The 131,505-nt window shown below is 43.5% G+C and overlaps 3 protein-coding genes across 3 annotated transcripts; 1 reads left to right on the plus strand and 2 right to left on the minus strand.

Annotated features, from left to right (window-relative positions):
• The first annotated feature begins 15,337 nt into the window (after positions 1 to 15,337).
• On the plus strand, positions 15,338 to 85,672 carry LOC311105657 (glycerophosphodiester phosphodiesterase domain-containing protein 5-like). The gene is made up of 17 exons (XM_084147872.1): positions 15,338 to 15,449; positions 50,778 to 50,952; positions 62,401 to 62,504; positions 66,425 to 66,518; positions 66,761 to 66,820; positions 68,300 to 68,398; positions 68,753 to 68,846; positions 73,938 to 74,083; positions 75,061 to 75,143; positions 76,969 to 77,119; positions 77,688 to 77,909; positions 78,305 to 78,462; positions 78,563 to 78,710; positions 79,498 to 79,580; positions 83,092 to 83,204; positions 83,538 to 83,762; positions 84,037 to 85,672. The coding sequence occupies exons 2-16, from the start codon at positions 50,836 to 50,838 to the stop codon at positions 83,549 to 83,551; spliced, it is 1,686 nt and encodes a 561-aa protein (XP_084003998.1). The 5' UTR covers positions 15,338 to 15,449; positions 50,778 to 50,835; the 3' UTR covers positions 83,552 to 83,762; positions 84,037 to 85,672.
• Positions 85,673 to 86,220: 548 nt separating this feature from the next.
• On the minus strand, positions 86,221 to 94,111 carry LOC311105658 (heat shock 70 kDa protein 13-like). Its single transcript, XM_084147873.1, has 5 exons — positions 93,800 to 94,111; positions 93,171 to 93,511; positions 92,784 to 92,997; positions 88,877 to 89,044; positions 86,221 to 88,601 (listed from the first exon to the last, which is right to left on the minus strand). The coding sequence occupies exons 1-5, from the start codon at positions 93,822 to 93,824 to the stop codon at positions 88,012 to 88,014; spliced, it is 1,338 nt and encodes a 445-aa protein (XP_084003999.1). The 5' UTR covers positions 93,825 to 94,111; the 3' UTR covers positions 86,221 to 88,011.
• Positions 94,112 to 94,406: 295 nt separating this feature from the next.
• LOC311105434 (SAM domain-containing protein SAMSN-1-like) lies at positions 94,407 to 102,260 on the minus strand. Its single transcript, XM_084147584.1, has 7 exons — positions 102,108 to 102,260; positions 101,152 to 101,361; positions 97,704 to 97,821; positions 97,268 to 97,419; positions 96,938 to 97,150; positions 96,287 to 96,434; positions 94,407 to 95,519 (listed from the first exon to the last, which is right to left on the minus strand). Exons 1-7 carry the CDS (start codon positions 102,162 to 102,164, stop codon positions 95,368 to 95,370), a joined length of 1,050 nt encoding a protein of 349 aa, XP_084003710.1. The 5' UTR covers positions 102,165 to 102,260; the 3' UTR covers positions 94,407 to 95,367.
• Between the last annotated feature and the right edge of the window lie 29,245 nt (positions 102,261 to 131,505).

Raw genomic sequence — 131,505 nt, forward strand, 5'->3', positions numbered from 1 at the left:
ACTCTCACAATGAACAATCACTCACAAAGGACAAGGGGGCAGAGGGAACACTTATACACAGACTAATGAGGGAATGAGTACCAGGTGTGTGTGATTGACAAGACAAGACAAATGGAGTGATGATAAATGGAGCGGTAGTGGCTAGTAAGCCGGTGACGATGAACGCCGAAACCTGCCCGAGCAAGGAGGAGGGGCAGCCTCGGCTGAATTCGTGACAGCATAGTGACTTCTAGAAGCTCCTTCCATGTGGATTACTGGCTCACATCTGGGTCTTGGGGACCAGTAACTGCAGTGACACCGCAGAAGGTGGGCTTCCGGAGTTCAGACGTGTCCTCTTCAGGATGAGCGTTTGGCTTAGCTGGCCACTCGTCTGGACTTTGAAGGAGAAACGGTGGTCCTTGGCTGTAAGTTCTTGAATCTCGGCCACCTGGGTGCCTACAAAAACTTTGAAGCGGCAGGATTCCGACTGCAGCCCACATCAGCACACTTTTGGAATCTGTCCACAGGGTGGTCTGGTCGATCTTCAAGGTAAGCTCTTTCTCTAGCAGCTTGGCAGGCTGGGCTCCAGTGACGGCTGCACAGAGCTCCAGTCTTGGCATGGAATGTAGTCGCTTAGGAGCAACTCTGGACCTGGCAATCAAGAATGACAGGTAGGTCTTGTTGTGACTATCTTCTGTCCTCATGTACGCGACAGACCCGTAGGCCTTCTCTGACGCGTCGCAGACACATGGACCTCTCTGGTGACACTCGAATGGTAGATATCTGCAGGTACGTAGCACCTAGGTAGGGTGATGCGTGGCAGGATCTGTAGCTCTCCTTCCCAATTGTTCCAAGCCTGGAGAAGATCTTGAGGGAGAAGAGGGTCATCCCAGTCCCAATGTTTATCCCAGAGGCGCTGGACCAACACTTTGGCTCGGGTGGTGTACGGCAGAATGAACCCAAGGGGGTCGAACTGGCTGGCGAGAACCTAGTACACATTCCGCATGGTCGGCACTCCGTAGTCCCCGGCTCGATGCTTGTACCCCAAGGTGTCTGACTGACAGTGCCAGCTGAGGCCTAGGTTAGACTCAGGTGAATCTTCTTTCTCTTGGGCAAACCAAAGCTCAAGGTTGTCTGATCTGGCCTCCTTTGGTAGGTGATTGATGATGCTTGGCATGTTGCTGGCCCACTGGCGTAGCTCGAACCTGCCAGATGCCATGACCTCTCGTAGCTTGTCCACTAGCGGTCTGTCTTCTGCTGGTGTTGGCACGATCTGGAAGGAGGTTGTCAACGTAGAAGCACTTCTCTACGGAGAACCAAATATCTTCGCCAGGCTCGCTGTTTTCTGTGACATGCCTCTGGAGGGAAAAGATTGCACAGCATGGGCTGCATGTGGTGCCAAAGGGAAGCACCTGCCACTCAAATACATCAGGGGGCTCTTCTCTCTTCATGTCGCGCCACACAAACCGGAGGAGGGGCCTATCTTCAGGCAGGTGGACCTGATGAAACATCCCCTTGAGGAACCGCAACAGTACTCCCAAGAGTGACGCACCCAAGGTAGGTCATGGCAGCAGGGACTCATTCAGGTTGAGAACCTGGAACTGGTAGGAGCAGTTGAATACGATGTGATTCTTGCCGTTGTGGCTTACCATGTAGGCTGCAGCTCCCTCTGGATCTTTTGCAAGCCGTCTCTCCGTGCTTCTAAGGCATTACCGCTTCCTTAGGGGCTTGGAAGCAGGGTGTGTCTCTCTTGCGCAGTAGCGGGGTGGCGTAGCGAAACACTACGTCTACCTCTATGCGTGCGTTCTTGGTCTCGAGCAGGTCGACGGCTTCCTGGTCCTGCCTCGACCTGGTCACCTCTTTCTCATTCCGGAACGGTAAGGTGTCAACCTGCCAGAGCTTCTCAACGTTCCTGAACAACTCGGAAGTTGGGGGGAGGATGGACGTCACTAAACACTGCTGTGACAGGAGGTGTTGCTCCACCAACCTTGCCGGACCCTGAAGCGTCCATCCAAGTCTGGTCCGGACGGCTGCTGGCCCGCCCGGAGGACCCAACCTCACTGGTTTGATGGGGGTGATCAAATGAGGATGATCTGCACCAATGAGGACTAGAGGCTTGGCGTTGATGAACGGCTGTAGGGGGAGACCAACCAAGTGCTTGTACCTCTTCTGAAGGCTGGTCACTGGATAGGAATGGTCTGCTAGTCCAAGACGAGTCGCGGTGAAGGCCCCTTTGATCTGGAAACTGGTCTTGGGTTGCGAGGCAGGAGAGATGCGGAAGGTCACTGATGCACCACGGAGGGTCTGGATGTCCTGGCGAATGGTTCTGAGGGCTAGTTCTTCTGGGGTCCCCTGTAACCCAAGCTTCTGTGCAGCATCTGGAAGGAGCATGGTATGCTCGGACCTGTCGTCCAGAATAGTGTAGGTGTCTAGGGTACGATCTCCATGGTGTAGGAGCACCCTGATCACCTTCAGTAGGACGCGATTACAGTCGCTGGTCTGTCTAGGTAAAGCACCTCTGTTGCTGTGCTTACCAGGCAGCTCTCCTTTTTGGTGCCTCTTTGGGGATTCTGGCATTGACTTCGTGAAGGACTTGTAGATGCGTTCCCTTGCAGAGACCGCAGAGCTTCTTGAGGGTGCCCTGGGACGCCTGATGGTCCCTTCCACAACGCCAGCCAGCACTTCTTGTTGGTCTTGATCCACTCTGTTACTTGCTCCTTGGTGAGTGGCTGAGCACTGGTTGAGATAGTGCTCAGGGTTGTTGCAATAAGGACAGTATGGCTTTACCTTGCCTTTCTTCTTGCCGGCAGCCAAACTGTTGAATGCTGAGGCAGTGGCCACTCTCCGGGTTATCTTTAGCTCCGTGAAGGATGGATGTTGCATGTTTCCTATGGCGCCCTTCTGACTTCTGCCCAAGTCTGTCCTTATGCCCTTTGCTTGATGACTGGCCATCATAGTCTTGACACCAGGACTCGTACTGTAACCACTCTGAAAACTCAAGTAAGGTGTATGTGGTACCTGGCTGATGACACATGCAACGGCAGAAGTCTGACCTCATCTCAGGTGGTAGCTTGCTGAGTAGGCATGCCACATGAGACCCACACATAAGCTCTATGTCGCCATCTGGACCCAGTGTCCGGAGCATGCCCACTAAGGACTGGACCTGTAGTGCGAACTTCTCGAAGGCAGCTGTATCTCCACGGTGTACATCAGGAGAGTCCATGACACTAGCTATCTTCTTCAGGGTGACATGGTCTGGCTGTCCAAACTTCTCGTTCAGGGCTGCCATGGTGTCTGAGTAAGGCGTGGGGGAGTTGAGGTATTAATCTGCCACTAGGCAGCCTTCTTCTAGCTTTAAGTGATCCACTAGGATCTGATACTTGAAGAGCTTGTTCCCGTCAGCTGGCAGGAGGTTCCATAGGCGAGCAAACTCATTTTTTCAGAACCACACACAAATTCTTGGTTAACACAATTGTCAGGCCATACACTGTGCTGTGCTGTGCCATTACTGCTCTGTGAATCAGCGTCATTAAACAACCTGAACTGGAATCATACCGGTCTGTCATGTGTGCCCTTACAAGCACCTGGTAGAGAACACATAGTGCTAAGTAAATCCTAACCCTACAGAATATACAGTCCACCAAGTCTTCAACTACAATTACCTTTAGGCCTACGTCTTGTAGATATGTAGAGCGCAGTGTAATTAAAGAATTAGCAAATGCATCACAATCATCCAATTCACAAATCGTGAATAGTCTACCATGAATAACACATCTATAAACTTTTTGGAGGTATTTTGATGGCATGTCAATATATTTTGATACTGTGGTTGATAGTATGTGTAACCATTGACCAACAACAATACATTTGAAAAGCAACTATTGCATTTTTCTGTCAAGTTGAAGTAACTAAACTTCCATCGCTAAGAATCATTCATTTTTATTTTGTTCCAACATCCAGCTCTTGTTCCAAACTCTTGAACTTTACATATTAAACTTGATTTGTCTTAATTATGGTTTGATTCACTTTTGCTCCTCTTCAGGTCTGTGTCTGTGCTGGGCTGGCAGAATAGGCTAATGACTGCCTTGGGGTGGAACAAAGACTGTATTAAAGGTAATCTAGGGAAGGATTTGTAATATTTGGCTATTGGATTAGCATGCCCTCTGGTGGTCTAAAGAGGTTAACATTTTCCCAAACGGAAACAAAGTTTGCTCTTCACAGTGCAAGTGCTATATTTGAGGGAGACTCAAGTTTTGCTGATTTTTAATTGAGGTCACATTTTGGCACTTTAAAATAATTGTAATAATCTTGTTGCGACTTTAATATAACCCTGAGGTTAGCTCTGATTGGACTCCTATTCTTATTATCTGTCTTCTAAATATAGACTATTTATACTCATTCATCTGTTTCTTTTCCTATTTAGATAAGCATACGAATTAAAGACAGGTGTCAAAATGAACCTGTAAATATTCACAATGGAACTAATCCCATGCCATTCTATATACAGTGGGGAAAAAAAGTATTTAGTCAGCCACCAATTGTGAAAGTTCTCCCACTTAAAAATATGAGAGAGGCCTGTAATTTTCATCATAGGTACACGTCAACTATGACAGACAAATTGAGAAAAAAAAATCCAGAAAATCACATTGTAGGATTTTTTATGAATTTATTTGCAAATGATGGTGGAAAATAAGTATTTGGTCACCTACAAACAAGCAAGATTTCTGGCTCTCACAGACCTGTAACTTCTTCTTTAAGAGGCTCATCTGTCCTCCACTCGTTACCTGTATTAATGGCACCTGTTTGAACTTGTTATCAGTATAAAAGACACCTGTCCACAACCTCAAACAGTCACACTCCAAACTCCACTATGGCCAAGACCAAAGAGCTGTCAAAGGACACCAGAAACAAAATTGTAGACCTGCACCAGGCTGGGAAGACTGAATCTGTAATAGGTAAGCAGCTTGGTTTGAAGAAATCAACAGTGGGAGCAATTATTAGGAAATGGAAGACATACAAGACCACTGATAATCTCCCTCGATCTGGGGCTCCACGCAACATCTTACCCCGTGGGGTCAAAATGATCACAAGAACGGTGAGCAAAAATCCCAGAACCACACGTGGGGACCTAGTGAATGACCTACAGAGAGCTGGGACCAAAGTAACAAAGCCTACCATCAGTAACACACTACGCCGCCAGGGACTCAAATCCTGCAGTGCCAGACGTGTCCCCCTTCTTAAGCCAGTACATGTCCAGGCCCGTCTGAAGTTTGCTAGAGTGCATTTGGATGATCCAGAAGAGGATTGGGAGAATGTCATATGGTCAGATGAAACCAAAATATAACTTTTTGGTCAAAAGTCAAAGAATGCTGAGTTGCATCCAAAGAACACCATACCTACTGTGAAGCATGGGGGTGGAAACATCATGCTTTGGGGCTGTTTTTCTGCAAAGGGACCAGGACGACTGATCCATGTAAAGGAAAGAATGAATGGGGCCATGTATCGTGAGATTTTGAGTGAAAACCTCCTTCCATCAGCAAGGGCATTGAAGATGAAACGTGGCTGGGTCTTTCAGCATGACAATGATCCCAAACACACCGCCCGGGCAACGAAGGAGTGGCTTCGTAAGAAGCATTTCAAGGTCCTGGAGTGGCCTAGCCAGTCTCCAGATCTCAACCCCATAGAAAATCTTTGGAGGGAGTTGAAAGTCCGTGTTGCCCAGCGACAGCCCCAAAACATCACTGCTCTAGAGGAGATCTGCATGGAGGAATGGGCCAAAAAAACAGCAACAGTGTGTGAAAACCTTGTGAAGACTTACAGAAATCGTTTGACCTGTGTCATTGCCAACAAAGGGTATATAACAAAGTATTGAGAAACTTTTGTTATTGACCAAATACTTATTTTCCACCATCATTTGCAAATAAATTCATAAAAAATCCTACAATGTGATTTTCTGGATTTTTTTTTCTAATTTTGTCTGTCATAGTTGACGTGTACCTATGATGAAAATTACAGGCCTCTCTCATCTTTTTAAGTGGGAGAACTTGCACAATTGGTGGCTGACTAAATACTTTTTTTCCCCACTGTATAGCCACCGGATGGGGATCAAAACAAATAAATGCCTTGTCTGAACTAAAGTTGGAAGTTTTGCACCGTTTTACAGCCCTCTAACCAATTGTACTATTATGTGTGTTTTTCCGCGTTATTTGTAATTTATTTTGTACATAATGTTTATGCCATCGTCTCTTATAACCAAAGAGAGCTTCTGGATATCAGGACAGCGATTACTCACCTCGCGTTGGACGAACACTTTTTTTTCAACGAGGCGTTCGCGAAGGATATTCTACAGACTCCAGACAAGGCCCAGATCCCCGTCATTCGCGTGAGGAAGAGACGGAGATACCGTGGACGTAGGTCGGGGTGCCTTGTAAAGATCCGACGGCGAACGAGTAAACTGCCTCTCCCATCAATCCTATTAGCCAACGTTCAAGCTTTGGATAATAAAATGGACGATTTAAGATTACGGTTATCCTACCAACGGGACATTAAAAACTGTAATATCTTATGTTTCACGGAGTCGTGGCTGAATGACAACAATGACAACATTCAGCTAGCAGGCTATACGCTACATCGGCAGGACAGAACGGCAGACTCGGGTAAGACGAGGGGTGGCGGTCTCTGTATTTTTGTAAACAACAGCTGGTGCACAAAATCAAATACTAAGGAAGTCTCAAGGTTTTGCTCGCCTGAGGTAGAGTATCTTATGATAAGCTGTAGACCACACTATTTACCAAGAGAGTTTTCATCTATACTTTTCATAGCTGTCTATTTACCACCACAAACCAATGCTGGCATTAAGATTGCACTGAATGAGTTGTACAAGGCCATTAATCAACAGGAAAACGCTCATCCAGATGCAGCGCTCCTAGTAGCAGGGGACTTTAATGCAGGGAAACTTAAATCCGTTCTACCTCATTTCTACCAGCATGTTAAATGTGCAACCAGAGGGGAAAAAACTCTAGACCACCTTTACTCCACACACAGAGACGCATACAAAGCTCTCCCTCGCCCTCCATTTGGCAAATCTGACCATAACTCTATCCTCCTGATTCCTGCTTATAAGCAAAAACTGAAGCAGGAAGCACCAGTGACTCGGCTAATAAAAAAGTGGTCAGATGTCGCAGATGCTAAGCTACAGGACTGTTTTGCTAGCACAGACTGGAACATGTTCAGGGATTCTTCAGACAGCATTGAGGAGTACACCACATCAGTCACTGGCTTCATCAATAAGTGCATCGATGATGTCGTCCCCACAGTGACCGTACGTACATACCCCAACCAGAAGCCATGGATTACAGGAAACATCCGCACTGAGCTAAAGGGTAGAGCTGCCGCTTTCAAGGAACGGGACTCTAACCCGGACGCTTATAAGAAATCCCGCTATGACCTCCGACGAACCATCAAACAGGCAAAGAGTCAATACAGGTCTAAGATTGAATCATACTACACTGGCTCTGACGCTCGTCGGATGTGGCAGGGCTTGAAAACTATTACAGACTACAAAGGGAAGCACAGCCGCGAGCTGCCCAGTGACACAAGCCTACCAGACGAGCTAAACCACTTCTATGCTCGCTTCGAGGCAAGCAACACTGAAGCATGCATGAGAGCACCAGCTGTTCCGGACGACTATGTGATCACGCTCTCCGTAGCCGATGTGAGTAAGACTTTTAAGCAGGTCAACATTCACAAGGCCGCAGGGCCAGACGGATTACCAGGACGTGTACTCCGAGCATGTGCTGACCAACTGGCAAGTGTCTTCACTGACATTTTCAACATGTCCCTGACTGAGTCTGTAATACCAACATGTTTCAAGCGGACCACCATAGTCCCCGTGCCCAAGAACTCTAAGATAACCTGCCTAAATGACTACCGACCCGTGGCACTGACGTCTGTAGCCATGAAGTGCTTTGAAAGACTGGTCATGGCTCACATCAACAGCATAATCCCAGAAACCCTAGACCCACTCCAATTTGCATACCGCCCCAACAGATCCACAGATGATGCAATCTCTATCGCACTCCACACTGCCCTTTCCCACCTGGACAAGAGGAACACCTACGTGAGAATGCTATTCATTGACTACAGCTCAGCATTCAACACCATAGTGCCCTCAAAGCTCATCACTAAGCTAAGGATCCTGGGACTAAACACCTCCCTCTGCAACTGGATCCTGGACTTCCTGACGGGCCGCCCCCAGGTGGTAAGGGTAGGTAACAACACATCTGCCACACTGATCCTCAACACGGGGGCCCCTCAGGGGTGCGTGCTCAGTCCCCTCCTGTACTCTCTGTTCACCCATGACTGCATGGCCAGGCACGACTCCAACACCATCATTAAGTTTGCCGACGACACAACAGTGGTAGGCCTGATCACCGACAACGATGAGACAGCCTATAGGGAGGAGGTCAGAGATCTGGCCGTGTGGTGCCAGGACAACAACCTCTCCCTCAACGTGACCAAGACAAAGGAGATGATTGTGGACTACAGGAAAAAAAAGAGGACTGAGCACGCCCCCATTCTCATCGACGGGGCTGTAGTGGAACAAGTTGAGAGCTTCAAGTTCCTTGGTGTCCACATCACCAACGAACTATCATGGTCCAAACACACCAAGACAGTCGTGAAGAGGGCACGACAAAGCCTATTCCCCCTCAGGAGACTAAAAAGATTTGGCATGGGTCCTCAGATCCTCAAAAAATTCTACAGCTGCACCATCGAGAGCATCCTGACTGGTTGCATCACCGCCTGGTATGGCAACTGCTTGGCCTCTGACCGCAAGGCACTACAGAGGGTAGTGCGTACGGCCCAGTACATCACTGGGGCAAAGCTCCCTGCCATCCAGGACCTCTATACCAGGCGGTGTCAGAGGAAGGCCCTCAAAATTGTCAAAGACTCCAGTCACCCTAGTCATAGACTGTTCTCTCTGCTACCGCACGGCAAGCGGTACCGGAGTGCCAAGTCTAGGTCCAAAAGACTTCTCAACAGCTTCTACCCCCAAGCCATAAGACTCCTGAACAGCTAATCATGGCTACCCGGACTATTTGCACTGCCCCCCCACCCCATCCTTTTTACGCTGCTGCTACTCTGTTAAGTATTTATGCATAGTCACTTTAACTCTACCCACATGTACATATTACCTCAACTAGCCGGTGCCCCCGCACATTGACTATGCAACGGTACCCCCCTGTATATATAGCCTCCCTACTGTCACTTTATTCTATTGTATATATAGCCTCCCTACTGTCACTTTATTTTTTACTTCTGCTCTTTTTTTTCTCAACACTTTTTTGTTGTTGTTTTATTCTTACTTTTTTTGTTTAAAATAAATGCACTGTTGGTTAAGGGCTGTAAGTAAGCATTTCACTGTAATGTCTGCACCTGTTGTATTCGGCGCATGTGACCAATAAAATTTGATTTGATTTGATTTGAGATTGAGACAAGACTTTGTAATAAGTCTCTGCAATTTTATTCCAATTGGAGGAGGTCAGTCAAGGAACCTCGGATCTTCTCCTCTAATGCATTTTGAGAAAGAGCGCAGGAGAGAGTATGCGAGGAATCAAGGAAAGACGATTGAAAAAGAGCCCAGTTCTCCATCACCTGAGCGGTCGCAAGCTGTTACATCATAATTTGACCCTAGCTTCACACACCGTCACCTGTACAAAGACCCCAGTCTGTGACCTCCCCAGTGCCTCCCTCACCCAGCCACCCTCCCTGCTGCTTGGCCTTTTGGAGGAGGGACGTACAGAATCATCAAACCAGCTGGAGCCTCTGACTAATGCCTGCCTAGGGAGAGCAGGGGGTCTGCTACTCTGCTGCAGCTCCCTCACACATCAAATGTCACAGGAAGTAGTCCGAACACCATGCTGCCTCCCCTCCCCTGTGCCGCTGCAAGCTCCCAGCCAGGAAGTGGAGCCCTGTGTGTCCGCGTGTGTGTGTGTTTGAAATGTAGATGGATGATCCACTCGCTGTCATGCATAATTTCATGTGAGGAGATTAATTGGATTTAAATTATTCATTTTCCATTACTTCCATATGTGGGTTGTTCACTCTCCTGCTAATTGAGAATTACCAAGTATAAATGAACCAGATGGATGCATAAAGGATCTACACTACTACAGTACTAACATGATGTTCAATCATTTTGGGCGCCATCCATTAATCACACTTCTAAATGTCTTGACAACAATCACTGTGCAGTTCTCATTCAAGGTTCTCCCTCTGTCAAATTGAATTGACGTCAGAATGATAGCAATGGAAGCATTTGCTGTTTTCTTAGTGATACATATAAATAGATATACAGTGGGGAGAACAAGTATTTGATACACTGCCGATTTTGCAGGTTTTCCTACTTACAAAGCATGTAGAGGTCTGTAATTTTTATCATATGTACACTTCAACTGTGAGAGACGGAAAATCACATTGTATGATTTTTAAGTAATTAATTTGCATTTTATTGCATGACATAAGTATTTGATACATCAGAAAAGCAGAACTTAATATTTGGTACAGAAACCTTTGTTTGCAATTACAGAGATCATACTTTCCTGTAGGTCTTGACCAGGTTTGCACACACTGCAGCAGGGATTTTGGCCCGCTCCTCCATACAGACCTTCTCCAGATCCATCAGGTTTCGAGGCTGTCAATGGGCAATACGGACTTTCAGCTCCCTCCAAAGATTTTCTATTGGGTTCAGGTCTGGAGACTGGCTAGGCCACTCCAGGACCTTGAGATGCTTCTTACGGAAAAACTCCTTAGTTGCCCTGGCTGTGTGTTTCGGGTTGTTGTCATGCTGGAAGACCCAGCCACGACCCATCTTCAATGCTCTTACTGAGGGAAGGAGGTTGTTGGCCAAGATCTCGCGATACATGGCCCCATCCATCCTCCCCTCAATACGGTGCAGTCGTCCTGTCCCCTTTGCAGAAAAGCATCCCCAAAGAATGATGTTTCCACCTCCATGCTTCACGGTTGGGATGGTGTTCTTGGGATTGTACTCATCCTTCTTCTTCCTCCAAACACGGCGAGTGGAGTTTAGACCAAGAAGCTCTATTTTTGTCTCATCAGACCACATGACCTTCTCCCATTCCTCCTCTGGATCAACCAGATGGTCATTGGCAAACTTCAGACGGGCCTGGACATGCGCTGGCTTGAGCAGGGGGACCTTGCGTGCGCTGCAGGATTTTAATCGATGACGGCGTAGTGTGTTACTAATGGTTTTCTTTGAGACTGTGGTCCCAACTCTCTTCAGGTCATTGACCAGGTCCTGCCGTGTAGTTCTGGGCTGATCCCTCACCTTCCTCATGATCATTGATGCCCCACGAGGTGAGATCTTGCATGGAGCCCCAGACCGAGGGTGATTGACCGTCATCTTGAACTTCTTCCATTTTCTAATAATTGCACCAACAGTTGTTGCCTTCTCACCAAGCTGCTTGCCTATTGTCCTGTAGCCCATCCCAGCCTTGTGCAGGTCTACAATTTTATCCCTGATGTCCTTACACAGCTCTCTGGTCTTGGCCATTGTGGAGAGGTTGGAGTCTGTTTGATTGAGTGTGTGGACAGGTGTATTTTATACAGTTAACGAGTTCAAACAGGTGCAATTAATACAGTTAATGAGTGGAGAGCAGGAGGGCTTCTTAAAGAAAAACTAACAGGTCTGTGAGAGACGGAATTCTTAGTGGTTGGTAGGTGATCAAATACTTATGTCATGCAATAAAATACAAATTAATTACTTAAAAATCATACAATGTGATTTTCTGGATTTTTGTTTTAGATTCCGTCTCTCACAGTTGAAGTGTACCTATGATAAAAATTACAGACCTTTACATGCTTTGTAAGTAGGAAAACCTGCAAAATCGGCAGTGTATCAAATACTTGTTCTCCCCACTGTACCTTTTCTGGCCACAATTCCTCTTCAGCTTGAGATAGGGATGCACTGTCATGCCAAACACAGATTCAACTACTTGATAGAAAGAAAGTTATACCTATAACTAGTGCCTAGAGTTTTTCCTGATCAGGTCACATGGTCAGGAAAAAACTTCAGCCATTAATTATGATAGAAAATAAAACACTATGAACATATAGAAAACATATACTATGAAATGTAGAGTTCATTTTATTCTGTACTTTTGAGGGCATTCTAATGTTGCTATTCTTTGTGTGGGAAATATGGATGTGTGCAATTGCATTAATGAACTTGGGCAGAGATTAAATGGTTTGAAATTAACAGCTGAGCCCCAACCAGAACAAAAGCTGCTGTTTATCATAGCCCGGTTCTGTTAACTACAGTCAGTTCCGTTTGGGTGAGTGAGAATCAATGACACAAGCCTTTTTTTTACCCTCATTATGCAAACAAAACAACATAATATTGTCCTGAGAGTTGCATCATCTACATTTAAAAAATGTAAAACATTAGCACTTTATATTACCACAATAGGAATAAATACTCATGGCTGTAGTAACAGATTCAGATTCTGATTGTGACAGCAGTGGGGTTCCTGTTCCTCTACTTGGTGGTGGTGACTGTCCACCAACAGTCTGACACTCAACAACATGGTGTTCTTTCTGCAGTGATTTATGAAGTAAAATGATGAGGCATTACAAGCGTCTTCGTCAGCAGTGTGTTGGCTAAAGACCATTTCATTTCAAGATGAATTATTCATTTAAACTATTAGTCATATAAATCTACCCTAATTCTCACTAATCATGGAACTGTATGGCAATGGTCCAGTTGTCATGAACCGTGCACCGGGCTCCAGGTTTAACCTGCTACGTGTGGTCTGAGTTCCACAATGATTCAAATAGGCTACATATCCCAAATTATTGCACAATGTTAGCCTAATATGATCCACTAATGCTAGCAACCCTCAGGAATACTTTACAAGGACGTGACAGAGGAAAGAAAGATAAACAGAATGGAATGGAATGATGCTAAAATAAATGTATGTGGGTATTAGTGACTGTGGCTCCAGATAGTGGCTAATATTTAACATGATACAAATTGTAAAATAAAACGGAGAAAAGGCATATAAGCAAAACATTGTAAAGCAAAACATTGTAAAGTGCATACAGTGAGGGAAAAAACATGGCCCCGTCCATCGTCCCTTTGATGCGGTGAAGTTGTCCTGTCCCCTTAGCAGAAAAACACCCCCAAAGCATAATGTTTCCACCTCCATGTTTGACGGTGGGGATGGTGTTCTTGGGGTCATAGGCAGCATTCCTCCTCCTCCAAACACGGCGAGTTGAGTTGATGCCAAAGAGCTCGATTTTGGTCTCATCTGAACACAACACTTTCACCCAGTTCTCCTCTGAATCATTCAGATGTTCATTGGCAAACTTCAGACGGGCATGTATATGTGCTTTCTTGAGCAGGGGGACCTTGCGGGCGCTGCAGGATTTCAGTCCTTCACGGCGTAGTGTGTTACCAATTGTTTTCTTGGTGACTAGGGTCCCAGCTGCCTTGAGATCATTGACAAGATCCTCCTGTGTAGTTCTGGGCTGATTCCTCACCGTTCTCATGATCATTGCAACTCCACGAGGTGAGATCTTGCATGGAGCCCCAGGCCGAGGGAGATTGACAGTTCTTTTGTGTTTCTTCCATTTGTGAATAATCGCACCAACTGTTGTCACCTTCTCACCAAGCTGCTTGCCGATGGTCTTGTAGCCCATTCCAGCCTTGTGTAGGTCTACAATCTTGTCCCTGACATCCTTGGAGAGCTCTTTGGTCTTGGCCATGGTGGAGAGTTTGGAATCTGATTGATTGATTGCTTCTGTGGACAGGTGTCTTTTATACAGGTAACAAGCTGAGATTAGGAGCACTCCCTTTAAGAGTGTGCTCCTAATCTCAGCTCGTTACCTGTATAAAAGACACCTTTGAGACAGAAATCTTTCTGATTGAGAGGGGGTCAAATACTTATTTCCCTCATTAAAATGCAAATCAATTTATAACATTTTTGACATGCGTTTTTCTGGATTTTTTTGTTGTTATTCTGTCTCTCACTGTTCAAATAAACCTACCATGAAATGATGGACTGATCATTTCTTTGTCAGTGGGCAAACGTACAAAATCAGCAGGGGATCAAATACTTTTTTCCCTCACTGTACATCAACTCGGCAGGTTCAGCCCTACAGAAGCCTATAGCTTGGGTGTCCAAATTTGATCCACGCAAATTATGAGGGCACACAATTAAAATGTGGAATAAAGACACAGTTATTAAATATTATATTCTATTTCACTGTGCAAAACGGCCACGATACATGTCATGTTGATATGATTTTCAGTTTGCTTACATATGGCTGGTTTCACATTAATCTCCAGGGATCATAAGGAAAAATAATCTAAAACAATTGCTATGTGTATTTACAATCCCCTTCTCCAAACGGATTACTCATTTACCTAGCTCTTATCAATTTATAAATTACAGTGCATGGAGAATGCTGTTATTTCTATAAGCAAAAAGAAAGTCAATGTTTTTTCCACTTGGAACCGGTAGATTCGCTCCACCTTATTCATGATTTCCTGGGTGTAAAGGTGGTGGAATTATATGAGGGAATTAAGTCAAGGTCGGAATACAAGTACAGTATCTGTAGTGTAGACACCTCCACCACACCTTCATTTATTCGAGCTCCACCTCAAACGAATAGTGGGTTAATAGAATGCTGAAGTTCAAGGTCAGAGTACACATAGAGAGAAAAGCACATAAAAGGGAATTGCTTACCATTTACATGCGCTTAACTCGGGTCGGAATCGGGGCCATCAATGTGTTTACCCTTTTTCTTTATTAGATGGCTATTGAGTCAGTGATGATTTTGGCAGTGCCCCATCAGAGCCACTATATATAGCATTTTACTATGTGTATGTTGTGGGTTATGGAGCTATATTTGATTAGTTTGACATGATCATAACCTCATCCTTTGTTTGTTTTTTAGCCTTTTGAGGCTTCCTATAATGGGAGACGTCGCGTGCCGGACGATGGGTGACGCTCTTTCGCTTTAGTAAATACCCAGTCCACAAGAGGGCAGGCGATAAAAGCTACAACTCCGCCCACTGGTAGTCATTCGATTGATTTGCTCTCCCGGTGTTCATAGTCAAGGCTTGCTTTAACCTAAGAAGACTCTAACCCAGGAATATTTACTGAGAAAGCGAAGTTAAACTGATACACACTACAATGTAGCATAAACCCACGAGGTGGAATTTAATTGAATAACTCTGGGTCGAATGTTTTTACCGTTGTTGTGACAGGACACATTTCCTTTTGTCCTCGGTAGTATTTGACAACCTTTGGTGGCCAACCACCTCAACACATTTGACACAGACAGTAGCCCATTTGTCGCGTGGTGTGAGGGCAGTTGGTCGGAGGACTTCGTAAAATATTCCTACAACTTCACTTGGGAGAAAAAGCCTGAAATAACTGATAAAGGTAAGTGTTGTCATATCCAAGCGGCAGGTAGCGTTTGAAGGACTAACCTATTCGAATATCTGAGCAGTTGATGTAAGTGGGTGCCATGTCATGGTATGAAACACTTCTCTGTGAAGTAGTTTTTGTTGAAAATGAACAAAACACGGGGGTTATTTACCTTTTGTGACAAAATAACCTACCTATTCGTCCATTCACTCAGGAGAAATTGTTGCCTTTTTATTTCTGTAAATATAGTAACTTCAGAAGATCACATGCATGGCACGCTTATCATGAAATATTAATTTACACCTTTAATTAACCCAATAGGCTACAAAGGACACGCCCGTGTATGGCGACACATAGCATATGTCTGGAAAACCTATTGGGTTAATTAAAGGTGTATTGGAAGAAAATCTGACTATTTAGTTAAGGATGTATTATTTATCTTTTTATAGGCTACACACCACCTCAGACAACCAGCCTATACAGGCATTTTCATCTGTCCATTTTACAGACAAATGAATCTGGCATCAATGGCAGCAACTTTCACTATTCTTGAACATGCAGGTTTCACTTCCAGATGTATGAAGCAGCAATAAAACATAGTCAAAAGGGGGCTGTTATCCTAATGCACACACATCTCTGAATTGTGGTATGTATGGCAGCAGCGTCCCGCCCATTAGGGTATTAGGGGCAGCGCCCCACTTGTAATTGCAAAAAAAAAAACGTTATTTAAATATATATTATATCATTCATGGATTCTGTTTTAAATGCTCAAAAAAGTGCGGTAAATGTGTAAATTTTCCTGTAAAAAAATATATTTTGTTCAAAACAAGCTGTTCGGTTACTTACGACGCTGCCCCTCAGTGATTGCCAGCAGCAGCTCCGCCTCCACGGGCGCATAGGCCGTGCGAACATTGCTTGGATTGTTTTACCAGCTATTTGCTATGAGGGGGAACTGCTAGCATACATTATAAAAGCACGAAGTAAATAGACCGTCCTGTGGCGCTCAGTCAGAATTTCTGTCTTTGCTCTAGTCTCCCTCCCAATATGTCTCTCGCGCCATATGGCTTACTTCCGTACGTGAGACTAGATCTGCTCTATCAGGTACAGATGGCGCTAAAGTAAAAAGCTAATTGTAATTAACTTGTAAATAAATAATCATAACAGTTATGGGAGCCTGAGAACTGATAAACCAGACAGCTACATCCAACTAACTAGAACACTAGCTAGAATCTTCTCATGGCGGATCTGGTAGGACAAAAAAGCATGACTGTGGCTTATTGTTTCCCCCCCCATGTTGTTTATCAGGTGCTAATGTAGCTAGGTGACAGGGCGACATGTTGTGTGGACTACAACAGTATAAAACTGGGTGTATCACAAAGCATGATCAAATTAATTAGGCAGCTACAGTAGTTTTGAGAAACATAGATCAAGTTTTTTTTTATTAAAAAAAGAACAATGTTTTAGTGTAATTAACCAGTGATCTACCTTTGATAAGCAGCTAGTTAGTTGGTAGCTTGCTATCTCCCATGCCAATTTCAAGTCTTTCAAAACGAATATCTGGCTAACTCGGAAATATGAAGTTATTTCAGTTAACTGGCTAGTGCATCATGCTTTGTGACATTGTTAGCTATTGCATTTGCATGCTTGTTGCGTTCTACCTGGTGCACTAGTTCGCTGGCTGCTCATTCTAAATAGTATAATCTAATCTGTTCCAAACAGTGGCAGAATGTGTAGCAGTGAGCATTTGGTTTTTGAAATGCAAAAGTGAAATGGGTGTATTTATGATGTTGTTCAAATGCACAGATTGCTTTATGTGTGTTCTCAAAGAAACTACAGGTAGTTCAAAAACTACCATCATATTTCTGTCATGCTGCTTTGTTGACAACTCCAACCACCTCGGGCCCCAGGTATTCAGCCAATCAGCGGCCGCCACTGATGTATGGAGAATTTCAAAATGCATAAAAACAAACTGTGGAGTAATTTTTAATGGATAACTTCGCATTATTGCAGCATTCTGGCTAGGACAGACATAGGATAATTGACTAGAACATTCCATGGACTAAATTCCATGGAATGCACTTGTGTCCTCAACAGTTATTCTTATTAGGTGTTCCATGTACACACACTCACCAGGCACACTGATAGGGGTGCCCACAGCCCACTCCTTGACTGGAGTTTGAGTCACAGTTTGAGTTTCACAGTAATTGATTCTGAAGAAGAGAGTATCAGTCTTACTGTTATCCTATGTGTATTTGTAAATGGCTCATAATACAGATATTAAGATTAATTTAAATGTTACATGATGGGCTCTAATATCTGGAACCTTTTCTCAGACTTTTTTTGTTTGTTCTGTATTTCAAGCATGAGCAGTGTCCATTGCACTGCTGCGGTTCTCAACATTTCTCTTTATCTAAGAATATCATGCAGCCCATCTTGCTTGCATAATTGCTCTTGGGGGCATAAACTGCCGGAGAAATGTTCATCCCATAAATGGTGCCATCGTCTTTTTTTATAGCCAGTGTGTGTTCCTTGAGAAAGACAACAATCAAGATCTGCTGTTGGTCTTACATCTATAATAAGAGCTTCTATCACTAAGGCAACAACTGCATGTTTCGCTCAGTTTAGCAGGCGAGATGAGATGGCAGTGTGGTATTATCCTAATTAACATGTGGGAGCGGAAGATGGTGAGAGCCTATTATTACAGCCTGTCCCGTGGGAGTTAAGCTCTCCACCACCACCCACCCTCTCTCTGACCCCCTACCTCCAGAAAAGACACACCCTCTCTCTGACCCCCCCACCCCCATGTATCCTGGTGTGATGAGTAGGCCTAATGTAAGAACGGAGTCACCTCTTGCCAAACCACACCCCTTTAGCACTATCATGGGAGGACAAGAACGTGATTTGGGGGGGGTCTGTTCCACTGCTAGACTGGGGATTTGGAACACAATATTTAGCCTAATCGAAAATAGACTGGAATTTCAGTACATTTTGCTGTGATGTTTTACATACATTTTGAACCTTTCTAATCGTATAGTATCCACAGATTGTGAGCTAAAGATGAAAACCTTTCCCACAAGTATTATTATATTATTTATTGACTATGGCTTTTCAAATCACCCAACACAGCTATTTGTAAGGTTAATTTTAAGTGAATATATATTTTTACCATTCCTGAACCTGTGACCAGAAACACGCTACATAGGGGCAACACCAGAATAAATGATCGAGTGATTCTGTCTCTTTGCAGCAAAATCTACGGAGCTGAGATTGTTGTATGATATACAGTGAGGGAAAAAAGTATTTGATCCCCTGCTGATTTTGTACGTTTGCCCACTGACAAAGAAATAATCAGTCTATAATTTTAATGGTAGGTTTATTTGAACAGTGAAACAGAATAACAACAAAAAAATCCAGAAAAACGCATGTCAAAAATGTTATAAATTGATTTGCATTTTAATGAGGGAAATAAGTATTTGACCCCCTCTCAATCAGAAAAATGTCTGGCTCCCAGGTGTCTTTTATACAGGTAACGAGCTGATATTAGGAGCACACTCTTAAAGGGAGTGCTCCTAATCTCAGCTTGTTACCTGTATAAAAGACACCTGTCCACAGAAGCAATCAATCAATCAGATTCCAAACTCTCCACCATGGCCAAGACCAAAGAGCTCTCCAAGGATGTCAGGGACAAGATTGTAGACCTACACAAGGCTGGAATGGGCTACAAGACCGTCGCCAAGCAGCTTGGTGAGAAGGTGACAACAGTTGGTGCGATTATTTGCAAATCCTGCAGCGCATGCAAGGTCCCCCTGCTCAAGCCAGCGCATGTCCAGGCCCGTCTGAAGTTTGCCAATGACCATCTGGATGATCCAGAGGAGGAATGACAGAAGGTCATGTGGTCTGATGAGACAAAAATAGAGCTTTTTGGTCTAAACTCCACTCGCCGTGTTTGGAGGAAGAAGAAGGATGAGTACAACCCCAATAACACCATCCCAACCGTGAAGCATGGAGGTGGAAACATAATTCTTTGGGGATGCTTTTCTGCAAAGGGGACAGGACGACTGCACCGTATTGAGGGGAGGATGGATGGGGCCATGTATCGCGAGATCTTGGCCAACAACCTCCTTCCCTCAGTAAGAGCATTGAAGATGGGTCGTTTGCATGGTGCCCCAGACCGAGGGTGATTGACCATCATCTTGAACTTCTTCCATTTTCTAATAATTGCGCCAACAGTTGTTGCCTTCTCACCAAGCTGCTTGCCTATTGTCCTGTAGCCCATCCCAGCCTTGTGCAGGTCTACAATTTTATCCCTGATGTCCTTACACAGCTCTCTGGTCTTAGCCATTGTGGAGAGGTTGGAGTCTGTTTGATTGAGTGTGTGGACAGGTGTCTTTTATACAGGTAACAAGTTCAAACAGGTGCAGTTAATACAGGTAATGAGTGGAGAACAGGAGGGCTTCTTAAAGAAAAACTAACAGGTCTGTGAGAGCCGGAATTCTTACTGGTTGGTAGGTGATCAAATACTTATGTCATGCAATAAAATGCAAATGAATTACTTAAAAATCATACAATGTGATTTTCTGGATTTTTGTTTTAGATTCCGTCTCTCACAGTTGAAGTGTACCTATGATAAAAATTACAGACCTCTACATGCTTTGTAAGTAGGAAAACCTGCAAAATCGGCAGTGTATCAAATACTTGTTCTCCCCACGGTATATATATCATTCTGTTGGTGGCAAGAATTTTGTATTATAATTAAATTGAATAACTCGAAGTGTTGAATCAAGTGTTTTTTTGTACCAGTTCATAAACCATGTGCCATGGAATCAGTACATCGAAAATCTCTTATTTTGCAACCTGTATGTCGCAGCTGTCAACATTTTTGTCCTCAAATGAAACTGGTATATTTGTCTATTTATGCCAATTTGTATCAAGCATCTTAGATGTAAAATTGCACAACTAAGATGTCCTTGGCAAAAATGTCAGATTTCTTGAGTTATCTTTGAGGAAAGTTTATACTGGCTACGGCATCTCAAAATGGACAAACAGTACTATTGCTGCTTTTTTTCTCGTTTTTTCAAGCGAAGGTCTTTTTAAGGGAGTATGCGAGCACACTCGTTCGGTTCGCCTAGCTGAGTTCAGCTGGGCGCCAGCAGAACTGAAGCATGCTGATGCCTTTACCTTATTAGATCGGTAAGGATTTACACCGCTAATTGCCAGCAAATAAAGCTTCTTTGAACATCAGTGGCATTGGCATTAGGGCAGGGAATTGCCAGGGACGATACGATATTATCACAATATGATATGTATTGCTATTCTCTCGATTTCTATATGTATAGCAATTCGATACTTATTTTTATTGCGTTTCGATGTTCCAAACATTTTGCTCACCTGTCTGTTGCAGAAGGACGAGAGAGCCATGAGAAACTAATTTTGATCAGTCATGGAAATAAAAGTGCTGAAAACAAATTGGGTCCCTATTTATAAAGAAGATCTAGAACAAGCTGTGAAGGAAAAATCCTGGAGTTTTGGTGCAGGTACAGCCAACTAGCGCAAAAATAATATTGCGATATTGTCAATACGATATATTGTCAAAAATAATATGCAGACATTTATCTGTATAGATTTTTTCCCCCATCACTAATTGACATGTTTACTTAGTCTTCCATAGCAACACAAAGCCCAACAATTATGTCATATTTCCACCCCCACGGTGAAAGGGAACACTAGTTTAACAGAATAACAAGGATAATTGTTTTTATTTCACCCTGTGAAGTAGGAGTGTGGTAAAATTCAGAGCCAACAGTGTTCCTTCTCTTTGCAGTTGCAAATGTTTATCCTGTAAAACAAGGATGAAATGAACCTTCCTATTATTTGAAGAGTCAGTAGTGCCCCAGCTCTCTCTTTATGAGACCAAGGGAAAGGGGAAGAGAGATTGCCAAGGAGAAGGACTGCATAACAGACTGGGCTTGTCTGTCTGTCTGTCCCTGACACTGTCTACCTCAACTCTGTGAGGAGAAAGTCACCTGGCACAGATCAGTCACCTGATAGAGGACATAGCTCTGTGTGATGCCAACAACAGACAGATGGCTACCGTACAGACCAACCATCTATCGCCCATGCATACAGATGGCACCTGCCTGGATACTGCCTGCGTCTAAGTTCAGTACAGTAAAACACGGGCTTTACTGTAGAGCATGCAATGAGTTAATGAGAACCGTAGAACACCAATGGCGACTGGCGTTCGTTCACACAACTCAACAATAGTTCCCCCTGTGTATGCATGCCACAGAGGCCTTTGTCAGCAGTTTCCTTTCCAGGCCACAGTATCAGCACCTATGATTAGGAGCGAGCACCAGAATTACTTTCCCTGGCTTACCTCGACCTGCCGGACAGACAAACAGACAGACTGGGAGGGAGAGCTGAGCCATTGTTTTAATACTGAACAGGCAGCACCAGCAGGAGACCGGGGGAACGTTGTGTGAGGCAGATGGGACAAGGTTTGAGGAAGCGCCCCAGGTGGAGGGGTATGCAATATGAGACCGGCCGGTCAAAGCACTGTTTGTTCAGACGGAGGGCCTGATTCTGTTGCTCCTTCATCTGAGAAGCTGCTTCAGCCAACGAACTAGAGGCAGTTAAAACTGAAATATTTTTCTAGGGGTTATTGTTCATGTGGAGGTATAACCATGCCACTGAGCTGCATCTCTCTACAGTCTTTGACAGAGGTTCTCTGCTGGGATAATCAAGGGCCTTTTTGTTGTAAAAGAGCAGGAATCCATGTGATTTGTTAGGTAAGAATCCCCAGCTGTGTGGGAAAGGTCAAAACGAGAGGGGAATCGCCCCGTTGGGAAGAGCGTATCGAGAATTGTAAAGAGTTCTTACCGAACAGTAGGCCTACTGCGTCTGTCCTGGAGCAGCTGGGCAAATTGTTGCAATTACACATTATGAATGCTATATATTCACAGTTTTAGCAAACGGACCATAGCATCATTAATTATCTCTCTCCATTCCACGATCTAGTATGTCCTGAGTATCCAAAGATAGTATAATTTCGAATGTAATTTCATACATAAAACTTCATGGTCCATAACAAGTCTTTTTAAAAAGACAATTACGTGGCTGAGTGTTGAGAGTACAGTGAGGGGGAAAAAAGTATTTGATCCCCTGCTGATTTTGTACGTTTGCCCACTGACAAGGACATGATCAGTCTACAATTTTAATGGTAGGTTTATTTGAACAGTGAGAGACAGAATAACAACAACAAAAAAAATCCAGAAAAACACATGTCAAAAATGTTATAAATTGATTTGCATTTTAATGAGGGAAATAAGTATTTGACCCCTCTGCAAAACATGACTTAGTACTTGGTGGCAAAACCCTTGTTGGCAATCAGAGGTCAGATGTTTCTTGTAGTTGGCCACCAGGTTTGCACACATCTGTCCTCTGTAGCTCAGCTGGTAGAGCACGGCGCTTGTAACGCCAAGGTAGTGGGTTCGATCCCGGGACCACCCATACACCCAAAAAATTTATGCACGCATGACTGTAAGTCGCTTTGGATAAAAGCGTTTGCTAAATGGCATATTATTATTATTATTATTATTATTATTATTATTATTATTATTATTATTATTACATCTCAGGAGGGATTTTGTTCCACTCCTCTTTGCAGATCTTCTCCAAGTCATAAAGGTTTTGAGGCTGACGTTTGGTAACTTGAACCTTCAGCTCCCTCCACAGATTTTCTATGGGATTAAGGTCTGGAGACTGGCTAGGCCACTCCAGGACCTTAATGTGCTTCTTCTTGAGCCACTCCTTTGTTGCCTTGGCCGTGTGTTTTGGGTCATTGTCATGCTGGAATAACCATCCACGACCCATTTTCAATGCCCTGGCTGAGGGAAGGAGGTTCTCACCCAAGATTTGACGGTACATGGCCCCGTCCATCGTCCCTTTGATGTGGTGAAGTTGTCCTGTCCCCTTAGCAGAAAAACACCCCCAAAGCATAATGTTTCCACCTCCATGTTTGACGGTGGGGATGGTGTTCTTGGGGTCATAGGCAGCATTCCTCCTCCTCCAAACACGGCGAGTTGAGTTGATGCCAAAGAGCTCGATTTTGGTCTCATCTGACCACAACACTTTCACCCAGTTCTCCTCTGAATCATTCAGATGTTCATTGGCAAACTTCAGACGGGCATGTATATGTGCTTTCTTGAGCAGGGGGCCCTTGCGGGCGCTGCAGGATTTCAGTCCTTCACGGCGTAGTGTGTTACCAATTGTTTTCTTGGTGACTATGGTCCCAGCTGCCTTGAGATCATTGACAAGATCCTCCCGTGTAGTTCTGGGCTGATTCCTCACCGTTCTCATGATCATTGCAACTCTACGAGGTGAGATCTTGCATGGAGCTCCAAGCCGAGGGAGATTGACAGTTCTTTTGTGTTTCTTCCATTTGCGAATAATCGCACCAACTGTTGTCACCTTCTCACCAAGCTGCTTGGCGATGGTCTTGTAGCCCATTCCAGCCTTGTGTAGGTCTACAATCTTGTCCCTGACATCCTTGGAGAGCTCTTTGGTCTTGGCCATGGTGGAGAGTTTGGAATCTGATTGATTGATTGCTTCTGTGGACAGGTGTCTTTTATACAGGTAACAAGCTGAGATTAGGAGCACTCCCTTTAAGAGTGTGCTCCTAATCTCAGCTCGTTACCTGTATAAAAGACACCTCGGAGCCAGAAATCTTTCTGATTGAGAGTGGGTCAAATACTTATTTCCCTCATTAAAATGCAAATCAATTTATAACATTTTTGACATGCGTTTTTCAGGATTTTGTTGTTGTTATTCTGTCTCTCACTGTTCAAATTAACCTACCAATAAAATTATAGACTGATCATTTCTTTGTCAGTGGGCAAACGTACAAAATCAGCAGGGGATCAAATACTTTTTTCCCTCACTGTATTATTAAAAGTCTCCTGTAGTGCACTGTTGTAGCTTTAGCCATGCAGCCTAATCCTCCTCTGTATCTAAAATAGTTCTAAAAACCAACCACAGGGAACATCCTCTCACACAAACTGCTGCTACTGTAGACATACGTTTTCAAATACTTTCATAGCTTCTTGAGACTGCAAAAATAGTAAAGAAGACAGGCCTTCTTGATTTGAAGCTCCGGTGGAGAGGAGAGATCCCCAGATGGCCTAAACCTGCTGTCAGTTTTGGTATAGTAGAGAAGCAGCCAAAAGGCAGGTGCTAGCCAGCACATCTGCCCACAGGCCAGCAGTGATAAAGTCGCTCTCACTACACTGGTAGTTAATAGGAATACGACTTTTAGATCGCGAAAACGTCTATCATACATGTCAGATTTCAATACTGGCTGATGTCATAACTCGGGTGGATGTCTTCACTTGATTGAGTCATTGATCATATTTTTGCGATATTCCTACCTCGAGAAATGTGTAATTTAACGGCGGGTCTAGCACATTTTTCCTATTTGTCTGCCTCTTTAGTCCAGGGTGCATTGCATGGTGCCGTTGCCAGATATATTATAGAAAGGAGATAGGAATCCAATGAATGAAGGAATGTATAACGCCCCACCCAGCAGACTGACCAATCGCATTCACGTTATGAAGCTGCGTCACGCAATCCCTTCTAGATGTCGAGAAACATATTTTCCTCAAGTACGTAATGTCACATTTTTACATTTTAGTCATTTTAGCAGACGCTCTTATCCAGAGCGACTTACAGTTAGTGAATAATAATTATTTATTTTTTTATACTGGCCCCCCGTGGGAATCGAACCCACAACTCTATCAACTGAGCTACATCCCTGCCGGCCATTCCCTCCCCTACCCTGGACGACGCTGGGCCAATTGTGCGCCGCCCATGAGTCTCCCGGTCGCGGCCGGCTGCGACAGAGCCTGGATTCGAACCAGGATCTCTAGTGGCACAGTTTGCACTGCGATGCAGTGCCTTAGACCACTGCGCCACTCAGGGTCACGATTCCAAAGCTATACGATAGTACAGATAGCCAGTTAATTATCACACATCTCGGAAAATATTTGTAGTGTTGTACTTCTTGTTGATGAAATTCATGCTGTTGGGTTTTTGAGCTAGCGCCCAATAGACTCTCATTCACTCCTTGAACGAGAGCGCTCCTTGTCCCAGAATCACCCAGAATGCACCACGTGGCCCACTGACGTAGCATGGGCAACGTTTCCCATCTCCTCAAAAGTATATCTGCCGTTGCGAATGTTAGACCAGTCTGTGAGGAGCATCGATCTACAGGTTGAACTTGGGGAGATTGTAGACTCCTAAATTCATAGTGCAGTTTGTTTAGCCGATTTTACAGCTAGCTAGCTACATTCCATGCTGATATTGTTTTTGGTATTATTGTGTGTAGCTACGTTTGCTAGCTAGCTAGCCAGCCAGCCCATAGAGAGAGCATTGCATTGTGGATTTTGTAGTCGACTTGAGCTGCAACAGACTTCCAGTGATTTTTCCATGTTGCTACCAACATTATAACGCCAAAATGAAACATTTGTTCACCAAAAATATTGTTCTCACATATTAGTGTTATTTAACGCTGTAAATTTAAAGGAGTTAGTGGTTTTGGGTGTTCCAGCCGTTATGGACTGAGCTCTTGGGAATGAAAACTATTCCTCTCTACTGTAACAATCACGATACAGTAACTTGAGGAAAAGTTATTGGGTGAACGTGAAGGAGTTGGGCTACTCAACCCTTGCTTACAGTATGTGTTGCCTCATGGAATAATGGATGTGCTGCACTTTACTCTTGACAGTTAAATTGTTGCGTGGATGACTTGGCAACTGTACTAATCTGGCCTGGCCTCCACATTGCCACTTTTGGTTAATGGCAACCAACCCCTGCTGTTGTCTTTGATTATCACCCCACTCATCAGCCAAACATTACACAGTGGTCCCTAGCACCATCCTGTTGTTTACCGCTGCTCTCCTCCACGGTGTCTGTCTCTGTGGTAGCCTTAATCACAGGCTTTCACCTCTGAGGGAGACGAGTCGTCTGCAAACATACATTGTACCCACACGATAAGAGAGGCTGCTGGGAGGGACATGCTCACTGTTACTGAGACTGCATGACTCACTGAAACGCACCACCACCTGACAGGCTGAGAGCAAGCTATTGCTGGTTGATGCCAGTCTGATTTAATTGGCTGTTTGATCAAGGAGAACTAAACTGTTTGAAACCAAGCAGTGTGTGATTATGCAAAAGTATTTGTTTTGTGTATCCAAGCAATATCTCCTTTGCATGTTTTTTTCCCCACCTGATCTCCACTCTAGTGCGTTGTTTCGAATGTTTATCTTAATATGTAATCCTTTCAAATCTGTAGAAGATATGGAAGATAATTCCGGATTACAGCATATCCCCCTTGCCTGCCTGTGTATGTCAGCAGCAATAGAAATGAGGACACCTGTTGTAACTGATGCTTTGGTCCCCCAGCAGGTGATGCCTCCCTCTATCTCCCCATGGAGAAGGCTATATTTACCTAATCTACACTGCTCAAAAAAATAAAGGGAACACTTAAACAACACATCCTAGATCTGAATGAATGAAATAATCTTATTAAATACTTTTTTCTTTACATAGTTGAATGTGCTGACAACAAAATCACACAAAAATTATCAATGGAAATCAAATTTATCAACCCATGGAGGTCTGGATTTGGAGTCACCCTCAAAATTAAAGTGGAAAACCACACTACAGGCTGATCCAACTTTGATGTAATGTCCTCAAAACAAGTCAAAATGAGGCTCAGTAGTGTGTGTGGCCTCCACGTGCCTGTATGACCTCCCTACAACGCCTGGGCATGCTCCTGGTGAGGTGGCGGATGGTCTCCTGAGGGATCTCCTCCCAGACCTGGACTAAAGCATCCGCCAACTCCTGGACAGTCTGGTGCAATGTAGCGTTGGTGGATGGAGCGAGACATGATGTCCCAGATGTGCTCAGTTGGATTCAGGTCTGGGGAACGGGCGGGCCAGTCCATAGCATCAATGCCTTCCTCTTGCAGGAACTGCTGACACACTCCAGCCACATGAGGTCTAGCATTGTCTTGCATTAGGAGGAACCCAGGGCCAACCGCACCAGCATATGGTCTCACAAGGGGTCTGAGGATCTCATCTCAATACCTAATGGCAGTCAGGCTACCTCTGGCGAGCACATGGAGGGCTGTGCGGCCCCCCAAAGAAATGCCACCCCACACCATGACTGACCCACCGCCAAACCGGTCATGCTGGAGGATGTTGCAGGCAGCAGAACGTTCTCCACGGCGTCTCCAGACTCTGTCACATGTGCTCAGTGTGAACCTGCTTTCATCTGTGAAGAGCACAGAGCGCCAGTGGCGAATTTGCCAATCTTGGTGTTCTCTGGCAAATGCCAAACGTCCTGCACGGTGTTGGGCTGTAAGCACAACCCCCACCTGTGGACGTCGGGCCCTCATACCACCCTCATGGAGTCTGTTTCTGACCGTTTGAGCAGACACATGCACATTTGTGGCCTGCTGGAGGTCATTTTGCAGGGCTCTGGCAGTGCTCCTCCTGCTCCTCCTTGCACAAAGGCGGAGGTAGCGGTCCTGCTGCTGGGTTGTTGCCCTCCTACGGCCTCCTCCACGTCTCCTGATGTACTGGCCTGTCTCCTGGTAGCGCCTCCATGCTCTGGACACTACGCTGACAGACACAGCAAACCTTCTTGCCACAGCTCGCATTGATGTGCCATCCTGGATGAGCTGCACTACCTGAGCCACTTGTGTGGGTTGTAGACTCCGTCTCATGCTACCACTAGAGTGAAAGCACCGCCAGCATTCAAAAGTGACCAAAACATCAGCCAGGAAGCATAGGAACTGAGAAGTGGTCTGTGGTCACCACCTGCAGAACCACTTCTTTATTGGGGGTGTCTTGCTAATTGCCTATAATTTCCACCTGTTGTCTATTCCATTTGCACAACAGCATGTGAAATGTATTGTCAATCAGTGTTGCTTCCTAAGTGGACAGTTTGATTTCACAGAAGTGTGATTGACTTGGAGTTACATTGTGTTGTTTAAGTGTTCCCTTTATTTTTTTGAGCAGTGTATTATCATCTGATCTGAGCTCGATCAATCACCTTCTCCTGGGGCTCGGATTCCAGATGCACCCTGGATGCAGTATAACCCAGTATTACCAACCGGCTGACTCAGCTCTTTTCCCCCTGCCTGCGTCCTGCCTGCGACGGATGACACCTCTCCTCGGCCCATGAGACAGGGCCTGAGCCCTTACTATGAGATTGATCCTTTTCTCTGATGGAAAAATGGGAGGAGGATCTCTTTATGGCATCTACTGTACCCCTCCTGTCCTGTCCTGTCCTGACAGACTTCTGGTGCTCCTTCACGATCCCAATGCTGACCTGTCCTGGCAGACTTCCGGTGCTCCATCATGATCCCAATGAGCTGTTCCTTTATTTATTCATTGTATTAATGTTAATTGAAATGAATGACCCAGTGGCACACCACCTATCATTCTCAGTAATACCAAAACGTTATTAGACGTCCATTAGATGTTAGATTACCAGTGACTCATTTTTCAGAATGATGTCTCAGCCTTGCCTTTCATGCTGTACAGCATCTTTGATAATTTGGAGCTGGGGAAATTCAGTGCGTGCAAATTTTGGATCTGTTAATGAGGCAAACCGCAGTGACTGTAAATCTTAAGAAATGAAGATGTTTCATCATTGCTTGCTTCAGTGTTATTATGGCCAAGGGAAAAACGTTGCTGCTAGGTATCATCATGATAGTGTTTGCCACATATTAGAATATACACTCGCACACAGATGTCAGCAGTTTAGAAAGTCTACTTGCAATATTAGGCTTTACTGCAGAGGGATTTTGCTTCAGGTTACTGTGATGTTTCCGGTGCCTTCTGGCAATATGAAGACAATGCCTTTTGGAGATTGTCTTTCTGTGATGCCTCACTTGCTGTTACAGTTGTGGAATGATACGTTAGTGAAACCATCTCGCAGTCTGTCTTCTGACTCTCTTCCTCACCGGATGCCTGCCTATGACGGTGACACTTGAAAACAAATTGTGCATTTTATAGTCCATTTGTGGAATTCAAATGCATTCAGACATGTTCATCTACAGTTGGCCTATTCCCTTGTTTAGTTTTTAGCTGAAAAAACATCAGTTGGGATTATTTTACTTTGAATATCTTTTAATTTGCAGGATTTTGCTTATATAATATCTGTCTAGACCATTACGAAATGGAGACTAACATGCCCTAGTTTTGGAGATGTTCTCCTAAAGTATCCTATAACTAATAACCCATTCTATCTTCAGTAAGTACAGTGCTCAAAGTCTCATGTTCCCAATTTTATCAGAGATATCTGGAAACTTGTTGGACCTACACTGCAACTTTTCAGTGGTGAACAATATTGGGTAACTGAGTGTCAAAACAACTCATGTTCTACTGTAATTACCCACCACCTCTCTGTGAACTTTGCTTTCACATGTTTGTATTGAATGTAGTGTGTGTGTGTCTCACCAAAAGGTAAACAGATCAACGGGTCTATAGTTTCATCATGTCACCCTTCAGTATGACAAGATAAGATTGGCCTATTCCATCAGGTGCCCTTGTTATGCTTGGGCGGTATCTAGATTGTCATACCTTCATGCCAACCTTGTGCCATACCGGGATATTCAGTAATACCGGCATTGAACACAAGGGGAGCTGTTTTCAAATCCCACTGATACTCTAATCCGAAGGTTAGCGATGCTAACAAGTACATGTATAATCCCATAGAGAATGCTGACTAAATGTTTCTGACCTAAACTATACAAGTAACTCAAATGCTACTCACAGTTTGCTGTACGCACAAAACAAATATTAGCCAGCAAGGCTCTTGATCCAGGAGGGGATTCTCTGCTGTTACCAAGCAAATGCTTGATTTTGGAAGAAGCTAACCACTTAGCTAGATAGCTAACTAGCTACTAAATTAGCAAACCAAATGCACAACCTCAGAGCATTTAGCACATTTTAGACACTTAATAGTTCTAAGATATCTAGCTGGAAAACATTTAGTTGTGAGTTCTATACTGTAATTAGATCACCTGGCGCATGCTGCACAACAGTGAGTGACTCACTGACAAGTGATTGGGGACTACCGTATGCTTCATAATAATGTGACAGATGAAATTAACGCAATGTTCTTAATCTCCTAATGTATTGCACAAGTTGACTGCAGGTGGTTACTTAAAAATTAGCTACAAGTATTACAAAACTTCAAAGAAATAGTTTCAGCGGTATTGAAAAACCATCCTGTGGCTTTTTCCAAATACCCCGGTATACAGTATATACGGTATACCGCCCAAGCCTAGCCCTTGTGTTCAACTTTTGAGAACTTGCCTGCTGAAGTCTTCCTAGAAAGGTGTTTCATTAGCACTGCAGTCGGTGCAAAATCTTCACTTCGCTCAATCCTCTGGTTTGTTTTCTTTTACCCACAAAGTCAACCCCTCCCTCGGCAGAGCTTAGAAAAATGTTCCCTGGCTCCTCTGTGCTTGTGTGGATAGGGACTATGGGGAGCAGTGGTGGTGAATAGTTTGCTGTGAGGTAGGGGCGTAAATCTTTTGGTAGTAGCTAGCTAGCCCTGGTCTCACAGGCCCTGGCATAGAGGCATTATTTCTCCTGGTGTCTCCCTGGTAGCTAGATGGCTATCCCTTGTCTCAACGGGCAGACTGGGATGCTTTATGTCCCTAGACTCCAATCCTTCTTCTTACAGTTTGAGTTTATGTATGATTCATCTGCTGCTGGCATATTGAAGGCAGCAGCCTGTTCGCCACAAGGAGAAACTACTAACTGTATTAGGCTTGTCATTCATTCTTTACAGTGCACACAGCTCTTCAAGCTCTTATTGCTCTGTCCTGTCTACAGGGCATGCACAGTGAGTGAAATGACTTGGTACTACTAGATATCTATGACTATCTTGCTCAACATCACAGGTGGAATAGACAATGCCATGTTGGTTCACCTAATGATAGCTGTGAGCACATGATTATGAATCAATAAAAACGTCTGGTCGAGTGCCTGTTGAAATGTGCAGAATGTACGTGTTGACTAATCCGTTAGGACATATTATGCAACTTTTTTTTTATGGGCCTCTCCAACAGAGGCCAAAATGTTCTGGCAGCCGGGTTTCTTAACAAGCTGGTGTGTTGTGGGGTATAGAAATCCGAGAGTCAAGATACCTTGAACTGCCATGCCACCGGTCTTGTGTGCTTACATAAGATCTCTATTCATCCAGGTGATTGTGTGTTTGAAGGACAACAACTGTGCCATGAGTCAACCACTTCAAGGATAGCAAGCAAAAAAGAGACACATCACCTCAATTCTTCATATTGAATAAGATGTTCACCCCAATAGATCCACAGACGATGCAATCGCCATCGCACTGCCCTATCCCATCTGAACAAGAGGAATGCTGTTTATTGACTATAGCTCCGCATTCAACACCATAGTACCCTCCAAGCTCATCATTAAGCTCGGGCCCTGGGTCTGAACCCCGCCCTGTGCAACTGGGTCCTGGAGTTCCTGATGGGCCGCCCCCAGATGGTGAAGGTAGGAAACCACACCTCCACTTCGCTGATCCTCAACACAGGGGTGTGCTCAGCCCCCTCCTGTACTCCCTGTTCACCCATGACTGCGTGGCCACGCACGCCTCCAACTCAATCATCAAACTTGCAGACGACACAACAGTAGTAGGCCTGATTACCAACAATGACGTGACAGCCTACAGGGATGAGGTGAGGGCCCTGGGAGTGTGGTGCCAGGAAAATAATCTCTCATTCAACGTCAACAAAACAAAGGAGCTGATTGTGGACTTCAGGAAACAGCAGAGGGCGCATGCCCTAATCAACATCGACGGGACCGCAGTGGAGAAGGTGGAAAGCTTCAAGTTCCTCGGTGTACACATCACTGACGATCTGAAATGGTCCACCCAAACAGACAGCGTGGTGAAGAAGGTGCAACAGCGCCTCTTCAACCTCAGGAGGCTGAAGAAATTTGGCTTGGCACCTAAAACCCTCACAAACTTTTACAGATGCACAATTGAGAGCATCCTGTCGAGCTGTATCACCGCCTGGTACGGCAACTGCACCGCCTGCAACCGCAGGGCTCTCCAGAGGGTGGTGCGGTCTGCCGAACGCATCACCGGGGGCAAAATACCTGCCCTCTAGGACACCTACAGCACCCGATGTCACAGGAATTCCAAAAAGATTATGAAGGACAATAACCACCTGAGCCACTGCCTGTTAACCCCGCTATCATCCAGAAGGCGAGGTCAGTACGGGTGCATCAAAGCTGGGACCGAGAGACTGAAAAACAGCTTCTATCTCAAGGCCATCAGACTGTTAAATAGCCATTTATATGGCGGCTTCCACCCGGTTACGTAACCCTGCACCTTAGAGGCTGCTGTCCTAAAGTGCCTTGCAAAAGTATTCATCCCCCTTGGAGTTTTTCCTATTTTGTTGCATTACAACCTGTAATGTAAATTGATTTTTATTTGGATTTCATGTAATGGACATACACAAAATAGTCAAAATTGGTGAAGTGAAATGAAAAAAAATAGTTGTTTCAAAAAATTATATATAAAAAAAAACAAATACGGAAAAGTGGTGCGTGCATATGTATGCACCCCCTTTGCTATGAAGCCCCTAAATAAGATCTGGTGCAACCAATTACCTTCAGAAGTCACATAATTAGTTAGATTGCACACAGGTGGACTTTATTTAAGTGTCACATGATCTGTCACATGATCTCAGTATATATACACCTGTTCTGAAAGGCCCCAGAGCAAGCGAGCGGCACCATGAAGACCAAGGAGCTCTCCAAACAGGTCTGGGACAAAGTTGTGGAGAAGTACAGATCAGGGTTGGGTTATAAAAAAAATATCTGAAACTTTGAACATCCCACGGAGCACCATTTAAATCCATTATTTAAAAAATGGAAAGAATATGGCACCACAACAAACCTGCCAAGAGAGGGACGCCCACCAAAACTCACGGACCAGGCATGGAGGACGTTAATCAGAGAGGCAACAAAGAGACCAACACTAACCCTGAAGGAGCTGCAAAGCTCCACAGCGGAGATTGGCGTATCTGTCCATAGGACCACTTTAAGCCGTACACTCCACAGAGCTGGGCTTTACGGAAGAGTGGCCATAAAAAACCATTTCTTAAAGAAAAAAAGAAGCAAACACGTTTGGTGTTTGCCAGAAGCCATGTGGGAGACTCTCCAAACATACGGAAGAACGTACTCTGGTCAGATGAGACTAAAATTGAGCTTTTTGACCATCAAGGAAAACGCTATGTCTGGCGCAAACCCAACACCTCATCACCCCGAGAACACCATCCCCACAGTGAAGCATGGTGGTGGCAGCATCATGCTGTGGGGATGTTTTTCATCGGCAGGGACTGGGAAACTGGTCAGAATTGAAGGAATGATGGATGGCGCTAAATACAGGGAAATTCTTGAGGGAAACCTGTTTGTCTTCCAGAGACAATGACCCTAAGCATACTTCTAAAGCAACACTAGTGGTTTAAGGGGAAACATTTTAAATGTCTTGGAATGGCCTAGTCAAAGCCCAGACCTCAATCCAATTGAGAATCTGTGGTATGACTTAAAGATTGCTGTACACCAGCGGAACCCATCCAACTTGAAGGAGCTGGAGCACTTTTGCCTTGAAAAATCCCAGTGGCTAGATGTGCCAAGCTTATAGAGACATAACCCAAGAGACTTGCATCTGTAATTGCTGCAAAAGGTGGCCCTACAAAATATTGACTGTGGGGTGGGGGGGTGAATAGTTATGCACGGTCAAGATTCCTGTTTTTTTGTGTTATTTCTTGTTTGTTTCACCAAAAATATTTTGCATCTTCAAAGTGGGAGGCATGTTGTGTAAATCAAATGATATAACCCCCCCCCAAAATCAATTTTAATTCCAGGTTGTAAGGCAACAAAATAGGAAAAATGACAAGGGGGGTGTGAATAGATACAAAAAGGGTTTGGGGTCACTTAGAAATGTCCTTGTTTTCGAAAGAAAATAAATGTTTCTGTCCATTAAAATAACATCAAATTTATCAGAAATACAGTGTAGACATTGTTAATGTTGTAAATGGCTATTGTAGCTGGAAACGGCTGATATATATATTTTTTTATAATGGAATATCTACATAGGCGTACAGAGGCCCATTATCAGCAACCATCAGTCCTGTGTTCCAATGGCACGTTGTGTTTGCTAATCCAAGTTTTATTATTTTAAAAGGCTAATTGATCATTAGAAAACCCTTATGCAATTATGTTAGCACAGCTGAAAACTGTTGTACTGATTTTAAAGAAGCAATAAAACTGGCCTTCTTGAGACTAGTTGAGTATCTGGAGCATCAGCAATTGTGGGTTCGATTACAGGCTCAAAATGGCCAGAAACAAATAACTTTCTTCTGAAATTCGTCAGTCTATTCTTGTTCTGAGAAATGAAGGCTATTCCATGCGAGAAATTGCCAAGAAACTGAAGATCTCGTACAACGCTGTGTAGTACTCCCTTCACAGAACAGCGCAAACTAGCTGTAACCAGAATAGAAAGAGGAGTGGGAGGCCCCGGTGCACAACTGAGCAAGATGACAAATACATGAGTGTCTAGTTTGAGAAACAGACGCCTCACAGGTCCTCAACTGGCAGCTTCATTAAATAGTACCCGCAAAACACCAGTCTCAACGTCAACAGTGCCTGGGTGACTCCGGGATGCTGACCTTCTAGGCAGAGTTGCAAAGAAAAAGCCATATCTCAGACTGACCAATAAAAATAAAAGATTAAGATGGGCAAAAGAACACACACTGGACAGAGGAAGATTGGGAAAAAGTGTTATGGACAGACAAATCGAAGTTTGAGGTGTTCGGATCACAAAGAAGAACATTTGTGAGACGCAGACCAAATGAAAAGATGCTGGAGGAGTGCTTGATGCCATCTGTCAAGCATGGTGGAGGCAATGTGATAGTCTGGGGTTGCTTTGGTGGTGGTAAAGTGGGACATTTGTACAGAGTAAAAGGGATCTTGAAGAAGGAAGGCTATCACTCCATTTTGCAACGCCATGCCATACCATGTGGACGGCGTTTGATTGGAGCCAATTTCCTCCTACAACAGGACAATGACCCAAAGCACAGCTCCAAACTATGAAGAAATATTTAGGGAAGAAGCAGTCAGCTGGTATTCTGTCTATAATGGCCAGCACAGTCACCGGATCTCAACCCTATTGAGCTGTTGTGGGAGCAGCTTGACCGTATGGTACGTAAGAAGTGCCCATCAAGCCAATCCAACTTGTGGGAGGTGCTTCAGGAAGCATGGGGTGACATCTCTTCAGATTACCTCAACAAATTGACAACTAGGATGCCAAAGGTTTGCAAGGCTGTCATTGCTGCAAATGGAGGATTCTTTGACGAAAGCAAAGTTTGAAGGACACAATTATTATTTCAATTAAAAATCATTATTTCTAACCTTGTCAATGACTACATTTCCTATACATTTTGTTATATATTTCCTATTCAAACTAATTTCATGTATGTTTTCATGGAAAACAAGGACATTTCTAAGTGACCCCAAACTTTTGAACGGGTGGGTGTGTGTGTGTGTGTGTGTGTATTTTCACACTGAGGTTGGAATAGTACTGTGAAAAGTCTGCCTGACATTTCAGCCTGTTTTGGTGCTCTGGAGTTTTGGCCTTCCATGGTGACATCAACGTTCAGTAAATTAGATAATAGACCAATAAGGGTTCCAAACAATAATAGCACATTTTCAGTTTTCCGCTCCCCACTCCCAGACATTGCTAGCAAAATTCTTGCTTGAGAAATTGCTCTTTACTAGCAAGGTATTTTTTGTTTCTTTTTGACCATTTTAATTGAAAACTATCACAGTGAGTTAATTGTTACCCAGAAATGATTTGATGTTGAGATAAAAACGTCTGCATTGGACCTTTTCAAGGGGATCCTCATCCAGCACCACCTGATTAGGAATGACGGGGAGCGACGGTAGGAATGACGGGGAGCGATGGTAGGCACTTTTGGAAAATATACATTAGGCTGAGCACTGCTTTTGCATCCCTGAATGGCTTTTGTCTTTTGCCACTGGGGTGATGTATGCCTATGTTTAATGGTTTGCAGAGCACCGTTGTACATCTCCATAAAACACTGGCTCTTTGAGATGCATGAGGCGTAACACCTCTAAAGGTTGAGCTCCCTGGCCCAGCGCACTGCATGCATGCTCATCTCAGAACACATCTGACAGGTGATGGCCTTTCTGCTGCCCCAGTGGGTTCTGGGAAGTCAGCTTGCTGGGAAGGAACTGGTCGCTTCCTGTCAGCTGTCATGAAATGGCCTTTAGTCTGCAGGAATAGAGCACAGTTACTCCGAGGGGTCAGGCTCACGGAGCTGGCTGCTGGGAAAGGACTCCAGAGGAGTGAAGTTTAAGCAGCTTTAACAGCTTAGTGCTGTGTTGTGACTGCATGTTATATTAGAATCCGAACCTACCTACCTACCGCAGGCCAGGGTCAATGGAAACTATGGAGCTGATGAACTTGATGACTCAACTGCGGAGTGCGGACTACTTCCCCCTTGTGTGTGGTGGTGATGGTCAGGCCTTTTTTCAACCTGGATGCACCGTGTAATGAATGTACTGCTAGTGTTAATACTGTTTTGTGGGTTTTCAGGCCTCATATCAAGGGTACCTGTGGTCTTGGTGCCTCATCAATACCCCCCCCCCCCCCTTTCTGAGTGAGTAGCTGGCTAATTAGCGTCACCCCGATGGCCCTAACAAGAGACAATCAATGTCTCAGATTGATCATTCACAGGCAGGCTCATCTGTTTCCAAGGCTAGCAGCCTGCCCCAATTAAAGCTCAGAGAGCCAGGGCATGCACATCAGTTTTATCCCTACTTAACAGTATCGCATGCTCAGCAGTAGCTAGCAGCAACTCCCCAGGTCTCACTGCACTAAACTACTGTACAACATACCTGGGTTCAAAAATATAAACGCAACATGCTTCAATTTCAAAGATTTTACTGAGTTATAGTTCATATAAGGAATCTGTCAATTAAAATAAATTCATTAGGCCCTAATCTATGGATTTCACATGACTGGGAATACAGATATGCATCTGTTGGTCACATTCCTTTAAAAAAAAAGTAGGGGCGTGGATCAGAAAACCAGTCAGTATCTGGTGTGACCACAATTTGCCTCATGCAGCGCGACATACTGTATCTCCTTCGCATAGAGTTGATCAGGATGTTGATTGTGGAATGTTGTCCCACTCCTCTTCAATGGCTGTGCAAAGTTGCTGGATATTGGCGGGAACTGGAACACGCTGTCATACACATCGATCCAGAGCATCCCAAACATGCTCAATGGGTGACGTCTGAGTATGTAGGCCGTTGAATAACTGGGATTTTCAGCTTCCAGGAATTGTGTACAGATCCTTGCGACATTGGGCCGTGCATTATCATGCTGAAACATGAGGTGATGGCAGCGGATGAATAGCATGACAATGGACCTCCAGGATCTCGTCACGGTATCTCTGTGCATTCAAATTGCCATCGATAAAATGCAATTGTGTTTGTTGTCCGTAGCTTATGCCTGTCCATTCCATAACCCCACCGCCACTCTGTTCACAATGTTGACATCAGCAAACCGCTCGCCCACATGACGCCATAAACGCTGTCTCCCATCTGCCCGGTACAGTTGAAACCGGGATTCATCCGTGAAGAGCACACTTCTCCAGCATGCCAGTGGCCATCGACGGTGAGTATTTGCCCACTGAAGTCGGTTACGACGCCGAACTGCAGTCATGTCAAGACTCTGGTGAGGACGACGAGCATGCAGATGAGCTTCACTGAGACGGTTCCTGACAGTTTGCGCAGAAATTCTTCGGTTGTGCAAACCCACAGTTTCATCAGCTGTCCGGGTGGCTGGTCTCCGAGGATCCCGCAGGTGAGCAAGCCGCATGTGGAGGTCCTGGGCTGGCGTGGTTACATGTGGTCTGCGGTTGTGAGGCCGGTTGGACGTACTGCCAAATTCTCTAAAACGGCGTTGGAGGCGGCTTATGGTAGAGAAATTAACATTATGTTCTCTGGCAACAGCTCTTGTGGACATTCCTGCAGTCAGCGTGCCAATTGCATGCTCCCTCAACTTGAGACATCTGTGGCGTTGTGTGACAAAACTGCAAATTTTAATGTGCCCTTTTTATTGTCCCCAGCACAAGATGCACCTGTGTAATGATCATGCTGTTTAATAAGAATCTTGATATGCCACACCTGTCAGTTGGATGGATTATCTTGGCTAAGGAGAAATGCACACCAACAAAGATGTAAACAAATTTGTGCATAAGATGAGAGAAATACGCTTTTTGTGTGGATGGGACGAACACTTTACATGTTGCGTATATTTTTGTTCAGTATAGTATTTGATATCTTTCCAAAAAAGCTTAAAGGTTGTGTTTAACTGAGCGAGTCTGACACGATGGCACCTAATGGAATAGTCCCAAAAGTTTTTAAAACCCACCCACCTGGAACTCTGCTGAACAATGGTTGTTCATGATCATCAGACTCAGATCGCCGATGCCAGGACATCCCTCTGCCTGTCCAATGGAATGTGCCGACTGTATCCCTCACATTTGCATCAGAGTTAAGCTGACGGTAGGACTTTTGGAAAGTTTTTTGTGTGTTAGAGGACAATAGCAGGCTATGTTTAGCAGCTGTGGTGGTGAAGGGTGTATAGGAGCGTGCTGGGCCTGGGACGGTCGTCTGCTTTGACTGCGCAAGTCATGCCACAGCACACTGTTACTGGCATTGGGGTAGATGTGGGCTAACAACTTCTCACATCTGGTTTGAAGCCATATACAGTGAGGGGAAAAAAGTATTTGATCCCCTGCTGATTTTGTACGTTTGCCCACTGACAAAGAAATGATCAGTCTATAATGTTAATGGTAGGTTTATTTGAACAGTGAGAGACAGAATAACAACAACAAAAAAATCCAGAAAAACGCATGTCAAAAATGTTATAAATTGATTTGCATTTTAATGAGGGAAATAAGTATTTGACCCCCTCTCAATCAGAAAGATTTCTGGCTCCCCGGTGTCTTTTTTATACAGGTAACGAGCTGAGATTAGGAGCACACTCTTAAAGGGAGTGCTCCTAATCTCAGCTTGTTACCTGTATAAAAGACACCTGTCCACAGAAGCAATCAATCAATCAGATTCCAAACTCTCCACCATGGCCAAGACCAAAGAGCTCTCCAAGGTTGTCAGGGACAAGATTGTAGACCTACACAAGGCTGGAATGGGCTACAAGACCATCGGCAAGCAGCTTGGTGAGAAGGTGACAACAGTTGGTGCGATTATTCACAAATGGAAGAAACACAAAATAACTGTCAATCTCCCTCGGCCTGGGGCTCAATGCAAGATCTCACCTCGTGGAGTTGCAATGATCATGAAAACGGTGAGGAATCAGCCCAGAACTACACGGGAGGATCTTGTCAATGATCTCAAGGCAGCTGGGACCATAGTCACCAAGAAAACAATTGGTAACACAACACGCCGTGAAGGACTGAAATCCTGCAGCGCCCGCAAGGTCCCCCTGCTCAAGAAAGCACATATACATGCCCGTCTGAAGTTTGCCAATGAACATCTGAATGATTCAGAGGAGAACTGGGTGAAAGTGTTGTGGTCAGATGAGACCAAAATCGAGCTCTTTGGCATCAACTCAACTCGCCGTGTTTGGAGGAGGAGGAATGCTGCCTATGACCCCAAGAACACCATCCCCACCGTCAAACATGGAGGTGGAAACATTATGCTTTGGGGGTGTTTTTCTGCTAAGGGGACAGGACAACTTCACCGCATCAAAGGGACGATGGACAGGGCCATGTACCGTCAAATCTTGGGTGAGAACCTCCTTCCCTCAGCTAGGGCATTGAAAATGGGTCGTGGATTGGTATTCCAGCATGACAATGACCCAAAACACACGGCCAAGGCAACAAAGGAGTGGCTCAAGAAGAAGCACATTAAGGTCCTGGAGTGGCCTAGCCAGTCTCCAGACCTTAATCCCATAGAAAATCTGTGGAGGGAGCTGAAGGTTCGAGTTGCCAAATGTCAGCCTCGAAATGTTAATGACTTGGAGAAGATCTGCAAAGAGGAGTGGAACAAAATCCCTCCTGAGATGTGTGCAAACCTGGTGGCCAACTACAAGAAACGTCTGACCTCTGTGATTGCCAACAAGGGTTTTGCCACCAAGTACTAAGTCATGTTTTGCAGAGGGGTCAAATACTTATTTCCCTCATTAAAATGCAAATCAATTTATAAAAAATTTTGACATGCGTTTTTCTGGATTTTGTTGTTGTTGTTATTCTGTCTCTCACTGTTCAAATAAACCTACCATTAAAATTATAGACTGATCATGTCTTTGTCAGTGGGCAAACGTACAAAATCAGCACGGGATCAAATACTCACTGTACTACCTTGAGAGAAATATGTCACCACCATATAAGTTGCTGTTGCTCTGCATTATAAGGTCTATGGCATTGAAGGGGGACAAATATCCTATATGATTGAGAGTGTTTTATATTTAACATTTACTGTTGTAAGCAATCTACGACAGGGCATCACATTCATGAGGTCTCCTATTATAAACCACTCTCTATTCCCTTTGATTGGATGCCCATATGACACTGAAAAGACTGGTGATGAGAATTCATTGAACATTTTATGATGTGACATTTGGCATTTGAAGATATTTATTTAGCCCAGGGCATCTAGGCCTAATCCTATTTCTTTCACATACTCCTACTATGTCCATGTGAAATGATTGTATTCACGGCCCTCTGATAGACACAGCCCAGTCCATTTCGCTAAACAGGATTAACTTAGAATGATTGCCCCTAAAATAGGAAGAGGATTTGAAATGTGAGAGGATGGGCTGCATAATGGCTTTCTCCATTATGTCACTCAAACTGCTGTTTATGCAAATGACTAAGTATCACAGTGTGGGTCTTGGAGATTCCCCTCATTTCATTATGTGGTACCATTATAGACAAAGTTAAAATGGTATTTCCCAATGGGATACCTAAATGCAGAATGACTGTTTCCCTGAAGAAATTAGTGATATTATTATGAATCAACCACTTTGATGGTACCTCTGTACCTCACAGTGGGTTGATGTGGAGTGCGCAGGCTCTCAGGAATAATTCCCCTATATCTACTCCCTAATGCACTCTGGAGTGCGCTTCACTGGGCCTGAGGAGTCTAATACAGGACTGGAAATGGAGAGACTCAATAATTCCGCCCACTGCACATGGAACTCTATCAAACCTGCACAGAGTGAGGTTGGAGCCCACACACCTAAACAGGCAGTCGTAGCATGCCACACTGCGCCTCGCGGTGAGCTCTCTGGCTCACGAGGTGTTGGCTCATGAATATGCGCCACAGTTCCTGGCAAGGGATTTAGAGCGAGTGGGACGAGGAGCTGTGTCAGCGTTTTGGAGCCGTGTGGGAGAGTGACTCGAGGGAGGAAGTCACTTGTTTCTTATTTGACCAAATGAAAACCAACCATCCGTTAATTAAATGTGTTGATGAATCACAGAGGGCGAGAGAAGAGGGCAGACGTGGCACTGAGTGACAGGCTGAGACTGTCACCACTCCACTGACACATCAACTCTGCCTGAGACTCTGAGCTTCTTTTAACTTCAGTGATCTGATTACTATCAGCTTGCTCGTTAAAATGGACTCCTCACTGGGCATTTCATTAACCAAAGCCTCCCCTATTAATCTATGGGCTTGATGGCTATAGCTCAATTCTCCAAGGAGATGGTGGTGGTTTTTAATGGCAATGAGGAGAGATTTATTACTGATGCAGCCTCTGACAATATTTTCCCGGGAAGCCCAATTTCCCATTCAACCACTGGCGGAATCCCCTCACAATGATCTCAAACTGTGTTTGTAATACACAATTAAATTAAACGCAGACAACCCCTTGCTAATCGGGAAACTCTTGGGTATGTTGTGGTGGACTGTCATTACAATGTGAATGGCTCTTAATCCACTGTCAGCATGCAGTCAAAGCTATAACCACTTTTGGAGCTAACTAGTGCTCTCAAATCATATCCTGATGTCGACAGCAGATGGGAGCTGTATTCATAACATTGCTAACTTAGCTAGTTAACGTACATTTTGAAAAAGCAAGTTATATTAAGTAGCTAGCTAGCATTAGCAATGCTTGGTGGTCAATGAGACTGAGAGCTAGCTAACCAGCTGAGCTTGCAAACAATGAAACAAAAGTATAATTTTGGAATCAAAAAATAGCCCCAACAGGCTCTGCATTTCAGGAATCACAGTAGCAAGTCCTCCTGGTGCACTGTTAAATTATTTAATAATTTTAAGCATTTATGTTGCCATAGCCCTCACTGGCTTTCATGCGATTTATAATTTTTTATAGTATTTTATAAATAATACAAAACATACACATACAAACGACTACATCATACAAACATCACTACATCACACCTGTCCAGAACCACTAGCCCCCACCCTTATCTCCAGCGCCCTTAGCACTTTCTGACACATGGCCTCAAACTGCACCATTTTGTTTCTCTGTCGCCCACGCTCTTTACATTTCTATATAATAAAGCATTTGACCTTTCCATTGCGTGAACGACGGAGGATTGGCTGATTTTCCAGTTTCATGCGATTTAAACGTGAGCTTCTCGGAGGTGTCGGATTCGACAACATTTGCTATCCATTGGAGGGCTGCGATTGGTTGGCCAAAATTATGGGGCGGGGCTTAGCGAAGGGTTAATTGTCTATAGATTTAAGTTTGCACAAAATCCATCTAAAATAGCCTTGGGAATCCGACTGACACTGTGAGCTGTGAAGTTTAGCTGCCTGTGGGTCTTTGAGCTCCGCTGAGAGGAGAAGCTATGAGAGCCTGAGTAGTGTCTGTACTCTGTTCTCTGTAACACTCCAGCCCAATGGCTGTGGCCTGGCATCTGGTCATGCTGAAGGCCTGTGCTACTTGGCCTCAGTCTCCTTCCAGTCTGTTTGGTGGCTCTGCTGGCCTGGAAAAAGTGCTGAAGCATTTCCTACCCTGCCTCTTTGATTGGAGGAAATGAGGCAGCAGAATCTGAGATGAACATTTTGGGTCCTTCCTCCCCCTTCTGTCTTATTTCTCAGACATTAGGACAGAGGGCATTCAAGGCAACACATGATTTGCTGTCCACAACAAATATTTTGTAAAGAAAGAGCTGGTCTTGTTTTGCAGACGGTCACAGACAATGTGTGACTTTGTTGGGGCAGCCCATGCTCCTACCAGTATGCTGCCAGGCTTCTTTACTTGCAATCGGTCACCATTGCATAATTCTCAGGAAAACTAACAATGGTGAGAAGAATGCACTTTAGACACGTTTCAGTAGTGCCTTTACTCAATTGGATCACATTGGAGATAACGAGACCAAGATTGCTCTGCAAATAGTCTAAACTGCATAGGCTATATTTACATTAGTTATTTCTACATCTTTCATGTTTGTTGTTGTTGTTGTTATCTTGAAGGCTTAGTCTGCATGCCCAGACATTACATTACATATCTTGTCTAGTGCTTCATACAAGCAGTTGTTAATCCTAATCGTCACTTGACCTTTGGTCAGGAAATGTTATGCAAGATACAAGGCAATCTGATTACATTATTTTTGCTGGTAACGTAACTGATTTCAGTTTGTTTTTGTGTAATCAGATTATATGTAATCAGTTACTCCCCAACCCTGGTCACTTATTTGTCAGGGTGAGCTTTCATCTGGGCGGTGCACGGTCTACATCAGTGGTCACCAACCTTTTCTGGGTCAAGATCACTTTCTGAGTCAAAATGCAAGCAGAGATCTACCCCTCAGATTTGTTTTTAAACATTACTTAAAAAACGTAAGCCTATGCAGCATTAATCAATATAAAAAATTCACCAATACATGTTACTCCTATGACCAGAGAAAGTGAAATATTCCTCTATTAAAAAAGACACAAGCCGCTAATAATAACAACGCAAGCTAATCGGAACACTTTGCTATACTCATTCATTGCAGCTGCAGTGCTGGTTGTAGCGTGAGTGGAAGTAGGGAGATCATACATTTTATGGCTTATAACAGTGTTGAACGAAGTGTTGACAATGCTGAGTAACAACTTAAACATGAACTTACTCATATAAACAGCAGCTCTTTGCTGTATTTGTTGAGTCTCTCTCTAGTCATGGTTTTAAATGTTTTGAAATCTCACAGTATCAACTTTGCTGTGCGTTCTAAGCTTATTTTTACAGTCTACGCCTATGGCTAGTGGAAACTGTGCAGACACGGTGATCTGAGCTATCAGATTGGCCAGCGGTAGGCCTTTAAGTGAACTTGATTTGCTCTCTGGGCTTGCCTGGTAGGCGCTAGGGCTGCTGAATCAAATGCACCTACCGCCAACAATGTGAAACAAATTTAAAAAACTAGGAACGCAAGGCTGTATCGTTGGGTTTTTTACATAAATGTTTGGTGATCAACAAGGAATTGTCACGACCGTCTGAGGAAGCGGACCAATACGCAGCGCGTGGAGTGAACATGATGACTTTATTTAAAGAAAGCACGTAACTACAAAACAAAAGACGATCGTGAAGTCCTACAGTGACTAATACTGAACCTGGAACAAAAACCCACAACCCACATGAGAACACAGACAGAATAAATATGGCTCCCAATCAGAGATAACGAGCCGACAGCTGACACTCGTTACCTCCGATTGGGAGTCACACGACACCACAATTAACACACCCAAAACACAACCAACCGAATACACCCTTACAACCAACCCCACAACAAATACCCAACAAAACAAATACACCCTGGCTCAAATCCAACAGTCCCGGAGCCAGAGTGTTACAGTACCCCCCCCTAAAGGTGCGCACTCCGGGCGCACCAGCATACCGTCTAGGGGCGGGTCTGGGTGGGCGTCTGTCCACGGTGGCGGTTCTGGCCCTGGTCGTGATCCCCACCCCACCTTAGTCACCACCCGCTTCCCTAGCCTCCTCCACATGACCACCCTCCAATTTACCCCACCTGGATTAAGGGGCGGCACCGGACTAAAGGGCAGCACCGGACTAAGGAGCAGCACCGGACTAAGGGGCAGTACCGGACTCAATGGCGGATCCTGGTTGGCTGGCTCTGGCGGATCCTGGCTGGCTGGCGGATCCTGGCTGGACGGCTCTGGCGGATCCCGGCTGGACTGCTCAGGCGGATCCCGGCTGGACGGCTCTGGCGGATCCCGGCTGGATGGCTCTGGCGGATCCCGGCTGTACGGCTCTGGCGGATCCCGGCTGGACGGCTCTGGCGGATCCCGGCTGGACGACTCTGGCGGATCCCGGCTGGACGGCTCTGGCGGATCCCGGCTGGACGGCTCATGGCTGGCTGACGGATCTGGCTGCTCATGGCTGGCTGACGGATCTGGCTGCTCATGGCTGGCTGACGGATCTGGCTGCTCATGGCTGGCTGACGGATCTGGCTGATCCTGTCTGGCGGAAGGCTCTGGCTGATCCTGTCTGGCGGAAGGCTCTGGCTGATCCTGTCTGGCGGAAGGCTCTGGCTGATCCTGTCTGGCGGAAGGCTCTGGCTGATCCTGTCTGGCGGAAGGCTTTAGCGGCTCCGGTCTGGCGGACGGCTCTGAAGGCTCATGGCAGACGGGCGGCTTATGCAGCGCTTGGCAGACGGACAGTTCAGACGGCGTTGGGCAGACAGGCAGTTCAGGCGCCGTTGGGCAGACGGGCAGTTCAGGCGCCGTTGGGCAGACGGGCAGTTCAGGCGCCGTTGGGCCGACGGGCAGTTCAGGCGCCGTTGGGCAGACGGCAGACTCTGGCCGGCCGAGACGCACTATAGGCCTGGTGCGTGGTGCCGGAACTGGTGGTCCCGGGCTGAGGACACGCATCTCAGGGCTAGTGCGGGGAGCAGGAACAGGGCATGCTGGACCCTGGGAACGCACTATAGGCCTAGTACGTGGTGCCGGAACTGGTGGTCCCGGGCTGAGGACACGCATCTCAGGGCTAGTGCGGGGAGTAGCAACAGGGCATGCTGGACCCTGGGGACGCACATAAGGCCTAGTGCGTGGTGCCGGAACTGGTGGTCCCGGGCTGAGGACACGCATCTCAGGGCTAGTGCGGGGAGCAGCAACAGGACGCACAGGACTCTGGGGACACACAGGAGGCTTGGTGCGTGGTGTAGGCACTGGTGGTACTGGGCTGGAGCGGGGAGGTGGCGCCGGAAATACCGGACCGTGCAGGCATACTGGCTCCCTTGAGCACTGAGCCTGCCCAACCTTACCTGGTTGTATACTCCCCGTCGCCCGACCAGTACGGGAAGGAGGAATAACCCACACCGGGCTATGTGGGCGAACCGGGGACACCATGCGTAAGGCAGGTGCCATGTAAGCCGGCCCGAGGAGACGCACTGGTGGCTTGATGCGTAGGGCCGGCTTCATGACCTCCGGCTCAATGCTCAATCTAGCCCGGCCGATACGTGGAGCTGGAATGTACCGTACCGGGCTATGCCTGCGTACAGGAGACACCATGCGCTCTACTGCGTAACACGGTGTCTGCCCGTACTCTCGCTCTCCACGGTCAGTCCAGGGAGTAGGCGCAGGTCTCCTACCTGACTTCGCCACACTCCCTTTTAGCCCCCCCCCCAAGAAATTTTTGGGTAGTACCCACAGGCTTCCAGCCTCGACTCCGTGCTGCCTCCTCATACCACCTCCTCTCGGCTTTAGCTGCCTCCAGCTCTTCACGAGGGCGGTGATATTCCTCCGGTTGTGCCCAAGGACCCTTTCCAGCCCGTATCTCCTCCCATGTCCATGAATCCTTTGGAGGCGTCCATAAATCCTGTGTAGGTAGGTCCTGTTGCCGCTTGTTACGCTGCTTGGTCCTCTTGTGGTGGGTTTTTCTGTCACGACCGTCTGAGGAAGCGGACCAATACGCAGCGCGTGGAGTGAACATGATGACTTTATTTAAAGAAAGCACGTAACTACAAAACAAAAGACGATCGTGAAGTCCTACAGTGACTAATACTGAACCTGGAACAAAAACCCACAACCCACATGAGAACACAGACAGAATAAATATGGCTCCCAATCAGAGATAACGAGCCGACAGCTGACACTCGTTACCTCCGATTGGGAGTCACACGACACCACAATTAACACACCCAAAACACAACCAACCGAATACACCCTTACAACCAACCCCACAACAAATACCCAACAAAACAAATACACCCTGGCTCAAATCCAACAGTCCCGGAGCCAGAGTGTTACAGGAATGCCTTGGAGATCGGACCAGTTGGTGACCACTGGTCTACACCTTTACTAATTTCTCTCTTTGCCTGTTCATTATCTAATGCAAACAACCTTTCTGTGAACATCAAATTTCCTGCATTCTGTGCAGTATAATGTATTAGTGACTAATGCTAAACTGGAACAGCTAGTCTAAGAGTATCCCTGACCATTGTCATTGGTCCTGCCTTTCCATTGGTCCATTTGAAAATACCCATCCATTTCTTTGGGCAGGGATATTCAGTAACGATCCATCTCTACTCTGGAAACCTGACTGGACTGGAAACCTAAATACAAATAATTATCAGAGAATGGCATGATCCAAGATATTCACTACAGGCTGCTTATTAACCCTACTACATAATAGGATGACCTAGAATAGATGTGTATATGTTTTACTTGAGCTCCTATTTGAAGTTGGTTAGTTCAGTATCATCATCCTGTCTATGGAACTAAGACCCTCCCAAGTCCTTTCTTCTCCATATTAATACAAACACAGGATAGTGCCCCAGAATAGAAGCCGGAACTACTTAATTATGGAGGACTCCCTTTAATATATCCATTCCTCACTAAACCCTTGAAGTACTAGTACCCCAGTTCCTTAGATACGAAGTGCATATAGTCCCTTAGTTACAGCCTTGAGTAGAAGGATTCTGATGGAAACAGTGCAGCCTGGGAGGTTGGGAAGGCTTTGGTCAGCAGTTTGTTTACACAGCAGATTTTATAAGCCCATGGTTTGTGCTTGCGTTATGCATCCATCCACCCCTCTGATGTAATTTATTTAGACAAAAAACAGATGATCAAATAGCCGTGCTGCTGCGAGGCAGGGAAGGCAGCACTGTCTGATCCTCAGCTAAACCCTACTGCACCCTGAAGCTCCTCAGCCAGGACTAGTCTAACTCCACCACAGGGCTCAGCCTGATTTGGTCTGGTCACGGAGCTGCACCACAGGGCCCACTGGGCCAGCTGGGGCATGACAGGGTGGTCTTGATGAGCTCCCTGCCCTCCTCACTGCAGTTCCACTAATGACAGGATGAACAGCCCCCTCCGACGATGCAAATAAACAGCTGTCCAGAGCAGCAGAGCTCACGCCGCCCTGATTGCATGCTGATGGGTGTAATTAACATGTATTTCAAATCCCTCCTGAAACACAGCGCTGCTCACAAAGATAGCCCATAGGATAGCTGCAATTAAAACCTGCGCAGTGGGAGGACTAGCAAGTCAGGCAAAATCTTCAATTGAGAAACATGCTGGGAATATTGCATTCTAATCTCCATTTGAAATCATTTTCATTAATCACCATGCCATGTTTACTTGGCGTTTAAACTCACATCCTCGGTTGTAATGTTGTGTACAGATAAATTATTTACACTCTTGATAACATCTTGGGTTGTTTCACTTTCAGATTGTAATCAGCATGCATTTTTCAGAGTTAACTTGATCAGCATGCTGCTTCATACCCCAGGAGGACTGTGACACTTACAGTATTGAGCCAGCCAGGCCCTGGCTTAATGTTAATGTCATTATTGTTATTATTACAGCTGATATTAGTTGCTGCTGAGCCAGTAGGGCCTTTCAATCATTCCCTGAGAAATTTACTCTGTGAGTAATTAATCTGTGATTTAGTCAGAGTAGACCGTGGCCAAAACTGGCTCCTGCCCTGCCTGCCCAGTGGGCACCACACACACATCCATGCCGACAAAGTCCTGGTGCCCTCCACTCTACCGCAGAACCCAGACAGGCTGTGACCCTCTGAGAGTAACGGGATATTCAACAGATTTAATGTCATTGAAGTTGAATGTAATGTTCGATAGATGCTCTGTGCGCCCCGTCTTTTAAATTATGATTAGATTGTCATTTAGCTCTGACCTTGTAGGTATCGATGGAAGCCACAGGAGGCAGCCACAGTTGTCATTGGAAACAGAATTTGACAATGGCAATTCTAATTTGTGGGTTGGCTTGGTATCAAAGCACAGAAGGGGCTTTCATTGTACGGTGCAGTGGCGGACTGGGACCAAAAATTGGCCCTGGCATTTCTAACACACCAGCCCATGTTTTCCCTTGAGACCCCCACACCAGACCATTTTTTCCCTTGAGGCCTCCAGTACTAGCCAGATAACTATAATTTTGCGCAATAAAACCAAGATAGACAAACCCACTGGGCTAAAAATGGACCAGCCCATCTGGCATTTGCCCGACATGCCAGATGGCCAGTCCGCTCCTGGTACTGTGTGTTCTATTTTACTGAGGTACTTCATTTACATTTACGTCATTTAGCAGACGCTCTTATCCAGAGCGACTTACAAATAGGTGCATTCACCTTATAGCCAGTGGGATACCACTTTACAATGTTTTTTTTTTTTTTTTTTTTTGGGGCGGGGGGTAAGGGGGGGTAGAAAGATTACTTTATCCTATCCCAGGTATTCCTTAAAGAGGTGGGGTTTCAAATGTCTCCGGACATTCAATGACACTTTGGAACCTGTTTTTTATCCTTTGATGGTAGACTTGTAACTAAAGATAACTAAAGAAATCCATCAAGAAAGCTTTAGAATTCTGGGGGAATTGTTGAATTGAAGTTGAGCAATATTCCAATTGTAGGCCTATTTCTGTAAGGGGGTAATGAAATGAATCTGCCATAATGAATTAATCTGTGAGGTAATTATATGCAATTAATTGTTCTATCCGTTTATTCTGATTCAATGACCACTTTTTATGTATTTCTAGTGCAGTGCAATATGTTGGTATTGAAGTGCGTAGATAAGCTTGTGGCATGTTGCTATTCAAATTTCATCTGTCTTGCTGACTGTTGATATTCAAATGTCACCTCAGTGAAATACCCACAACAATCATCCATACACCTGTCTAATGTCCTAATGGATACAATATTTCCTTTTAGAATGTATTGTAGGCAATACTGATGTTTCTGTTTCCTTGTTCCTCTCCCATGCAGGCTCCCGTTTGGTCAATGGGATGTTAGTGGTCTGGAGACGTACCAGGACTGAAGGAGCATGGTGAAGCACCAACCCCTGCAGGTTTACGAGAGGCAACTGTGTTTGTCATGTCTCACAGGGATCTATGGGTGCCGCTGGAAACGGTACCAGCGGTCACATGATGACACCACCAAGGTGAGTTCTGCCTAGTAGGCCTTTACGTTCGTACCTAAATGACCATAATGGACATGGTGTACAGGTGTAGCTATATGGTTGTTCTTTCTGGAAGATCTATTATAACCCAAATGTCTGTTGGTTGACGGGAGCGAGTGTAATCGAATGGTACCAGACAGTCCACTTTTTTTCTTTTTTCGTGCCAGTTCACTGCAGGATTACAGCACCACACTGCATCTTATATCTCACTATTAATTAAAAACACTCTAATTTGGCGTGTCTGTGAGCGTGCAGTGCATGTGGGCAGAATTCCTTCCTTATGCCATCCGTTACCCATGACCCATCTTTCTAAGATGTATTTATAAAGAGCCATGTAGGCCTATCCCTTAACAGATAACCTTGCAACCCATCCCTTCCCTAATAACCTGTCCTTGGGCTCTCACTGGAGGTGCCTTTGGCCTTGCAGATCACCTGCATGTCCTGCGACTGTGTTTAAGCCTGTAAGTGCTGCAGATAGTATTAGATTTTTTAATCAAGCATTCAGAGCCTCCCCTTGGTCACATTCATCACAGCCTTTATTTGTCTAAATGGGTTTTCCATAATGCCATGCAGCCCAGGTCTGTCTGTCAGAGATTTAGTACCGCATGAGAAGTAACTCAGTGAGAGTATGATGGCTGGAGCACTATAGTCCATCACCTAGCTAGCCTGGGACATGGAGACAGAGCTGAGGGGGCTGAAACGTGTGTGAAATATAACGTGCCATACATGTTTTATATGGCATAGAAATGTGATATAAGGCTTGGAAGGATCCATACGGGGAGAGAGAAAGGGAAAACGCACCATTCCCTCAGGGGTGTTGCATACAATTTGACACACTGTAACATGCATTGCGGTGTCATCCTACAACTCACATGCACCTCAAACAAAAACATGTCCAAGTACCCTTTTCAGTCATAAGAACGACCTCTCGTCCTGTGAGCTTTACATGCAGGCTCTGCTGAATGGCGGATAGATGAGCTATACGTGTTGACCTTTCATTCCTACCCTATTTGCCCTCAGGAAGGGAATGCTACATCAGTTCTTTAAACCTTCCGATAGATAGAACACATTCATATTTGACTGGACCAAGGCCACATGAAAAGAAAATCAGCACAGATAGAAACAACAAAGTGATTTTGATTTTTTCATCCTTTGGTGGGAATAGGATACCGTGGCTCTGTTTCCTGTTGTCTCTGAGACTGGTATATATGGTACTGCAGAGTCAGCTGTGTGTGTGTGTGTGTGTGCAGCCTTGGCCACCATGTGTGGCAGGCGCGTTGACCCACTGGGGGAGAATCGGCCAATCAGCAGCCTGTCTGTGTACAAAACTCAGTGACGGAAATGCAGCTCCAACAGCTGAGGCCCTAGGGCTACAGCACCAAGGGGTCTCTGCAGAGATGGACTGACATCCAGGCCAACATTGAACACAATTATGTCCCACATGGCAGAACAGACACACAGTCACACACACAGCCCTGGCCTACATTGTCACCATTTTGTTCTCTTTCAAATTAATACAGTGTAACAGGATGAGGCCCTTTATCTACTTCCCAGAGTCTAATGAACTCGTGGATACCATTTTTGTCTCTGCTTGCGGTTTCAAGGAAGTTGCTAATTAGCGCTAGCGCGTTTGCTAACTAGCAGATACCCATAGACTTCCAGTCATTGTGCTACTTAGCCTTGGCTCGTGAAACTACCTCTAACTTCCTTCATACTGGACACAGAGTCATAAAAATGCTATCCACAAGATCATCTGACTCTGGGAAAGTAGGTAAATGGCCTCATTGCCAAAATCCCAAACTATCCCTTTAACTATGGCTGCCCTGTGCTGCCTTGTATTGGAGGCCTATAGTCAGCTCACATTAGCAGATCGCCTGTTAAGTGTGCCAGCACTGCCAGGTCAGATGACGTCATAGATGCATCTTTAATAGCCAAAGTGCCCAATCAGTGTTGCTAATCAAAAGATGGTATCAGTTACATGATGTAATGTTTGAACCTGACAGGCAGCGTCACTGAACCGTGACCATGAGAAACCCAAGGTCTCGCTGAGACATGGACTCCCTTCATAATGCCCAGATTCAGAACAGAACAGAATGTCGTCTCTCCTCTCAGAGCTGGATAATGAACAGGCCAGTGTGCCTGAGCCTCCATCTCTTTGTGAACTTGGTCTCTGTGTGTTTAGAGCGGTTTGTAGAAAGGCCGCCCACGTCACTGGCACTGCAAGCTGATCTGGCCTCAGTAATAATTGAGAGTTTTTCCATTTAGCCAGTCTTTACCTGGAGCACAATGGGTCTAGTAATAGGAACGAGCATCATTCTGTAGCCTTGGTCTGTCAAATGACGTACAGAGACACGTGAAGCCGAAATCCTGTTCAAATCAGTCGCTACCATCACTGTTTTACGTCGCAACTAAAGACTGTACTAGACTAGAAAACCAGACGGGCAACGTTCTAATATGGTAGGGAACATTCAGGCAACATCATGCAGGAAACATTCTCCTTGCTAGCTTTTTCCTATCTTCGTCTCAAGTCTTCCATTACCTCTTCTGGGATACAGGTGCATATCCAGCACTCATCCTCAGAATACTGGCAGAGGCCAATGGTGTTTCACTGTGTGATGAATCTCTTCTATGAGATGACTAAACCAGCAGCCGCTAGGCAAGCTGAATGAGGGGACGATGGTGATAGTCTGTCATGATTGTTAGTAAAGCTTTAGAGTAACTAGAAATCACAGTCCTAGTTTTCTAATGTCTGACATTTTAATGATGGAAATGTATTTTAATTGTCATTTGATTACTAGAAATGAAATGTGTTTGACTCATTTGATTTAAGCACTATGTTCATTATAAGACATTCAGTATTAATACAATTTGGTGGAGGTCATGAGCAATTGTCTTTGAAAACAAATGTACTGGTAACCTTTGTGCAAATAGCTCCTTGTCTACCCATCTCTATAGTTCAATAATCATATGTATGCACCTTTCAGTCAGTCTGCACTCACTTCCAGTAGTGCTGACATTCAAACAAGTCATCTATTAATATTGGGCGAGGAGGGGAATAGCCTAATCTTCCTGAATCCTGCCTCTCTCCAAAGGGAAATGTGTTCTGTCGGCCGGCTGTCAGTTTTAATCCCTCTCCGGCTGTCTGTCTGTCTCTACACAGATTCTCTGGGAGTTCGCTAGTTTCACAGCGGCAGGAGGGAACTGTTTAGACACTATAATTGCAGGTTCTTTTGAGGGGAATTATTCCATGTAGACGTGTTATTAAAGTCTGTACAGTCCTTACAACAACATAAACAACAGCCAGGCCTAGCTGCAAAAATAGCCTTGTCATGTCCTTTCTGTGTGTGTGTAGAGCTATGGAATGAAAGATTGATATGACACCAATTATATTTGGCTGGTTCTCTTTTGGTTAATTAGGTACACTACCGGTCAAAAGTTTTAGAACACCTACTCATTCAAAGGTTTTTCTTAATTTTTTACTATTTTCTACATTGTAGAATAAATCATCAAAACTATGAAATAACAAATATGGAATCATGTAGTAACCAAAAAAGTGTTAAACAAATCAAAATATATTTTATATTTGAGAATCTTCAAATAGCCACCGTTTGCCTTGATATCAGCTTTGCACACTCTTGGCATTCTCTCAACCAGCTTCACCTGGAATGCTTTTCCAACAGTCTTGAAGGAGTCCCCACTTATGCTGAGCTGCTTTTCCTTCACTCTGCGGTCCGACTCATCCCAAACCTTCTCAATTTGGTTGAGGTCGGGTGATTGTGGAGGCCAGGTCATTTGATGCAGCACTCATCACTCCTTCTTGGTAAAATAACCCTTACACAGCCTGGAGGTGTGTTGGGTCATTGTCCTGTTGAAAAACAAATTATAGTCCCACTAAGCCCAAACCAGATGGGATGGTGTATCGCTGCAGAATGCTGTGGTAGCCATGCTGGTTAAGTGTGCCTTGAATTCTAAATAAATCACAGACCGTGTCACCAGCAAAGCACCCCCACACCATACACCTCCTCCTCCTCCATGCTTTACGGTGGCAACTATACATGCAGAGATCATCCGTTCACCCACACCGCGTCTCACAAAGACATGGCGGTTGGAACCAAAAATCTCAAATTTGGACTCCAGACCAAAGGACACATTTCCACCGGTCTAATGTCCATTGCTCGTGTTTCTTGGCCCAAGCAAGTCTCTTCTTATTATTGGTGTCCTTTAGTAGTGGTTTCTTTTGCAGCAATTTGACCATGAAGGCCTGATTCACACAGTCTCCTCTGAACAGTTGATGTTGAGATGTGTCTATTACTTGAACTCTGTGAAGTATTTATTTGGGCTGCAATTTCTGAGGCTGGTAACTCTAATGAACATCCTCTGGAGCAGAGGTAACTCTGGGTCTTCCATTCCTGTGGCGGTCCTCATGAGAGCCAGTTTCTTCATAGCGCTTAATGGTTTTTGCGAGTGCACTTGAAGAAACGTTCAAAGTTTTTGAAATGTTCCGTATTGACTGACCTTCATGTCTTAAAGTAATGATGGATTGTCGTTTCTCTTTGCTTATTTGAGCTGTTCTTGCCATAATATGGACTTGGTCTTTTATCAAATAGGGCTATCTTCTGTATACCCCCCTACCTTGTCACAACACAACTGATTGGCTCAAACGCATTAATAAGGAAAGAAATTCCACAAATTAACTTTTAAGAAGGCACACCTGTTAATTGAAATGCATTCCAGGTGACTGCCTCATGAAGCTGGTTGAGAGAATGCCAAGAGTGTGCAAAGCTGTCATCAAGGCAAAGGGTGGCTATTTGAAGAATCTCAAAATATAAAATATTTTGATTTGTTTAACACTTTTTTGGTTACTACATGATTCCATATGTGTTATTTCATAGTTTTGATGTCTTCACTATTATTCTAAAATGTAGAAAATAGTAAAAATGAAGAAAAACCCTTGAATGAGTAGGTGTTCTAAAACTTTTGAACGGTAGTGTACATCCTCTCTCAATTTACTTTTCACCAGCTCTTGACACTGTTAGTGTAAAGGCATTCTATGGGTTTGTGCTTTTTAAAAGATAAGATGGATACAAACTTCTAGAGAATGTTTGAAGCACTGTTTTTCATTTCGTTTACCATAATCATATAGCTTTCGTTGGTCGGTGGAAGTGTAGGCTACCTTCTAGTATGTGTTATGTCCAAAAGGCTAACCAGAGAGAACATACTTTCAACAGTAGTGTGTGACTCTTACTACATTCAGTGTGATTTATCAGAGGCTGTATTCTCTCCCCTGTGCTAGTGTTCAGTGAGTTCAGCCAGTACGTGAGGTTACCAAGGTCTTCAATGTTTCCTGAACTTTTCAACTATTCAACTGCTGTTTCAGATCAAGAGCTGACCAAGAAGAACAGGCAAGACCAAAATCTCTAGGGTATCATTGTATCATATTAGTTGTAGCAATGAGGTCAGCAGCTCCACAGAGCTGAAGAGGCCGTTCTGTTCTGTAATAAGTGAAGCCACGGCCAGTTGGTGCACCTGACAGTTCTGTCATAATTGGAGAGAGGGTGGAGGAAACAGAGGCCTGGAACCCTCTAACCCTGATCTTCTCAGGGCAATGCTGTTGGTCTGATAGGTGGGCCTTGGCTGGGTTGGGAAACACACTAATGATTTTCCACAGCAGCAGGAGTTGTGAAGGGATTAGGGCTGTGAGGAGCTGTGGGACATTCAGTGACAACCCCTCCAGCTGCTGGTCTGGCCCAGGACACTCAGCCAGGACACCAAGGAGACTGGGAGAGACTGGGGAAGAGCACTGCCTGAAGAAAGGGAGGGTGATGGTGGGGAGGACACGTTCTCTCTGTGTTGTGGTTTGTGGCACTCTCGCTTCAGCTCTCTCCTCTCTCTCCTCTCTCACTCAATTGGCCTGTGTGCACCTGCTGCAGTCCCTGGTTGCATTCTTCATAGTTTGGCACATTCCAGATAGTTAAATGATAATACACTTTGGACCGTAGTGTTAAGTGGTGAAGTGTGTATTAATACAGGACTGGACAGATGCACAGTTTTGATGTACAGAAGCTAACTAGATAATTATCATATGAGATTGAGGAGTGTGTGAATACTAGGAGGAATTGGTTCTCAAGGATAAAACACTCTCGACACATTTCCATGGATATTTACATGGATATTTACATGGATATTTACAAGTGTGCCTTCTGGCATGTGGTAGCATGTTTGCATGATGTAAGTCAACAGTATGTGTGTATGTGATGAGTAATGGTGGGTTCCTCCTCACACCTCTTATATTGTTTGCACAGAATTGCCATGTGAAATAAGCGTCATTCAATAAACGTCATGCAAATTATACAATTTTTGTATTTGAATTGAAGGTTTGGATACCATTTAGCCCGAGGACTGTTGATGTGTATAAGTAATATTTCTGTGGATCGACTGGGCTAATGTAGTTTGAATTGTCGTGCCTTACTGGAACATCATTAATTCTAACTGCAGACATAATCCTGTAGCCAGTCCAACAAATTGCCTTCATTCCTATAATATTGTACAAGATTACATGATATACTGTAGCACAATAAATGACACCAGAACAGAACATTATATATGTTTTCCAGCCGCCAGGAGTTAGTGTGGAATCGGCTCATTCCTCTGCTGAGCTGCAGTCAGAAGCTACTGTAGATGGGACAGCAGTAAGGGCAGGGGAATTCTGGAGCCTAATAATATTGTCATCATCATCATGGTGTTAGTGAATCATTCATTTATTATGTGCCCCATCTGTCTGTCATCCTATTACCTTGCTGGTGCACTTGGATCCGACGTTGACCTTTTCTGTTTTAGACACAGAGTAAAACCTGATGAGTTTATAGTATATGTGGAAGTTCTAGTCTAGCATAACTACATTCCATTATAATTTGCCTGCCTGTGATTTTTAATGAGCGTCTCGTGGAAGGTCTCTCTAGCTTGCTGACCTGCAGTGAAGGTGGACTGTTCTGTGCTCCATGCTAGGTGTGTGTGTGATTGATATCTTCCATGCAGCCGAATGCTGGTAGGTCTATCTTTAGTCATAATGCCACTATAATAGCCTGGACTCCTAGCAGGCATGGGCAGCGGCAGCCTCTATAGTGACTTTGGTACTGGGAGGTAACGAGAGGAAATGACGCCTCGAGAAAAGCCAATACAATCATAATGCACTACACTCCTGACTGCTGGCTGTTTAGATGGAGCTACTGGAGAATAGTGGGGAATACCCTGCTAGCCTTGGAGCTAGCAGGTAGGAAGGAAATTGGATTGCATGCAAGCACCTTTTGTGGAGTAGTCCCAGTTCGGCACAGCACAGCAAGATGGCCTTAAACATACACATATATTGTGTCACCAAAACTAAAGTTGTTATACGTAAACTGATCAGAAGAAAGCTTCTGTAATGTAATGAGTTGAGCTCTTTCTAACCATCTTGAATTATTCATTTAAAGATGCACTATGCAGAAATCGCTCTGCATTTCCTGGTTGCTAAAATTCAAATAGTTTGGCTAATTTGACTAAACAAGCAAGTGTAGTGTAGAGAATCATTGTACCATCTAAACCACTGTGAAATATACTTTCCATAACCAAAAATATAGTATTTTCAGCTGTTTGAAGCTGGTGTACAAAAGTAAAAGATGCAAAAACGAAACTTAAGAACAGGATGCATAGAAATAGCGCACATAGGAACAGATCTACCGCTTGTTAGACTTGCGTTCAATGAGAATGACACATCTATAACACACATTTCTAGCTATGTGAATTTGGTTGGGTCGCCCAAAAAGTTACATATTGCAGCTTTAAACAATTTTGAATATGGCGTTTGTTCGGCTGTACATGCAAATATATGGTATTTAAGTGATGACATTTCTGCAATCTACTCATATTTGGTCTTGAGAGACAATGGAGGGTCCTCTCTGATTTAGTGTTTACGGTTCCACAGAAGATAATATCCCCTGATCCCTTTTATCCCTATGTTTAGCCTCTATGTTGGTCAATGAGGCTTCGGCTATGATGTATGCCATCCTTTTTCAGCTGCCTGCCTGCTTAGTGCCTTTCAGCCAAGCAGCACAGCAATTTTCATGGCATTTCAAAAAAATATTATACTTTTTTTCTCCCCGGTAGAGGAAAGTAATTTCCTCTCCCCGCTCCCACTAGCAAAGTACAAGGCTGAATGAGTCGGCTCTGTTGGGCTTGAAAACGTCCCATTCAATACAATCTAAAACCTTTTATTTCCTCTCAGACCCATTAAATACTGTAAGTTGACTTTTTTTCCTGACCCCTCTTGACTGGTAGATAATGTTGACCATTTAACCTCACTTGGACACAAATGTCTTGTGGTAAATATAATAAAAAGGTTGCATCCCTCATTTTCCTCATTTTTGAATGGAAGTTCAACATACTGTATGATTCAACAGACTACTAGATATATTATAATCAGTAAACTTTGAGTTGCTTCCTTGTTTTGACAGTAGTTAGAAAACAGTTTTTAATGCTATGGTGTCGGCCCTGCCCTGAAGGTGTATGTTCCACCCTAAATAAAGCAAGCCATGCAGATTGAAAATGTGATGTCATCCTAAGGCAGGCAGGCCGTATCATGCCAGACTGCTCTGATTTGATCAGCTCCTAAACAGCAGCAGAGAAGAACAATGACACAGGGTTAATGTTCAGCCATATAGTGTACACGTTGCACATACTGTACATGACGCTGGCTTGGCTGAATATTAATTGAAGGAATAAATGTGGCAGCCAGCCAAATAATGCGCCAAACACATTTGAAATGATAGGTTCATTTGAGGATTGAATTGCACATTTTTTACATGCACATTGTATGCAATATTTGCCACTCATAACTGGCCTGGCAACTCGTTTAGCTCCCAAACAGCCAGGTTAAAGCGATCCCAAACGTTTTGTCTCATTCGTTGTCCAAACACTACCTACTAATTGACCATCCAATCCCCTCTCTCCCAGGGGTGTCACCTCTGTAATCCATTTTGCCCTCAGCAGGTGAACAATGTCCCCTCACATGACCTCAAGGTGTCCCTCTCCCAGGTGTTTGTGGGTAGTCATTAAAAGCCAGGGGGACAGGGCCAGAGCAGTTGGATCAATCAGCAGGTCTGCCAGTCAGACCCCAGCCTACACCACAGGGACCACCTCCCTACCACAGGGTTAACCCTATGGTTACCTTGATGTCTGGCTTTCTCACATTGCAGTCAACATGAGACTTGGAAGTGTAGCCATGTGAAACTAACCCTATGGTAACCATTCTGGAGTCTGTATTACTATGATTTCTGAAAGGGAGTGATTTTCTTAGTACGGTCATAGAAGGAAGTAGTAAATGTTGTAGCTGAGAAAATATTGCCTAATCTTCATGACTAATGTTCAAAGTTAGACGTCAAACAGTATCAAGGTTCTGGTCTATATAATAATAATTTTTAACATGCATATTATTTTCCCGATTTTTATAATTCCTTATCCGGAAGAGATTGTTGACTAAAAATAATCGCCACATCCAAATCCCACAGGCTTCCTTCCCACATACTACTATATTCTCAATCCCTGCCCCAAATCACCAAATCTGCTCCATCCTGTTACATAATAATCCTCATACCATCCCAAACATGTGCTTTAGTGTTCCCCTAGTTAAACCGCTGTTTGGTCTGTCCACAACTCCACATAAACACATTAGGCTCTCCTCTCCAGTGCCCAGGGAGATGGTCAGAGTGGAGGGCAGAAGGTATGCAAGGGGCTCAGGTTGGTATCGGTCACCACCCAGTCATTAGACCTGGCCCTGTCTTACATCCTGTGCCACTGCCAGCCGATGCCCTCCATGGAACAGTCATCCAAGGTGAACGTCCAGACAGCTTTGTTTGTGCTCTCATATCACCTTAATATCTCCTATCACAGCATGGCTAAATACAGAGTCAACCGGGGGCTTATTCTGGATGGTGTAATGTAAGAACATTATTGCAGATATAAATGTTATGTATAGAGCTGGAACAAGTTTTTTTTTTGCAAAACAGACAGTCATGTCAGTTTTATTCATACATTAATATCTGAGCGTTCTCCAGTCCTCCGGACTCTGTGAGTAAGCCTGATTGTGCTAATTTGTGGACTGGTATGCAAATACAGTGTGAAGAGCAGCCAGTCGTGCTGTCTGTTTAAAAAGCTCACTTTTTGTGCTTTGTCATCTAAGTCATGTGTATGTCCGCATGCTAACATTCTATCTTGTATCTCTTTATTAGAGCTCTTATTGCAGCTTGCGTTGGCATTGGAAGGCTAAACACACCTGACCACTAGTCTGCTCATGGCCTCATTGGCTATTAAGTTAATGTGAGTAATTACTTGATAATGAAGACAGTGGATTGGGGGGATGTGAGCTTTATTGAGTCCCTCTGCTTTTTTACTGAGACAATATGGCCCTATGACAGTTTCTGCATGAATGGTTACTGCTTCTACCGCCGCTGATACCAGACATGTGGTTCTCTCTTTTCAATCATAGTTGCAAAGCGGCATGAATGTTGTCTCTTGTCTTTGGTAATGCAGGCATTGTGAATGCCTACACAAAGTGGGAGTGTGAAATTATTTATGAACAGAATTGACATTATTGTTTTGACTTGTTCTCCAGACCGTTCCTCGTTTGTTTGGGGTTTACCACCTTTAATCTGATGCAGCTAGCGAATGGTGATTTAAATGTTAGCCATGACTCCAGGTTTGAGCCATCCGTCTGTGTGCCAGCCCGGGCTGCACCGTCATCAGTCTCTCTACATCCAGATTATAGTCATCAGTCTCTCTACATCCAGATTATAGTCATCAGTCTCTCTACATCCAGATTATAGTCATCAGTCTCTCTACATCCAGATTATAGTCATCAGTCTCTCTACATCCAGATTATAGTCATCAGTCTCTCTACATCCAGATTATAGTCATCAGTCTCTCTACATCCAGATTATAGTCATCAGTCTCTCTACATCCAGATTATAGTCATCAGTCTCTCTACATCCAGATTATAGTCATCAGTCTCTCTACATCCAGATTATAGTCATCAGTCTCTCTACATCCAGATTATAGTCTTTGGCTGGATTAGGGCAGATTTCCCAATGATGACTCTGCCGGATTTTTAGGAGACTACTGTTGTTTGCGTTTCTGTTGTCAGTGTTGATTGTGATGTTGACGTATGGGTGTAATGTTAAGTGGTGTGCCAGTCTGGGGTGGGCAAAGGACTTTCTCATCAGCCATTTGCTCACTTGCAATCAAAGAAAGCAATACAGTGAATGTACCGATAGTATTCCAATGTTTCCTCACCTGTTTCAACACAACACTGGCCAAGGTGCTTTATGTTAATCTGATGGTATCTGACTAATGGTACTGTGGTAAAGGTAATAATGGTTCCTGTGTGTGTTTGTTTCCCAGTGGGAGTTCCTGTGGTCTCTCATCCTCTTCTTCACTTTCTCTCTGCTCCTGGTCTGGTTCTACTTCTGGTGGGAGGCACACAACGACTACAATGAGTTCAACTGGTGAGTACTGCTGTACAGTGTGTGTGTTTGTGTGCACTAGTTATACAACTCATAGATTATTGTCTCTCAGTATATCGCCATCATCCGTCAGTGTTCTGTTCACTAAATGCTCCTCCGACCTTCCCTTAAATTGATTCTCTGGCATTTACTTAGATTAATGTTTTAATTTTAAAAGCTGCCATTTACTTTAGATTAATGTTTTACTTTTAAAAGCTGCCATTTTGTCTCCATATGTTTTTGCCTGAACTGAAAATGCTAACTATGTAGAGTGTTGTTTTGGTTGGCCAAACCAATTTTGGGATAATCCTCTTCCCTAATATGGGTGCGGATGAATGGGCCTTAGGGCATCTATCACTGCAGATTATAGTGAGCATGATTACATAAAGCAGGAATACCCTTTGACCCCAAATCACCTCTCGGATCATTCCATTAATGTCTCCCCCACAGTTACCATAAAACCAAATAATGCTTGGAGACAATTCAGGTATTGGTTCTGCCATGAGACAAGAGACATTGCACATTCAATTGATGGATATGCTACCACTGAAATTATGAATTGGGTTTATTTAGTCGAGCTCTTGACCAAGTGACCAAGCTCTTGACTAAGTCCTCAAAGCCTTCTACATTATTTGTGCACACTATGCCCCAGAGTTCACTATGATATGAGACACTCCTACATACCAGTATGTGCCTCTGAGCTTTAGTCCAGACAGATCCATGTGTACTGTAGTTTCATAGTGACCAGTGTTGTTTCATTCACTCTGGGCTGTCAGATCATACAGACCCACTGACAGGTCAGCTTGTGTCAGACAATCATTCTGTCACCCAGAAAACAAAGACTAAGGTCTCAGACACACCAACAGCATTTGCTGGCTGAGAGCACTTGGCACCTCTGAACGTAATTTGCGGAACGAGTGCTTAACGATTTTACATGTAGAATTGCGTGCAAAATGTTGGCAGTCAGACAGACGTCTACAGCAGGTGGTCCCTAAAACGCATTCGGTGCAGAGAGGGGGGGGGAATCAATGCAAATAGTCCAGGTAGCCATTTGATTAACTGTTCAGCAGTCTTATGGCTTGGGGGTAGAAGCTGTTAAGAAGCGTTTTGGGCCTAGACTTGGCGCTCCGGTACCGCTTGCCGTGCGGTAGCAGAGAGAACAGTCTATGACTAGAGTGGCTGGAGTCTTTTACAATTTTTAGGGCCTTCCTCTGACACCGCCTGGTATTGAGGTCCTGGATGGGGGGAAGCTTGGCCTGAGTGATGTACTGGGCCATACGCACTACCATCTGTAGTGCCTTGCGGTCGGAGGCCAAGCAGTTGCCATACCAGGCAGTGATGCAACCAGTCAGGATGCTCTCGATGGTGCAGCTGTAGAACCATTTGAGGATCTGAGGATCTTTTCAGTCTCCTGAGGGGGAATAGGCGTTGTCATGCCCTCTTCACATCTGTCTTGGTGTGTTTGGACCATGATAGTTTGTTGGTGAAGTGGACACCGAGGAACCTGAAGCGCTCAACCTGCTCCACTACAGCCCCGTCGATGAGAATGGGCGCGTGCTCGGCCCTCCTTTTCTTGTAGTCCACGATCATCTCCTTTGTCTTGATCACGTTGAAGGAGAGGTGGTTGTCCTGGCACCACACTGCCAGGCCTCTGACCTCCTCCCTATAGGCTGTATCATCGTTGTCGGTGATCAGGCCTACCACTGTTGTGTCGTCGGCCAACTTAATGATTGTGTTGGAGTCGTGCTTGGTCACGCAGTCATGGGTGAACAGGGAGTACAGGAGGGGACTAAGCACGCACCCCTGAGGGGCCCCCGTGTTGAGGATCAGCGTGGCAGATGTGTTGTTGCCTACCCTTACCATCTGGGGGGCGGCCCGTCAGGAAGTCCAGGATCCAGTTGCAGAGGGAGGTGTTTAGTCCCAGGGTCCTTAGCTTAGTGATGAGCTTTGAGGGCACTATGGTGTTGAACGCTGAGCTGTAGTCAATGAACAGCATTCTCACGTAGGTGTTCCTTTTGGGCAGGTGGGAAAGGGCAGTGTGAAGTGCAATAGAAATTGCGTCATCTGTGGAACTGTTGGGGCGGTATGCCCCCTGCTGCCCCCACACTCCCCCCTGCTGCCCCCACACTCCCCCCTGCTGCCCCCACACTCCCCCCTGCTGCCCCCACACGCCCCCCTGCTGCCCCCACACGCCCCCCTGCTGCCCCCACACTCCCCCCTGCTGCCCCCACACTCCCCCCTGCTGCCCCCACACTCCCCCCTGCTGCCCCCACACTCCCCCCTGCTGCCCCCACACGCCCCCCTGCTGACCCCACACTCCCCCCTGCTGCCCCCACACTCCCCCCTGCTGCCCCCACACGCCCCCCTGCTGACCCCACACTCCCCCCTGCTGCCCCCACACTCCCCCCTGCTGCCCCCACACTCCCCCCTGCTGCCCCCACACTCCCCCCTGCTGCCCCCACACTCCCCCCTGCTGCCCCCACACTCCCCCCTGCTGACCCCACACTCCCCCCTGCTGCCCCCACACGCCCCCCTGCTGACCCCACACTCCCCCCTGCTGACCCCACACTTCCCCCTGCTGGCTCTGCAGCTGTGGCAGCCCAGGCCGTCCAAGACCCCCTGTCACACCGTTCGGCCTGACAGCCAGCCCAACCATTTGTGTATGTGTGTGTGTGTGTGTGTCCCCGTGTGTGTGTGTGTCCATGGTTGTGCGTCCCTCTGAGTGTGTGTGCCGCAGGATGTCTTTGTTCCTCCCCTTCCTCTCCTGTGTGTGGAGACACAGCCTTAAAGAGACAACGTCCTTTTAGAACAAGGCATCAATAATTTGCCAATTTAACATAATAATTACATAATCTCCTTGTGCACCAATTCTCATTACAGAGAAGAAGCGACTGCAGCCATATACTCTGCGCAGCTTCCTCTGTTGTGTTTCTGTCTGTTTGCTTTCTTTTATGGGGATAATAAAGGCCTAGGATCCTGGACAAGGACACTAGAACACATTATGCCTGCCCTGGGAGTTCAGGCCTTCCGGTTTAAGCATCGGTGTCGGCTGTTTAGATCATTTATAGTCAGCCTGTTAATTTCCCACAGTGTTACAAAGAGACCCCTGGGGCCAGGACCTATGAATTAGGCACAGATCTAGGATCAGCTTAACCCCTCCCCCCCCCCCCCGAATCCAAACCTTAACATTTTTACATTTACATTTTAGTCATTTAGCAGACGCTCTTATCCAGAGCGACTTACAGTTAGTGATTACATATTTTTTTTTATACTGGCCCCCCGTGGGAAGCGAACCCACAACCCTGGCGTTGCAAACGCCATGCTCTATCAACTGAGCTACATCCCTGCCGGCCATTCCCTCCCCTACCCTAGACGACGCTGGGCCAATTGTGCGCCGCCCATGAGTCTCCCGGTCGCGGCCGGCTGCGACAGAGCCTGGATTCGAACCAGGATCTCTAGTGGCACAGTTAGCACTGCGATGCAGTGCCTTAGACCACTGCGCCACTCAGGAGCTCAAGATCACTTAAGGGGGGCGTGTGGGGGCAGCAGGGGGGAGTGTGGGGGCAGCAGGGGGGAGTGTGGGGGCAGCAGGGGGCATACCGCCCCAACAGTTCCACAGATGACGCAATTTCTATTGCACTTCACACTGCCCTTTCCCACCTGCCCAAAAGGAACACCTACGTGAGAATGCTGTTCATTGACTACAGCTCAGCGTTCAACACCATAGTGCCCTCAAAGCTCATCACTTAACTACAAGAGGAATCACAAAACTTACCTTAGATCCTCCTGGTTGGTCACTCTGCTGGTTTCTACTTTCTATCCTCTATCTCTCAGAGACCAGAGCAGCACTAACTGCAGCCTGCCCTGATATCCATGAGACGCTACTATTGTGTAACTGACTTCTGTTTTGGTCCGTTTTACAGGTTTTTATATAACCGCTCTGGGGAGTGGAGCGATGGGACCGTTCCAATCCTGGCCACTACCGCTGCCGGCTTCACTTATATTGCATTTTTAATGGTGAGTTGGCATCTCATCAGACATTCACTGTGAGATGATATTGATACTGTGTCTAGCCCTGGTAACAACCAGGGAATGTTAGGGGTGTAACCTGGCAGAGCAGAAACGTGTTGCCATGCATGTCTGGGCCAAGTCCACACGTGAATGTTATGATGGCACAGGCAGCTTGTTGACCTGTTTTGAAAACAGTGGTTGTGGATATCCACGTGATGTGATTTATTTATGTGTGTCTATTCTTTCAGATTTTAGCACTTTGCCACATAGCAGTGGGACAACAGCTAAACTTGCACTGGCTGCACAAGGTAATGCTCAAGTGTGCGATTTTTGGTGTATGTACAGTGCATTCGTAAAGTATTCAGACCCATTGACTTTTTCCACGTTTTGTTACGTTACAGCCTTATTCTAAAATGAATTAAATTGTTTTATTTGATGCTACAAGCTTGGCACACCTGTATTTGGGGAGTTTCTCCCATTCTTCTCTGGAGATCCTCTCAAGCTCTGTCAGGTTGGATGGAGAGCGTCGCTGCACCGCTATTTTCAGGTCTCTCCAGAGATGTTCGTTCGGGTTCAAGTCCGGGCACTGGCCACTCACATTCAGAGACTTGTCCCGAAGCCATTCCTGCGTTGTCTTGGCTGTGTGCTTAGGGTCGTTGTCCTGTTGGAAGTTGAACCTTTTCATCAAGGATCTCTCCGTACTTTGCTTCGTTCATCTTTGTCTCGATCCTGACTAGTCTCCCAGTCCCTGCTGCTGAAAAACATCCCCACAGCATGATGCTGCCACCACAATGCTTCACCGTAGGGATGGTGCCAGGTTTCCTCCAGACGTGACGCTTGACATCCAGGCCAAAGAGTTCAATCTTGGTTTCATCAGACCAGAGAATCTTGTTTCTCATGGTCAGAGAGTCCTTTAGGTGCCTTTTGGCAAACTCCAAGGGGGCTGTCATGTGCCTTTTATAGAGGAGTGGCTTCCGTCTGGCCACTCTACAATAAAGGCCTGATTGGTGGAGTGCTGCAGAGATGGTTGTCCTTCTGGAAGGTTCTCCCATCTCCACAGAGGAACTCTGGAGCTCTGTCAGAGTCACCTCCCTGACCAAGGTCCTTCTTCCCCGATTGCTAAGTTTGGCCGGGCGGCAATCCGGTCTCGGAGCTCTACGGACAATTCCTTCGACCTCATGGCTTGACATGCACTGTCAACTGTGGGACCTTATATAGACAGGTGTGTGCCTTTCCAAATCATGTCCAATCAATTGAATTTACCACAGGTGGACTCCAATCAAGTTGTAGAAACATCTCAAGGTTGATCAATGGAAACAGGATGCACCTGAGCTCAATTTCGAGTCTCATAGCAAAGGGTCTGAATACTTATGTAAATAAGGTTTTTCTGTTTTTCTTTTTTATACATTTGCAAAATTGTCTAAAAACCTGTTCGCTTTGTCATTATGGGGTATTGTGTGTGTGGATTGATGAGGAAATTTTTTTATTTAATCAATTTTAGAATAAGGCTGTAACGTAAACAAAGTCGAAAAAGGGAAGGGGTCTGAATACTTTCCAAATGCACTGTACGTGAGTGTTTGACTAATTGCACGTGTGTGTGTATATGGCCTGTATACTGTGTGTGTGTGTGTGTGTGTGTGTGTGTGTGTCTTCAAGTGGCCAACTGAAATCTGTGAAAGCAGTGACATCATGCCCCAGGATGCTGATATCTGGCCAAACACACTATAGAGGGTTGGAATGTGTGTGTGCGTGCGATGGTCTGAAACACTCTCTGTTTGCCCCCATAGATAGGAGTGAGTACTGCCTTGCTGACCACTGCCATCGGATTCATATCTGTCAATCAAACATGGGGAGAAGAGTGGGCAGTCATCCCTATATCACTCCAGGTCAGTTCAACAACCCGTCCCCCTTTGGTGGCTGTGCATTATACTGTATTATACAGGACACCTTCCTGATATGTGGTTATATACTTGAAAAATCACATGTTAACAACTGTATTGAACTACATACAATGGCAACATTCAATATAGAAATGTGTCTAACAGATGTGTTATTAAGACTGAGTCAATGGGTTAATTGGTTTATTTTATTGAATTCTTTATGGTTTTAGTAATCATGCTGTAGCCTACCATAACCACTGAATTATTTTTTTGATAACTGTGAATGACTGTAGTAATGCCACACCTTTAACACTCAATGATGTCATTAATAGAATGGGTCTCCTCTGGTCCCCTGTCCAGGCCACAGGTCCCTTCCTACACCTAGGAGCTCTGGTGGCTGTCACCGCTCTGGCCTGGCTGGTGGCTGGGCAGGTCGCCCGCACAGAGAAAACAAGTAAGCCGCCCGACCAGACCCCGACTGTGTTACTGACCATGGTAGTTCTGCGCGGTATACTGAAACTTCTGTACTAGAATTTTTGTTAATTTCGGTACTTCTGTCAAATGTGTCTCACGTCATATATGGGTTGAGAGGATCGAGTCTGTTTAGTAATTTGTCTGAATCTTCTCAAGGGGGCAGTAGTAAGCTAGCCAGGTTACTTGCGCTTGCGCATGCAGCTGACACAGCACGAGCCACTTTTAAGAAGCAAGCGAGAGAGAAAATCCAGACTGCATGGCTTCTTCAAAAGAAAACATCATACCTCCACGTCCGCAGCTTGTTGACAAAACTGGCTCCAGAAGCGAACTGTGGGAATATTTTGCTTGCAGAGCAGATTAGGGCCAGCCCACCAAAACAACTAAGCAAAAGGTGTTACAAAGCAATGCAGTGCAAGGGAGGTTTAGTTCCAAAACGACATAAAAAAATTAAATAACTATTTTACACACGACATTTGCATTGTAACGTTGTCGTTATTCTACTAAATTTGAATTATTTTTGAGTGACAATGACGCAAACATATTGTAGTGACCCTGGTTTATAAGCACGGATATCGACTCTGCTACTCGAGCATGCTTTTGTGGCACAGTCTATGGCGCACTGGGCTTCGGGCCATAAGGTTGAGGGTTCGAACTGTGCTCCCTGCCTGTTTCATTACAATATATTCAGCATGACATTCATGTGAGTATTACAATATGATTACACAACCCAAAAGTAAGGTGAAATGCACTTATAACTTGACAGCAATATATTTAGACAATTTCACGTTTGTCTGGGCTTGCTAGCAGTAGCCACTTGCCAGCCAGCAGCCCTGGGTGGAGCATTGCACCAAGGGAAGTGAAATGCACTCTGGGAATCGTAGTATACTGTGTAAATTCCATTGTACTTCTATGGCGTGTAGACTATTGCAATATAGAAGCTTTAGAAATTAGCTCCACGTGTTTTTTATGTCGTTTTGGAACTGAACTATTCATTTAATACATTACATTATTTAGCTGTAATGAATTATAGGTCTAATGAATGTCATTTGACCCAATATTATGGCCATAGATTAGCAAATTTACCCTTTTGTCTGCTCTGAGTCTCCGATATGGTTTTGCATAAGGAAAGTTGAAGATATTCTTCTGTTATTTAATATGGTGTTTTATTTTTTGCTAGAAATTGAATATAGAATAGAAGATATTCTATTTGTTATTTTAGTTGTTCTACCAGTTATCAACATATTGTTCAATGTTAAAAATATATATAACCCCAGTGGTTATTCTGTGACTTTAGCTACAGTAATACACTTTCCTTTTTTTTGCCGTGGCAATGTTTCGGTATAGAGTATCCTTTTTGTATTGAGTTTCGGTATCGAGTATTATGATACAAACGTGGTATCGGTACTGAAATTTTAAAAATCTGGTATCGTGACAACACTAGACCATGTTACCGACTGTTCACCTCACTGAAGAAAGCTCAGCTACTACTGCCAGATGACTTAAAGGAAAACTCCACCAAAAAACAATATTTGGGTATTTGTTTCAATACCTTTCAAAATACAGAAATCATCCCTGTATGATGCATTTTGCATCATATGATGCTGCGTCATACAGGGATGATTTCTGTATTTTGAAAGTTACATATCTTGAAAACTTGATTGCTGACAAGCAAAACATTTTGGGACTATGTCAACAATGGACTAATGAAAGAAATACCAAAAGATAGATTTTGGGTGGAGTTTTCCTTTCACAGCCTCACAGAGCTTTATGCGTTAAATGATTAACACCATGTACACAAAGGGCAAGCCCCCTCCAGGCCCCCGTCAGGTTGGCAGGGAGACTAGGCATTCCTCTGGCCTCACGTGACACCACCAGTCTACAGGACATTATTAGGCCCCTGAGGTCTGTTAACACGGCCAGTTAGACATCAAGTACTGGGGTATTTTTGCCTTCCTTAAATCTGTCAGAGAGACTAGTACAGGGGAGGCAGAGTAGTGTTTCTGACGTGCTTTGGGATCTAGATTAAATACTGAATCGTCAGTGCTGTTGTTTAACTTTCATGAATATTCAGTTGTACTTTATAGACACTCCAATTCCATTTTTTCTACTTTGCATTTGGGTAGAACAGTGGATTTTTGTGCAAGGACACAAAGCCCCAGCAGTCTGTTTACTCTCACAGTAACTCTTGCCAAAGAGTTGCATTATTAATGTGTGCTGTAATATTGCTACAATATAAAAACCCTATCATTTATTTATTATTCATTTTACCAGGCTATTCTTATTTAAATACAGTATACAGTGCATTTGGAAAGTATTCAGACCCCTTGACTTTTTGCACATTTTGTTACATTACAGCCTTATTCTAAAATTGATTACATTAGTTTTTTTCCTCATCAATCTACACACAATACCCCATAATGACAAAGTAAAAACAGGTTTTTAGAAATTTTAGCAAATGTATTAAAATATAAAAAACAGGAGTACCTTATTACACAAGTATTCAGACCCTTTTCTATGAGACTCGAAATTGAACTCGGGTGCATCCTGTTTCCATTGATCATCCTTGAGATGTTTCTACAACTTGATTGTAGTCCACCTGTGGTAGATTCAATTGACTGGACATGATTTGGAAAGGCACACACCTGTCTATATAAAGTCCCACAGTTTACAGTGCATATCAGAGCAAAAACCAAGCCGTGAGGTCGAAGGAATTGTCCGTAGAGCTCCGAGACAGGATTGTGTCAAGGCACAGATCTGGGGAAGGGTACCAAAACATTTCTGCAGCATTGAAGGTCTCCAAGAACACAGTGACCTCCATCATTCTTAAATGAAGAAGTTTGAATCCACCAAGACTCTTCCTGGAGCTGGCCGCCCAGCCAAACTGAGCAATCGGGGGAGAAGGTCCTTGGTCAGGGAGGTGACCAAGAACCTGATGGTCACTCTGACAGAGTTCCTCTGTGGAGATGGGAGAAGGACAACCATCTCTGCAGCACTCCACCAATCAGGCCTTTATGGTAGAGTGGCCAGACGGAAGCCACTCCTCAGTAAAAGGCACATGACAGCCCGCTTGGAGTTTGCCAAAAGGCACCTAAAGGACTCTCAGACCATGAGAAACAAGATGGTCTGATGAAACCAAGATTGAACAGATTTGGCCTGAATGCCATGCGGCACGTCTGGAGGAAACCTGGCACCATCCCTACGGTGAAGCATGGTGGTGGCAGCATCATGCTGTGGGGATGTTTTTCAGTGGCAGGGACTGGGAGACTAGTCAGGATCGAGGGAAAGATGAACAGAGCAAAGTACAGAGAGATCCTTGATGAAAACCTGCTCCAGAGCGCTCAGGACCTCAGACTGGGGCGAAGGTTCACCTTCCAACAGGACAACGACCCTAAGCACACCGTCAAGACAACACAGGAGTGGCTTCGGGACAAGTCTCTGAATGTCCTTAAGGATCCCAGCCAGAGCCCGGATTTGATCCTGATCGAACATCTCTGGAGAGACCTGAAAATAGCTGTGCAGCAACGCTCCCCATCCAACCTGACAGAGCTTGAGAGGATCTGCAGAGAAGAATGGAAGAAACTCCCCAAATACAGGTGTACCAAGCTTGTATTGTCATACCCAAGAAGTCTCGAGGCTGTAATCGCTGCCAAAGGTGCTTCAACAAAGTACAGAGTAAAGGGTCTGAATACTTATGTAAATGTGATATTTCAGTTTTGTTTATTTAATACATTTCCCAAAATTTCTAAAAACCTGTTTTTGCTTTGTCATTATGGGGTATTGTGCGTAGATTGATGAGAAAAAAAAATATATTTAATCAATTTTAGAATAAGGCTGTAACATAACAAAATGTGGAAAAAGTCAAAAGGTCTGAATTCTTTCCGAATGCACTGTATGTCTCTTTAACAAATAAAATCTATTTCAGTGTAGCAGACATTAGCCTGTGGTCTAGCGGTGGCTTACAGAGGTCAATAGGTCCTAGACGTGAGGTTAGCTGTGTAGCTAGCTGGCGGACCTCTGTGTGAATGCCAGAGAGGTTCTGAGGGCAGAGGGTGAAGGCTTTCAGCCTTGTGTCTGTAACGAGAGTTCTTCTGACGCAGTCGATCTGGCCTAAGCACTGACCTTGAAATGAATCCGACCTCCTGTGTCAGTGATGTACTCTAGCTACATTCATCATCACTTACCTGCAGTACAGCACACAGAGATGGAACAGGAGAAAGTGTGGCTAGAGGCTGGCTGGCTTTGACATCGTATATATCTCAACCCAAACTGGCCACGTAAAATGTTTAGAAACATTTAGTGAATGGTCTTCTTGCCCATAGAGAAGCTACATTCAGATGTGCTATTTATTTCTGTCCTTGACCATCTCAGTACAATAGACATCCGTGACAAGAGCAAAAAAGTATTCCATGACATTGATCCATTTGGCCATAGCTATTCTATATACTTAGGTATTTTATTCATTCTATGTTGTGTTCTACCCCCTCCCCAGGGTTTCTGTGCATTCTACATCCATGTTGTTCTACCCCCTCCCCAGGGTTTCTGTGCATTCTACATCCATATTGTGTTCTACCCCCTCCCCAGGGTTTCTGTGCATTCTACATCCATGTTGTTCTACCCCCTCACCAGGGTTTCTATTCATTCTACATCCATATTGTGTTCTACCCCCTCCCCAGGGTTTCTATTCATTCTATATCTATGTTGTGTTCTACCCCTCCCCAGGGTTTCTGTTCATTCTACATCCATGTTGTTCTACCCCCACCCCAGGGTTTCTATTCATTCTATATATATGTTCTACCCCCACCCCAGGGTTTCTATTCATTCTATATCTATGTTCTACCCCCTCCCCAGGGTTTCTGTTCATTCTACATCCATGTTGTTCTACCCCCACCCCAGGGTTTCTATTCATTCTATATATATGTTCTACCCCCACCCCAGGGTTTCTATTCATTCTATATCTATGTTCTACCCCCTCCCCAGGGTTTCTGTTCATTCTATATCTATGTTGTGTTCTATCCCCTCCCCAGGGTTTCTGTTCATTCTACATCCATGTTGTGTTCTACCCCCTGCCCAGGGTTCCAGGTGGTGGTTCTCCTGCTCTACCTGAGTGTTCTACTAGGCCTCTACATGGCCCCCCTCTCCATCACCTCCCCCTGCATCATGGACCACGCCAACCTCACACCACGCCCTGACGTCATTGGCCACCAGGGCGCCCCCATGGTGAGTCAGCTGAACCAGCTGCCCAATCAGAGGACTTGTAGGGGGAGGCACCTCCTACGCTATGCTTATAGAGGATACAATAACAGACCCATAGAGATGTAACCTTCATAGAGGGCACTAGAGAAACCATGCTGGCCAACAGTTTATCTTCATATTTCCACCCACTCACTTCCTTCATACTACCTAGGGCTATTCTAGTGTATTAATGACATGTAACCAACCCTACCAGTCAAAGTCTGGACAGGTTTTTCTTTATTTTTTACTATTTGTTACATTATAGAATAATAGTGAATACATCAAAACTATAAAATAACACATATGGAATCATGTGGTAACCAAAAAATGTTAAACAAATCAAAATATATTTTATATTTGAGATTCTTCAAATAGCCACCATTTGCCTTGATGACAGCTTTGCACACTCAAGTAAAACAATGTGGAGGAATTAACAGTCTTAAAGACCTGAGAACTCCCCCAGGACATGCCACATGTCCCACTCTGTTTCCCAGCAGCACTTTACATTGATTTTCCCAGGCCTCCAGTCCAGTCCCCTCACAGTTTTACAGACAGTTTGACCTACAGTATCACTGACCGTTATCAGTTTGACCCATGTGGCCTGGTGTCGTGTATTGCACCAGTTAGTATATGTTCAATAGTCTGTTGTTTATCAAGCATGTGAGCTCATAACCCATGACTTTTAACTGGAATCCATTCTCCAAGTTTCCTCATACCCATTTAAAGGGAAATTTAAAAAAATGTAAACTTCATATTCATCATCCAGCAGCACCCCAACAACATACTATGTGAAAATGGTGCATTTCAAAGGAGTATTAGACTTCTGAAACCTATATGAAACTGTGAACTCTCAGATTGCAGTAAGGTATATGAACCTCTCTGACCTCCATGAAACATCAATATGATGTATGTCTAGACGGTGTACTGATGATGTTCCTCTCCGTCCATCTGTCTGTCTGTAGCTGGCCCCAGAGAACACCATCCTGTCCTTCCAGAGGGCTCTGCAGATGAACGTCAGTGGGCTGGAGGCTGACGTGGCCATCAGGTACACACTTACACACCGAAAAAGACTCACAATGAAGCCAAACTAGATCAATAGGGAGCTGCAGCGAGAGACCGCAAGAAGTCAAGTATGTTGTGGTTGATGGAGGAGTCCAGCCAAGCACAGGTCATCCAATGTCATGCTGCTGGTCTGGGCCTCCTGTCCAGGGTTCGGGCCCTTATTAGCAGCAGTAGTAGTAGTGGTGGTGGTGGCAGCGGTGTTGGTGGTGGTGGTGGTGGCAGTAGTAGCAGTTTTAGTAGTAGTAGCAGCGTTAGTAGTAGTAGCTGCGCTAGTAGTAGTAGTAGTAGTAGTAGTAGTAGTAGTAGCAGCACTAGTAGTAGTAGCAGCACTAGTAGTAGTAGCAGCGCTAGTAGTAGTAGCAGTTTTAGTAGCAGCAGTAGTAGTAGCAGTTTTAGCATTTTAGCAGCGGTAGTATAGCAGCAGTTTTAGCAGTAGTAGTAGCAGCAGTTTTAGTAGTAGTAGTAGCAGCAGTTTTAGCAGTAGTAGTAGTAGCAGCAGTTTTAGTAGTAGTAGCAGTAGTAGTAGCAGTTTTAGCATTTTAGCAGCGGTAGTATAGCAGCAGTTTTAGCAGTAGTAGTAGCAGCAGTTTTAGTAGTAGTAGTAGCAGTTTTAGTAGTAGTAGCAGCAGTTTTAGCAGTAGTAGTAGCAGTAGCAGCAGTTTTAGTAGTAGTAGAAGTTTTAGTAGTAGTAGCAGAAGTTTTAGCAGCAGCAGCCAGGACAGCACTTTCATAGAGCCATTGCTGATGACAAGATGAGCTAGAAGAGCAAATCCAATAGAGAGGAGGTGTTTGTGAATGAGTTGGATGCAGTGTGCGTGTGTGTGCATGCGCGCATAGATGTATGCATACAGGTACATGTGTGCTGTGTCTGTCGGTGTGCTTTTCATTTTGTGCCATGTTTATGAATGTGTGATTGTATCTGTATGGAGCCACGTGTGTTTCTGTCTGTATGTGCCTTTGTGTTCATGAAAGCTCATTTAGCGTGTGTTTACACTCCTCCACTCTCTCTGGTCCCTGTGCGGCCCTAAATAAGATGAATGGGAGGGGGAGACGTGTGTGCTGATGACAGGTGGGCTGGGCTCTGGGCTGCACTGAGCTCATGGCGGAGCTGACTAATGAAACCTAAACGGGCCTGGGCCAGGCTCTATACATCCGCCTGACCAGAGACACAGCAGAGCTATGCACGCGTGTACACACACACACACACACACAGACTCGCACACGCACAAATATTTGCGCACACACACACACACATCCGAAAGGACAGAGGTCATTCAGGCACTAATTGAACATTTCAGTGACACTAAATGGTCACTAGAAACGATGAGGTATGATAGACATAAGCTACATTATGTTTTTGGTCCGATTTAGTTGCTTGCTTGGGATGGAATCTTACGAAACTGTTGCGATTCTAGTTTTGAATTTGACGAACAATTCCAAGTGAAGGTAATGTGTTGTTGTTTTCCATGTCGTACAACCTGAGGTTAACTGAAAAGGTGGGGAAATGATTTGGCATTCAAAGTGAAGGTGAAGCAAGTAACATGAAAGTAGCTTTCATGTAAAGTGACTTTTGCCTCAAACAACTCTAGTCTGTTCCTGTCATGATTGAAGTGTTTTGGGGATTCCCTAGAGAGCATTCAGTATTTATGTTGTAAGAATTTCCACTTAGAACCACAAAATATCAGGGGATATAAAAATCTGTGAGATTCTGAGAAATAAGATGATCATATGATGTTGAAAAAAACTGTACGGCACTGAATATACTATTGTATTAGTAGACCTGACTGTTTAACTCTTTCCTGTCCTAGCCTTGACGGGATACCATTTCTGATGCGAGACCGCACCTTGAGGAGGACTACAGATGTGGGGAAGGTGTTTCCATCCAGACAGCTGGATGATGCCTCCTCCTTCAACTGGACAGACTTACACAGCCTCAACGCCGGCCAGTGGTTCCTCAAGGTACCACAATATTACTCACAACCCCGCTAGGGAGGAATGGCTCTGTCACACCCCCGCTAGGGAGGAATGGTTCTGTCACACCCCCGCTAGGGAGGAATGGTACTGTCTGTCACACCCCCGCTAGGGAGGAATGGTACTGTCTGTCACACCCCCCGCTAGGGAGGAATGGTACTGTCTGTCACACCCCCCTCTAGGGAGGAATGGTATACTCTTATGCCATCTTTCTCTCTCTGAAGGTTTCTAATGAAATGTATTCATGCAGTAAATGTGCTGTATCTTTGTAGGACCTCACACCACCCTTTCTTTCACTAGGCCTATATTTCTCCTCCATGCTTTGGGTCCATTTCATTGCCACTCGGCTGATAGGAAATCTCATTAATGAAGTGGAGAAAGTGCCCAATTTTATCAATCAAGATTACTTCCCTGGATTGAGTTCAAATAGAATTGACCTAAACCCTGATCTCATCTCTCATCATAAAGTGGTGTATTATTACGATTGCCATATAAACGTAGAAATACACTAAATTGATCAGATTGACTGTGAGTACCTGTGTGCGTTCTCCTATAGGACGACCCCTTCTGGACGGTCCAGTCCATGGCTCATAGGGAGGTGATGCTGGTGGGGAACCAGAGTGTGTGTAGTCTGGAGCAGCTGCTGAGGCTAGCCACCCCGCATAACCACACAGTGGTGTTCAACCTTCGCAGACCCCCGCACGGACACCCCTGCTACCACAGCTGGATCAACGATACCCTGGAGGTCATACGCCTGTCTGGGATTCCACAGCACCTGGTGAGACAGGCATCACACACTGTTGGGGTATAGAATGAGGAAGACAACACTAGTGTACCCGACTGAGATAGTGGTCCTTTGATGGATTGTAAGTCGCTTTGGATAAAAGCGTCTGCTAAATGGCATATCATATTATTATATTAGATAGTGGACAGAACCTTGTTAGGACTCAGACACTGTCCCCTTGGGTTATCTAGGGAAATCAAGAGGAAGAAAACACTGCTCATAGTGGAGAGAGGGAACTGACTACTGTCAGCTTGAGGCTGACCTGAAGATTGCCTGTGACATCCATCAATGTCACCAATGTAATAATCATTACTCTGTCATCACTGATGTCACTAACTGCACATCTACATCCATGTCCCATAAGTAATCTGAGCTGTGTGTGTGTGCAGGTGATGTGGACCCCAGACTGGGACAGGGGGCAGGTAAGACAGGTGGCTCCAGGGCTTCAGCAGACATCAGTAGAGAAGCTGCCTCCTCAGGTCCTTCACCAGCAGGGAATCAGCAGACTGCTGCTACGTTACAGCCAGGCCAGTCCCTATGACATCCGGTGGGTTAACACACACACACACACATACATACATACACTGTGTGTGCTTCTTCTGTATATGTGTGTCTGAAATATGAATGTGTCTGTCTTCACCCCCCAGAGAGTTCTCCAGGAGCAACGTGAGTGTGACTCTGTACACGGTCAACGAGCCCTGGCTGTTCTCTGTGCTCTGGTGCAGCGGCGTCTCCTCTGTCTCCTCTGAAGCCCCCAACATCCTCAAAAAGGTGCCTTACCCCATCTGGCTCATGGTAAGTCCCTCACAGCACCCCCCTACTACCCACACCATTACCCCCACAGCACCCCCCACAGCACCCACACCATTACCCCCATAGCACTTCCTAGAACCCACACCATTACACCCACAGCACCCACACCATTACCCCCACAGCACCCCCCTAGCAACCACACCATTACCCCTACTACCCACACCATTACCCCCACAGTACCCCCCTACTACCCACAATATTACCCCCACAGTACCCACAACATTACCCCACAGCACCCACACCCACACCATTACCCCCCTCTAGTACCCACACCATTACACCCCTAGCACCCACACTGCCCCAGGCCCTCCTGGCACCCCTCTCTGGGTTAGCAGACTCCCAGCAGGGAACACTATGGGTGGTGCAGACTAGAATATAGAGCCCATCCTGGGTGAGGTTCACATGGAGTTCAAGCTAGCACTGCATCTCTGTTACCCACCCTGTCTGTCTGTTAGCTAGTCAATATGGCCACTACTACACTGGTAGTATGGGATCTAGGTCTATGTGGAACTTCATTAAATTGTCCTTTCACTCCTAGTTACATTATTCTGACTAGAGTATTATTTTGTTATTGTCCATCTCTAACTTGGAGCACCTTTTGAATATCTAGTCCATTATGCATTACACATTACTTACTGTACCACAATATTATATTAATTTCAATGTTACATAATTTTAGGAAGGCATGCTTTGTTCTAGGTTTGTTGCTACCTGACGTTGTTTTAGGAGACAGTGCCACCTGGTGGTCTAATGCTGCCATGTGTTTCAGAGTCCAGATGAATACTGTCTGATCTGGGTCGCCGCTGATCTCATCTCCTTCACTGTAGTAATAGGTATCTTTGTATTCCAAAAGTAAGTACTCCTTTTTTTTAATATATATATATAATTTTTTGGTACTTCTTACCCAATTTTGTGATATCCACTTGGTAGTTAGTCTTGTCCCATCGCTGCAACTTCTGTATGGAAGCGAAGGTCGAGAGCCATGCGTTCTCCGAATCACAACCCCGGCAAGACGCACTGCTTCTTGACGCACTGCTTCTTGACGCACTGCTTCTTGACGCACTGCTTCTTGACACACTGCTTCTTGACACACTGCTTGCTTAACCCGGAAGCCAGCCGCACCAATATGTCGGAGGAAACACCGTACAGCTGGAGACCGAAGCCAGCGTGCATGCGCCCGGCCACCACAAGGAGTCGCTAGAGCGCGATGGGACAAGGACATCCCAGCCGGCCAAACCCTCCCCTAACCCGGATGACGCTGGGCCAATAATGTGCCGCCTCATGGGTCTCCCGGTCAGCTGGGGCTTAGTGTACAATGCATAATAATGATATCTGCCATTTAGCAGACGGTTTTATCCAAAGCAACTTATAGTCATGCGTGCATACATTTATTACGGATGGGGTGGTCCTGGGATTCGAACCACTATCCTGGCTTTGCAAGAGCCATGCTCTACCAACTGAGCTACAGAGGACCAGCAGGCTCCATGTACAGCAGGCTCCTGTCTGTTGTAAAGCACACATTACCGTTATATTGCATTAATTAGGGTTTCCCCAAGGGAAGATTAACCATGATTTTTTTTCAAGGTCATTGTTGATCTTCGACAGTGAATCTACTACAGTGTTTCTACACCCCCGTCCCTCAATTACCTTCAGTGAATGGCAAGAGTCCCTTAGCAGAGGAATACCATCCAGCCAATGTGAATACAATTGTATAGTGGGTATTGACAGGCCATTTTCCAGCAAGTGTGTTAAAACACAGGGAGAGGTGAAACACTAGTTATTTGATAAAGCTAATTTACAATGCCAACGCCTTGGCTTGGAGAATCAGCTGGAGAAGTATCTCTCGTCAACCAAACAATGTTTCACCTTACAGTTTTTGCAGAAAGTATGCTTCCTTGAATCTTCTGAAAGACTATGGGAAGCTGCTAAAAGGAATTTCACCTTCCTTCCTGAGCCATAATGCTGTTGTGGGATGGAGGACAGCAGAGCAAGGTCTCCATCCTTATTGTGTGGGGTTTGCTATGCTTAGCGAAGTGCTGGCCGCTGCTGGCTTCTAAACTGACCTCTTTTAATCTCTCCGCCTTCTTTTCTCCTTTTTCTCTTCCTCCTTTTTCTTCTTCCTCCTCTCCTCTGCCTGATGTGCATGCTCCTCCTCTCTGCTGCATTCTGGCATCTGTCAGCTATCACATTATCAGGTAACTGGGTCAACTCTGACCCACGATGCTTTTCCTTTTTCTCTCTTTCTTCCTCTCTCTCCATTTCCCTTTATTTCTATCTCTGTGTAGCCAATATCTCATTATCATTTAATCCTTTCTTTCTATGGACGTCATCGTTTAAATCTTAGATCTCTCTGTCTATTTCACTGCTACCACTTCTCGTCCTCCCCACTAGAGGGGAGTATAAAGTAAATACAAGCAAGCCTACCACTATTGGCCTTTAAGTGGCAGACAGCAATGCTTTCTCCTACACAGCACAAATGCTTGTGTTGACTTTTATCCCGCTTGAGTTTTACTGTTAACATTATTGACCGAATGACAGAAAGTCTACAAATTAATTCTAGAAATGTATTAGAAGGAAGCGCTCATTTTCATTTATGGTGTTGTTTTGGACAAAAGCTCTGCTGTTTTTTTTAAAAAGTGCATTGATGCATTAGCCAAGACACAATATTGCTAATGTAATCATTTGATTTACATGCCTCTATTCGTTAATTACAATAGACAAATTAATTGCTGAAGTAAATCTTCTTGCCTCAAATGTTACTCCAGTTATGATGCTCAAACACCACTGGGTTTATATATATCATTGGTTAAGTAAAAATACTTTAAAGTACTACTTAAGTAGTGTTTCTTGGGTATCTGTACTTTACTTTACTATTTATATTTCGGACAACTTTCACTTTTACTCCACTACATTCATAAAGAAAATAATGTACTTTTTACTCCATACATTTTCCCTGACACCCAAAAGTACTCGATACATTTTGAATGCTTAGCAGGACAGGAAAATTGTCCAATTCACACACTTATCAAGAGAAAATCACTGGTCATCCCTACTGCATCTGATCTGGTGGACTCACTAAACACAAATGCATCATTTGTTAATTAGTGTTGGTGTGCCCCTGGCTATCCGTACAATTTTAAAAATGCTTTCTGGTTTGCTTAGTATAAGGAATTTGAAATTATTTATACTTTTACTTTTGATACTTAAGTATATTTTAGCAATGACATTTGCTTTTGATACTTAAGTATACTTAAAACCAAATACTTTAAAACTTTTACTCAAGTAGTATTTTACTGGGTGACTTTCACTTTTACTTGAGTCATTTTCTATTAAGGTATCTTTACTTTTAATCAAGTATGACAATTGGGTACTTTTTCCACCACTGTATGTATTGGCCATTGAGAAGCATTGAAGCCACCGGTCAGCCATATTGGCACTCCCTAGTAGGAGCAGTCTTCCATGAGAATGAATGAAATTCTACTGTATTTCAGTTAAATGTGATCAAGGACAAAATTACATGTATTTAAGTATTTTGTTGTAGTGGGGACAAGAAGATTAGTAATCAAAACAAATTAAACATTAAGGAATTTTTTATTTGTATGTTTAGCTCACATAATATATTGTAAAAGTATGTATTAAGGTGTCTGTAATAGAATAAATGGGGCAAAAACGAATGTACATTAATAAAGGCATTTCTATAGCTTCCCCACCATTGTAGAAAATATTTTGGGAGTGCCAGGATGGAGGCACGGTGGCTTCAACACAGCACCCCCCATCAGTCATCTAGTGTATATATAAATCATTGGTCACAACTAGTCAGGAACTGATAAGTATGAGCTTTCAGGGAAGTGGAGATGTCTTTGGCTCAGACTCTGTTCTATTTGTACATGTCCTTGTAGATGCATGTGTGCATACATCATTTGATTAATTTAGTACAGCAACCAACTTCAATATTTGTCTGTTTGCTTGGTGTCGTTTTGAGGTCAGCCAAATAGAAGTAGAAGACTGAGGCAAAATGGTGCCCAGTGCCCACACATGTTGACCTAGCTATCTCCAAGCAAAATGGCTGACACATTTTGACATGCCGTTAGCTCCATATAGGACAGGTCCTTGAGAGCAGAGGCAGCAGTACTGTGGTATGACCAGAGGCTCTATATCAGGCCTCTCCAACCCTGTTCCTGGAGAGCTACCCTCCTGTAGGTTTTCTACCCTGATTCAGCTTATCAACCAGCTAATTATTATAATCCAGTGCGCAACAATAGGGTTGGAGCGAATACCTACAGGATTGTAGCTCTCCGGGAAAAGGGTTGGAGAGCCCTGCTCTATATGATGCCCTGACCTCTGTGTGACCTTTCCTCTCTAGGTGGAGGTTGAGTGGCATGCGCAGCTACAACCCTGAACAGATCATGCTGAGTGCCGCAGTCCGGAGGTCCAGCAGAGACGTCAACATCATGAAGGAGAAACTAATCTTCTCCGGTAAGGAAGGACCCCACAGAGAGGAGAGCTGGACGTCCTGTGTCTACTGGATTGTGTGTTGGTGTTTGTTTCTCTGGCTGTGTCCCAGTACTCTGAAATGGCTTCCTCTCTTCTCCTTATTTATTTATTTATCACTGATCTGATGACATTGGATAGATGAAGTTGATGCCCGGTTGTTTTGGCCAGCCATATTGCTTTCACCTATTAATCAGTGGTCACAGAAAAGGAGACAAGGGAAGGCAGCCATTTTAGGAGTATCTGGGGATGCCAGTGTGTGACCCTATCCCAGCATGCATGTCTCTGAGTGTTTGTGATGTAATTGTCCTCCCCAAGGTCAACCGCAGTAGTGTGTGTGAACTGCACTCCTCTCCACCTCCAATCCTCTTCATCCTGCCATCTCTCCATCCTCCTCCGGCTGCTGTGACCATTCCTTCGACCATTCTATCCCTCCCTTCCCCCCCTCTCCTCCCCAATCGCCCACCAGAGTCCTGCGTCGTGTATAAGGGCTCCTAGACAGCCCACTGTGACCCACCAGCCTCTCCTGGTGGGTGGTGAAAGGTAAGTCTAATGATGATGCTGATGAGGGTCTTCAATGACCATCAGTCAGTCCAAACCACTCTAGAATCACACTAGTAGGTCTTAGAAGAGATACGTGGTGACACACAGAGCGAAGGAAGCTAAGGGATTTCTCTGGTGTTGGTTTGGATATGATGTTGCAGTGATATTGTTTTGGATGTTGTGCGTATTCAATGTGCATTGATGTGGTCTGTGTTGTATCAGTGAAATACCCTGTGAACACCTACTGATGTCCCTTCACCCTTCTTCCTCCCAGAGGTGAGCAATGGTGTGGGCAGTGCTGAGGACCTGTACATGGAGAATGGCTTCGACTACTACAACAACGAAGGCATCTGCCATTGACTCTCTCTCCTAATGTGAATCTACTGAAAGACACCCGACTCTACTAGCATGTGGAAACTGAGTAAATGAAGACTTCCAAGTGACTGTCTTGTGATTGGCTTGTCTGTTCTGATTACTCTTGTTTTACTCAGTGCATCCAGATAGTTTTTGGTTTGTTCCTCCGAACTACTGATTGATTGATTGATTGATTGATTGACAGGCTGCTGTATTGCTGAAGAATCCCAGGCAAGCACCACCCATTGCTTTGTACATTCTGTAAATAGGTTTGTTTTTGCTTGTTATATACAATGTGGGACTAAAAGCACTTTTTATTGATGAACCAATTGATTCGTCAGATCTGTGGCCTCTTCTCCTTACCTCTAGATCAGGGGTGGGTAAACCTCTTGGCTCGAGGTCCACAACGGGATTTCGAAATTCAATGGAGGGCTGCACATTTTTTTATGTTTATTTTTTTCATTTGTTTGTCAAAATCAATTTGCTGGCCAGAAAAATGCCATTTTATTTCAAAATATATTGGTCCATTATATATAGTTTTTTACTCAAACCTCCTGTGGGCTGGGATTGAATGGGCTCATGGGAGCCGGATCTGGCCCACGGGCCGTAGTTTGCCCAGCCCTACTATAGATCCTTTGGAGCCCCCCCCAGTTACCAATGCTTGTTTATTATTAAGAACCTATTTGTTTGTTTCTACACTGTTCTTTTCTTGCTGTCACTTTATAGCACAGCCAATTCTTAGTTATATAGAGGAATTACTACTTGTGCAGCATTGCAACTTTTTCTTGCCTTCTTTGGGCGCTATTGTACTTTTTTGGAACAAAAACAACATGAACAAGCTGTTTACAGAGGTCCTGCCTTCTCCGACTGAGTGAAATATTTACATCATGTAAGATAATGATTTGAATAGATGTTTTGAACAACATTTCCTTCATCCATGCATGTGATATACAATATCAAGTGACTTCATATGAGCTGTGCTGTCTCGGGCAGGGCTTGTGTTCAGGCAGAACTGATGTCTACTGGATGTGGTTTTGTAATGTTTTCGGTTCATTGTGAATGTGTTTTGATTTTTAAAGGATGCGTACAGTGCACTGTGTATTATGGCAGTAGAGATTTCACCCCCTACCCCTAGTGTGCAGTTCTACATGGAGTGTGTACATATTACAAACGATTTATATGCTATGGCTGGCTGAGCATTATATTGGAAATGTGATCCTGATTATGCATAATAATAGCTATAGTGTTGAGAAGTTTATGAAAGTCAGTCATTTAAATATTTTGCCGACCAACTTCTCAATGGCAATTGAACTCATGATGGTGTTTGAAAAGCAAAGTGCATCATATATGGTGATATTAAAGGGTATCTTTTATGTTGTGATGAAGTGGGGTGTGTTATATTAACTGTGAAAATAAAGCTCTAGGCTGTTGAAGGGACGACGCTGAGTATCAGAATAGTTCACACAGGGTCAAGGAATGGATTGACTTGTGTTCATTTACTCCTTTTGGTATTTGTGTGCCTCAGAAGTCAACATTAAAATGCTTCTGATACCAAAGTGATATCCTTTTGTGATTTTTTTGTGCAGAGTATTTTCTAGATAGAAGATAACTGTAACAAACCATTTAGGTTGGTGTTTACTGTGTAGATTTAGCTCATGTCAACCATATTCCTACTGTATGTGAATGCTTGATGTACAGTGCCTTCAAAGTATTCACACCCCCTGACTTTAAAATGGATTAAATTGATTGTCACTGGCCTGCACGCAATACCCCATAATGTCAAAGTGGAATTATGTTCTTAGACATTTTTACAAATGTAATTAAAAATGAAAAGCTGAAATGTCTTGAGTCAATATGATATGGCAAGCCTAAATAAGTTCGAGTAAAAAGTGCTTAACAAGTCACATACGTTGCATAGACTCAATCCAGGTATGCAAAGCTCTTAGACTTACCCAGAAAGACTCATCTTTAATCGCTGCCAAAGGTGATTCTAACAAGTATTGACTCAGGGGTGTGAATACTTAGGTAAATTAGATATTTCTGCATTTCATTTTCAATAAATGTACATACATTTCAAAAAACATTTTCACTTTGTCAGTGGGTGTGTAGTTGGGTGAGGAAAAAAATATTTAATCCATTTTGAATTCCAGCTGTAACACAAAATGTGGAATAAGTCAAGGGGTATGAATACTTTCTGAAGGCACTGTATGTTCTATGCAGTAGCACATACCAGTAACTAACACCATTGTGGATCTCTGTTTATACTGATGTTTTTCCCTCTGAATTGTAAAGTTACGCGGCAAGATGTTACCACATTGCTGAAGAAGCTAGTGAGTGATGATGGTAAATGCAATTTGCAAGATTTTATCAGTCTGTGCTGGGAACATCACAAATATCCTTTAAATTGTTTTCACCTGTACTAGAAAGTCAGTCTTTCATAGAATGCAGACGGCAAGATGCATCTGTATGTTGATATTTTCCCTTACAGCAATGGCAATCTCTGTTGGGTCGTGAACTATGTTTTAATGGATTTGTATGTGTATTAAAGCTGGCTTTAATTTTGTTCGCTGCTCTATAAAATCCCTCATAGAAAAATACAATTTCACTGCAGAACTTCAATGGTATTTTGGGAAATTCCGGATGTATTTTTTAAAGCAGCATTTAGTACAAGCAGATATCTACGGGGGGCATATGAGAGGGGTGATTTGAAGAATAAGCAAAACTTGAGGTACAAAAATATCTTAAGTTACATACTCAAATGGAAAGGTTCAGAAAAATTCCTATAGCATATCGCTATAGAGAACAATGCAATCAGTACAGTATGTAAGGCACGTTCAACAAGGAATGCATTCAAACTGTTTACCTTGTTGAACGAACTTCTAAAAGGCATACAGTATTTCAATCTTTCCACTATCAGTCCTGACTAGACTGGTATTTTGGAATGTACATTCTATACATGAATTGACTAATCGTTGTAAATTATCAACCAACATGTTTGTTCTCTAATTCCAGGGGCTCTAACAGCCTCAACTATTACTGTCCACCCACGGTAACACATTAACAGGCACCATAAGCCTAGTCGCTTCTTTTTATGGCACTTACAATAAGTACTTCTGTATATAGAAGTACTATAAGTGTCAGCCAGTGTACTCTATGATTCAGAATGATGACGCTGGCTAACAAGTTATATAGTTTTCAAAGTGGAATACTTAGCATGTCCCTTATTTTGACAATTACTTAATCAGTTAACCCATACAAAACTGACATCTCACAAAGCTGAGCATAGGCTACTGCTTGAACGTAAAGCTAGTAACAATATGTGCAAAAATATTTGGTCCGAAACTCTAATAGAATACTGCCTTAGTCAATAGAATGACTCCCTAAAGGACTGGTGGTTCTTCATATCAGGTGACTTCAAAGCACAGAGCCTAATAGTACAGTTCTACACGACCACAGCAGCTCTCTGAAAAGGCACAAGCACGTTGTGTCATCAACTGAAAAACAAATACACCTTGTACAGTAAACCCCCTCCACTCACAGTACAAACACTAGAAATAAATAAATAAATAAATAGCTGAAGGTGTCTTGGCTGGTCACAGTTCTCTAGAAATAAAGGTTGTTCCCATGAATTGAACACCATTTTCAACCTACTACAGTTGGTCTAATAAATTGGGATGGCAGTTCAAAAGTGATTGTGTAATTTGAGTTTCTCTGTGAATATATTCCAGTGGCTATTATTACAGCTGAAGAAGATAATATTTTAACCTCATGATACTATTGCACACCTGGTGAAGATGGAGAAGGACAATTAACAGTTAAAAATGCAGACCATCCTTTAATATGGCAAGTATCTGTCTGGTGGCATCCTTGTGTCCCTTGCTACCTCTAGACTAGATCAATTGAAGTTGGTCTTGCGGAGGTGTCTGTTGGGGATCTCTATAGCGCTGACCTGTAGGGGCCAGGAGCCGCCCATGATGCCAGCCTGGATGGCCACCCCGGTCACCACTGCCAAGTCTGGGTCCACCGAGGTGTTGGGCTCCTTCCCAAAGTACTCACTGATCAGCTTCCTGATCCTAGGGATGCGGGTGGAGCCTCCCACCAGAACTATCTCATCCACTTCCTCCTTCCCCAGGTGGCCCTCGGCCAGCACTGTCTCTACAGGCGCCAGAATCTTCTGGAAGAGGTCGGCGTTCAACTCTTCAAACAGCTCACGGGTGATGACTGCTTGGAAGATGACTGGGATTGGGTCCTTGGCGGGCCCCTGTGGTGGTTGCTTGGGGTCCCCTTGGGGCTCCAGGTGCAGGGGTACCCTGAGGTGGGCGCTGGGCTGCAGGGTGAGGTTAAGCTTGGCAGCCTCCACTGCCTGGCGGAGGCGGTGGATGTCCTCTTTGAGGGTGGGGGGAATGCCGTACTGTAGGTGGACCCTCTCCATGGTGTACTGGAGCAGCCTCTGGCTGAAGTCCTGTCCCCCCAGCTTGTTGTTACCTAGGAAACGAGGACACAACAGCAAGGATAATTCTCTGAGCCCAAGAATAATATCTGTTAGTGTTGTATTGAGGTTAATTTCAAGTCATTATCATGTACTGTCTGGTTTGAATTAGTTGTGCCAATTGGAAATGGTCCTCTTTAACTACAATATGGCAAATGTTCCACTTGTACTGTATGCCCAATTTAATTCCAGAAGATAAATGAAAATGACACCAACTAAACCATGCGTATCTACAACATGATAAGGAGTTGAGAGTCGATTAGAGTCTTACCTGCCATGGCTCTGGTGAGGAACATGCCCCCCTGTTTGTTGAGCAGAGAGACGTCCAGCGTTCCTCCTCCCAGGTCTACCACCAGCACGTTGAACACATCCACCTTGTGTAACCCGTACGCCATCGCTGCAGCTGTGGGCTCGTTGATCACACGCAGGATGTCCAGTCCTGAGTGGTGTAAACAGAACAATCAGATGTTAGTTACAGTGGGTAGTGTATATTTGGTCAAAGCCCTTAGGAATCTTAATGTCTTTGGATTAGGTGTCCAATATTCTACTCTGTGTGTATGCATCCATCAGTGCATTCGGAAAGTATTCAGACCCCTTCACTTTTTCCACATTGTTACGTTACAGCCTTATTCTAAAATTGATTAAATTGTTTTTTTCCCTCATCACTCACTCATACAATACCCCATAATGACAAAGCAAATACGGGTTTTGAAATGTTACATAATTTATTAAAAATAAATCAAAACTGAAATATTACATTTACATAAGTATTTCAGACCATTTACTCAGTACTTTGCTGAAGCACCTTTGGCAGCCTAGAGTCTTCTTGGGTATGATGCTACAAGCTTGGCACAACTGTATTTGGGGAGTTTCTATTCTTCTCTGCAGATCCTCTCAAGCTTTGTCAGGTTGGATGGAGAGCGTCGCTGCACAGCTATTTTCAGGTCTCTCCAGAGATGTTAGATCGGGTTAAATTCCAGGCTCTGGCTGGGCCACTCAAGGACATTGAAACTTGTCCCGAAGCCACTCCTGCATTGTCTTGGCTGTGTGCTTAGGGTGTTTGTCCTGTTGGAAGGTGAACCTTCGCCCCAGTCTGAGGTCCTGAGCTCTCAAGAGCAGGTTTTCATCAAGGATCTCTCTGTACTTTGCTCCATTAATCTTTCCCTCGATCCTGACTAGTCTCCCAATCCCTGCCGCTGAAAAACATCCACACAGCATGATGCTGCCACCACCATGCTTCACCGTAGGGATGGTGCCAGGTTTCCTCTAGACGTGACGCTTGGCATTCAGGCCAAAGAGTTCAGTCTTGGTTTCATCAGACCAGAGAATCTTGTTTCTCATGGTCTGAGTCTTTAGGTGCCTTTTGGCAAACTCCAAGCGGGCTGTCATGTGCCTTTTACTGAGGAGCAGCTTCTGTCTGGCCACTCTACCATAAAGGCCTGATTGGTGGAGTGCTGCAGAGATGGTTGTCCTTCTGGAAGGTTCTCCCATCTCCACAGAGGAACTCTGGAGCTTTGGTTGGGCGGCCAGCTCTAGGAAGAGTCTTGGTGGTTCCAAAAATCTTCCATTTAAGAATGATGGAGGCCACTGTGTTCTTGGGGACCTTCAATGCTGCAGAAATCTTTTAGTACCCTTCCCCAGATCTGTGCCCCAACACAATCCTGTGTCTCGGAGCTCTACGGACAATTCCTTCAACCTCATGGCTTGGTTTTTGCTCTGACATGCACTGTCAACTGTGGAACCTTTTATAGACAGGTGTGTGCCTTTCCAAATCATGTCCAATCGAATTTACCACAGGTGGACTCCAATGAAGTTGTAGAAATATCTCACGGATGATCAATGGAAACAGAATGCACCTGAGCTCAATTTCAAGTCTCTGAATACTTATGTAAATAAGATATTTCAGTTTATTTTTTTTATAAATTTGCAAAAATGTATACAAACCTGTTTTCGCTTCATCATTATGGTGTATTGTGTGTAGATTGATGAGGAAAAGTTGTATTTAATCAATTTTAGAATAAGCCTGTAATGTAACAAAATGTGGAAAAAGTCAAGGGTCTGAATACTTTCCGAATGCACACTACCGGTCAAAAGTTTTAGAACACCTATTAATTCAAGGGTTTTTCTTTATTTTTACTATTTTCTACATTGTAGAATAATAGTGAAGACATCAAAACTATGAAATAACACATACGGAATCATGAAGTAACCAAAAAAAAGTGTTAAGTCAAAATGTTATATTTTAGATTCTTCAAATAGCCACCCTTTGCCTTAATGACAGCTTTGCACACTCTTGGCATTCTCTCAACCAGCTTCACCTGGAATGCTTTTACAACAGTTTTGAAGGAGTTCCCACATATGCTGAGCACTTGTTGGCTGCTTTTCCTTCACTCTGCGGTCCGACTCATCCCAAACCATCTTAATTGGGTTGAGGTCGGGGGATTGTGGAGGCCAGGTCATCTGATGCAGCACTCCATCACTCTCCTTCTTGGTAAAATAGCCCTTACACAGCCTGGAGGTGTGTTGGGTCATTGTCCTGTTGAAAAACAAATGATAGTCCCACTATGCCCAAACCAGATGGGATGGCGTATCGCTGCAGAATGCTGTGGTAGCCATGCTGGTTAAGTGTGCCTTGAATTCTAAATAAAACACAGACAGTGTCACCAGCAAAGCACCCACACACCATAACACCTCCTCCTCCATGCATTACGGTGGGAACTACACAAGCGGAGATCATCCGTTCACCCACACCGCGTGTCTCACAAAGACACGGCGGTTGGAACCAAAAATCTCAAATTTGGACTCCAGACCAAATGACACATTTCCACCGGTCTAATGTCCACTGCTCGTGTTTCTTGGCCCAAGCAAGTCTCTTCTTATTATTGGTGTCCTTTAGTAGTGGTTTCTTTGCAGCAATTCAACCATGAAGGCCTGATTCACACAGTCTCCTCTGAACAGTTGATGTTGAGTTGTGTCTGTTACTTGAACTCTGTGAAGCATTTATTTGGGCTGCAATCTGAGGCTGGTAACGCTAATGAACTTATCCTCTGCAACAGAGGTAATTCTGGGTCTTCCATTCCTGTGGCGGTCCTCATGAGACAGTTTCATCATTGCGCTTGAAGAAACGTTCAAAGTTTTTGAAATGTTCCATATTGACTGACATTCATGTCTTAAAAGTAATGATGGACTGTCGTTTCTCTTTGTTTATTTGAGCTGTTCTTGCCATAATATGGACTTGGTCTTTTATCAAATAGGGCCATCTTCTGTATACCCCCCTACCTTGTCACAACACAACTGATTGGCTGAAACGCATTAATAAGGAAAGAAATTCCACAAATTAACTTTTAAGAAGGCATACCTGTTAATTGAAATGCATTCCAGGTGACTACCTCATGAAGCTGGTTGAGAGAATGCCAAGAGTGTGCAAAGCTGTCATTAAGGCAAAGGGTTGCTATTTGAAGAATATCATATAAAATAGATTTGTATTTGTTTCAACACTGTTACTAGATGATTCCATGTGTGTTATTTCATAGTTTTGATGTCTTCATTATTATTCTACAATGTAGAAAATAGTAAAAATAAAGAAAAACCCTTGAATGAGTAGGTGTTGTAAAACTTTGGACCGGTACTGTATGTATGTAAGTTATGGGTTTAGAACAAACACCTCATTATATCAGGGATTAACATTGAAGTCTGTAAGGAAGTTGTACATCAGAAAATGTAAATTAGCTATTTACAAGCAGAAGTGTCATATTGCCTGCCTTTCACCTACATATAGGAGAGGAATCAGAAAGATAAGTAATCGAATGCTTTGTATTTAGGTTGTTATCAGTAAAAAAAAACATCAGAGCAAGCTCAGCTCACCATAAATTATCTGTCCTTCACTTACACAATGTGGATGAACCAGAAAGACCAGTTTAAGTCTAGGAATTCTTTGCAGCTTGGTTCTTTTAAAAATAAATCAATAAAAACACCTCAGAGCAGGCTCAACTTGCATGACTGATCAGTTTACTTGCCCCAGGCAACAGGGCAACCCTTAATGTCAATCCCTGTATGATAGACTGTTTCTAAATGAGACTATACTAAAAAGCTATACAGTAAGTATTTCCTGTAGCTTTGTTTACACATCAAATCAGATATTGTATGACTTGATACAGTATTGCCAGGTAGAGACTGACCGGCCAGGTTGGCAGCCCTGATGGTGTAGTTCCTCTGTCTCTCATCAAACTCTGCAGGGACAGAGATAACAGCCCTCTGAATGGGGACACCCAGGTGACGCTCCGCCATCTTCCTCAACTTCAGTAGCAGCCGAGAACCAATGAACTCGGGAGTAACAGTGAACGTCTGGTTGGTGGTGACCAAGAACTCTGCACTGCCATTGTTGTTTATCACCTGAAAGAAAGGTATATTGTTACAAATGAAAGTCAGCAGTCATTGATATAGCATATTTATACACCTGTAATCACACATAGCTTATGCAGCCAAATACTGATGCTGTATTAAATCCTTTCCACTGTGGTGTATTGACTGTCAAAGTAACTACAGGAGTATGTACTGTACCGTACCTTGAATGGATAGCGAGCACTTTCCTGCTGAAGGAGCTCTTGTTCGAATATCTTCCCAATAAACCGCTTGGCATCATAGATTGTGTTTTCAGGATTGCTGTCGGCCAGATCCTGACCCTCGTGACCGGCGAGGACTTCGGTAGGGGTGAACGACACCGCACTAGGGATGGTCTTCCGCCCCTCCTCATCCCCTATCACCTCCACATCTCCGGTACCCGGGTGGAATACTCCCACGGAGCAGAAAGTGGTTCCCAGATCTAGACCGATAACTTTGGGTTTCGGTAGAGGCAGATACTGCTGGCCCAGATAGCCAGCCAGAAATAGAGCCAGAATGACCGATCCTGCGACACAGAAGATGGATGTTTACTACGTAGCTAACTCGCATTTAGCTAGCTAACTAACTAACAACTTGTACCGATAGCCTACTTATTTACATATTAATTCAGCGTTGACAGCTATGACACTTTGTTTACCTTTCCAGCTAACGTTAATTGACTACTGTAATTTAGGTAGCAACTAGCCAGCTACCGCCGGTAACTTGTCAGCCCACTTGCTAGTTACAGTTAGCAAGTTAAACAGCTGGTTAGTTACACAACAACAAGCACACGTTACGGTTAAATCTTACTTACCGATCATAGACATTTCCCCAGCCATTGTCAAGTATTGATCACCAACGAACTCAGACGTAGTAAAACAAAATCTAGGCTAATCGACTCATCAGTTTCGGAATGGATGATTGTTGTCACTAGTTACCACAGCCACTAAGTCATAAACCCCGCCTATTTCTACAATTTTGAACGTAACCCTTAAATACACTGCTAACCATATCCTTAAATTAAGACCAAAAAGCTAATTTTTAGGATACCCAATTTAGACTTTGTGACTGTGGTAACTAGTGGAAACCCCCTCTTGACCGGTTCTGCGTTCAGAATAATGTGGATGATCCACAGAACGACACGTCACCATTATGTGGTCTGAAGCTTCTGGGTAACGTAGTCCAATCCATGCGTTATCGCTTATATATACACGGGATGAGAAAGCAAAGAAACAACCTTTCCCATGAACACTAGTCGTATATGACGTTTCAAATGTGTGCGTGTTTAGCGTCGTAACATTTTGAGGCTTGCAACATTTAGCAATATTGTACAACTGCAACACCTTGCTCTCTGTGCACATTTTGCTTGAAATTATATTATACATTCAATGCAGTACAAATTAACGGATTAGTTAGACAGATGACTCTTGATGCATAAGAACTTTATTAATGTGTAACATATTGCACTTATTGAGTTCTACAAGTATGTACATTTCACAGGAGGTTGGTGGCACCTTAATTGGGGTGGACTGGCTGGTAGTAAGGGCTGGAGCAGAAACTGTAGAATGGGATCAAATACATCAAACATATGGTTTCCATGTGTTTGATGCCATTCCATTCACTCAGTTCCAGCCATTATTATTAGCCGTTCTCCCCTCAGCAGCCTCCACTGGTACATTCTGTTAAACCAAGATTGTTCAAAGATATATGATTACTATCCTTGTTGGGACAAAAACAATGAATTTCCATTCAAAATCCTATTTCCCCTAACCTCTAACCTAACCTTAACCCCAAACTCCTAACTCCTAAACCAAATCCCCTACGCCTAAAATAGCCTTCTGGTCCCCACAAGGATAGTAAAACTAAATACACCCACCATAGTTTCCAGCACAATACACATTACCATAGTTTCCAGCACAATACACAGAAAATCATAAATAATTTGTCAGGGGTGTCAAACTCATTCCATGGAGGGCCTAGTGTCTGCAGGTTTTAGTTTTTTTCCTTTCAATTAAGCCATAAACAATCAGGTGTGGGGAGTTCCTTACTAATTAGTGACCTTAATTCATCAATCAAGTACAAGGGAGGAGCGAGAACCCGCAGCTACTCAGCCCTCCGTGGAATGAGTTTGACACCTGTGCTTTATGTGAATGAATAGGTTAGAGAAAAAGGTGCATAAATGAAGGCCTGTAAGGAGGAACAAATTCATCGATTTTAAGAAAAATAGCCTACATTTAACATTTAATTAATGAAATCCCATCTTGTTAAACCAAATACAGACAAGACAAACATGGTGAGCCATCGTAATTTACATGTCAAAACGTAATAGTTAACTAACTCTTTGTACCGGTAACCGTATGTTAATTAGGATAGTGCAGCCTATCAGTGTGTGACTGGTTGGCTCTCTGTGTCCTCTTTGATGTTTTCAGAGCACTCTGATAGAATAAAGCAACCTGAATCTCTGGGACAGTCGCTCTTCTCCTCCTTCAGGCTGTGTGATGAAGAGGGCTCCTCACTCTCCCTCACATCATCGCCTGCGAACACAAGAACAAAGCAGTCTGGTTGGTTGGATCCTCAGACACAGACAGACACCTGCGGGTTGCCAGGTTGGCTGCCCCGATCCAAGTCAATTTAAATTAATTAGGGTTGCCATTCTCACACCATCCAAATGGAATTAAGCTTGATTTAATGACTAGATTCATCCCTGGGTTAGCCAACAGCCAGTCACGATATCTGGTTTAGCCAGGGTGGCAGTGCCATCTGTTTGGTCCGAAATTAGCCCAAACACACATTTATGACCTTAATTTAGACCAACATAAATGGTGTTATGTGGGGACACAAACATTAATAACCTTTGTGCTAATTGAACGCATCCAGTTTTGTAAGCAGCTGACAGAAACTGGCTAGTAATGTTCATTTCTTAATCCGGGTTGGAGAACAATCTTTCTGTTTCATTTGATGTTTCAGAGCCTTGCAGTGTTTTATAGAGGAAGACATTTTGCCTCTTTAAGCAGTTTCTCTCTGACTGGTGCCAACTCAGCATGATGGGCACTTCTTAAATAATAGCAGCGATAAGCATCTGCTTATTATAACATACAAATATCAAGATGTTCCTTTACAAGCATTTCGTTACACCCGCAATAACATCTGCTAAACATGTGTATGTGACAAATACAATTTGATTTGATTTGAGCATAGTGCTGCGCAGCACAAAATGTATTTGGTACAATTGGCCATTCCCTTTTCCCCAGTAGAAATACAGTAGGGCTAGGCTACAGTAGAAATAGTTTTTTCTACTCACTCTCTGTATATCTGCAGTTGACAGCAGCCAGCAGCCTGCCTCTGTGTTCTGGATTCATCACGTTCAGCTCTATAAGGTGTTTCTCCTGCAGGTGCCTCAGGTCCTCTACTGTCTGGTAGCCATTCAGAAGCAGTGCAGATGCATACTCCTGGAATAAACAAGATATAGTTCCATTGTCAATGTCATCTCATCTACCTTTCATAATCTTATACTAATTTGTTCACCTTTGAGTGGTTTAGGTTATGTTTATGCATTTTATTTTTAAATGGTTGGGTAATTGAGACAACACTGTTCTCAATACTGTGTGTATGTTAGTGTTGTGGGACACTTTACATTGTTTTCCCAGTGTAGGTTTCATGTCATGGATTGATTGGTTACTGTAAAGAGGAAATAAAAAAATGTGGCCGTATTTGGCAGTCATTTTAACAGGGTCAGAGCATGACTATGGCTAGAAGGTATCCAGCTTTTGTCAAAATTAAGTCAAAATACGTTTTTTTTTTTGCATTTTAGCTAACCCTAACCCTTTTCCTAACCTTAACCTAATTCTTCTAACCTTCTACGTTAATTCTCCTAACCTGCTACGAAAAGTGAAAACGGAAGTTAATTTGACAAAAGCTGGATCCCTTCTAGCCATGACCTCCGAGCACTCACCTCTAGATGAAGACGCTCCAGTAGTTCCAGTAGTGTCTTTGGTCGTGGTCTCTTGCTCATCCTCTGAGGCCTGATCTTTGGCGCCTCCTCCTCTCTCTCTTTCTCCATGACCACGTCAACGTAGATGAACTTGAAGTTGCCCACTTTGTTGTTCAGCATCCCCGTCCAGATGCCCATGGGAGGTTTACTGATGATGCTGATAATGTCTCCAACCTGGGAAGAGACATCAAGAGATTAGACTCATACATTTAGATTCATGAAACAGCTTTTACAAACAGCTTTCATGGCATTTCACATTACCCCAATCTAGAAGCATTATCTTCTGTCTACCTTGAGTTTGATGGAGTCAGTATCATATGGGCTGGGAACAAAGTCTGTGTGGACGCGTGCTCTACCACAGAAGTGTCCGTTGTAGGAGCCGTCCTCTTCTAGTCTCAGACTGTCTCTGGTACTGGAGCCATCTGAGACACTGGCCACACCACCTGAGCCAACAGGGGACAAGACATCACAGTATGATTACACTGCACAGATTTACCCCTGGACAAAGAAGAGTGTTTGCGTGTATCCTTGTGTCGGAGGGAAGGTTACAAGCCTATGATAATACTGTAATATAAATGGTAATAATATGGTAATTCAATGGTAAAATTAAACTCATGAAAACACATCACATTAGCTTATTCTTCATTTACAAACATGTATCTTCATATACAGAATTGTATGAGGAGAGACATGACTTTCTGTTGACATCCCTGTGGAGAGGACTTACTGGAGGAACTCTGTCCGCTGTAGAGGCTCTCCAGAGAGTTGCTGGTCTTTTCAGGACCTTTCTCTAAAGGATGACCTCTCTCTTTTTCCTCTTCTAGGTCCCTGTCAGTGTCCTCACCCTGCATGGGAAAATACAAGATGGACAAGCCGCTATGTGAGTCAGCCAAATCATCTTAGGGTTGATTCCTTGCTATATAAATAACTGTGCCATTTATATAAGGAAGGAAGTGTCATTAAGTTAACAATTCAACATGGCCACTTCCAAATACTGACTAGGTTGTTGGATACTATTTTGTCACTTAGACCTAATTTCAACACAAATTGAGTCTTGCTTGGACAGACTTACACTACATGACCAAAAGTATGTGGACACCTTCTCGTCGAACATCTCATTCCAGAATCATGGGCATTAATATGGAGCTGGTCCCCCCCTTTGCTGCTATAACAGCTTCCACTCTTCTGGGAAGGCTTTCCACTAGATGTTGGAACATTAATGCGTGGACTTACAGTGAGGGAAAAAAGTATTTGATCCCCTGCTGATTTTGTACGTTTGCCCACTGACAAAGACATGAGCAGTCTATAATTTTAATGGTAGGTTTATTTGAACAGTGAGAGACAGAATAACAACAAAAAATAATGTCAAAAATGTTATAAATTGATTTGCATTTTAATGAGGGAAATAAGTATTTGACCCCTCTGCAAAACATGACTTAGTACTTGGTGGCAAAACCCTTGTTGGCAATCACAGAGGTCAGACTTTTCTTGTAGTTGGCCACCAGGTTTGCACACATCTCAGGAGGGATTTTGTTCCACTCCACTTTGCAGATCTTCTCCAAGTCATTAAGGTTTTGAGGCTGACGTTTGGCAACTCGAACCGTCAGCTCCCTCCACAGATTTTCTATGGGATTAAGGTCTGGAGACTGGCTAGGCCACTCCAGGACCTTAATGTGCTTCTTCTTGAGCCACTCCTTTGTTGCCTTGGCCGTGTGTTTTGGGTCATTGTCATGCTGGAATACCCATCCACGACCCATTTTCAATGCCCTGGCTGAGGGAAGGAGGTTCTCACCCAAGATTTGACGGTACATGTTGTCCTGTCCCCTTAGTAGAAAAACACCCCCAAAGCATAATGTTTCCACCTCCATGTTTGACGGTGGGGATGGTGTTCTTGGGGTCATAGGCAGCATTCCTCCTCCTCCAAACACGGCGAGTTGAGTTGATGCCAAAGAGCTCGATTTTGGTCTCATCTGACCACAACACTTTCACCCAGTTCTCCTCTGAATCATTCAGATGTTCATTGGCAAACTTCAGACAGCCCTGTATATGTGCTTTCTTGAGCAGGGGGACCTTGTGGGCGCTGCAGAATTTCAGTCCTTCACGGCGTAGTGTGTTACCAATTGTTTTCTTAGTGACTATGGTCCCAGCTGCCTTGAGATCATTGACAAGATCCTCCCGTGTAGTTCTGGGCTGATTCCTCACCGTTCTCATGATCATTGCAACTCCAAGAGGTGAGATCTTGCATGGAGCCCAAGGCCGAGGGAGATTGACAGTTCTTTTGTGTTTCTTCCATTTGTGAATAATCGCACCAACTGTTGTCACCTTCTCACCAAGCTGCTTGGCGATGGTCTTGTAGCCCATTCCAGCCTTGTGTAGGTCTACAATCTTGTCCCTGACATCCTTGGAGAGCTCTTTGGTCTTGGCCATGGTGGAGAGTTTGGAATCTGATTGATTGATTCCTTCTGTGGACAGGTGTCTTTTATACAGGTAACAAATTGAGAGTAGGAGCACTCCCTTTAAGAGTGTGCTCCTAATCTCAGCTCGTTACCTGTATAAAAGACACCTGGGAGCCAGAAATCTTTCTGATTGAGAGGGGGTCAAATACTTATTTCCCTCATTAAAATGCAAATCAATTTATAAAATTTTTGACATGCGTTTTTCTGGATTTTGTTGTTGTTATTCTGTCTCTCACTGTTCAAATAAACCTACCATTAAAATTATAGACTGATAATTTATTTGTCAGTGGGCAAACGTACAAAATCAGCAGGGGATGAAATACTTTTTTCCCTCACTGTACTTCCATTCAGCCACAAGAGCATTAGTGAGGTCGGGCACTGATGTTGGGCGATTAGGCCTGGCTCAGAGTCGGCGTTCCAATTCATCCCAAAGGTGTTCGATGGGGTTGAGGTCAGGGCTCTGTACAGGCCAGTCAAGTTCTTCCACACCAATCTCGACAAATGATTTCTGTATTGACCTTGCTTTGTGCACGGGGGCATTGTCATGCTGAAACAGGAAAGGGCCTTCCCCAAACTGTTGCCACAAAGTTGGAAGCACAGAATCGTCTAGAATGTAGCGTTAAGATTTCCCTTCACTGGAACTAAGGGGCCTAGCCCGAACCATGAAAAACATCCCCAGACCATTATTCCTCCTCCACCAAACTTTACAGTTGGCACTATGCATTGGGGCAGGTAGCGTTGTCCTGGCATCCGTCAAACCCAGATTCGTCCATCGGACTGCCAGATGGTGAAGCGTGATTCATCACTCCAGAGAAGACGTTTCCACTGCTCCAGAGTCCAATGGTGGCGAGCTTTACACCACTCCAGCCGACGATTGGCATTGCGCATGGTGGCCTTAGGCTTGTGTGCAGCTGCTCGGCTATGGAAACACATTTCATGAAGCTTCCAACAAACAGTTATTGTGCTGACGTTGCTTCCAGAGGCAGTTTGGAACTCGGTAGTGAGTGTTGCAACTGAGGACAGACGATTTTTACGAACTACGCGCTTCAGCACTTGGCGGTCCCATTCTGTGAGCTTGTGTGGCCTACCACTTCGTAGCTGAGCCGTTGTTGCTCCTAGATCTTTCCACTTCACAATAACAGCACTTACAGTTGACCGGGGCAGCTCTAGCAGGGCATAAATGTGAGTAACTGACTTGTTGGAAAGGTGGCATCCTATGTCGTTGCCACGTTGAAAGTCACTGAGCTCTTCAGTAAGGCCATTCTACTGCAAATGTTTGTCTATGGAGATTGCATGGCTGTGCGCTCGATTTTATACACCTGTCAGCAACGGGTGGGGTTGAAATAGCCGAATCCACTAATTTGAAGGGGTGTCCACATACTTTTGTATGTAGCTCAGTTGGTAGAGCATGCTGTTTGCAACGCCAGGGTTGTGGGTTCAATTCCCACGGGGGACCAGTATGAAAATGTATGCACTCACTAACTGTAAGTCGCTCTGGATAAGAGTGTCTGCTAAATGATATATATATATATAGTGTATTTTACAAGAGTATTCTTATGACATAGGTAGATGTCACAATGTTGCATTTGAGGATGTGGGTCATAGCCAGTCAGAGAGGAAAGATACAATCTTTTAAGAGCCTCTAGATGTTTTAATAGACTACGCAAAATACTTAGTATTGTGTAGGATGAGGAAGAGGCAGTCTTTAGTGTGACTCACAGCTTCCGCAGAGAAGGTTTTGGAGTGCTTCTTGCCCATCTTCCTGCGCATGGTCAGAGAGATGGCCTTCATCTTCTTCCCCAGGCTGCCTTGTTTGGTCTGATCAGAACCCTCACATCCAGACTCCTCTGCCACTGATGTTACATTTTCCTCTAGTCTGGCTGGTGATGGTTGTCTGATGCCGTCAAATCGTCCAAAACTGGTGGAGCGCTGCATGGAGAGATCACAGATGACAGATTGAATATGTGTTTACCACAGTGGCAGCAGGAGTCAGGACCCAATCTGGAACATTATGCAATACATGTTGCACACCAATCCCACCTAATCACTATGGGTTTTTGATTATTTATTTTCCTTTTATGTTTCATATTATGCTAATGAGGGACCAATTCAGTGGTAATGAATTATGTTCTCCTACTCCCTTGATTTACAGTAATACTGTGCCATTGTCTTGCGCAATGTGTGTTGAGCCTAGAAGTCTGGCACGTGAGGCTACTTGAACTCAATCTCATTTGCACTATGCGTGTATCTCTATCATGATGTGCTTGTGAGGTACAGTTAATAGATTATTCAAATTTTTCATAAACCTAAAAGTATTTATAATCTGTCCAAATGCCAGTATCTCCACATCAGAACACCAAAATAATTATATAAATGAATAATCCCAGTAAATCCCTATTAAATACCAGGACCACACACTCTGCAGCAATCTAGTGAACCTTTTGAGTAATTTGACGGACCCTCCCCCTCCTCTCAACTTTGACCATATATCTGCTGCACTTCCACACAGATGACCAATATCTTCTTTCAACTGCTCATCAGTCAAATACATTGCTTCTTCTTTTAGTTAGAATCACATTTTAGTGCTAACTATTGTAGGTAGTTAGCACTAAACAGTTAGTTATCAATTCAATGTATTTAAACGTGCTACTTAGAAATAATTTGTTTCCACCTACCTTTGGTTTACTGAGCTTTGGTTTGTCTGAAACATTTGAGGCTGCCCTCTGTAGCATTTTGTGTTGATGTTGGTTGGTTTTAGAGTTCAGTCTAATGAAATCTTAAAGAAGCCTATCTGTACTCTGACCAACTCTGATGGTAGTAACTGCACTAAACTAACCCAGAAAGAATGCTTGGCTTCCTCAAGATGACAGGATGTGACACATGAGGCAATCAACATTCTTTACCACGGTATCGGTTTCAGAAGGGGAAAAAACACATTCTGCTAGATGAGCACTTTGTGGTCTCCCTCTGAAAACATTTTCATTTCTAGGAACACTGTGATGAAGGTCATATAATTTTGGAACCTAGTTACCATTTGTGGTTGGGCTACATTTGTCGCATAACTCACACCTGGCATAGGCTATACAGTGCCTTCAGAAAGTATTCATACTCCTTGACTTATTCCACATGTTGTTGTGTTACAGCCTGAATTCAAAATTGAATAAAAAATAAAAATCTCACCCATCTACACACAATACCCCACAATGACAAAGTGAAAAAAACATTTTAGGACATTTTTGCTAATTTATTGAAAATGAAACACATAAATATCTAATTTACATAAGTATTCACACCCCTGTGTCAATACATGTTAGAATCCCCTTTGGCAGTGATTAGAGCTGTGAGTCTTTCTGGGTAAATCTCTAAGAGCTTTGCACACCTGGATTGTACAATATTTTGACATTATTATTTTTAAAATTCTTCAAGCTCTGTCAAGTTGGTTGTTGATCATTGCTAGACAGCCTTGCCATAGATTTTAAAGCCGATGTAAGTCAAAACTCTAACTAGGCCACTCAGGAACGTTCAATGTCATCTTGGTAAGCAACTCCAGTGTATATTTGGCCTTGTGTTTTAGGTTATTATCCTGCTGAAAGGTGAATTTGTCTCCCAGTGTCTGTTGGAAATCAGACTGAACCAGGTGTTCCTCTAGGATTTTGCCCGTGCTTAGTTCTATTCCGTTTATTTTATCCTAAAAACTCCCTACTCCTTACCGATTAAAAGCATACCCATAACATGATGCAGCCACTACCATGCTTGAAAATATGAAGAGTGGTACTCAGTGATGTGTTGGATTTGCCCCAAACATAACGCTTTGTATTAAGGACATGAAGTTAATTTCTTTGCCACATTTTTTGCAGTTTTACTTTAGTGCCTTATTGCAAACAGGATGCATGTTTTGGAATATTTTTATTCTGTACAGGCTTCCTTCCTTTTACGCTATCATTTAGGTTAGTAACTACAATGTTGCTGATCCATCTTCAGTTTTGTTTTATCACAGCCATTAAACTCTGTAATTGTTTTAAAGTCACCATTGGCCTCATGGTGAAATCCCTGAGCTGTTTCCTTCTTCTCCGGCAGTTAGGAAGGACGCCTGTATCTTTGTAGTGACTGGGTGTATTGATACACCATCCAGAGATGAGGTAATCATTCAAAAATCATGTTAAACACTGTTATTGCACACACTTATTATGTGACTTGCTAAGCACATTTTTACTCCTGAACTTATTTAGGCTTGCCATAACAAAGGGGTTGAATACTTATTGACTCAAGACATTTCAGCTTTTCATTTTAATTACTTTGTAAAATTTTCTAAAAACATAATCCACTTTGACGTTATAGGGTATTGTGTGTAGGAAGTGGTGGAAAAAGTACCCAATTGTCATACTTAGTAAAGATACCTTAATAGAAAATTACTCAAGTAAAAGTGAAAGTCACCCAGTAGAATACCACTTGAGTAAAAGTGTAAAAGTAATTGCTAAAATATATACTTAAGTATTAAAAGTAAAATAAAAAGAATACATCATTTCAAATTCCTTATATTAAGCAATCCCAGATGGCACAATGTTCATTATTTCATCAATGACTGTTATTTGGGTTCAGTGCTTTCCAAAGTTCTTTCACACAAAACATTCCAGTAAGAAAAAAGCAGGAAATAGAATTATCCTAAATTATACTGTCAAGGTTGATCTTTTCTTTGCTCAAATGTCAAAATCTCGGGTGAATGTTTTGAGGAAGTGTTGAGGCTATGAACTGCAAACACAGGAAGATGGCAACTTTGATGTCGAAACAGTTTCTGTTTGAACATTTGCACTCAGTATGGACATTTTACTAAAACAAGCTCTTTTTGATCTACTTGATAATACATTTTACACATTAAATGTTATTTACTGCCACATTAAATCAAACATGCTGTGATTATCTTACATTAGGCTATATAAATTGCTATGCTAAGATAAAAGTTGCCCATAAAAGAATGATGGAATCAGTCAGAATCAATTACCCATTTAATTCATACTGTGGTTTATAACATTTTAGCAAGCTAGTATGTGGGTTATTAGGTCACAGCAGGCTGTTCTACATGACTTCTTCCTTGCATTGGAATGCTCCAAACCATTAGTCATTCTCGTCATTACTTATACACTTAGAAAAAAAGCTGCTATCTAGAACCTAAAAGGGTTCTTCGTCTGTCCCCATAGGAGAACCCTTTGAATAACTATTTTTGGTTCCAGGTAGAACGCCTTTGGATTCCATGTTAAACCCTTTCCACAGAGGGTTCTACGTGGAACCCAAAAGAGTTCTACCTGGAACCAAAAAGGGTTCTCCTACGGGGACAGCCGAAGAACCCTTTCGGAACCATTTTTTCTAAGAGCGTAAGCCTCAGCTTGGAGAGGATCCTGTTGCCTTATACAAAGTCATCAAAGAGGAGCAAACAAACATTGTCCTCACAAATAATGTTAAAATACACATCAGAAACAAATAGAATAGTGAGTTCATGCAGAGGTTGTAATGGCAGCGGTTTAACTCTTTGCATGTCATGGTCCTATGTGTGTATAATCAGTCCTCTGACTTTATAGGGAGGGGATTAAATTAAATGCTTACATTGCTGAGCTACAATCGACCAATGGAAAATAAGAGAAAAGGCTATGGACAATAACATTTCCTAATCCCACACTGCTTGTAATCAGGCATGCTTGTCTCAATCCAGGATTACAGTTTCTAATCTATTTCTTCAGACCCTGCAGGCAGACCCTTGGAAATACTCAGCAGTTTTTCATGTGAGGAGGATTGGTATTGTTCTAAAATGTTGCATGAAATGATTTTCTTCCTACATGAAGTCACTAGAGGGTAGCATGCAGTGGAAATGTACTTATAGTACACACATTTATAATAATATAATAATATGCCATTTAGCAGACGCTTTTATCCAAAGCGACTTACAGTCATGCGTGCTCTACCAGCTGAGCTACAGAGGACTACATTTATATTGATTTAGAATTGAACACCCTAAACACTCCTACTGATACATTAGGAATACTTATTTTTTCTGTTGATGCTGTTGGCAGATACAGTATTATCCTATATTTATAGACATGGCCCTGTTTTATATTTTATAACCCTGTTTATTAGAAAGAAAAATCTGAAATAGCCATATTATAGATTCCTGAAGATAAACATTTGTCCAAACACTAGCCACTCCTTTTTCCTAGTTTTGCCTTCAATGGCCTTTAACCAGTGGGTGTTGATCCCTCTCCAGGAATCAAAGGAAAATATAAATCTATAGGAGCCTACGCAATCACAACACTGGAGTAATCTGAAATAATCTGCCCCAATGTCACGTAAACCCCAAACAACAGCTTTGTCTCACACAAAGCACTCAGAGCATGTGCTCACTGAATTTCAGATTTGATACAGTATACTGCATGTATAGAAATATCTCAATGAGTGAATATGAGCACATCCTCTTTCCTAGTGTTTGTTTACCCAAACCGTCGTTTTTTTTAGCAGTCATTTGCTATGGGTTAAAATAAAACCAGATCATCTATTTCAATGGAATGCTATGATTGGTTGGTTCCAAGGCATTTGAAGTAGGGTATAGATTTGAACAACAATTTCCACAAAATGCCCAATCTACTATAACAGATCTACTATATAATCTACTATAATCTACTTTAACAGATGGTTATGTTTTTTTTTTTTTCATTAACTCACATTGGGGTTGCAGAGGTCCCCATCAGTAACAGAGATGGGGACACCCTGGGGCGAGGGGTCCCGTTTCAGGCTTCCATATTGGGCCAGCCCCTGGTGCTTGTCCCAGTCCTTGGCCCGGGGCAGGGTGTAGTCATGGGCATAAACGGGGTACTCTGTGAGGGGCCTGCGGCAGATGTGGTAGGACGTCCCCCAGGCCTGAGCGTTCTCAGCTGGGTTACTCCAGCGCTGGTTCCTAGGATGAGCTCCAGGGCCTCCAGGCCCGGTCCTCAGCTCCGTGGCCCCCGGGGCTAGGGTAGCATTCTCCTGGGCTGATGGTAGTACAGACTCACAACCAGGAGCTGACCTCCGGACCACATCGAGATAGGGTCCTGCTATCACTGGTATGGGCCCTGCTGGGTGGTGACCGGAGAAGAAGGGTACAGAAATGAACATCTGACAAATATGGACATTCATCAAAATTGTATAGAACACTTATGTTTTGTCATGCTTTGTCATGTTGTTACTTTCTATGTCAATATGACCAAGGAGACATACCATAAGTGTCATTGTCTGTGGGAGATTTTCTGAGTTCCGTATTCCGTGTGGTGTCCTGATTTTTCTTGGCCCCTTCTTTTCCATTTTTTGCGCTCCCTTTCTTCCAAGTCTTCTGACTCCCAGTCTTTTGATTCCCAGGCTTTGGACTCCTTTTGATTGGCACTCTGGGCTTGGCCACTTCCCGGTTGGCATGGACAATCTGGAGTGTAGCAAAAATCAAACACATAATAAAAACATGTCCGTTTTGGAGGTTGTCAATAACCACGTTTCCATCCACAGTTTTTATCCGACTAAAGTCATCAAATAAAAAATAAGAATAATATGACAACTGTGATGGAAACAGGAAGCTTCGGTACAATTTTATAAATGCCGACAGATAATTTGTTCGTTCGACATGGCGGGATCTTTTTGTGTCGGTAAAATTAATTATCCCAGAAATGGCGGTGGAAACGCCTTTATGCGCAAATATTGATATAATAACCATCATATCTAAGTAAACTTGAAGTAACGCGATGATATGGTGTGTGGTCCTCATCCCACTACGACTCGGGAAACCATGCAGTTTATTAGGCTACAGATCAAATAAGTTTGATGAACATCAGAGGGTGGTAAGGGCACTGTGATCTTGATGCTCCTTTCCAATAAATATCGAGGGTCTTATTCTGGTGACATGATGATCGACGCTTGACAGCCGTTTGACAAATACAAATATTTTCGCTCTTATCAATAATAATTTCATCATGTAGAACAGGGGTTTCCTAACTTTTTCACTCAGGCCCCTCTTCCAGCGTTGGGGAACATCCCGTGCCTCCCACGTCTATTTCTATCGGCACAAGCACTGTTCATAACACCAACTGTTCACACCCCTATTGTTGGTGGAGATAAAATGTTGCAGGTTTAAAGCTTATTTCCTGCAATTCTACACATTTAGTCATGGGTGCAGAGAATATTTTGCCGTTTTAAAGCTAGTTTTCTTGCAAGTATTCTGTACATTTTGCCATGTCAAATGTTTATTCATGTGATATTTGAGTAACAAAATCTATGGGCTAAAAAACCTAGGTAAAAAAGTTAGCTGACATGGGCTAGTTGATCTCGACATTTCTGACAAGTTATAAATAGTTCTCCAAGGTATGCAATGACTGACATAACACGAGGAAAACTGCTGATGCACTACCCAATTTCGAAATTGCACGTTGTGCATTCTACTTTTACAACTATCAAGAGTAAGTTGAAAATCGGACTGAGTTCCTACAACAACAACAAATATTTGGGAACCAATGATGTAGTGTAGACTATACCCATACAGCCTACCCACACTGTATCTGCGAGCTGTTGGCTAGAGCGCACGTGCCAAGTCCATAGTAGGCACATTTGCTATTTAATGCAACAGCTTTTGTGACAAAACGATCCATAGAGTTGAAAATGCGATGGAAACATTTTGAACTTTAGACTTTTATTCGGTACATGAAAACTTAAGAGGAAAATTACATTTTGTGTGCAATACGTCATCACGCACTGATTTTTATCTCTGCAAAAAGTCAATTTGGTGGAAACACCACTGGTGGAAAAATCCACATGTTTTCTTTATGCGGATTCTAGAGTAGCCTATTTGCGTGAAAATCTGTCACCAATTGGATGGAAACCTAGCTATTGTCAGGTTCAAAAACCTCGGTTGTGTCATTATGGTGGTTTTACGGGTTAGTATTATGAACAGCTAGGCATTTTCTCTGGGTGAGATGCTGGCACTACTGGTGTCCAAATCGCATTTTAGGATATCAGCACACTGCACTAGTCTTGTTAGCCTCTGTGCCAAGCTGCCAACACAGGGACTGAGAGAGGCTCTGAGAGCCCAAATGTGGATCCACTCCCACACTATTGGCAAGCAATACCATGTCTGGTCCTCACCGGGAATTAGTGAGGGTAGGCACTCCCTTGGCACTCCCCTGGTGCCACCTCAACAACCCACTCCTCTTTGCCATGTGGCCCAGAGATTATGGGGGCATAGTGGTACCCATCTCCCAGCTGAGCCATCTGTACAGTATTAAAACTCAATCAGCATTTGTGTTAAGTGATTGCCCAATTTAAGGCCAAGAGGCTCTTTGGATGTGAAAACAGGCAGACCGCCATCCCATTATAAGACTGTAAGACTCTGGGCTGGCATGGGATGGGCAGCATGGGGTCTGCTGCTGGGCCGATCACTCACCAGGTCTCTCTGCCTGCTGTTGGGCCTGTCTGGGTTCTGAGCCCACCCCTCGTAACTCACCATCTGTGTACAACAACAGAAAGAAACTATTTATTAATTCAATCAAGTTTTGGAAAAAATTGATGGGGGAAAATATAAATATGTAAATTATAAATAATTTGTATACGCTCATGGTACTGGACAAAATTAAGGACAGCTCTTTTTCCCAACCTGAGTTGGTGGTATTGGTGGGGTTGGTGGCTTTTCATTCTTCTTTATTCTCGACTTGCATACTCCTCTTCCCCCTTTGGTCTTGACATCGGTTCTGATTGTGGCTTTGGCCTGGACCTCAGTTCTGAGCATGGGTTTGACCAGCTCTGAACAACAGAGTCACACAAGTCAGAAATCTCTCTAAACTCCTAAACCCTGAAATGTAATGTTCCAATACAGCACTGTGATTGGGACTTTTATTCTGAGATATAATCTCTTGTATCCATTCATAATCAAATTCAGTTTCAGTACTATGCAGTGAAGTCTACCCTGTGTCTCATGTACTACACACTAATGCAATGCCCCCACCACAACCTCATGTACTGTAGTACACTGACTAAATTACACATGCCCTGCGTCACCCCCAGTATTACGACACTAATATCCTGTTGGCACTTAATTCATCCAAGGCCTGACAGCCAAGTGTGTTAAGAAAAGCTCCAGTCTGCACAACACTCTCCGTAAGAGGGATTTGGGTGCTATGGGAATCTCATCAGACACTTGAAAACTGTAGGCTACACTCAAGTGACGCCACAGCCAGATCCCATGTGGTGGAGTGTCCAGATGAACGCAAGTGAATAGATCAGCTTAACCTCAAATTCACCAGACAATTTACCTTCGTTTTGATTGTTCTTGATGTGGACAAAATCTAAATCATCTTCTGGAGAGACTTTGGCGGGCAGCCAGAGAGCAGTATTGCAGCCGGCAGCTGTGTGATCTGCAGGGAGAGAAATCAAAACCGTTAAGGGTTTATTTGGCTGACCAAGGTCAGGGCAGGCCACAGTGAAAACAAAATGGAGGCCCTAAGTACCACAGACAGCCAAGTAGGTTACCGTGGCTGGCAAAACATATATTTTTTTAAATACTGTAGTAGACTCCTGGGACAAGTGCCAATTATCTTTTTACCTCATTCAGCACAAAAAATCCAGAGAGGGTTTGATGCAATGCTCTCTTGGCAATTTAACTGTTTGTCTGTGCATTGCTCAGGTTTGACTATTTGGTTGAAAATGTGTGTCTGGCTAATGCTAAACTGTTGATTGATCGTATTTTGGATGGGACGTTAAACAGGTGTCCTGACTATCTGTGGTCACTAAAGATCCCATGGCACTTATTGTAAGAGTAGGGGTGTTAACCCCGGTGTCCTGGCTAAATTCCCAATCTGGCCCTCATACCATCATGGCCACGAATCATCCCCAGCCTCCTATTGGCTCATTTCATTCCCCCTCCTCTCCCCTGTAACTATTCCCTAGGTCGTTGCTGTAAATTAGAATGTGTTCTCAGTCAACTTACCAGGTAAAATAAAAAATTAAATACAAGTATATTTTTTGTTCTTACTGGTATAGTGTATCATTTAGTCTTGAAAAAGATCTGCCTGGCTAGTACTTTTCATCAAGTACACCATGCAAGCAGACCTTTATTATACATACCTAAAGTTCCGTTTTCTGATGCTGATTTGGATACATGTGTTCTGAAATAAAAGGGCAGAAAAATGTCAGGATTAAAGCCACAATCTGCCATTTCAACAGCCTGATTGACCCAAAGGGATACTGTGCACTTAAGACAGAAAGTCCCAGGGATCTTTGCAGTAGATCTGACTACATCTTAAGTGGATATTGTTTTAATCCCCAGTCTAACAACACAATTGTATTAACAAGGGACTGTGAGCCATATTGTGGTCTACTGCTATAGATGTATTTAAAGAAAGTCCTGGTATGTCTTCAAGTGAGAGAGAATTCCCATATAGTTCAATCATGTAAGTTGTTGTGGTTCAACATTTTTCTTTGCAGTTTATAATTGTCTAAAACCAGAAAGGTCATTGAGATTGCTCTTAAGCGCTGCTTGTGTAGCTTTTGAAGTGGGACATCAATTAGAAAAGCCAAAGGTGTTGACTGAGACCTGTACAGTACGTGGATGGGCTTGAATCCACTTACTCAAACTAGCACAGAACCATGCTCCTCCTGCTTTCTTGGCAACCAACATAACAGGGGCTCCTCTACATCTGATCACATAAGATTGGTTTGACAAGTGACACCGAAATGAAAATTACATTTTCCTGTGTGTAATTGATTTGGATTGTGATGTTCCTTCCTTCCCAATCCTTTGCTTTAGAGAGCATTGTATAAATAGACAGATGCTTGGGGGGCTTACAGTGTGAAATCTACATAGGGGCAGGAAGCTTGGTAAAGAGTTGCGACTTAAAGTATTATCCCTTGGGAGGATAGAGCGCCTTCGGAGGCATTTTACTCTACTGACTAAAGGCTGATCTCAGGGCTGCTCCACTTTCACTGCGCTTTTTATTATGGATATACTGCCCTGCACGCACACTGTCAATAGAAACAGATCTGAGGAAAGTATGACATAAACTCACCTTCTTTTCTTCTTTTTAGTGTTGTTGTTCTGCATTTGGGAGATCTCCTGAAAGCAAAAGAGAACATTATCAATCTTTGATTCTACATGCTTACACTGTATGTGGAAGAGTTTGCCTATTGTCATGAAAAAGTTTGCATTAACATGACAATATTATTGGTTGTGATGTCCATGTTATCTTAGCAGAACAGAATGGATTGGCGGCTGATGGTTATGACTTTAGGACCAGCTGTCAATTGATTGTTTTCATCATCATAATTTAATAATCAGATTTATTGTTTGGGTCCAATCTGATCATCTGGCATACCACAAGTTTCAACTCCTGCGAGAATAGGAACCCACAAGATTTAGCTCTGGTTTGTCCAGATGGCTAACTTGACATGGCATGGCATGGCATTATATAAATGATACACTATACAGTTGACAATTTCTTGCCATGAATGCGCTTATCAGTGAGTATGTTGGGTGCACAGAGAAGAGGAGCTACAGCTTTTAGCATTTGGTCTATTCAAGGTCAAGATCTTAATTCTGGAAAATGTACTTCCCCATGAAAACTCTAAGGGTACAAGGTGTGTGTGTGTTTGTGTGTGTATGTGCGTATGTATGTATGTGTGTGTGTGTGTGTGTGTGTGTGCGTGCATGTGCGAATGCATGCATTTGCATAGATATATTCATGCGTTTGTGCACAAGTGTGCATAATGCATATGTATGTGTGTGTGTGTGTGTGTGTGTGTGTAATTACCATGGAGATGGATCGTCCCGAGCCGCGCGACTTGGGGTTTTCATCCAGCAGCACAGAGGGGCTACAGGAGCGGCTGGAGGAACGGCAGGGGATGGTGTAGACCTGGGCATCACTGGAGTCCTGCACAGCCTCATACAGACTGTCCATAGAACCCTCCTGGACACACACACACAATCAGGGACACAATCAGGAGTAAAGACACACTGTAGACTGCTGGGCTAATCTAGCAACAATGACCTGTTTGAGATTGCTTGCTTCTTGGGGAAGGTTGATAAGATTTGATCAGATATCTCTATGGATTACCATCTCTTGATTGGATTCTTTCTACACTGAACAAAAACATAAACGCAACATGTAAAGTGTTGTTGGTCCCATGTTTCATCAGCTGAAATAAAATATCCCAGAAATGTTCCATTTGCACAAAAAGCTTATTTTTCTCAAATGTTGTGCACAAATTTGTTTGCATCCCTGTTAGTGAGCATTTCTCCTTTGCCAATATACTGTAATACATCCACCTGACAGGTGTGACATATAAAGAAGCTGATTAAACAGCATGATCCTTACACAGGTGCACCTTGTGCGGTGGACAATAAAAGGGCACTCCAAAATGTGCCGTTTTGCCACACAACACAATGCCACAATCGCAGACCACGTCTAACCACGCCAGCCCAGGACCTCCACATCCGGGAAAGTCGTGTGGGCAAGTGCTTTGTTGATGTCAACGTTGTGAACAGAGTGCCCCATGGTGGCGGTGGGGTTATGGTATGGGCAGGCATAAGCTACGGACAACAAACACAATTGCATTGTATCGATGGCAATTAAAATGCACAGATATACTGTGCCCATTGTCGTGCTATTCATCTGCCACCATCACCTCATGTTTCAGCATGATAATGCATGGCCCCATGTCGCAAGGATCTGTACACAATTTCTGGAAGCTGAAAATGTCCCAGTTCTTCCATGGCATGCATACTCACCAGACATGTCACCCATTGAGCATGTTTGGGATGCTCTGGATTGATTTGTATGACTGCGTGTTCCAGTTCCCGGCAATATCCAGCAACTTCGCACAGCCATTGAAGAGGAGTGGGACAACATTCCACAGGCCACAATCAACAATCAATTAAGTCTATGCGAAGGAGATTTGTCGCCCTGCATGAGGCAAATGGTGGTCACACCAGATACTGGCTGGTTTTCTGATCCACGCCCCTATTTTATTTTTAAGGTATCTGTGACCAACAGCTGCATATCTGTATTCCCAGTCATGTGAAATCCATAGATTAGGGTCTAATTAATTTATTTCAATTGACTGATTTCCTTATATTAACTGTAACTCAGTAAAATCTATGAAATTGTTGCATGTTGCGTTTATATTTTAGTTCAGTGTAAAAATACATAATCTGTCAGCAGCACCTGTAGATTACATCTGGACCACTACTATGTATTGTGAACTATTCCGTAGTAGATCCTGACACACGTGATGGTGAATAACAACAGAAATAACAAAGCTGCAATCAAAAGCCTGAAGCAGCAATCACGCTTCATCAAACTGCTGCTCTTGGATCAGTTCTGAGGACAAGTCGGTCAATAATAATTATGTTCAACATCCCCAACATCTGGCTAAGGAGAGGACTTGGTAGGCTACAGCTATATACTCCTCTAATACAGTTGTGCTTGTGATTTATTTACTTTCTATGAATCTATGAAATCTCCCATATATGGGTCATTCCAAAAACCACACGTCAAAGCTACTCTCTAGTGTAATAGTACTGTAATAGCATCACTTAGTTGCTTCCATACACAATCACAGAAACTTACAGTAGAAAACACAATTGCACTGCTTCCAAAGACTACAACAGCCATTTTAAAAGGAGATTTTATAGCACCATAAAATTCATCAAAAGACACTGAAGTAAAGCCCTACAGAAATCCTAGTCTGTTTGTGTCCCGCTGGACTCAAATCCACCACCAAATCAAGTCATGCCTCTCCAGTGGCGTAGCGCAAGGTCCAAGGGGCAGAGAGAAAAATGTGCAGTTTTAAAGTTAATTTCCTGTCATAAAAAAAGAAAGCAATCATGGCTTATGACCTGTTCATATACTTTTTTGAGGGGCGGGGACTGCTGGGACTGCTGGGGGGGAGCTACTTTTAGGAACACATCAGCCCCTCCTCAACACACAGACACGTCTGAGAGAGAGAGAACCCCTACACTGAGGAGAAGTAGAAAAAGAAAGTTGAGCCTTACCAGAGAGAAGCAGAAGAGGTTCATCTTTGTAGAGAGGAGAGACTATACCAGTCTCTTTCCCCTGGAGCTGGTGAGAGCGGTGTGGACTGGATAGAGCTGTAGAGAGCGTTGTGGACTGGACAGAGCTGTAGAGAGTGGTGTGGACTGGATAGAGCTGTAGAGAGCGTTGTGGACTGGACAGAGCTGTAGAGAGCAGTGTGGACTGGATAGAGCTGTAGAGAGCGGTGTGGACTGGATAGAGCTGTAGAGAGCGGTGTGGACCGGATAGTGCTGTAGAGAACGGTGTGGACTGGATAGAGCTGTAGAGAGCGGTGTGGACCGGACAGAGCTGCAGAGAACTGTGCCGTGGAGTCACTCCGTCAGAGACACAACAGCCCTCCGCTAGTCACTAGTCCAGGGCTGCCTGCCTGCCTGCTGTCTGCTCAGATTAATACCACATGAAATCCCTCCCATAATCCAATAGAAGGAGGGACCATTACTCCATTAGACCAAAGAGACCTCACTCATTCACAAAAGAAGCCCCTCACTGAAGTACCAGAATACTACACTATATATACAAAAGTATGTGGACACCCCTTCAAATTAGTGGATTCGGCTATTTCAGCCCCACCTGTTGCTGACAGGTGTATAGAATCGAGCACACAGCCACGCAATCTCCATAGACAAACATTGGCAGTAGAATGGCTGATAAGATTATTATTATTATTATTATTATTATTATTATTATTATTATTATAAGATGAGTTTCTCTGGTATCAAGGAATTCAATATGCAAGAAGATATTTAACAGTTAGATGGAGAGTTGATACAATGTTTTTATTAGATACGGTACCGGGTTCGTATAACAAACGGCACGTGGGTTACCCTTTGTCATCTGAACTCCTGAACAAAGAAAACCTTTCAGTTTATATAGCCCTTCAAACATTTTCTTCAACAACTTCTGGTAAACATCAGTTGGCACCCCCCACCCTGATGGTATCAGCTTGTACCCCAGGCAGGATATTCCATCTATCAATCATTCTAAGATAAACACCAGTAAGCTCCCTAGACATACTGGAATCCTTGGCATTCAGACTCTGTGGCACCAAGAGTTACCTATCTAATGGTTTTAACCTTGTTCCTACAACACTGTGAAACACGTCATATCAATCCCTCATTTATTTTTATTTTGTTGTAAGTAAAATTCCCCTTGGATAACATTACTTAAACCAAACAATTCAAATAAAACTTAATATCAACTAAAATGTTCTCCAATCAGCAGTATAGATATATGATTAGAGTCTAAACTATGCTAGATAACTGAGAATTCATCCCCCTCTATTTCTATACCTGAATCCAACCAGATTCTCAATATATTTAATCAACAAAGGTATAAATTCTCAGTCACCTGGCTCCTGCATGATCAAACATCTCAAACCGATATGGACTCAGTCTGAGTAAAAGATCGATACATGACTAACTCATTCACGCTAGATATCTATTGTAGGCAAAACCTCAATTATATATAAGGAAAAATCCCACTAGACCATACATATTTTTGTCAATGACACACTTGTATACCTAATTTTCAACTATACCCATCCATTTAGACAGACTAACAATGAAAACATACATATAAATAAATGCTTAACATCAGGACATCATCCAAGGAAATACATTGATTCATGACAATTTCTAAGTTACATGAAGACTACAATGTAGGTAGATGAATATATCCCAATAAAAATAACCTCAAATACATTCTCCATTTCTTCATTCAGAGGAACCCCAATCTTTTCTTTGGTCACTTGGGGCGCTATCTGATCGACTGAGGTAGTCCCGTTTCCACATTTCCAATCCTGTAAACCTTATATTCGACGTTATACCGTTCCAACATCACATTCCCCCATCCTCAATCAACATTATCAATGGACTCTACACTTGAATAAGATGATATAGATGAAGAATTTGTACTTTCCCTCCTTGCATTAATATTGACTGATACATCTCTAGCTGTAATCACTGGCATGTTAGTAATCATTTGTACAGATCTCAAAATCAATCCCCGAAATATGGGAAAACAACACCCCATAACTATGGCTACAATAAGTAATTTTGCCACTAGGATACCTAGAATTCTTGCCATCCATGTTCCTATTGAAATACCACTAAAAAACCTTGAAAAGACTTCAACAGCGTTCAAATTGCTTTTGCTATATCCCCCTAATATCTTTGCATCTCTATTCGTATTCCTAATCCCATCCTGTATTTCTCTAATATTTCCCATAGCTTTAGTTAAATTCCCAAGACCTTCCTATTCTGATGGCAAGTATGTACAACATGCATCTCCCCATATAATCGCATACACTCCCCCTTTAGCTGCTGTAATAGCATCCAATGCTATGCAGTTATCAATTGCATATTGTCTAATGAGTGCCATTTCAGACCCAATTACTTGAAAACCCTTGACTGTTGCTAGGTAGCATGTTTAGTCTGAACTCTGTTCAACCCTGACTCCGTTCCAGTAATATGCCTTAGGATAGAGGCAAAGAATAACACTCTGGTTACAATCACTGATAAAACCGGACAGCCTTGGATTAGGTAGGAGCAAGGACTTCTACCCGAGGTCAGATCAGATAAAGATAGAAAACAAACATTCCTCTTTCACACACCAAACCCAGTGAAATGAACCAATTAAGTTCTTGCTTAGCAACACATATGTACCAATCTAAAGATCTACATCAATCTTCCCTCTCTGGGAATTAATAGTCCCATATCAATACCTCCAAATACTCCAAACGTATGTAGTTACTACTATATGAATACTGCGACATAAAAATCAACATGTTCATGATATAAGGCACAATTCTTGCATCAACCTTATATTTTCCAAACAGTAAGACTCAAAAGCTTCTACTCGAAATAAATCATATAAGTGTATCCTAACACATTAAAACTAACGTAGCGTTGTTTTTAACCATAATATCTATTTAAGGCAGTTATCTTACGATTGTACAGTCATGGTCAAAAGTTTTGAGAATGACACAAGTATTGGTCTTCACAAAGTTCGCTGCTTCAGTGTTATGAGATATTTTTGTCAGATGTTACTATGGTATACTGAAGTATAATTACAAGCATTCCGTAAGTGTCAAAGGCTTTCATTGACAATTACATTAAGTTTATGCAAAGAGTCAATTTTGCAGTGTTGACCCTTCTTTTTCAAGACCTCTGCAATCCGCCCTGGCATGCTGTCAATTAACTTCTGGGCCACATCCTGACTGATGGCAGCCCATTCTTGCATAATCAATGCTTGGAGTTTGTCAGAATTTGTGGGTTTTTGTTTGTCCACCCGCCTCTTGAGGATCGACCACAAGTTCTCAATGGGATTAAGGTCTGGGGAGTTTCCTGGCCATGGACCCAAAATTTAGATATTTTGTTCCCCGAGCCACTAAGTTATCACTATTGCCTTATGGCAAGGTGCTCCACCATGCTGGAAAAGGCATTGGTCGTCACCAAACTGTTCTTGGATGGTTGGGAGAAGTTGCTCTCAGAGGATGTGTTGGTACCATTCTTTATTCATGGCTGTGTTCTTAGGCAAAATTGTGAGTGAGCCCACTCCCTTGGCTGAGAAGCAACCCCACACATGAATGGTCTCAGGATGCTTTATTGTTGGCATAACACAGGACTGATGGTAGCGCTCACCTTGTCTTCTCCGGACAAGGTGTTTTCCGGATGCCCCAATCGGAAAGGGGATTCATCAGAGAAAATTACTTTACCCCAGTCCTCAGCAGTCCAATCCCTGTACCTTTTGCAGAATATCAGTCTGTCCCTGATGTTTTTCCTGGAGAGAAGTGGCTTCTTTGCTGCCCTTCTTGACACCAGGCCATCCTCCAAAAGTCTTCGCCTCACTGTGCGTGCAGATGCACTCGCACCTGCCTGCTGCCATTCCTGAGCAAGCTCTGCACTGGTGGTGCCCCGATCCCGCAGCTGAATCAACTTTAGGAGACGGTCCTGGCGCTTGCTGGACTTTCTTGGGCGCCCTGACACCTTCTTCACAACAATTGAACCTCTCTCCTTGAAGTTCTTGATGATCCGATAAATGGTTGATTTAGGTGCAATCTTACTAGCAGCAATATCCTTGCCTGTGAAGCCCTTTTTGTGCAAAGCAATGATGACGGCACATGTTTCCTTGCAGGTAACCATGGTTAACAGAGGAAGAACAATGATTTCAAGCACCACCCTCCTTTTAAAGCTTCCAATCTGTTATTCTAACTCAATCAGCATGACAGAGTGATCTCCAGCCTTGTCCTCGTCAACACTCTCACCTGTGTTAACGAGAGAATCACTGACATGATGGCAGCTGGTCCTTTTGTGGCAGGGCTGAAATGCAGTGGAAATGTTTTTGGGGGATTAAGTTCATTTTCATGGTGAAGAGGGACTTTGCAATTAATTGCAATTCATCTGATCACTCTTCATGACATTCTGGAGTATATGCAAATTGCCATCATAAAAACTGAGGCAGCAGACTTTGTGAATATTAGTATTTATGTCATTCTCAAAACTTTTGACCACGACTGTACACAATACCAGGGCATGTTGAGAATAGTGTCAACATCTTTAGCTCACATAACTTCTTCACCCATATCACAAGTAGTATAACAATCAAAATAATCACTATCAATATCTAATACATTAATTGCGGTGTCAACATCTTTAGTTATTACCATATTAATAACTTACTCAAATCAATCAGTCAGCTTACAACTCATAATCATAATCAAATCAATTATCCAAAAACAAATTTAGAATGACAATTCTTAGTGATTCACATTGGTCCTATCACTCAAAGTTAAAACCTTCAACTTAGCATCCATTGACTCAATCTTCTGGCGTCACTTCATTATGTTCTTCAGATAGCTTCATAGTTCAACTTGGATTGCCCATGACAATGTCCCAATTTCAATGTCTCACCTGAGCCGCCACCACCTCTACCCCCATTATGTTTTGTCCATTTGCCAACCAGTATACCAGCATCATGAGAGATGTTGTACTTGAACAGATCTCTCTTCATGCCCACTTCACATTGACTCCTGTCACACTCCTTAGAGAAAAGGCATGAGAGAAAAGGCAGTTGATAGCTTCGATTGGATGCAGTACATCAGTTCCAGGTAGACGTGGTGCTGGACAGGACCATATTCAACGCCTTTGTTGATCATCTTCAGCCGGTTTAGAGGGAGTTTTTGAGGTTCACACCATTCTAGACTGAATTATCCCTGCTATGCATCAAGACATCATCTGTAGTAACCTCGAGAGAGGACAGAATTTAACAGTTTAGTTGAGTTCATTTCTAATCCAAGACATCCATATATGCATTGACTATATGACAAATTATTATGTTGTACCAATTACTCTTAATACCAATTTCGAATATACTCCCCTTATCACACTGTCGACTTCCCCTCAGTCACAGGATCAGGAAGTTAGACCTCAATTTCTGTTATGGGGACTAGTCAAAGACAGATAAATAAATGGTGGGGAAGTCGGGCAATGGTTTAGATGATACCAGGTCGATCTCCCCTCTATCCGTACAGCCGTTGGTGTAGCCTGGGTGACGATGTATGGTCCCTTTTGGCTCTGGACCTTCTTCCGTCACTAGGGTCTCGGGCTCAGGCAAAGTCCCTCTCAATCCATCGACATCGGTCTGCGGATAGTGTCCTTCTGGCAGCGTACCAATAGAGAAGCTGAGAGTCACTGCTGCCAAGACACACAGACACAAAAGAAAACAATGCTATGCAGTGGCGGGGCCATCTTCCTCCTCTAGGGTTGGAACTCTCCAACCGTGTGACACATGGATCCAGGTATCTTTCTCTGCTACTTTCACCATCATCGAGGTAGTCATCAACACCTGGTACAGGCCTCTCCACCTACGGTCTTTACAGCTCTATCTTCTGTAATCTAAAACCGCCACAAAGTCTCCAGCGCGCAGAAAATGCCCAGATTCTCCTGCTAGGTTGGGCAGAGTTGCCTTCACCCATGGGAAGAAAGTCTTAAGAACATTGTTAGATGAGACACAGTATGCTACTTACTGTACCATGACTTCTTATCAGTCAGGAGAAGCCTTGAGATTAGGAAGAGCACATTCTTGCAGCTTGTTGCGGTCCACTAGTTTCAGAGACAGGCCTCCTCTACACCCTGCCTCATACCACAAATATACTTGCACATAAAACATGACATCTAACCCATAACACATTAATTACTACTGCTCATATTCTTAATACAATTTGCATATTTACGAAAAGGCCCCAGGAGACCAGTAATTCCCCCTTTGGACAGAGGACTCACAACTTGATTCATGCATCCAAAAAAAACAAAAAAACATTGCCTGTTAAACCAAAATAACTAATGAAATTAGAATGACAACCCTTGATAATATCTTAACTTAATTGTATCCCATAAGGTAATTTAGGGAAATAGTCAAATTGACAAATTTCCCTCATTCAGGGCTAGTCCTTGTCATGGTCCGAATCACAAATATGGCTATGAACTATAAACTTCTTCATAATTATCAGTATTACCAATGACCCTCACCTCAGTATAATAAATTACCTTAAATTCATCATTGTATGTCTCTCGGCTTCCCAGTGTGGGTGATCAAATCACACTAGAAAGTCAGGACAGAGGTCAGAGGTCATTCAAATCCTTCCAAGAAGTGTTTCATTCTATAGTAGACTAATCATTTAACAACAGTCAAAACATTTCATACATTTCGTATCCCAAGAGTACAGTAAGACTTCATTACAGTTCTTATCAAAATAAATCACATATGTTTAATTATAACTCACTCAGAAAATAAAACTTCAAAATATTTAAGATTTAACTAACTGCTCCCCCAGCCCACAGACTCGGGAATCTTTCCACAGAGAGATAATTACACCCCCATTCTCCTGGAACAGAAAGTGGACATGTTGTTAACATTCAGTTATAATCAGCAATCCCGAAATAGTAATTACACACAAAACATGATGCAGATAATTCCACTGTACTACATCACATCAATAATTGTTTGTTTAAACTAATTCCTCGTGACTACTCCAGAATAAGATGACCTAAAATCTCTCATAAGATGAAAACCACCATGTCAAATTATCATGCTATTGTTACTGGATCAATGTCCAACGACATAGGTAATATCTGTTTCGCCTTAGATTGTTCCTGTCACCCCTCTAAATGTCATATTTTATGTAGTCGCCAATATAATCAATTACTCCGCGTAAGGATCAGTGATATCTGATCCCAAGCATCTATTATCAAAGTTGTTTGAGACGTGGTCTCCTACCTCTCCCTTAACATACATACTGTAGGGGACTTCCATCAATCCTGGAAGAGAGAATCCCACTCAAAACACATCAGATAATATCAATGTTTCATTAAGTGGAATAGACACCTTTTAAACTAAACAAACCCATACCCCTTTCAGGTAATCTAATCATCGCAGCCTGTTGCATTGATTTAGTAAAAATATAAACCTGTTTATCACCAAATCTAGAACCTTCAAAAAGTTGGTGCTGCCCCATCAGCATAATAGTCAAAACTAACTGTAATTCCCTTTAACATATTGTATCAACAGAAGCCTCAATTTTACACCATGTAGCGATTTTTGAAATGCGGCGTGAAACAAAGTTTGACTATTTTTAAACATAATTCGTGCTCTCGCATATACATACCACTAATTTAAATGTTACCTAATATCTTTTCTCCTTGATTCTCACAAAGACAATCAAGCTCCCAAGCTTACTGGCTAAAGGTGGCTAGCTTGCTAGCTACTCTACAGACATACCACTCCACTCACCCTAGTGGAGCTGGTTAGGCTTTGAAATTCATGTTATCAAACAAGATCATGGCCACAGTTCTATCGCAATTGTCAATCCACTGTTATTAGAAGTCAGTACATTTAGGTAACTGTCCCATCTAATTAGGCTACAGGTAGTAAAACAAACCTACTGTTTTTGGACAATCATACATTCAATTTATATCCATATTATTTATATTCAATCTAGTGATTGACATTACGACACCATTCTCAGTAGTGTAAGCTAGCAAACCATTAGGCAACGCAAAAAAAGGACTACCTCGAAATCGTCTCGCTATTCCTGTTGTATAAGTGAGTCTTTCAATTTGAACCAAACAAGCTGCTAAATCGTCCATTCTATATCACAAAACAAACACTGGCTGCAGTATCTGTCTAACCAACACATACCCACAGTTGAATTACACTCAGAAACCCAGATTCTACTATGCCATTGACCCAATGCTATTGAAATGACAAAGAAATCCCGCAAATAGCCCAATTACAATGGTTTGTAGTTTTAACATCTGGCCCATATTGAAATTCCTTCACTTCATCACCTTAGCTCCGCCATGATAATTAGTTTAATGTAAACCCTAAATTGTCTTTGTACTATGTTATAAGTTATGTCTATAATTTCCAGTCCTTATAGGCAGTTTATTTCTTAAACCTTATCTCTATCATATGATCCATCAATGGCACCAACTCCGAAAACGTTTATTTATTGTTTCCCATCCCTCACGTACGTCTACATTTGGGTGAGAAAGTTAATATATGAATATTGTTCAAATTATTACTTTATCAAATCTCTAGTAATCGATTACACACACATAAAATGCATCATATTTTCACATATTCACATAATCCATATAGAACGTTAGAAATCCTTAGGTTCTCACATCAAATAAATCCATTCGTTTTTTTTTACGATTCTCAATCAACACAAATCAGCTTCTTCAAACATACTCCAAGCGGAACCAAAAAACAGACTTTAGTTTTCCGGACACTGCCCCGCCTGTCATTGGATCCTCCCTGAAAAGACAGACTTTTCCGCTACTCTCTAAAATAACATCACACTCTCAATACCACTCCTTGATATTCTATGACCTAATTCTGTTATATATCGAAACTTATTATCCAAGTTTATATGACATTATCATACACATTTCTATAACTTATTTAATTTCCGCTCTTTGTTAATAAGGTAGCCTATGTTGTTCCATTGCCCAATTACACAATATCTTAGCTGATTTTTCTCCATACTAATTAAATTGCCAGATACCGGTCTACTGAGTTGGCTCCCCATTGTTTTGTATTATTAGTTCATGCAATGTTAGTAAATAAATTCTTGAATCAAATCCCCACCTTGATCTTCTTTAAAATTAAGTTTTTCTATTTAGTCATGGTGTCATGTTTCAGTATGTTAAATTGCATCTGCTCGATTCTTTATGCCGTATGAGTAATTGTTTTCTCTCTCTCCTGATCGTTTTGAGTAATTCACAAAGGACTAATTCTCTCTTCACCAAGGTCCTCTAACTCTTAGAGGACTGAACATAGGCCTCAAACCCATTCTTTATGATGCTAATAAACATCAAAGAACTCAAACCTTTAACAAAACCTTTAAGGACTCAAACCCTAAAAACTTTATGATGATTCTCTCACCAAAGGACTCAAACCGATTCCTTTTATGATGATACTACACCAAAGGCCCTTAACCTTATCTCTTGCCTTACACACTAAGGGAATTCCTGCGCCCACTCGTTTATCCTCAGTTGTTTTCACTCATTAATCTGAACGCATCCTATTTCAAATCATAGCACCATGTAATTGTCTAATTCAATATTTCTCTTACATATTGTTTACATACTTGACTACCACTCATCTATTCCCCTCAAAAAAATATATAATTTTAAACGTTCGTTACAGCTCAGCTTTACCACAGATAAGCAGATTTTAACATAATAAAAAAATGAAAGTATGCTTACCTGTTAGTTCGGATTTAAACTGTATCCTGTTCGTTAGACGCCAATCTAATAAGATGAGTTTCTCTGGTATCGAGGAATTCAATATGCAAGATAGGTCCCCTGTAGCTCAGTTGTTAGAGCATGGCGCTTGCAATGCCAGGGTTGTGGGTTCGTTTCCCACGGGGGCCAGTATGAAAATGTATGCACTCACTACCTGTAAGTCGCTCTGGATAAGAGCGTCTGCTAAATGACTAAAATGGAAAAAAGTAAATATTTAACATTTTAGCAGACGCTCTTATTTACATTTACGTCATTTAGCTGACGCTCTTATCCAGAGCGACTTACAGTTAGTGCATACATTATTATTTTCATACTGGCCCCCCGTGGGAAACGAACCCACAACCCTGGCGTTGCAAACGCCATGCTCTATCAACTGAGCTACCTCCCTGCCTGCCATTCCCTCCCCTACCCTGGGCCAATTGTGCGCCGCCCCATTGGTCTCCCGGTTGCGGCCGGCTACAGCAGAGCCTGGATTCGAACCAGGATCTCTAGTGGCACAGCTAGCACTGCGATGCAGTGCCTTAGACCACTGCGCCACTCGGGAGACATTATCCAGAGCAACTTACAGTTAACGCATACATGGCCCCCCGTGGGAATCGAACCCACAACCCTGGCGTTGCAAACACCATGCTCTACCAACTGAGCTACATCCCTGCCAGCCATTCCCTCCCCTACCCTAATTGTGCGCCACCCCATGGGTCTCCCGGTCACAGCCAGCTACAACAGAGCCAGGAGTCAAACCAGGATCTCTAGTGGCACAGCTAGCACTGCGATGCAGTGCCTTAGACCACTGTGCCACTCGGGAGGTCACTTAGATGGAGAGTTGATACAATGTATTTAATAGATACGGTACCGGGTTCGTATAACAAACAGCACATGGGTTACCCTTTGTCATCTGAACTCCTGAACAAAGAAAACCTTTCAGTTTATATAGCCCTTCACACATTTTCTTCAACAACTTCTGGTAACCATCAGTTGGCACCCCCCACCCTGATGGTATCAGCTTGTACCCCAGGCAGGATATTCCATCTATCAATCATTCTAAGATAAACACCAGTAAGCTCCCTAGACATACTGGAATCCTTGGCATTCAGACTCTGTGGCATCAAGAGTTACCTATCTAATGGATTTAACCTCGTTCCTACAACACTGTGAAACACGTCATATCAATGGCCTTACTGAAAAGCTCAGTGACTTCCAACGTGGCACCGTCATAGGATGTCACCTTTCCAACAAGTCAGTTCATCAAATTTCTGCCCTGCTAGAGCTGCCCGGTCAACTGCAAGTGCTGTTATTGTGAAGTGGAAACTTCTAGGAGCAACAACGGCTCAGCCGGGAAGTGGTAGGCCACACAAGCTCACAGAACGGGACTGCCGAGTGCTGAAGCATGTAAAAATCGTCTGTCCTCGGTTGCAACACTCACTACCGAGTTCCAAACTGCCTCTGGAAGCAACGTCAGCACAAGAACTGTTCGTCGGGAGCTTCATGAAATGGGTTTCCATGGCCGAGCAGCCGCACACAAGCCTACGATCGCACAATGCCAAGCGTCGGCTGGAGTGGTGTAAAGCTCGCCGTCATTGGACTGTGGAGAAGTGGAAACGTGTTCTCTGGAGTGATGAATCACACTTCACCATCTAGCAGTCCGACAGGACAAATCTGGGTTTAGTGGATGCCAGGAGAACGCTACCTGCCCCAATGCATAGTGCCAACTGTAGAGTTTGGTGAAGGGGGAATAATGGTCTGGGGCTGTTTTTCATAGTTCGGGCTAGGTCCCTTAGTTCCAGTGAAGGGAAATCTTAACGCTACAGCATACAATGACATTCTAGACTATTCTGTGCTTCCAACTTTGTGGCAACAGTTTGGGGAAGGCCCTTTCCGGTTTCAGCTTGACAATGCTCCCGTGCACAAAGCGAGGTCCGTACAAAAATGGTTTGTCGAGATCGGTGTGGAAGAACTTGGCTGGCCTTCACAGAGCCCTGACCTCAACCCCATTGAACACCTTTGGGATGAATTGGAACGCCGACTGCGAGCCAGGCCTAATCGCCCAACATCAGTGCCTGACATCACTAATACTCGTGGCTGAATGGAAGCAAGTCCCCGCAGCAATGTACCAACATCTAGTGGAAAGCCTTCCCAGAAGAGTGGAGGCTGTTATAGCAGCAAAGGGGGGACCAACTCCATTTTAATGCCCATGATTTTCGAATGAGATGTTCGACAAGCAGATGTCCACATACCTTTGGTCATGTCGCTTAGATTAACCCATGGGGTGGATAGAAAGTCAATGTTTCTGGGGCCATGCTTTGATAGGTTATTTCAGTGGGTCACTATAATAATAATAATAATAATAATAATAATAATAATAATAATAATAACAGTACTACTGTACGATGTGACTGGTGTTTTAGAGGTATTGAATTCATAATGGTGTGCCGTTTTCCACTTTCAGCTTATGCATATTGTTGACATATGTTCTTGTTTGAAGTACAGGTCTGTTAGGGATGGATAGCTTTGTTCAGTATTTCAGAAGCATAGAGTCAATTCCTCCTTTGGTACCATATCATGACCTCTATAATACTACTGAAAAGGCTTTTTGAGCTCATTTGACTGTGCTGCTCCTCTGTGACCTCCACAACCGTTCAAATAGTGAAGGCATTAGCTTTGTCATCAGCTATATTATCAGAAGTCTATTATTCAATCCACCTCAATAACCCTGCTAAACGTATCAAAACAATTGAAACAAGGAATCCCTCCCCTCCCTGACAGGTTAGGACACAACAGTCCTCCGTCTCCACTCAATGTTAGACCTGTGACTGAATGCAGCGGTGTCTATCACTAAAACACTCTCAATACCCCTGAATAACTCACTCCATTTCCTAAATGTCTTGCATTAACTGACACAATGGAGATATGAGAATGGCAAGAAATGCTCAATTGACTGAATGATTAAGCCTTAACGTAGCACAAATATGGAGAATGGCAATCTGAAGGGTTTTGTCATTTGATATATAATGTTATCCAACAATGGATATATTTACTGTTTTTTTCTGGAATATCTGGTTTACTATTATTTAGTTGGCAACTGAATAGTCGTTTTATAGCTATCATAAGTTACTCTTCTCCCCTTTCATCCATCAAACTGGAGAACGCTCCTGAGTGGCGCAGCGGTCTAAGGCACTGCAACTCTAGTGCTAGAGGCATCACTACAGACCCTGGTTCAATCCCAGGCTGTATTACAATCTGGCTGTGATTGGGAGTGCCATAGGGCGGCGCACAATTGGCCCAGTGTTGTCCGGGTTTGGCTGGGGTAAGCCGTCATTGTAAATAAGAATTTGTTATTTAACTGACTTGCCTGGTTAAATAAAACATTCACATCACCACAGATGGATCATGGCTAATTTAGTGATCATTTCCTGTAATCTGAGGGGTTCTAATGAGCCAAATAAATGGATTAAATGTCTTGACGTATTACATAGGAATAAAGTTGACATTGCTCTATTGCAAGAGACATCTTTTAGAGGGTGACGTCCATAGACTTCAAAACAAATACTACAAACTGGCAGCTGCTTCCTGCTTTACATCTAAATCGAAAGGGGTGCTTATTCTACATAAATGCAATCTACCCCTTTTAATTGAAAAAAGTGGAAATGATAAACAGGGCACTCTGTATGGAAGGAAAATAGCATTTGTATCTGTTTATGCTCCTAACTCATATGACAAAGATTTTCTCCCTTCTGTAACCAGAAGCCTGCTCAATTTATCGGATTATACGCTTATTATTGGAACTGACATGAATGCCATTATTGAGTCTAAGCTAGATAGATCTGGACCTTCTCATAGCTCATCACAAGTGAATGTTTCCAATGCACTTAAATAATTTTTAATGACTGTTGGACATTTCATAATTCCACAACTAAGGAAACATGCTTTTCTGGTAGATTTAAGACTTCCTTGAGAATGGACTATTTTTTTACATCTACTGATATTACAGGCAACATGGAATTTATAAAAACATTACTATCTGATCATAATCCCATTCTTTGTAAATTTCAAATCTTCTCAATGAAAAAGCGTGCACTGAGATGGAGGTTTAATAATACTTTACTACACAACTCTGACTTCATCTTTCAGTTTAGATCCAATTTAAAATAATTTTTAGAAATAAATGATGACTCGGTGGAGGACTCCACTATGGTATGGCTAGCTGTAAAAGGTTTCATAAGAGGAAACACTACACATTTTTCCTCTAATTTCCAGAAATTAAGACTTCAGAAAATCAGTGAATTGGAAAATCATTGTAGAATGCTGGAAGACTCTTAAAAACAACTATTCAACAGAGAGAGAAATTGAGCTAAAAACCAGTAGACTGGAACTTAATGACCTGTTGCAACGTAGAGCAGAATTAATTAGAGGGTGCGACAAAAATACTATTTTCAAGGGAGTAGGCCTAGCCACTTACTGGCGTTGCAGCTTAAACATGCTGAAACAAGATCATCAATACAGCTGATCAGATCCCCTACTAAGGGACTGATATCTGATCCTACAGAAATAAATACAACTTTAGAGCATATTATTCCGATTTATACAGTTCCTCACATAGCTTTGATACTTCTGCTTGTCGGCAGTTCCTGGAGAACCTTACGTTGCCCAAACTCTCTCAAGAAGAAACAGTTTTATTAGAGGAACCTGTCACTTTATCTGAACTGAAAGCTGCTCTTTTAAATATGAAGAAAGATAAAGCGCCTGGTATTGATGGAATACTTCCTGAACTCATTCTCAACTTTTGGGATGAGCTAGGACCAGTTATTCTTGAATCGCTCAACATTGCTATTGAAAAAGGACAATTCCACAGAGACATCAATACAGCTATTATATCCCTAATCCCTAAGAAAGGAAAATACCTCACAAATTGTGCTAATTTTCGGCCAATCAGTTTAATCGGAACAGAAATTAAATTGTATGCTAAAGTTCTAGCCATGCGCCTAGAGCAATTTATTAACAAGCTCATACATACTGACTAAACAGGGTTTTTTAAGGGTCGTCAGGCGCTGCCTGTTTCATGTGGTTGCTGAGGCTTCCAATCTGGATACCCTGTGTGCTGTGCTGTGTGTATCAGTAGATGCAGAGAAAGCCTTTGACCGCTTAGAGTGGGAATATTTATGGCTTGTTCTTGAACATTTTGGTTTTGGGGCTAGACTTATATGATTTGCACCATGTATGTGAATCCTTATTTTATTTTATCTACAGGCACTACCCATTCTAATCCATTTATCATACAATGAGGATGTAAAGAAGGTTGTCCCGCCTCCCCTATGCTATTTGCTCTTTCTCTTGAACCGCTGGCACAAAGCATATGTCAAAATTCAGCTTCCTCACATATCATAATCAAACAAACTGAACAAGCAATTTCTCATACTGCTCTATGTCGCAAACGCTCAGAAATCCCTCCAGTCAATTATGTCTATTTTCACAGCATTCAGCTCATGGTCTGGTTATAAGATCAACTGGTCTAAATCAGCTCTACTACCTCTTAACTCAGCTATGGGAAGCGTGCAACTATCACCCATGATCCCAGTGAAGAAACAAATCACCTACTTAGGCATTACCATAAACCCCTCTATTTACACTACTTGCAAGAAGAACTACTTAGAAACCTTTCAAAAGATCCAAAAAGACATAAAGATGGTCTGCTATGGCCACTTCTTTGCATGCTAGAATCTCAATTATTAAAATGAATGTCCTCCCTCGTATCCATTTTATGAGTTCCATGTTACCACTGCCTCCTCCTATAGACTATTGTTCTAAACTAAAGAAGTTAGTTTGGGGGAGAAAGAGACCACAGATTAAATATGCAACACTACAGAGAACAAAAGCATCAGGTGGACCTGCAGTTCCAAATCTAAAATTGTATCACCTATTGTTCCAAATGAATTTCCTGAAGACCTGGTTAAACCCAGGTCTAAGAAGGGTATTTATACGTTCAAATACATATTCAATTTGAATGGACTCCTCAGTTTCCAGGAAATCCGCCAGTGTTTTAATGTCCCAGGTTCATCATTTTGTCTTTACCTTCAACTCCGCCTATCCATGCGAGCCTATGGGGTCACCTGGGGAGCAGGACTAGCAATACACCCATTGGTCAAACTTCTAACGGACAGACGCCCCTCAAAAGGAGTTGTTTCTAATATCTATAGTCAATTAATTCTAGCAGCACTCTATCCACTGTATGGGAAAAGGATTTTACATTTGCTGACAGACAAATCAATTGGGAGACAGTATGGAAAAATATATTTGGATCATCTAGAAACCCCAATTACCAATTAATTAATTTAAAAATGTGCCATAGAATCTATCTAACAGCTCAAAAATGACATCACATGGGTGTTAGTCCATGGCCATTATGTGAGTTCTGCACCACAGGGGACCTTGGTACTTTTCACCATGTGCTGTGGAAATTCCCGGGGGTGATCAAATTCTGGGGGAAAGTCAACGATGTCATCTCTGTACTTATATATAAAATACTGCCATTAGATCCAATAGTGATGTTGCTTTGTGATGACTCTGATTTGCGAACGCCAACGGAGAGTGTGGTTGGCAGGAACCACAGCTGCTAAGAAAATGACTGTACAAAGGTGGATTCCACCTCATCAGTTACCATTGCAAAAATGGCTGCTCACATTTAAGGAAATTGTACTTATGGAGCTCTCCACGGCCAGAATCCACAGGGCCAAGATGTCCACTAAGGACACAGCAGGCAGAGCAGCGTTACTAAAACTGGAGTCCATACAGTAGCCTACATAGCTCTTCCACAGTTGGCCTGGGGATGTGGACTTCCCAATATAGAAAGCCAGTGGGGTGCGTGTTAATGTTATAGACCCTGCTGTGGTTCAATATATGGGATGAGAGACCCAGGCAGACGAGGCTGTAGTATTACTTATAGTACTCAGCTGTAGTACTCTTACATTACTGTACCATATCCTCACTTTATTCTCACCCTCGCCAAGCGCTCTCTCTCCCAGACACCCACCACTCAACACAGCAGGGGGCCTTAACAACTAACAGCTTATTTACCCCCAGTCATGTGTACATTTATGTTGTAAATACAGCATTTGTAAAAGGGACCTATGTCTCAATATGTCTTCCCTGTTAAAATAAAGGTTATGCTGATTCTGGTGACTTTT

The sequence above is a fragment of the Coregonus lavaretus genome (assembly GCF_964263955.1).
Source record: "Coregonus lavaretus genome assembly, chromosome: 30".
NCBI lineage: Eukaryota > Metazoa > Chordata > Actinopteri > Salmoniformes > Salmonidae > Coregonus > Coregonus lavaretus.

Coding starts and splice junctions, on each gene's coding strand:
- LOC311105434 (XM_084147584.1), bottom strand. CDS start 102,164: ATGCTACAGAGGGCAGCCTCAAATGTTTCAGACAAACCAAAGCTCAGT. Junction 97,822..101,151: donor AAACCTTCTCTGCGGAAGCT/GTGAGTCACACT, acceptor TTTCCCATGCAG/GGTGAGGACACTGACAGGGA. Junction 95,520..96,286: donor CAACTGCAGATATACAGAGA/GTGAGTAGAAAA, acceptor TTGTGTTCGCAG/GCGATGATGTGAGGGAGAGT.
- LOC311105657 (XM_084147872.1), top strand. CDS start 50,836: ATGGTGAAGCACCAACCCCTGCAGGTTTACGAGAGGCAACTGTGTTTG. Junction 68,847..73,937: donor CGCCCGCACAGAGAAAACAA/GTAAGCCGCCCG, acceptor CCCCCTGCCCAG/GGTTCCAGGTGGTGGTTCTC. Junction 79,581..83,091: donor GGTATCTTTGTATTCCAAAA/GTAAGTACTCCT, acceptor TTTCCTCTCTAG/GTGGAGGTTGAGTGGCATGC.
- LOC311105658 (XM_084147873.1), bottom strand. CDS start 93,824: ATGGCTGGGGAAATGTCTATGATCG. Junction 92,998..93,170: donor GTGCTCGCTATCCATTCAAG/GTACGGTACAGT, acceptor CCTTTCTTTCAG/GTGATAAACAACAATGGCAG. Junction 88,602..88,876: donor CCTCACCAGAGCCATGGCAG/GTAAGACTCTAA, acceptor CTCGTTTCCTAG/GTAACAACAAGCTGGGGGGA.